At 45.7% G+C, this 143,365-nt stretch overlaps 2 protein-coding genes across 11 annotated transcripts; both read left to right on the top strand.

Moving 5' to 3' along the window:
* NOD2 (nucleotide binding oligomerization domain containing 2) lies at positions 6,858–42,177 on the top strand (the record flags this gene model as incomplete). Its single annotated transcript, NM_001105295.1, is given in 12 exon segments — positions 6,858–8,033; positions 10,566–10,671; positions 15,432–17,247; positions 23,304–23,387; positions 23,612–23,695; positions 26,826–26,909; positions 29,171–29,254; positions 29,746–29,829; positions 32,568–32,651; positions 38,914–38,997; positions 41,396–41,719; positions 41,757–42,177. Coding segments are annotated over 11 exon segments (3,042 nt in total). The 3' UTR covers positions 41,469–41,719; positions 41,757–42,177.
* On the top strand, positions 52,365–116,213 carry CYLD (CYLD lysine 63 deubiquitinase). Of its 10 annotated transcripts, none has more exons than XM_021094189.1 (19): positions 52,365–53,175; positions 53,723–53,803; positions 56,017–56,097; positions 61,518–62,169; positions 64,253–64,555; positions 66,933–67,038; positions 87,834–87,932; positions 89,630–89,746; positions 94,114–94,493; positions 95,750–95,915; positions 97,257–97,398; positions 98,680–98,802; positions 101,752–101,843; positions 102,960–103,026; positions 105,708–105,840; positions 106,760–106,868; positions 107,965–108,083; positions 108,355–108,571; positions 111,029–116,213. In XM_021094189.1, exons 4-19 carry the CDS (start codon positions 61,666–61,668, stop codon positions 111,211–111,213), a joined length of 2,862 nt encoding a protein of 953 aa, XP_020949848.1. In that variant the 5' UTR covers positions 52,365–53,175; positions 53,723–53,803; positions 56,017–56,097; positions 61,518–61,665; the 3' UTR covers positions 111,214–116,213. The 10 variants fall into 10 exon arrangements, with proteins under 10 accessions (XP_020949848.1, XP_020949850.1, XP_020949843.1 ...); XM_021094190.1 differs by having other exon boundaries at positions 53,010–53,083; XM_021094191.1 differs by lacking the exon at positions 56,017–56,097 and having other exon boundaries at positions 53,723–53,783.

Genomic DNA, 143,365 nt, shown 5'->3' with positions numbered 1-143,365 from the left:
CAGGTAGGAATGGTGGAGTCAATAAGAAATGGTCATGTTATGGATATATTTTGAAGGTCAAGTTGATGAATTTGCTCCCAGCTTGGGTGTGGGGTATGAGAGGAGGTAAGTTGGTTAAGTTTTTCCTGGTTCAGTTGCTCTGTCACTTTTCTTAAGTAATCTGCTATGACTGGGGATTTAAGAGGCTTCTAGCTTTTTGCTGTTAAGATGGGGGTGAACATCCTTGTAGACAGATCTATGCGCCATCTGGAATGATTTTCCTGGGGTAGGTTCAGTTCTTCTAGTGTGGCATTTCCCAGCCTCAGCCGACTGTGCACTACCTGTGCGGGTATTTACCTGGAGGCAGTGTGGGGTAGTGGTTTGAGCATGAACTTTGGTGTCAGACATGTGGAGGCAAATACATCTCAGCTCGGCTGTCACTACGTGGATAGATTAGGAAACTTTTCTTTGCCCCAGTTTCTTCCTCAGTGAATTAGGGTATTGATAATCAATACCCCGTGGGTAGGATTAACAGAGTTAAGGTCTGTAAACCCTGGCACATAGTAAGCACTATGCCAATGTCAGTTCTTTTCCTTGAAAATGACTTCACATCTAAAAATTTCCAAGTACAAATGTTTTAAAAGGAACATTTACGTTAATACCGTCCATGAACAACCAGCGATCACTTGCTGGGAAGAATAAGAAATCGTAAAAGAAAGCAAATTTAATGTAATCAAAACGATGCTAGTAAATTCTAGTTAGATATCGTGGCAGACCCAAGTCGACTGGGTCGTGTTAAAGAGACCTTCAAGCCCTATTAGCACTAAACTAGGATGGCTTGTCTCAACTTAGAAGAACAGAAAGGAAAATAAGGAACTTTAAATGCCCTGTCCACTGTTACCTAACATGAAAACATCACACTGAGCAAAACTGTCCTGGGACTTCACAATATTAAGGCTTTAGGTCATTATGGACTTACCCTTAAAGGGTGCGGCGCATGGGTTCATACTGACCTCAACAGCTTTCCTAGATTTTCAATTCAGAGGATATGTGTGTGTGTGTGTGTGTGTCAGCACAGGCTGGCAGCGCCCAGGCGGCGAGCCATCTGCCCCCTGGGAAGCGCGGGGGAGGGGGGGCCGCGGGGCAGGGGAAGGGGCGGGGCACGGAGGGGGCGGGGCCGAGCGCCGCGCGTTCCTGGCAAGAGCTGAGCCCCGGGAGTCGCGGCTCCCACTGCGCGGAGGATTCCGGATGCCCCGGGTGAGTGCTCTTGAGCCCAGCGCGAGGGCCGCGGGTAGACGGGGGCGCCGCCGCGAACCCCTCCTCCTGGACTGGGACAGCTGGTTTCCGAGCCGTCCGGGCCCCCGGGCTCAGAGAGGGGTTGCCTCGGTTTCCCCTTCAGGAGTCCGGGGTCCAGGTAGAAGGCGGAAGGAATGGGGCGTCTCGAGGTTGGGAAGCCTCCTGACGGGCTGTGATTGTAAAAGATGAGGGGCTTGGGGACTTGCAGGAGCCTCTGAGTTCCCGGAGAGAGGCTGTGATTTGGGATGGAGCTGGGTGGGGGAGGGGCGCGGAGAAGGTGCAGGATGAAGTTGGGAGGCTCCTGGGTAGCTGGGAAATGAGGAGGCCAAGCTTCAGGTCTGAGCAGGGCTGCTCTGTCCAGGCCCCTCCTCTCTCCCTCAGTTTCCCCATTTTTATCTTGCTTGTGAATGGGCCGGTGTGAATGGATGCTCTCTAACCCTGCCTCTGGCCTCGCCACTCTCCTGGGAGTCTCCTGCCTCCTCCTCCCCGCTGATGGTTGTGGAGACCCCTGCTTATCTGCATCTCATCCCTGCCCAGACAGGACCCCACCAGGGGCCGCCAGTCACACCCTCTGTGCTCTTGGTTCAGGCTGGTCCTACTTGCTTCGCAACAAACTACACAGCCTCCCCCTTCCCCTCAAGAGGGCGTCCCAGGGCTGGACCCTTGGCTCTGAGTCTGCTCTTACTTCTCTGCCTCTTTCTGGGCTCTTAGGCTTCTCCCTGTGATGGCCTCTATCTCCCTGTGGGCTGCTCCCTGGCCAGGGGACCCTCATTTGGTAGAAGGGAGAAGCCTGCCGTGTCCCCCATCCCCTGACTCCTTCTTGGTGACACTCCCCTTGCTTCTGCTCTCCCGTTCCTATCACTCTGCCCCTAAGTTTTTTGGTGACACTCATCTCCTTAGCTAATCTGCATGCTAGGATCTGAGGCAGGAAGCAACCCATTTAGCCCATTGACCTCCCACCCAGTGCAAGATCCCTCTCTGCTGCATACACTCCGAGACGAGGAGCTCATTACTTAGAAAGCACTGTTCAGTGTCCTGCAGCTCTCCCTTCCTTTAGTCCAAATCTGTGGCTTGCACATTCCACCCTTCGGGTCCACTTCTGCCTCCCAGAACCATGCAGAGTAAATTCAGTCTTTTATTCATTCACACATCTTTATCAGTGCCCTGGAGGAGACGCTAGGGCTATAGCAATGAAAAAATCAAACAAAATTCCCTGCCCTCGTGGGGTTCGTGTTCTAGAAAGGAGTCAGACACCAGTCTAATAAGTAAATACGTGAAACATCAGGGAGCGAGACGTGCTGGGGAAAAAATAAAGCAGGCAAGGGGAATGAAGTGTTGGGCTGGTATTGCAATTTTGTGTAACTTAGGGAGAACCTCTCTGAGATGGTGACAAAGGAGCAAAACCTTGAAAGAGGTGAGGGGGAGCTATGTGAATATCTGGGGGGGGGAGACAATGCACCCACAGAGGGAAGAGTATGTGCAGAGGCCCTCAGGCAGAAGCATGACAGGTGGGAGCAGGTCTGGCTTGTTCTAGGAGCAAGGCCAGTGTGGCTGGAGCAGGGTGGCTGAGGAGCCAGTGGGGGATTAGTAGGAAATGAGTGCAGAGGGGTGAGAGGTGGGAAGTTGGGGGTCCATTGCCTGCGGCTTTGAAAGCCACTGCCAGGGCTTCGGTTTTCACTCTAAGCGCAGTGGGAGTCCCTTTGAGTGGAGGTGCCACCTGCCCTGACCTAAGGGTTAGCAGGTTCATCTGACTTGTGGGCAGGAGAGACTGTAGGAAGGTATAGGTAGGAGGGTGGGGCTGGGGGGTGGGACCACTGAGGGGACCACTATTGTCATTCTGGGAGATGCCTGGGGGCTCGTACCCATGATGTAGAGGTGATGAAAAAATAATCGATTTTCAGATTTGGCTTATATTTTGAAGGTAGGGGGCAGTAGGATTTGGGATGGAAGAGAAAGGTGGTGTCTAAAAGGACTTGGAGGTTTGGGGCCTGAGCATCTGGACACTTAGAGCTGCCATTGGCTGAGAGGGGAGCTGTTTGGGGGAAGCTCTAGAGTTTGGTTTTGTGCTTGTGACGTTTGAGATGCCCGTTGGGCCTCCAAGTAATAATGTCCATTAGGCAGTTGGAAAAGTTTAGTAGGGAGGTTGGAGCTGGAAAGAAAATCGGGGCGGAGGCTGGGGCGTCCTCACGGTGGAACCGATGTCTGAAGCCATGAGAGCAGGGAAGTGCACTTAGGGAGAGAGAGATACAGAGAGAAGAGGTCCCACCGGGGAGTTTAGGGACTCCTAGTATTAGGAACCAGCCAAGGAGACAGCTAGTGAGATGGGGGGCGTGGGGGGAAGGGGGGAAAACAGTGCTGGAATGTTCTGGAGGGCAGTGAGGAAGGTGCTTCAGGGAGGAGAAGAGAAGTGATTACAACAGATGCCTTTGGCACAGCCAGCAGGGTTGTCCAGCAACCTGGGGGGCACGGATGACCAGGACAAAAGCAGTTGGGGGTAAAGGGGGACATAGCTGGAGGGGCTGGGAGGGGAGAACTTGAGGATAGCCCTGCAGACAACCGCTGAGGGGTCCTGCTGCGAAGGGGGCGGAGAGATGGGGTTGGATGGTGAAATTACGGTAAGTCGGTAAATTGGTAAGTCGGTGTGCTGGTGAGAACTGCCCTCCCAGAAGGAAGCTGGCTGAAGGCCGCGAGAATGGAGAATGGACTCAGGAAGTGAGTCTGGTGGCCCCCGGGAGGCCTGGCCCCAGCTGAGAGCCGGGACCGTTCAGAAGCTCAGCTTCCCAGCAGGCTGAGATTTCAGAACTTAAGCAAATCATCTGGCTCAGGATTCTGGAGAAACCAGACTGACTGTGTCTCGGGAGGGAGGGAGGTGTCAGGACCTGACCTGGCTTAGGGATGGGGATGCAGGGGGCGGTGGGAGGGCGTGTGAGTTGCTCCTTCCACCTGACCCTCTGTTTCTGCCAGGAAGGGCCCCTTTCTTGACACAGACCTAACCTTCCTTGAGGAAAGACTAATGACTCCAAAGTGGCAGTAACTGAGAAGAGGTGACGGAGAGAGGCTGATTTACTTAGTCTGAAGGGGGCAGTGTGAGCAGGGAATAAAGGGGCAAGAGGCAGGATTTTAGGAACTGTTTTTAGGAATAGGTGATGAATGGGCACCTGTTTTCTCTCCTTCCCAATGTAAACGGCAGCAGGAAAAACTTCAGTGAGCCATAAGGAGGAACTTCCGGAGCTGATTAGTGAGGACAGCAACAAGGCCAGGTTCTTCCCCCTGGATATTTTATTTTATTTTATTTTTTGTCTTTTTGCCATTTCTTGGGTTGCTGCCACAGCATATGGAGGTTCCCAGGCTAGGAGTCGAATCGGAGCTGTAGCCACTGGCCTATGCCAGAGCTACAGCAACGCGGGATCCAAGCCACGTCTGCAACCTACACCACAGCTCATGGCAATGCCGGATCCTTAACTCACTGAGTGAGGCCAGGGATTGAACCTGCAAGCTCATGGTTCCTAGTTGGATTCACTAACCACTGAGCCACGACGGGAACTCCATCCCCCTGGATATTTTAGATGAGAAAGGACAATGCCTTGTTAGAGACAGAAAGCTGGCCACATTGGTTCTTGGGGACTCTCTTGGCACCAAGATTTCTGGAAGAAGACCGGGACAGAGATGGGACTTTACAGCTGTTGGTGGGAGGACAGAGGGCCAAGCTTTCTGGCTGGAGCCTGCCTCTTTCTCCCGGTACCTGAGCATCACTGCTTGGATATGTGTGGCTCCTGCAGCCATTGGCTGACCCAGATTCCGTGTGTTTAGGAAGGGCCCCTGCTTACTCGTAGCTTGTCCCCCTGTGGGCCAGCCTCTCTATGGGTGAGTCCAAGACCTTCAGGCTCAGTGGCTTCTCTCGGTATAGATAATGGAGGCAGAAGGCTTGGTGCCCGAACTACTGAGAATTACGTAGTTCTGCACAGCTGGTTGGCCAACTCTGACTTCTGCCCATCTCTTTGGGGTTTCCCCAGGAGAGAGGTGGAGTCTGTGGACAAATCTAGACCTGCCAGTCCCATGCCACTCAGCCTTGCCTTCCTGCTCAAGGTCTGCCTGCCGATGACTTGACCGTGCCTGCTCCACCAGGCCTAATGACTTTGATGGGGAAGAGGGTGGTCCAGGCTCTCCGGATGCAGCGGAGAGAACACCTGTCTGTCCTCGGACATCCTCTGGGCGAGAGGGGCAGGCCACACCCTACCTCATCTTAACTCTCCAAATTCTTTAATTCCTGGCCACACACCTGCACCCCAGGCATTGGGTCAGGGGGAGAGCGTTGACCCCGTTTCTGGACTGTTTCTCAAGGAGCGTGGGTCGTTCTTTTCCCCCAGGACCTGGGCAGGGCTGGTGATGGGGCTGGTGTTTCCAACAGCTGAGACCCACTCCAGGGTCAAGCCCAGAGCTCCTCCTACTCCTTCCTTCGCTCCTCTCCCCTCCCCCCACCTCTACCGTCTCGAGTCCTCAGCTTGACATCGGGCGCAGGGCAGAGGTCTGCGTGGCCAGAGAGCTCACGTACTTTTTGGTTTATGGTGGTCTCTGCACTGGGGATGCCCTCCCTCCCAAGCTACCAGACATGCGGATAACCTCGCTGCCTCAGTTTCCCCATCTGGCCAGCAGCAGGCTTCCAGCCTCAGTGCTGGCAGCATGCTGAGCCCAAGATTTCTCCTTTCCCTTCCTCTGGCTGGCAGAGGACGACAGGTGCAGAATGTTCCAGCCCCACCCCTCCCACGGTGGATTCTTGATTCATGAACCTTCCCACCATTGCCAAGCTTCGGGATGCCAGGCTGAGTAAAACCTGGGCTTCCACTGGGGCCGAGAAGGGAGGTAGACACATAACCAACCAATAGGAAAGTCGCAGATGCTCCAAGCCTCTTGGCGCCTGCTCCCTTGAGTATCTTCTAAGCCCTGTTTTCTGGAAAGGAGCTGGTGTTCCTCCTCTTCTCCCATGCCTGTGCCCTTTCACTTTCACTCTCTGTGGGCACCGCACCAGCCCACATCCCTGGACTCCGTGACGGTTGCTGAAGGGACCCTGCTGAGAGATTTTCTCTGCTGCACGGGGACCCTCCCAGGGCTTGAAGCCCCATGAGGTCGCTTCCCCACAGACTCCCAGAATCCGGAGTCTGAAGGCTGAGTCCAGAGCAAGCCATCGCCAGAGGTGACCACGCATTGTGGGTGAAGGGAGCGAGTGGGGGTAGAGGGAGCCGAGGGCCTGGGTGTTTAGGAGGCGGGCAGCGAACTGGGGTCAGTGCACCCATAACCTCTGAAACTTAGTTTGTACCGTGAGTTCCTTTCTTTCTTTCTTTTTCTTTCTTTCTTTCTTTGGGCTGTACCCGTGGCCTAGGGAGGTTCCCAGGCTAGGGGTCTAAGTGGAGCTGTAGCCGTCGGCCAACACCACAGCCACAGCAATGCCAGATCCAAGCCATGCCTGCAACCTGCACCCCAGCTCATGGCAATGCCAGATCCTTAACCCACTGAGCAAGGCCAGGGATTGAACCCACAATCTCATAGTTCCTAGCTGGATTCGTTTCCGCTGCGCCACCGTGGGAACTCCTGGGTGGGGATTTTTATAGCTATGTTCTGGGTCTGCCCCTCAGGGTAGCAGTGGGTTACCTACACAGGCATGGGCTGGGGCTCCCATGGGCAAGCCCAGTAGAAGAGAATTAAAGACATGCCTTCTGGAGTTGCCCTGCTTGGTTGCTAGCTCTGCCTCACCTCGTTTTGAACCCTGGTACAAGTCACAGAGCCTCTCTGTGCCTCTATACAATGGTGCTGATCCCAGTGCCAACTTCAGAGTGGTTGGGAGGGTTAACGAAAGCATTGAGAAGGGTGCCTGGCACATAGTATGTGGTTAATAACCTCAGTATTGAAGAGAGAGCCGCAGGAACCTGAATCTGTATGAGCGGCTTCAAAGAGGATTCATTCATTCCCTACACCCTTGGGAGACACTGCTCCTGATATTAGCTCAAGCCCTTTTGAACGTCTTAATCCAGGGGTGAAGCATGGATGTGGGAGCCAGGGGCTTTGATTTACCTCCTGGCTGCTTCAAACCCTCTGTGGGACCTCGAGCCAGTTTCTTGCCTTCTCGGGGCCTCAGTTTGTGCCCATCTATGCAAAGGGGGAGCTTGGGTTGGTAACGTCTAAGGGCAGAACAAAGGTGGCTTGGACTCAGGGTGGGGCTGATTTCCTCTCTGTTGTCTCTCGCCTTCCGCCCCCATCTCCTGAGAAGCCCTGCACTGACCTCATTCTCCTTCCCAGATTGTGAAATGTGTGCCCAGGAGGCTTTCCAGGCACAGAGAAGCCAGCTGGTGGAGCTCCTGGTCTCGGGGTCCCTCGAGGGCTTCGAGAGCATTCTGGACTGGCTGCTGTCCTGGGACGTCCTCTCCTGGGAAGACTATGAGGGCCTCAGCCTCCTGGGCCAGCCCCTCTCCCACTTGGCCAGGCGCCTTCTGGACACTGTCTGGAGTAAGGGTACGTGGGGCTGTGAGCAGCTCGTGGCGGCTGTGCGGGAGGCCCAGGCCGACAGCCAGCCCCCCGAACTTCCTGGCTGCTGGAACCCCCATTCACCCCACCCAGCCCGTGACCTGCAGAGTCACCGGCCAGCCGTTGTCAGAAGACTCTACAGTCACGTGGACGGCGTGTTGGAGCGGACGCAGGAGCAGGGTTTCATCAGCCGGTACGAATGTGATGAAATCAGGCGACCCATCTTCACGTCATGCCAGCGGGTAAGACACTTCCTCTGGGCGCATCAGAATTCACAGGAAAAGCTGTGAAATCAAGTTTCAGTTGAAACTCTCCATCCTTAAGCAGTCCCGTCTCAGATGCCTCATCAGTGAGATCCTTGAGAATTCAGCGAGGGGAACTGTGTACCTCTTAGTACCAGGTCTAGCTTAGAGTAAGCTTTCATTAATGCTACTGTGGGCTACTGGCAGTTCGCAGTGTTATTCCGTGCTTGTACACTTTCACTGCCGTCTGCTTTAAATTAACAACTCAACAGATCATAAACAGTCATTAAATTAAATCTGTGTTTAATAACGAATATAGCACACTATGGACTAATAGAATTTAAATGCCCACATAGGGTTTCTTTTTTATCTTTTTTTTTCTTTTTAGGTCCACACCCATGGTATATGGAGGTTCCCAGGCTAGGGGTTGAATGGGAGCTCCAGCTGCCGGCCTATACCAGAGCCACAGCAATGCAGGATCCTAGCTGTGTCTGCGACCTACACCCCAGCTCACAGCAACGCCAAATCCTTAACCCACTGAGCAAAGCCAGGGATCAAACCTGCAACCTTAGGGTTCCTAGTCGGATTTATTTCCGCTGCACTACGATGGGAACTCCCAAGGATTTCTTACATTAAATTGCATTAGCTCGTAGACATTCAGAGTTGGCATATGACTACCTCGAAAGACGCTATTCCGAGAGTTCCCACCATGGCGCAATGGAATCGGCTGTGTCTTTGGAGCCCTGGGATGCAGGTTCAATCCCCAGACTAGCACAGTGGGTTAGGATCCAGTGTTGCCACAGTGCAGCAGAGGTCACAACTGCAGCTTGGATCCATATACCTTGGGGTGGCCCAAAAAAATAAAGATGCCTTTCTATGAGTTCTCTAGTGGCTCGGTGGTTAAGGATTCAGCATTGTCACTGCAGTGGCTCGGGTTTGATCCTTGGCCCAGGAACTTCTGTATGGCTGCCGTGGTTGTGATCTAAATAAATAAATAAACATGCCATTCCACAAGAACAGAAAGTTATCTTTTCAGTATTTTTGAAACCCTTTGTTTTATTTTCCCCCAAAGGTGAACATCAGGCAGGCCTCCTGTGTTGCAGAACCGTCACTAACATCCCACTTTATGGATTGGCAAACTGAGTCCCAGAAAAGTGGTTTGAAAAAACTCACAGTAGTTGGAGTTCCCATCATGGTGCATTGGAAATGAATCCAACTAGGAACCATGAGGTTGTGGGTTTGATCCCTGGCCCCGCTCAGCAAGTTAAAGATCTGGCATTACCGTGAGCTGTGGTGTAGGTTGCAGACAGGACTCAGATATGGAATTGCCGTGGCTGTGGTGTAGGCCGGCAGCTGTAGCTCCTATTTGACCCCTAGCCTGGAAACCTCCATATGCCTCGGGTGCAGCCCTAAGAACAAAAAGTTAAAAAAAAAAAAAAAAAAAAAAAGCTCACAGTGCTTAATAAGAGAACCAGTGCTGGATGTAGTGCTTTGACTAATTCATTCATCATCCATTCATTCATTTATTCAACCAGAATCTATTTTGATGCCCACTACATGCCAGGTTCTGACTTCAAGCTTATTGTGCTGAGAGCCTTGTACATAGGAGGCACCTCAAGAAATACTTATTGATGAAATACATGAATCATTGAATAAATGAATGAATTTGAATTACATTGTTGGGGGACTTTCTGGTTTTTATTTTTGTCTGTATGGAAGGCCGTTTTAAAAGTGATTCAAAGTGGCCAGTACCACAGAGCAGACAGGGTGTGGTCCCTTCTCACGAGTGCCCCTGAAACCTGCAGCTGTGCCTGAGTGCCAGCTCCCTGAACCTGGCCCCGTGGGGATTACAGAAGACATGTCAGTTATTCTACCTGTTTTGATGTCTTTTGTGATCTGCTGGGGAGGCTCAAATTACCCCACATGGAAAATTACAGGATTGTGCTTATCATCTTTCTTCTTAAAAAAATTAAGGTATAGGAGTTCCCATTGTGGCTCAGCAGAAATGAATCCACCTGGTATCCATGAGGACTCAGGTTTGAACCCTGGCCCTATGCCATGGGTGTGGACCTAAAAAGAAAAAAAAATTAAGGTACAGTTCATGTACAATATTATGTGCTTGTCACTTTTTTTTTTTTTTTTTTCAGGGCTGCACCGGGGCATATGGAAGTTCCCAGGCTTGGGGTCAAGTTGGAGCTGCAGCTGCTGGCCTAGCCACAGCCACAGCAATACCAGATCTGAGCCTCGTCTGTGACCTACACCACAGCTCATGGAAATGCCGGATCCCCAACCCCCTGAGCGAGGCCAGGGATCGAACCTGCATCCTCATGAATACTAGTTGGAGTCATTTCCGCTGTACACAACGGGAACTTCCTGTATCGACTTCTTTAAACACATCTTGTTGATTGGATGCTCTCCTGACCTTTTACTGTGATGGCAGAGAGTGATCCATGGCACTGTGACCAGTAGAAGCCTTCCCACACTTCTCCATCCGCCTTTCTGGAAAAATAATGATTTTTGCTTTCCCTGCAGGCAAGAAGGCTCCTCGATCTTGCTGCTGTGAAGGCGAATGGGTTGGCTGCCTTCCTTCTACAGTGTGTTCAGGAATTACCCATCCCAGTGGCCCTGCCTTTTGAAGGTATATACATGTTCTTCTAAGCTCATCAGAAAGGAAAAGAGGAATTCCCGTCCTGGCTCAGTGGTTAACGCATCCCACTGGGAACCATGAGGTTGGGGGTTTGATCCCTGGCCTCGCTCAGTGAGTTAAGGATCCAGTGTTGCCGTGAGCTGTGGTGTAGGTCGCAGACTCAGCTCGGATCCCGCATTGCTGTGGCTGTAACATAGGCCAGTGGCTACAGCTCTGCTTAGACTTCTAGCATGGGAACCTCTGTATGTCTCGGGTGTGGCCCTAGAAAAAGACAAAAAAAAAAAAAAGAAAGGAAAAGAAAGGCTGTTTCAAATTCATTCAGTTCGTGGTGAAGACCACCAAGAACTCCTGTCAGTTAGAATCCCCCTAAGACTCACTGTCCTGATTTTGAGGATAATGCCACCACCGTCTCATTGGGCTTTGGGGAGGATTAGCAGGATTCATGCGTGTAGTGTTGAGGTTTGCTTGTACTTCTTTCTACACTGCGGAGTGATCACCAGAGCTACTGAGGACTGAGGGCTAAAGCAGGTGTTCCTTACTAGCCACACTCATGGTCTGTTCTGGAAAACTGCAGATACACTTCTTTGTGTGGCCACTCCCATGGCATATGGAAGTTCCCAGGCCAGGGATCTAAGCCGAGCCACAGCAGTGACAAGAGCCCCTACAGTGACATCCCTGGATCCTTAACCTGCTGTGCCACAAGGGAACTCCTGGAAACACTTTTTGATGGCTGGTATCTTTTTTTTTTTTTCTTACTCAATGGCTTGTATTACATTTACAGTTTACAATGATCATCACAACCCAATTTTATACCAATGGCTGGGATCTCTTGATCTCTGCAGTTTAGCTACTCACCATCAGAATCGCTGGAGCCAGTGGATTTAGATAATGCCGTGTCTCTCATTTCACCTGGTCACCAACCCAACTCAGGAATGGGAGAGGCTTAGAGATCCCAGGCAGCCTGCCAAGTGCTTTGTTTATCATACCTGCCCTTTTAAGAACCCTGAGAAGGAGGTATTCTTGTCTCTGGTTTACAGATGTGGCAACTGGGGCAGGGGGGTTAAGTGATGAGGTAGGGGAGGATGGGTTTGGTTTTATACCATCTGCACCTATTGTTTCTCTCTCTTTTTTAAAAAAATATTAGTCTTTTTATTTTATTTTATTATTTTTGGCTGCACCCATGACATATGGAAGTTCCCAGGCCAGGGATCAAATTCAAGCCACAACTCAACCTATGCCACAGATGCGTGAATGCCAGATTTTTTTTTTTTTTTTTTTTTTGTCTTTTTGCTATTTCTTGGGCCGCTCCAGTGGCATATGGAGGTTCCCCGGCTAGGGGTCGAATTGGAGCTGTAGCCACCGGCCTACGCCAGAGCCACAGCAACTCGGGATCCGAGCTGCGTCTGCAACCTACACCACAGCTCACGGCAACGCCGGATCGTTAACCCACTGAGCAAGGGCAGGGACCGAACCCGCAACCTCATGGTTCCTAGTCGGATCCGTTCACCACTGCGCCACGACGGGAACTCCGTATTGTTTCTCTTTTTTTGCAGGAGAGGAAAGAGATGATCCATTGTAAAGAGAGGATGCAAACCCTCAGTGTCTTGTTCTTACTGAAGGCAAAGCTCATTGGCACCAAAGGCCCCTGAACTGTACATGGTGCTGGCAGATGTCTTTATCACCCTGGACCTAGGCGCATGGGCAGGGAGCAAGCCTGTGGGAAGGGCACCTGGGAGCCCGTGCTTGGCCCCCTGGGCGTGCATGCCCTTCACCTGAGAACGGAACACAGACGCTGGTGTGTGATGGGCATGCACCGCCCAGAGCATGGTGCTCAGCTTGGCCCTTGGTTAATGTTTGGTGTTGATATCACCAAGCACGGCTGGCTGTCCGTGCCTGGTAATGTTATACCATGGTGCAAGGTTCCCGAAGACGATGCTTCCAAAAGTGATGATTGACATGTATTTGGTTTTTTTGGTTTGTTTTTGTTTTTTAGGGCCACACCTGCAGAATATGGAGATTTCCAGGCTAGGGGTCGAATCGGAGCTACAGCTGCCGGCCTACACCACAGCCACAGCAACTCGGGGTCTGAGCTACATCTGCGACCTACACCACAGCTCACGACAACGCCAGATCCTTAACCCACTGAGCAAGGCTAGGGATCAAACCTGCAATCTCATGGTTCCTAGTTGGATTTGTTTCTGTTGCGCCACGATGGGGACTCTGACATGTGTTTGTTTTTGAAATTAGAGATTTTTTTTTTCCTGGAGAATTTTGATATGTCAGTGGCAGCGTGAACAACTGCATGGGTATGAGGATAATGGATATTTTATGATCTCTATTCAGTGCACCTTGTTTATCCAGGTGCCATTAAGAGCAATGATAATCATCAGCTTTGGGAAGAGAAGAAGAAACGCAATCACAGGGCATGTCCTTCGGACGACCATAAATACAGCTCCAATGTGCTAGGAGTGCCCTGTGAGTGTTATGTTTTAGGGAGTTCCTGTTGTGACTCAGCGGGATAACAACCCAACATAGTCTCCATGAGGATGCAGGTTCGATCCCTGGCCTTGCTCAGTGGGTTAAGGATCTGGCGTTGCCACAAGTGGCGGCAACGCTCGCAGATTCAGCTCAGATCTGGTGTTGCTGTGGCTGTGGCTGTGGCGTGGCTGGCAGCTGCAGCTCCCATATGACCCCAAGCTTGGGAAATTCCGTAAGCTGCAGCCCTCAAAAAAAAAAAAAAAAAGTTACCCGTTAGTCTTTGAGCTGAGAGCAAAAGGGTGGTTACCTGGCTGGAGGCAATGAGGCTGTGATGCTCTGAGGTCCTGCTGCCCCGCGACTCTGGACCATCCCTTCTCCATTTCCTCTAAAGAGAATACGCCTGGACACAGGGAGTGGTTTGCTCCTGTTGGTTTTCAGGTGACAAAGGAAAAACAGCAGCCTTGCGGACACATCCTATACAAGAGAACTTCTATTGTCGAGGATTGTGGAAGTGGATCTTGAGCAGGGCGTCTAATCCAAGTGCTTGATCCAGGCGCCCCAGTGACCCTGAGACCACCCGCTGCTGGATCCGCCCGCAGGATCTGGGATAATCTTCCCATCTCATAGTCTTTAGTTTAATCATATCTGTCCAGTCCCCTTTGCAAGTAAGTTAAGCTATTCCCAGATCCTGAAAATCAGGCTATAGACATCTTGGAGGGGGTGCTGTTATGCCTCCCACAGCCAATAATAAAATGAGATAAACACCATTTTGTGAGGGTTACCCAGATGTCATCATTCTCCTAAACTCTATTTTATCTAATTTCTTCCTAAAACAATCCTTCAAGGTATGAATTGTCTCCAATTTTTTTTTTTCTATTTTTGGGCCACTCCCATGGCATATGGAAGTTCCTAGGCTAAGGGTTGAATCAGAGCTGCAGCTGCTGGCCTGTGCCACAGCCATAGCAATGTGGGATCCAAGCTGCATCTGTAACCTATACCGCAGCTCACAGCAACACCGGATTCTTAACCCACTGATGGAGGCCAGGGATTGAACCCTCATCCTCATGGATACTAGTTGGGTTCCTTTTTTTTTGTGTGTGTGCTTTTTAGGGCCACACTTGCGGCATGTTGAGGTTCCCAGGTTAGGGACTCAATCAGAGCCATAGCTGCTGGCCTACGCCACAGCCACAGCAGCATAGGATCCGAGCCATGTCTGCGACCTACACCACAGCTCACAGCGACACGGGATCCTCAACCCACTGAGCAAGGCCAGGGATCGGACCTGCATCCTCATGGATGCTAGTCAGATTTGTTAGCCACTGAGCTGCAGCGGGAACTCCCCTAGTTGGGTTCTTAACCCTCTGAGCCACAATGGGAATTCCGATTGTCTCCAGTTTTAGAGATAAGAATACTGTGGTCAGAAAGGCTGAGTGACTTGCCCAAGTTGATGGTGGACCCAGATTTCAAACTCAGGTGTATCTGGATTCAGAAACTGGACTCTTAAGCCCTTCAACTTCCTATTTCCCTCTAGAAAGAACAACCAAGGCTGAGGAGTCAAGGGATTTGTCTAAGGCTACCAAACCAATATGGCGGGTCAGGCATCAGAATGTGGGGCTCCGGACCCCAGCCCGTGGCTCCTTCCCATTTTCCTTAGCTCTTTCCAGTATCAGTAAATAATAAATGTGCTAGGTAATACTTTTTGAGCACTTTGTGTTAGACACCCAACAAAGCACTAGACAGGCATTATCTTCATTGATTCATGTTTTTGTTTTTGTTTTCCCTTTTCTAGGGCCACTCCCACAACATATGGAGGTTCCCAGGCTAGGGGTCGAATCGGAGCTGTAGCCGCCAGCCTACACCACAGCCACAGCAACTTGGGATCTGAGCCTCGCCTGCGACCTAAACCACAGCTCACGGCAAGGCTGGATCCTTAACCCACTAAGCAAGGCCAGGGATCGTACCTGCCACCTCATGGTTCCCAGTCGGATTCATTAGCCACTGAGCCAGGCTAACGAATTTATTTTTTTTACATGGGTCCCTACCTGTGTAAGGTAGGGACCACTGCTTCTCCCATTTCACAGGGGAGAAAACTGAGTCCTAGAAAGGTTTTCCTGACCAATCTCAAAGTCCAGAGCTTGTGAGTGGAGAGCCAGGACGGGAGCCACTGGCCATTCTCGCCCGGTGCAACATCCCATACCACTGGGCAACCCACCCTCTGGTTGGGTCCCATCTTCCTTGTTCCAACCTTATTTGTTTCTTCTTCTGTCTTCCAGATGCTGCCTGTAAGAAGTACATGTCCAAGCTGAGGACCACAGTTTCAGCTCAGTCTCGTTTCCTGAGCACCTACGATGGGGCAGAGAATCTTTGCCTAGAAGAAATATATACAGAGAATGTTCTGGAGGTCCGGACAGAGGGGGGCATGGCTGGACCTCCGCAGCAGAGCCCCGCCACCCTGAGCCTAGGGGAGCTCTTCAGCCCTCAAGGCCACCTCAACAAGGATGCGGACACCGTGCTGGTGGTGGGTGAGGCAGGCAGTGGCAAGAGCACCCTCCTGCAGCAGGTGCATCTGCTGTGGGCTTCAGGGCAGGCCTTCCAGGAATTTCTCTTCGTCTTCCCATTCAGCTGCCGGCAGCTGCAGTGCCTGGCAAAATCTCTGTCCCTGCAGACGCTGCTCTTTGAACACTGTTGTTGGCCTGACCGTGGCCAGCAGGACGTCTTTCAGGTCCTCCTTGACCACCCCGAGCGCATCCTCTTAACTTTCGATGGTTTTGACGAGTTCAGGTTCAGGTTCACGGATCACGAGCGTCACTGCTGTCCGACGGCCCCCACATCTGTCCAGAGTCTCCTCTTCAACCTCCTGCAGGGCAACCTGCTCAAGAATGCCCGCAAGGTGCTGACCAGCCGACCGGACGCGGTGTCCGCGAGCCTCCGGAAGCACGTGCGCTCAGAACTCAGCCTCAAGGGTTTCTCAGAAGAGGGCATTGAACTGTACCTGCGGAAGTGCCATCGCGAGCCTGGCGTGGCCGACCGCCTCATCTGCCTGCTCAGAGCCACCTCAGCCCTGCACGGTCTGTGCCACCTGCCTGTCTTCTCATGGATGGTGTCCAAATGCCACCAGGAACTGTTGCTGCAGGGCAGGGGGTCCCCGAAGACCACCACGGACATGTACCTGCTGATCCTGCAGCATTTTCTGCTGCGTGCCTCCCCTCTAGACTCAGCCGCCCAGCATCTGGGACCTGGCCTGCTTCGGGGGAGCCTCCCCACCCTGCTGCATCTCGGTCGCCTGGCTCTCTGGGGCCTGGGCACGTGCTGCTACGTGTTCTCAGCCGAGCAGCTGCAGGCAGCACACGTCGACAGTGAGGCTGTTTCTCTTGGCTTCCTGGTTCGTGCCAAGAGCGTCGTGCCCGGAGGTACCCCCCCACTGGAATTCCTGCACGTCACATTCCAGTGCTTTTTTGCCGCATTCTACCTCGCCCTCAGTGCTGACGTGCCACCGTCATCCCTCAGACACCTCTTCCATGGTCACCGACCCGGCAGCTCGCCACTGGCCAAGGTGCTGCCCAAACTGTGTGTGCGGGGCTCAGGCTGCAAGAAAGGCAGCGTGGCCCATTTGCTACAGGAGGCCGAGCCGCACAACCTCCAGATCACGGCGGCCTTCCTGGCAGGGCTGTTGTCCCAGGAGCACCGGGGTCTGCTAGCCGAGTGCCAGGTGTCTGAGAAGGCTCTGCTCCAGCGCCAGGCCTGTGCCCGGTGGTGTCTGGCCCGCAGCCTCCATAAGCACTTCCGCTCCATCCCACCAGCTGTCCCAGGTGAGGTCAAGAGCATGCATGCCATGCCTGGCTTCATCTGGCTAATCCGCAGCCTGTACGAGATGCAGGAGGAGCGACTGGCCCGGGACGCCGTGCGTAGGCTGAACGTCGGGCACCTCAAGCTGACTTTCTGCAGCGTGGGCCCTGCTGAGTGCGCTGCCCTGGCCTTCGTGCTGCGGCACCTCCAGTGGCCCGTGGCCCTGCAGCTGGACCACAACTCTGTGGGCGACATTGGCGTGGAGCAGCTGCTGCCTTGTCTCAACGTCTGCAAGGCTCTTTAGTGAGTGTTGCTGGGCGAGGCTGGTTGGGCATGGTGGGAATGGCACCAGCGGGGTACAGGTGCAGGAGCCCCCTGCTAGCCAGGGTCCAGGCCCAGCCCCAGCCCTGTTGCCCTTTCTGTGCAACCCCAGCCAGGTCCCTTCCCCAGGCTGGGCCTCAACACACGCTCACGATAGCTGTAATTCATTGACTGGCCCGTGTGCCAGGCACTGTGTTACCCACTTCCTAGAATTACCTCCTTTCATTCCCATGACCACCCCGGGTTGTAGGCAAGGATGTTATTATCCCCATTGTCTCCAATGTGAGGCTCAGAGAAGCGAGGTAACGTCTCCAGGGTCACACAGGACATGGCAGAGCTGGGATTCACAAATCCCATCTTTCTGGCGTCAAGTCTCAGAAAGACGAGAACAGTCTGCTCTTGGTGCTCAGACCCCAACAAGCAACCTGTGTCTGGATGGGCACCGTGGCTACCTGGAAGTCACAGGCAACGTTTTGTGTAATATGTGTTTGTATTAGGAACTACCCCCAAGTCAGAGGTGACTTGTGCCCCATGAGAGACTTTGTTTATGTATTTATTTTTGGCTGCACCTGTTGCATGGTGGACGTTCCCAGGCCAGGGATCCAACCTGTGCCACAGCAGTGACCCAACCTGCTGCAGTGACAAGCTGGAGTCTTAACCCGCTGTGCCACAAGAGAACTCCTACTTTATGTCTTTAAATTAATTCATTGATTTTAAATTAAAGTACAGTTTATTTACAATATCGTATTAGTTTCAGGTGTACAGCAATGTGATTGGGTTATACATATAGGATACATATATATGTATGTGTATATCTGTATTTTTTTATTCCTTTCCATTATAGTTTGTTACAAGATACTGAATGTAGTTCCTTGCGGTATACAGTAAACCCTTGTTGTTTGTTTATTTTATATATGGCAGCGAATACCTGTTCATCCCATACTCCCATGAGAGACTTTAAAATCCCAATGAGGGAGTTCCTATTGTGGCTCTGGGGTAACGAATCCGACTAGTATCCACAAGGACGTGGGTTCGATCCCTGGCCCTGCCTAGTGGGTTAAGGATCTGTCGTTGTTGTGAGGTGTGGTGTAGGTCGCAGACGTGGCTTGGATCTGGTGTTTCTGTGGCTGTGGCATAGGCTGGCGGCTGCAGCTCCAATTTGATTTGACCCCTAGCCTGGGAACTTCCATATGCCATGGGTATGGCCCTAAAAAGACCGAAAAAAGAAAAAAGAAAATCCCAATGAGATGGAAATTTTGAGCCCCAAGAGATAGAAAGTGGCTGCTGAGATTCGCCTGCATTTTTTATTCCTTATGTAGGGCAGAGATTTTGCCCCAGCCCTCACTGCTTTCAGGCCCTGTCTGAAGGTATAAGCTTTCTGGCTTAGGAACGTCTGTGCCCTGGCACTCGTGGGCCTCTCCACTTCTTGGGCCACAGGAAGGCAGAGGACGTGCCCAAGTCTGGAGGCTGGGATGCTGCAGGCTCCCCATCTTCCCATTTGGCCTTGAAAGGGGATGTCCTGCTCCCTGTTTTAAACTTCTGAGAAAGCAGAAGTCAAAGCTTAAAGTTGAGGTCTATTTATTGCCTCCCCAGGGCTTTTGATCTACCCCAGGTGACCTTATTTGACCCTGAGCAAGGGACACATCTCTCCTTGACTGTATTAGGGTGACATACCTGCTCTGGGCCACAGCAGCCTTTGTTATCCCTTACATAGGAACCGTGGTCATCAGTTTATAAATACAACGATGTAAAATACAACATACCAGAGAGGGTTACATCTCTGTATATGATGTATAGTTAACATAGGTGATAAACATGAATATATAGGAAGGAAGCTGATGAAGCACTTAAATTGGGTGATTTGAGGAAAGTTTAATAAAGAGACTGTTTAGGGAGTTCCCATTGTGGCTCAGTGGTAACTAAGCTGACTAGTATTCATGATGACTCAGGTTCGATCCCTGGCCTTGCTCTGTGGGTTAAGAATCTAGCATTGCCATGAGCTGTGGTGTATGTCGAGATGCGGATCTGGTGTTCCTCTGGCTGTGGTGTAGGCTGGCAACTGCAGCTTCGATTCGACCCCTAGCCTGGGAACTTCCTTATGCTAGAGGTGCGGCCCTAAATAGCAAAATAAATAAATAAATAAATAAATAAAATAAAATAAAAACAAAGAAACTTTTTTAAAAAGCTTGGGCAGGTAGTTGCCATTGTGGCTCAGCAATAATGAATTGGACTAGTATCCATGACAACGCAGGTTTGATCCCTGGCCTTGCTCAGCAGGTTAAGGATCTGGCTTTGCCATGAGCTGCAGTGTAGGTCACAGAGGTGGCTCGGATCCCTCATTGCTGTGGCTGTGGTGTAGGCCGGCTGCTGTGTCTCCGACGTGCCCCCTAGTCTGCGAACTTCCATGTGCTGCAGGTGCTGCCCTAAAAAAAGAAAAAGAGAAAAAAAAAAAAAAAGAAAAGCTTAGGCGGGAGTTAGGAAGAGCAGAAAGGGGTGGTGCAGGCTTCTTGGCTAGTGACCATGGGGATGGGGAAGGGACACGGCTGTCGGCCCCTTAGGTCTGACGGGGCGGGGATAGGCAAGTGGCTACTGGCTGAGAGGAGGGTGTGGAGCGGGCTGCGGGAAAGGACTGAGGCCACAGCAGCCGAGAAGGGCGAGGTCTGGGGGGTAAGCCTGGCCCTTCCTCTCCTCCCCGCTCTGGCCTTAACCCACAGGGAGCCAGAGCAGGGTGTTTCTGCAGGTGCCTTCCCGGGAATCCGCCCCCAGGACTGAAAGCCAGATGGAGAGGTGGGAGGGTGAGTCTGACCTGGTGGAGGAAGATGGCAGCACAGAACTCCAGTTCCCTAGGAAGGAGGATTCAGGATCTTTTCTTTCTTTTGTTAAATCAAATTTATTTTTTATTAGGGTATAGTTGATTTACAGGGTTGGGTCAATTTCTGCTGTACAGCATAGTGACCCAGTCACACACACACACATTCTCTTTGTCATATTATCTTCCATCATGGTCTGTCTCAAGCAACTGGATGTAGTTCCCTGGGCTGTGCAGTAGGACCTCATTGCTTCTCCATACTAAATGTAAGTTTGTGAGAATCATGATATTTTCAGGCGGGAATTCCAAGACCTGTCTGTAGGAGCTCTTTTCCTGACAGATATATGCATGTGCATTTTTCTGGACAATGGACCTGTAGTTCTCAAAGGGTCCTTGAACCCCAAGAGGTCAGGATCCACTGGCCTGGGTGATCCTCATAGGTAGATCCCTGGACTGGATGGATCCCTTCTTCCAGGCTGGGAAGGCCCATGTGACCCCCTCAGTCTGTGGAAGGAGGCTGTGTTTTCTGTTTTATGGGGTTTTTTGGGCCACATCCTAGGTGTGCAGAAATCCCTGGGTCAGGGATTGAACCTGTACCAGGGCAGTGACCCGAGCCACAGCAGTGACAATGCCAGATCTTTGATCACTAGCTACCGAGACACTCCCAGGAATCTGTGATTTTAACCTAGCGATTCTGATAACAAGCGGTTAGAGGCCACACCATGAAGACTGCTGTTCTGTGGGAACCAGCTTGATTTTCCATCAGCAGTGAAAGTCCCTATGTTGCTCTGCATGGTTCTCTGCACACACTTAGTGCTGAAACCACCATCGCCACGGGGGAGGGGCACATACCGTGAGGTTGCTGCGTGGGCATTTCCTGTGTGAGAGAGACAGAGACAGACCGAGAGAAAGAGACAGAGACAGGGAGGGGGCGAAGAGAGAGAAAGAACTAGGAAGAGAAAGAGAGCGGGGTTTCTCTCCCACGGCGCCAGGCTGCATTTCTCCCACTTGAAATGTTTCCATGCCAACAGAAACCCTTGGGCTTCAAGAAGCCCCATACACAGAGCGCCCGGATGCATGTCAGTTTCTTCAGACCCTGGTTCTGGCTCTAGGGCGATGGCTTTCAAAGTCTTTGGACTGTTACCCACCAGGAGAGAGGGTGCAAACAGACACGCAGGCGTGTCAACCTGAAATTTCACGAAATGACTTTCTCTCCTTAACTCCGATACACGCTGTTCTCTTTTTCCTTCCTGTTCTTTTTGCCAATTTAAAAATACTGCTCCAGGAGTTCCCATCATGGCTCAGTGGTTAACGAATCCGACTAGGAACCATGAGGTTGCGGGTTCGATCCCTGGCCTCGATCAGCGGGTCAAGGATATGGCGCTGTGGTGTAGGTTGTAGATACGGCTCAGATCCCGCGTTGCTGTGGCTCTGGTGTAGGCCAGTGGCTACAGCTCCGATTGGACCCCTAGCCTGGGAATCTCCATGTGCCATGGGAGGGGCCCTGGATATAGCAAAAAGACAAAATAAATAAATAAATAAATAAATAATAAGAAAAATGAAAATACTGCTCCAAACCTTCAAAAGTGACATCACGACTCACCAGTGCATGAAATCTGACCTTGAACCCAGAGCAGGACAGAAGGGAGAGGCCCTACGATATTGTGGTTAAGAGTGGGCACTGGAGCCAGAACACCAGACCCTGATCCTTGAGGTGCTGTGCAACCTTGGTGAAGTCGCCTCCTTGCTGGGTCTCTCTGATGGACCTCATCGTAGTACCTACTGCATGAGCTGTGAAGATTAAATGTCCTTATTCCTGCGAAGTGCTTAGGATAGCACTGGTATGCCAGATGCTCCTTACGAGCAGCGAGCAATCAGATTACAGGTAGCTTTTCCTATGTGCCAGATGCTCACAGGCCTTTTTGTGCCCTGTCTCTTTAAATCCTCACTACAGCCCAATGAGGTCAGTCGTACTAGAGGGACCAGCAAATGGTGATGGCTGACCCGGATCAGGACTTCCTTTGAGGGCCTCCAGAGAGCCTCAAGTATTAACCTTTAAGTCAGGGCTTTCCAAGTTTGCCTGGAGATGCAGAATCATGGGCACAGTTATTAAAATACCCAGATACCTGACCACTGCCCCACACATGGGGATGCACCAGCTCCAGGGGAGGGGCCTGAGAGTCTTTCAGGGACACTTTCAGATGATCCTGTGATCGGATGAATTTGGGGAATGCTGCCCCCAGAGGAGTGTCAAAAGGGACCTGTCAGAGGCTGGCCTGCAGGAGTATTGACACTGGGCACATGCTGGTTTTCCAACGTTTTGTCTGTTCTTGTCTTTTTTTTTTTTTTTTTTTTAAGGGCTGCACCTGCGGCATATGGAGGTTCCCAGGCTAAGGGTCAAATCAGAGCTGTCGCTCAGCAATGCTAGATCAAAGCTGCCTCTGCGACCTACACTGCAGCTCATGGCAATGCCAGATCCTTAACCCATTGATCGAGGCCAGGGATCGAACCCACATCCTCACGGATGCTAGCTGGGTTGGTTACTGCTGAGCCATGATGGGAACACTTGGCCGCTCTTGTCTACCTCATTTTCCATCTGCTCACCCAGCCAGTGGTAACTACCCTGCCCCTTGGGGGTGGCCTGTCTAGCTCTCGCTGCTCCCTTGCCATGCAGCTACTCCTTCTCGAGGCTCATTCCCTTTGACAGAGCTGAAAAGAGTGCCTTGGATTAGGTAGTGCCTGGAGTTCCCATCCTGGCACGGTGGAAATGAATCTGACTAATATCCATGAGGATGCAGGTTTGATCCCTGGCTTTGCTCAGTGGGTTAAGGATTCGGCGTTACCATGAGCTGTAGTGTAGGTCACAGGTGCTTCTTGGATCCAGTGTTTCTGTGGCTATGGTGTAGGAACTTCTGTACGCCACAGGTACAGCCCTAAAAAGCAAAAAACAAAAAAGGATTAGGTAGTACCTTCCTGAAGATTCCTGTGTTCTTTAGTGGGGGCTCTGGTCCCCAGTTCCGGAATCCCCCGCAAAGCACATGATGTCAGCATCCTGGCCAGGCATGGGGGAGTCTCCACTTTTCTGAGGTGCTCTGTCCTTGCTGCATTTCCAGAAGCACAGAGGCTGGCACTTCTTGAGGTGGAGCAAAGTCTCTTTGGGGGGTTTGTTGATTCTTTTCCCCTCTCTCATTGGCTCTGTCTTCAAATCTATTTGTTTTTTCTTTTATAGCTTGAGAGATAACAATATCTCAGACCGAGGCTTCTGCAAGCTTGTGGAACATGCTCTTTGCTGTGAGCAGCTGCAGAAGTTAGCGTAAGTCCGGCTGGGCCGCAGAGGCGGGCCCCATGTCCCCAGCTCACTCCAGGCCATGCCTTCTGGGCAGCTGCTGTGAGCAGGTGACAGGCTGGGGCAGGGGTGTTTGCACAGCTGGAGGGTGCAGGGGACTCCTGTCCTGAGGGGATGGGCCCCTCGGGTTTGGGGGGTTCACTGGCCACTGTGCCTCGTCTCCATGTCTCCTCTCTCTTGGAACTTTCCAGTCTTTTCAACAACAAATTGACCGACGGCTGTGCTCACTCCATGGCCAGGCTCCTTGCATGCAAGAGGAACTTCTTGGCATTGAGGTGAGCCTGGGGCTTCCCTAGAGCTGAGTCAGTTTGGGCTGGTCTTGGCCCCACATGGACGCGTGATCTTCTGGCTGAACCCATGGGCAGCATCTCATTTTGAGCAGGGTGTCAGTAAAGTGACCCCCTCCCCCAGCCAAATCTGGACTCCACGCTGCTGAGGCTTCTTGCCTTTTGACCTTTAGCCTCCAGGGTTGCAAAGGGTTTGCAGGACCTTTTCCCTCCCTGCGTCTAAGAATGTCACCAGCTCTCTGGGGAAACTGAGTCCCTTGATGTGCATTGGGCACATGCTGGGAGGCGGGGAGGAATGCAGGGGTCACTTGCCACTGCAGTGTGACAGCCAGTTGCCCAAAAGCTCCCAGAAGGTCCTCTAACTGGTCGGCAGGTCCAGTCTGGGAAGTCTGCGCTTTTGCCGTTCCTCGCCCTCTCAGTCCCAACTGGAGTCTTTCTCCCATCTGACACCATCACGTCGCCCCTCCACCGGGTCCCTGGGTTGGCCTGGCTTCTCTTTCTCTCTAGGGTATTCTTGCCTTCTGGATTTATGAGGCAGTAAAAGAAGACTAAGTGAGGCATTGACTCTGTCTGTTCTTTCTACTGGCTGGGTTTGGGCAGAGGAGCTGCTATTTTTATTTATTTTTGTATAGTTATTATTATTATTATTATTATTATTATTATTAATTATTTTCTCTTTTTTAAGGCCGCCCCTGCTGCATATGGAAGTTCCCGGGGTAGGGGTCGAACTGGAGCTGCATCTGCCGGCCTATACCACAGCCACAGCAGCGCCAGATCCCAGCAACATTTGTGACCTATGCCATAGCTTGTGGCAATGCTGGATCCTTAACTCACTGAGCAAGGCCAGGGATCTAACCCACATCCTCAGGGACACGATATCAGGTTCTTAACCCACTGAGCCACAGTGGGAACTCCATATTATTATTATTTTTTTTAATGGCTGCCTTGCAGCATATGGAAGTTCCCAGGCCAGCGATTGTATCAGACCCATAGTTGCGACCTACAGCACAGGATCCTTTAGCCCACAGTGCGGGGCTGGGGATTAAAGCCACACCTCCACAGCGACAAGAGCCACTGCACATTCTTAACCCACTGCGCCCCAGTGAGAACTCCGGCTGCCATTCCCTTTATTTATGTATTTTCTTATTTATCTATTTATTTTGGCCGCCCTGCAGCATATGCAGTTCCCAGGCCAGGGATCCGATCCAAGCCACAGTTGCGACTTAAGTCACAAGCTTTGGTAACACTGGATCCTTAACCCCATGTGCTGGGGATCGAACCTGCGTCCCAGTGTTCCAGAGACAGGATCAATCCCATTGTGCTATAGCAGAAACTCCCCTGCTGCCCTTTTTAGATTGTTGAGCATGTAGTTCAGTCTCAGGGCTGCTGAGGCCAACACCAGAGGTGTCGCTCTGTACCAAGGACTTTCTGCTGCCATCACCGCCTCCTCCCACAGACTCAGAAACCTGAGAGCATCAGCGGCCAGAACTGGGCTAGCCCAACCTCCAGGGAGGGCTGGAGGGCAGCAGAAAGGTGTTAATAGAGCATCATAGCGGCGAGCACAGGCCTCTGGAGCCAGACCCACCAAGCTTTGGATCCAGCGTCCCTGAGACTTGAACCCTCATTAGCTGTGTGACCTTGGGTCAGCCCGATAGCTCTGTGCCTCTGTTTTCCCTTCTATAAAATGGGGATAATAATTACAGGTATCTGCTAGGTTGTGGTGATGATTAAGCGCGTTAATATACATAAAAAGCTGGCACCCTATAGGGAGTGCGTTATACAGTAAGCCCAGTGCCTGAAAGATGGTGGGTAAGTTACCTAATTCTCAGCGTGTTTATCCTGTTGGTCCAGGCCTCCACACAAGGATTAGACGTGCAGCATCCTTGCTGGGAAAATGCCTGGGACTGGAAACTGGGGCAGGGAGCTGGGGAAGGCTAGAGAGCTGGCCGACAGCAATGCAGGTCTGACCCCGGGGAGCAAGAGAGGGAGGGAAGGAGGGCTGGGAAGAAGATCCTAGACCCCAGTCCAGTTCGGAGAGAGGACAGAAGGCTGTTGGCGAGCCCTCCAGCCAGCGAGCCCAGCCGAGGAGTCTCCTGTCCCCAGCCCGTGGGAAGTGGGGCCCTGGCACAGAGGGGACCTTGACCTTCCAGGCACAGCAGCTGGACCCTTAGTTACACAGGAAGGTGAGAGGCCTGGGAGGCCGCCCCACCCCTTCTGGAAGGGAACACGAATCCTTGCCCTATGGGATCGTTGTCAGCCAGAGGGGCTTAAAGTGTATGAAAATTCTTTAAAAGATCAAACCGGGAGTTCCCATCATGGCTCAGGGGAAATGAACCTGACTGGCATCCATGAGGATGCAGGTTCTATCCCTGGCCTTGCTCAGTAGGTTAAGGATCGGGCATTGCCGTGAGCTGTGGTGTGGGTCGCAGATAAGGCTCGGATCTGGCGTTGCTGTGGTTGTGGCGCGGGCCAGCGGCTACAGTTCCAATTTGACCCCTAGGCTGGGAACCTCCATATGCTGCAGGTGCGGCCCTAAAAAGATAGGGGAAAAAAAAAAAAGATAAAACTGTATTATTATGCCAGGAGGCCTGGGGCTGGGGGTGAGAATTATGCGGACCTCCCTGAAACCCTCTGGAGTGAGTATCTGGGTTTTGCTGAAATCCCCTCCTTGACCCGTGCCCAAAGGCTTAGCAGGAGCCCTTCCTGTCTCCCAGCCCCCAGGCCCTTTGGGAACAGGTAAATAGGTAAACGCAACCTGCAGGGGGCTGAGAAGGGAGCAGAAGGTGTATCAGGGACACACTCGCTCCCCTGGGGAATCCCACTTCTCTGGACGGGTTGCCTGTCGTGGCTCCTGCCACACTGCTTTGCAAAACAGGCCCTTCCGCTCTCCTCTCTCTTTGCTGGTGGAAAATAAAGGAGCATCGAGTGAGCTCCCTAAGCACAAACAGCACACACTGCATCTGCGAGTGGGAGCTGGAGGGCAGGTTCCTGTGTCCTGCAGAGAGGTCCTCAGAGCTTTCTGTCTAGGTCCTTCTTCCCCCACCGGCCCCAGGGCCTCGGAGCACTCGCAGTCCCCTGTCCTGCTCTCTTTCTAAGCCTCCTCTGTCTTCCCTTCCAGGCTGGGAAACAACCACTTCACTGCCGTGGGAGCCCAGGTGCTGGCCCAGGGACTCAGAGCCAACGCCTCCCTGCAGTTCCTGGGGTAGGTAGGATTCTGGGGGTGCAGGGGTCGTGTGGGGGTGGGTGTGTGTGGCTGGTGAGGATTTAAGGGCAGGGGAAGCAAACTCTCCAGCCAGAAGGCCTCCAGAGGCTGTGGTGGGGAGAGCAAGGCAGGGAGAGAGTGGGCGGCCCTTGGCTGCCTCTGCCTTGCTTTTCACTTGATAAACAGGAAGCTCGGGATGTCAGCGCTGGGGGAGGGCCATGCCCATGAGCAGTGGCAGGAAGCCCTCTAGTCCTTGAGGGTGTTGGGGCTTTGCTTCTCGTCTCTGTCTAGGCGGCGGCACCACCGTTGAATGCCATTGCCTGCCCCAGCCCAGACTGATTAAAGGAAATATCTAGATGTAGGATCCAGGATTCAGTCCTTTAAAAATTCCCCCTGATGTGCAGCCTGGGGTGAGAGCCAAGGAAAGAGAAGGAAGTGGGGAAGTTTGGACACTGGATCCGGGAGGGGAGGGGACTGCGCTATGCCAGGTCCTTCAGAGCCCTTGCTGCATGTAGGGCCATGCCAGCCTGCCTGGGGGGGGGGGTCCCAGGGGCAGGGCCCTCCAGGGGGGCTTCCTCTACTGCAGGGCAGAGCAATCCCCCCCCACCTGCCCCCCAGGGTTGTACCTGGCAGTCCCCTGCAGCCCTGTCCTGTCCTGTCTTGCTCTGGTGTAAACTAGGATCACTGAGGGTCTTAGAACCTAGGACTGTAGGAAGAGAGAATGACCTCAGGGCCCCGCTGTTCCAAGTCACGGAGCCTGCAAGCTGCTCGTGGGCTTCCTTTGAGCCCAGAGTGGGACTGTGCTGCTGGAGAAGTCAGTACCTTTTCCAAGATGCATTAGTAGCAGTGCAGTCTCTAGACAGGGATGGTCTCAGCCCCTCGAGCCTCTCCTGGCTCGAAGTCTCATCTGGAATGTTTATCTTTCAACACGCAGCATTTATTAAGGTACCTGTCTGGGCCAGCCCTGTGCCCAAACCCCTGAACCCCATCATACGATACAAACGAGTCTCGCACTTTTTTTCTTAACAATACATTACGGTGTTTTTCCATATCATGTGACCTCGTTGTTAAAGAATAGTTGCTTAGTGTTCCAGTGGTTGGATGTTGTGATCCGTTGAACTGGTTTCCCATCGGTGCATACTTTAGCTTGTTTCCACGGTGTTTTGGCTATTATAGTGTCGCATCTCTGAAGCACAGAGCAGGGCTCAGTAAATAGTTACCTAATGAGTGACAGTGCCACCGTCTCTGCTCACCTGTGCACCTACAAGCCAGCCTAACTTCCCACATAGAACACAATCGGGTCCCAAGATATGAGCTGGGCGCCACCTTTGAAAAGGGGTGTTTCCAGAATTCTCCTGTGGTGCAGCAGGTCAAGGATCCGACATGGTCCCTGCAGTGGCTCAGGTGACTGTTGTGGTTGCGGGCTGGATTCCTGGCCCGGGGAACTTCCATATGCCATGGGTGCAGCCAAAAAAAAAAAAGAAAAGAAAGAAAGAAAACATGTTTCCAAATTAAGGTGGGTCTAAGGAGGATGACCCAGGTGAAGGAGGTAGATGCCATGAAGGAACTGGGGGTGTGAAGGAGCCAGAGATGAAGAGCTGGCTGGGAAAGAAGAGTCAGCCTTGATTTGAGTGGACCCAGAGGCAATTAGGGACTTGTAGGTGGGAGTTAGCAGAAGCAGGTCTGACGCAATGTCAGGGAAAATGTCACAGCCATGAATTGCCATGGAGATCAAGTTCCCCATCCCTGGGGGTATGCACTGGGTATCCTCTTCTGTGAGTCTGATGTGAAGAAGCTAAAAAACCCAGGTGAGGAGTTCCTATTGTGGTGCGGCAGAAACTAATCAGAGTAGTATCCCTGAAGATGCAGGTTCAATCCCTGGCCTTGCTCACTGGGTCAGGAATCTGACATTGCCATGAGCTGTGGTGTAGATCACAGACATGGCTTGGATCCCACGTTGCTGTGGCTGTGGTGTAGGCTGGCAGCTGTAGCTCTGATTTGACCCCCTAGCCTGGGAACTTCCATATGCCATGGGCGTGGCCCCCCAAAAGCAAAACAAACAAACAAACAAAAACAAGTGAAGTTTGATCATCCCTCCAAAAAGTGGTGGTAGATCCACTTTGCCAGGACCTAGGTGTCCTCCTGAGACCTTCCTAGGCTTGGATGGTCCTGCCCCTTTGGCTGGGGCCACGGAGAGGATGGACCCATATCCAGAATACTAGCTGGTTCTCACTGACACTATCTCTTGACCTCGTTTTCAGGTTCTGGGGCAACCAGGTGGGTGACAAGGGGGCCCAGGCTTTGGCTGAAGCCTTGAGGGACAATCAGAGCTTGAAGTGGCTCAGGTAAGCCTCTGTGTTTGTCCTGGAATTGTCATAGGGAGTCTGCATCAGGAGGGAGGGGCTTGGGCCAGTTTTGAAGCTCTTTGAACTTTATTTTCATTCCCCCATGTCAGACGATGAGATGAGAAGGAAAAATAGTGGATTTGGAGTCAGCACACTTGGGTCTTTCTGGGTGACTTTGGGTCCCTTCTCCTCTCAGGGGTCTTGACTTCCTCTCTGTACACTGAAGACCTTGGGTTCAAGCAGATACACTTTATCTCAAAGACCAACTCCAATCTGTTAGTAGGGGCTGCCCTAGTACACCATGTTGGGAAGGATTCTCAGGCTACTTCTGGGCTTAATGGAAAAGAGCTCGGTCATCAATTAGTGATGTCTGAAATGGAGCTGCCTGGGACATGGGAGTATGTGTGCCATGCATTTTGCCCTTCGTGGGTTATCTTATCTCTGGGGTCCCTCCTTGCTCTGACACAGTTTTGTTCCTTGATTCCATCCAGCCTAGTGGGGAACAACATTGGCAGTGTGGGTGCTCAAGCCTTAGCATTGATGTTGGAAAAGAACATGGCCCTGGAAGAACTCTGGTAAGTTTAAGGGTTTCGTGGCTCTAGGGAGGTAGACACCAGCCTCAATCCCTGGCCTCATCTGGGGAAGCCATTGTGTATATAAGACAAAGAGGAATGACTGAGTGATTGGGTGATTATGTTTGTCCTTCTTTGTCCTGGGCGGCATGAAGCTTCTAGAGCCTGGCATATCAATGCTAATTCTTTTCATTTAATTATGTAGGTTGATTTGTTGGTTTGTTTATTGCCTCCACATAGCATAATGGTTAAGAACACAGACTCTGGAATCCAGTGTTTACGGCCTGCTATGATCTTAGTGAACAATTTCTGGACGTTTCTGTTGTGGCTCAGCAGGTTAAGAACCTGACATAGTTTTCACGAGGATGCAGGTCTGATCCCTGGCCTCGCTCTGTGGGTTAAGGATCCAGTGTTGCTGCAAGCTGCAGTGTAGTTCACAGATGTGGCTCGGATCTGGCCTTGCTGTGGCTGTGGTGTAAACTGACAGCTTGCAGCTCTGATTAGACCCCTAGAGAAAAAAAATTTCCCTCTGAATCTCAGGTGTCTTACCTGTAAAATGAGAGTATGGGTGCTCCCAACTACAAAACACTTTTGTAAGAATTAAGTGAAGTAATGCCTATAAGGAACTGAATACCGTGTCTAGTCTATGTGTAAGCTCCCCATAAATGTGACCTTGTAATTGAGAAAGTATATCTGCCACTATTGTTGCACCTGCTCCCATAACTGCAGCTGCTACATCTACTGTTTTCTCATTTCAAGGTGAATGTCAGCGTCTAAGAACACTGGATATTAGAGTCAGAGTCGCTTGCAAGGCAGAGTGGAGTTTGGGGGGAAGTTAAAAGATGAACTATGAGTCATACTTATCCTATTGACCCCATTTGAAGATTTTGTTTCTTTAGCTGCCACGAGTCTCGTCTTCCTATGACATATTCTGGGCAGTTTCAAGTTATATGAGTGAGATAAAATGCTGAACATTTGATTTTTCCAGGAAATGTAAAGGCACTGAAACCTATGAGCGTGGCCGCAAAATGGATATATTGCCAATAGCTATCAGCAGGCTCACCAGCTCTGCCAATGTACCATTGAGTATATCTAGTTTTTTTTTTTTTTTTTTTCTTTTTTGGTAATGTTATAAGGTTATTCACTGTGACATAATTTTCAAAAAGAAGGTACTGGGGGCAATATATTTTTCAAATTTTCATAGCCTCTAGCCAGCTGAGGATTTTTAAGTAATTAATTCATATTCATTCACTCATTAATTGTTTTAGCTCCCTTTTTTTATTCCTTAAAATTTTTTATTGATGCATAGTGGACTTACCATGTTGTGTTAATTTCTGCTGTATGGTAGAGTGACTCAGTTATACATATATATTCTTTTTCATATTATTTTCCATTATGTTTATGACAGAATATTGAATATAGTTCCCTATGTATTAGCCTCCTTTTAAAATGAGGAAACTTAAGAAACTTGGCTGAAGTCACACAGCTAGTAAGAGTTATTTTGCTTCTTATGTTCATCACTCATTAATTTAATGACCAAAAATTCGTGAGGATAGAATTTTATTGATTAAATAAAACTTACATTCAAGGATGGTTACACCATTGAGTTTATCCTGATTTAGTTCCACTGCTTGGAATTTCTTGTTAGAGGATTGCCTCACTGTGAGTGTATTGGTTATAACTACATTAGGCTAGGAATGATGGAAAACCTCCATCTACAGCAGCTTAAACCAGTAAGGGATTAAATTTTTCATGTACATGCAGTTTGGAGGTAGGCAGCAGGAGGTTGGTATGGTGGCTACACAAGCCTAGCAGGGGTATGGACTCTGTCTCTCTGTTCCTTCACATTCTCAGTGTGCAGTTTCATCCTTGTGGTTGATTGCCTCAAGGTCACAAGGTGGCTGCTGCTGCACCTGTAACACCCTATCAATATTCCAGGTTCAGTCTGTATATTGGGGAAGGGCAAAAGGCATAGGCCAGCTTCCTTTTAAAGTTGGGTCTGGAATTCCCGTTGTGGCTCAGTGGTTAACGAATCCAACTAGGAACCATGAGGTTGCGGGTTCGATCCCTGCTCTTGCTCAGTGGGTTAAGGATCCGGCATTGCCTTGAGCTGTGGTGTAGGTTGCAGACGCGACTCAGATCCCACGTTGCTGAGGCTCTGGTGTAGGCTGGCAGCTACAGCTCCAATTCAACTCCTAGCCTGGGAACCTACATATGTTTCAGGAGCAGCCCCAGAAAAGGCAAAAAGACAAAAAAATAAAAATAAAAATAAAAATAATAAAAAGCTGGGTCTCTTCCCTTGAAAGAGCATTCCTAGATGGAGGCCCCATCTTGTTAACTTCTCCTTTTGTACTGATGGCCATGTGGATGTCACTTGGCCAACCCTGGCTGCAGTGCAGATTGGGAAATATTGTTTTTTCCACCAAGCACATGACTGCTCCAAATGAAATTAGGCTGCCATTAATAAGAAAGAAAGGGAAAAATGGATACTGAGTCACTAGGACATTGAGAGAACTTGCTACGTAAAGGAGCCCTGGGGCGAATTCTCTCCCAGAGATGTCCCAGGAATCGAGAACCCTCACACCTTGCTTTATGTGTTCTTTCTTCATTGGTAAATGCGGGTTTTCAGATGTTGGATTTTCTTAATGGGGGTGGGTGGCACGTGAATTCATCTTTATTGGCATCATCTTCCATCATAAACGTCATCATATCCACTGGGTTTTCTCTCTTGTTCTCGCCAGCCTGGAGGAGAACCATGTCCAAGATGAAGGTGTGTGCTCTCTCGCCAGAGGACTTGAGAGAAATTCAAGCTTGAAAGTCCTGAAGTAAGGAACCCATAAACAGGAGCGGGGACAGTAATGTCCAGCCTTGAAAGGGGGTGTTTCTTCCTTCCTTCCTTCCTGGGGCTGCACCTGCAGCATATGGAAGTTGTCAGGTTAGGTGTCGAATTGGAGCTGCCCCTGTGGGCCTACGCCGCAGCCACACCAGATCTGAGCCATGTCTGCCACCTATACCACAGCTCAGGGCAATGTGGGATCCTTAATCCACCGAGCAAGGCTAGGGATTCAACCACTGTCCTCATGGATACTAGTTGGGTTTCTTACCGCTGAGCCACGACAGGAACTCCTCTTTCTTTCTTTCCTTCTTTCCTTCTTTCCTTCTTTCCTTCTTTCTTTCCTTCCTTCCTTCCTTCCTTCCCTCCCTCCCTCCCTCCCTCCCTCCCTCCCTCCCTCCCTCCCTTCCCTCCCTCCCTCCCTCCCTCCCTCCCTCCCTCCCTTTCTTTCTTTCTTTCTTTCTTTCTTTCTTTCTTTCTTTCTTTCTTTCCTTCTTTCCTTCTTTCCTTCTTTCCTTCTCTCTCTCTCTCTCTCTCTCTCTCTCTCTCTCTTTCTTTCTTTCCCTCTTTCTTTCTTTCATGGCTGCACCCTCGGCATATGGAAGTTCCCAGGCTAGGGGTCGAATTGGAGCTGCAGCTGTGGGCCTACACCACAGCAGCATCAGATCTGAGCTATGTCTGCCACCTACACCACAGCTCATGGCAATGCGGGATCCTTAACCCACTGAGCGAGGCCAGGGATTGAATCAGGGTCCTCATGGATGCTCGCTGGGTTTGTTACCACTGAGCCACGACAGGAACTCCTTCCTTTCTTTCTTTCTTCTTTCTTTCTTTCTTTCTTTCTTTCTTTCTTTCTTTCTTTCTTTCTTTCTTTCTTTCTTTCTTTCTTTCTTTCTTTCTTTCTTCCTTCCTTCCTTCCTTCCTTCCTTCCTTCCTTTCTTTCTTTCTTTCTTTCTTCCTTTCTTTCTTTCTTTCTTTCTCTTTCTTTCTTTCTTTCTTTAATGGCTGCACCCAAGGCATACGGAAGTTCCCTAGGCCAGGGATTGTATCTGAGCCACAGCTGCAACCTACACTGCAGCTGCAGCAACACCAGATCCTTTAACCCACTGCACAGGGCTGGGGATCAAACCTGCACCTCCACAGCAGCCCGGGCTGCTGCAGTCAGATTCTTAACCCATTGCACCGTAGCAGGAACTTGGGAGGGGATGTTTCTGAATCAGAGATCTGGTCAGCTTCCCAACCTGGCTAACTCACACCAGGTGACCCCATAGAAAAGAGCTGGTCTTGGGTGGGCTCCTCCAGATGCAGGCAGGGTTCCAGTGCACGTTGTTTCCTTGGGAGGTGGTCCTAGCAAACACTGATGGGAGAGTATGAAAGTGAGGCTGGGAAGGGATGGTAACCAATAAAGGATGTGCCATCAGGCCGGTTCTCACTGGGGACCTCGGGGGCGAAATCCTGTGGGCATAAGGCAGGCACAGATATCTACCCACCAATTGCCTCTTCTTCTTCTTCTTCTTTTTTTTTCTTTTTGGGGTCACACGCACGGCACATGGAAGTTCCCAGGTTAGGGGTCAAATGGGAGCTACAGCTGCCAGCCTACATCACAGCCACAGCCACACTGGATCCGAGCCCTGTCTGCAACCTACACCACAGCTCATGGCAACGCCAGATCCTTAACCCACTGAGCGAGGCCAGGGACTGAACCCACATCCTCATGGATCCTAGTCAGATTTGTTAACCACTGGACCACGAAAGGAACTCCCTGTCCTTCATATGTTGAAGTGTGCTTGTAGAATATTCATTTTCCCGGCACTTCTGGCTTCCACTGGCTAAGTGCGCTCCTGGGGTCAGCAGAAAGGCCTCAGAGAGTGGAGGTCTTCCTGGACCACAATCCTCAGAGATAAAGAGCTGAGGGACTATGGAGGGGGTTCCCCACAACATCTGCTACATGGCTTATAGGATGTGGCCTTCCCTCTCTCCAAGGGTCCTCTCTGACTCGGGCAGGAAATTCTGATGGTCATCTCCTGTGGTGCCTGTGGCTGTGTTGGGCAGGCAGGCAGGCACGCTTGCTTTTACTCGTGCATTGCATGTATTGATACCTGTGTGCACGGGTGCGTGTACATACATGGCCTCATCCGGGTATGCACTGATACAAGAAATGTTTCTGGAGCACCTGCTCTGTGCCAGGCTCTGTCTGAAGCAATGAGGAAAGAGTGGTATGTGAGCCCCTGCCCACACAGCTCTTAAATTTGAATGAGAAACAGATAGTGAACAAGTAAACAAACAAACGAGATCGTATCTGTTAGTAATAAGCGCTTGCAAATGAATTCAAGAGAGACAGGGAGTAGAGTTCCCGTTGTGGCGCAGCGGAAACGAATCTGACAAGGAACCATGAGGTTTCAGGTTCGATCCCTGGCCTTGCTCAGTAGGTTAAGTATCCAGCGTTGCCGTAACCTGTGGTGTTGGTCATAGATGTGGCTTGGATCCCACGTTGCTGTGGCTGTGGTGTAGGCTGGCAGCAACAGCTCCGATTAGATCCCTTGCTTGGGAACCTCCATATGCCTCGGGTGCGCCCTAAAAAGACAAAAAAAAAAAAAAAAAAAAAAAAAGAGCGAGAGAGAGAGAGACAGGGAGTGACTGGAGAGAGCTACTGATGCTGGGCGAGGCCTCTATGAGAAGGTGACATCTGAGTGGAAACCTGAATCACATGATGGTTCCCACATGCTAAGGTCGTAGGGCTGTGCATTCCGGGGGGATGGAACAGCAAGTGCAAAGTCCCTGCGGCAGAAACAAGCTAGGTGGTTTGATGGTTTTGAGAACAGGTGGAGGGCTTGTGAGGTTGGACAGTGGTAGATGGTGGGGTGGGGCAGAGGTGGGAGGAGCAGGCTGCAGAGGCCTCAGAGCCGAGGGAAAGACTGGGGAGTTTATCCTAAAGGCATTGAGAGGACTTTGGAGGGTTTGAATGAGGGCAGTCACATACATGATCGGATTTATATCATCGAAAGTCCTTGCTTGTAGCTTTGTGCAGAGCAGGTGGAAGGGGGCCAGATGGAAGCAGGGAGACCAGCCAGGAAGCTCCTGCCGGTGTCCAGCAGGGAGATAAAGGAGGTTGGATCAGGCCGAGGGCAGCGGAGGAAGTGGGTGGAAGTGGATGGCTGCTCGTGAGGACCTGAGGGCTCAGAGCCAGAGAGCTGGGCAGTGCAGTGTTGCTGGGAGGTGGGGAGGGGGCAAGAAGTGATCAGGGGTCCTCTGGTGGTGGACTCGGTAGGCAGGGACCCGTGTCATAAGGAGAGGGGTGGCGGATGTGAGTAGGAGCCTGGCCAGTGGTCATCACAGGCTTGTGGATCGGTGCTCTCGGAGGCTGGCGCCCCACCAGCCATGGTGCTGAAGGTGTCCCTTCCCAGGGACATCAGGGCACCAACAGATGGCTTCTTCTGCTTGAGGAGAGTGGCATCTGCCCTGGCAAACGTGGCTGGGGGAAATACTCGCCTTCCCAGACAGGCAGACAGCTGCCTCTGGGAGAGCGTCTGCTTTGCTGCCAGCCCGCCATCCACTCTGGCACCGCTTGTTGGTGTTGCTTCACAGGGGCTAGAAAGTTGCCAAATGTTTGGGGAAAACACTTCCACTCGTCACACGGGTGAAGCTTGGGCACCGAGGCCCCGGGTGAAGCCTGGGTTTGTCTGAGCTGGGATGCTTGGCACACCTGGGGGTCCTTGGCAGTACCTGGTTTTTTATCCGCCAGGCGCGGAGGAGACAAAGGGGCACATTTGTCCTCCTTCACTGTCACAGACTTACCCCACTCGACCCCCACGATGCCAGGTGATGGCAGCAGCTGATGTCCCACGCTGCCTCGTCGAGAGTCTTATAATTCAGCATCACTGAACTCTATCCTCCTCCACTGTTTCCCCATAAAAATCAAGCTTCTCACATATCTGAAAAAAGAAAGGCAAAGCCTACATCCTTCTTCTTCTTCTTCGTTCTTGCCAAGCGTTCGTTAAGATTGTAGTCTTGGGAGTCTGGGGGCTGGGGTTTGGACCCCAGCTCCACCGGCACCAGCTGTTCTGCTTGGATTGGTGCCTCTGCCACCTTAAGTGTAAAGGGGGCAATAAGGGAACCCTTCTCATAGGGGTCTGAGCAGGCACAAAAAAATAAATAAATAAATAAAATATGCATTTTTTTAAAGATTTTATTGGAGTGGCGTAGGTAACGAGAGGACACAGAGTCAGAGCTCCCCAAAGACTGGCTGCTGTTACGAACATTGCCTTCGGGTCAGCTTCTCAGAAGTTCCTGAAATTGTGCTGGGGGAAGACAGGTAGTGGAGATTATCTGGAAGGTCACCTGTGAGTAAAAGACCAGCCTGGGGACCGTGTGGCCCTCCCCCTGCTGTCCCTGACTATATGGCCTCTCCCCTTCCCATTCCCAACGTCACATTTTCTTTTTTTAAAAAAAAATATGCATTTTTTCGGAGTTCCCATCATGGCGCAGAGGAAACGAATCCGACTAGGAACCATGAGGTGGCGGGTTCAATCCCTGGCCTCGCTCAGAGGGTTTAAGGATCTGGCGTTGCCGTGAGCTGTGGTGTAGGTTGCAGACGCGGCTCAGATCCTGAGTTGCTGTGGCTGTGGCGTAGGCCGGGGGCTACAGCTCCAATTAGACCCCTAGCCTGGGAACCTGCATATGCCATCGGTGGAGCCCTTAAAAAGACTAAATAAATAAATAAATAAAATATGCATTTTTTAAAGATTTTATTGTAGTGCAGTTGACTTACAAGGTAGTATTAGTGTCAGGTATTCAGCAAAGTGAATCAGTTTTACACATATATTGATGCTTTTTTCCCATATAGATTATTACAGACTAGTGAGTACATTTCCTTGTGCTGTACAGCAGGGCTTTGTTAGTGATCTGTTTTGTGTACAGTAGTATCTCTGTTATTCCCACCCTCCTAATTTATTCCCTCCCCTTCACGGTAACCATAAGTTTGACTTTAAAATCTGTGAGTTTGTTTCTGTTTTATAAATAAAATTTTTTGTATCATTTTATTGGATTCCACGTCTAAGTGATATCATATGATGTTTGTCTTTCTCTGTCTGACTTAATACCACAATCTCTAGGTCCATCTGTGTTGCTGCAGATAGCATTATTTCGTTCTTTTTTATGGCTGAGTAGCATTCCATTGGCTATATGTACTATGATGTTTTTTTTTTTTAGTCTGTGTCCTTGTGCCCCCAAAGCCCTCAAATGACAATTTTACTGTTCATCGATTATTTTCTATCAGTGAAGTCCAGTGCCCAGTGCTTTTGACTGTGCCATTCTTTGTTTAAATCTTATACTCCATGAGGTGGCTGGTTTTTTTAGGCCCATTTTTGCAGATGAGGAAATTGGGACTCATTTGCTTGAGATCAACAAGGAAATACTGGGTTCCCGCTGTGTGCAAAGGGATCAGGGGGCATCACTGGAGTACTGGGACACAGGTTTGATTCCCAAGCCCAGCACAGTGGGTTAAGGATCCGGCATTAGAGTTCCCATCGTGGCTCAGTGGTTAACGAATCCGACTAGGAACCATGAGGATGCAGGTTTGGTCCTTGGCCTCACTCAGTGGGTTAAGGATCTGGCGTTGCCATGAGCTGTGGTGTAGGTTGCAGGCACAGCTCGGATCCTGCGTTGCTGTGGCTCTGGTGTAGGCCAGTGGCTACAGCTCTGATTAGACCCCTATCCTGGGAACCTCCATATGCTGCAGGAGTGGCCTTAGAAAAGGCAAAAAGACAAAAAATAAAATAAAATAAAAGGATCCAGCATTGCTGCAGCTGCCGTGTAGGTTGCCAAGTGTGGCTTGGGTCTGATCCCTGGCCCAGGAACTCCATAAGCCTTCGTATGGCCAAAAAAAAAAAAAAAAAAAAAAAATTTAAATAAAAATCACACTAATGTTTGAAAAAAAAAAGTAAGTACTATAAAAGTGGATTTGAACTTGGGAAGTCCAGCACTAAAATGAACATACTTACCTACCATGTTATATTATAGCTCCTTCCTAAGTGAGGAACTACTTAATACTCCTCCGGTGGATGGAGGAGAGAAGGTGCATTTCACTTTGGGTCTTAGGCCATTTTCAATGAGCTCACTGGGAATCTCAGGCAGGAGAGGGATGTGCTGAGGGGGCAGGTGGGCTTCAGGAGGCCAGCCAACTCCTGAAGTCTTCTTTAACTGGGGTCGAGAGAACAGAGCATCCTCAAAGCTCACCATTCCATCTTCCCCTCCAGGCTGTCCAACAACCACGTCACCTCCCGTGGGGCCGAAGCCCTCCTGCAGGCCCTTGAACAGAATGACACCATCCTGGAAGTCTGGTAAGAAGGCCCCTGGGCTGGTTGCTTTAACCTCTCTGAGCCTCAGTTTTCCAGTCTGTAAATTGGGGTGAAGAGAGAAAGGAACTTGAGAATTTCTAAGATCCCCCGAGACTCTGACATTCGGTGCTGTGCTCTGTGTGCTGCATCTGGTTCCCTGGGAAAGATGCCTTCATGTTTCTAAGCAGGGACCCACTCCTTCATTTTTAAATCGTGTGTCTTCAGAAATGTCTCTGTTCTAGGCAATAGTGTGGGAATTGGGGTGTGGTTGAAGAAGGAAGCAGAGAAAAGAACTCAGCTCCCGTCCCACCCTTGGCATTACATCTGCCTTCACAGGTCCAGGCTGTTAGGTCGGCCCTGCAGAGGCTCTGACCCTGCAGGTCTGGGTGGATGTTACACACGGTAGGAACTGTTACACAGTGTTTCCAAGTCTTTGTACAGAATTAAAAGCCGTGTTCCTCGACTCACAGGCATAGAGAACAGACTTGTGGTTGTCAAGGGGGAGGAGGGAGGGAGTGGGATGGACAAGGAGTTTGGAATTAGTAGATGCAAACTATGCAAACTGTTCCACTTAGAATGGATAAGCAATGAGGTCCTACTGTACAGCACAGGGACCTATATGCAGTCTCTTGGGAGAGACCACGATGGAAGATAGTATAAGAAAGGGAATGTAGGAGTTCCCATTGTGGCACAGTGGTTAACAAATCCGACTAGGAACCATGAGGTTGTGGGTTCGATCCCTGCCCTTGCTCAGTGGGTTAACAACCCAGCATTCCCGTGAGCTGTGGTGTAGGTTGCAGACACAGCTCGGATCCCACGTTGCTGAGGCTCTGGCGTAGGCCAGTGGCTACAGCTCTGATGAGACCCCTAGCCTGGGAACCTCCACATGCCGAGAGAGCGGCCCTAGAAATGGCAAAAAGACAAAAAAAAAAAAAAAAAAAAAAGGGAATGTGTATATATATATATATATGCGTGTGTGTGTGTGTGTGTGTGTGTGTGAGTCTGGGTCACTTTGCTGTACAGCAGAAACTGGCACAACATTGTAGATCAACTCTACTTTAATTTTTTAAAAAGCCATGTTCCTTCATGTATTTGGAAAAAGCATTGGGTCACAACTTCAAAGATTTCTCCTTCTTTCCAGGGCTCTATTTATCACTCAGATAATAAGTAGAAAGATGTCCCCTGGTTTAACATGCTATAAAGGAATGTCACTGTATCTGTTTTAGGCACTGGGCTAGAAATCAATATTTAAGGAGGACATTCCCTGTTTAAAAAAAAAAAAAATTCTATCAGGAGTCTCTCCAAAAAAGCTGGTGACTCCAGCTCCCCCCACCCCTTCTTTTGCTTTTTAGGGCCTCACCTGCAGCATATGGAGGTTCCTAGGCTAGGGGTCGAATCGGAACTGTAGCCACCGGCCTATGCCACAGATCTGAGCTGTGTCTGCGACCTACACCACAGCTCACAGCAATGCTGGTTCCTTAACCCACTGAGCCAGGGATCGAACCCGTGTCCTCATGGATACTAGTTGGGTTCGTTACCACTGAGTCAATGACAGGAACTCCCATACCCCCATTTAGAATGCCGGGACTTAGGTGTACTTAACTACAGTGCTTAAGTAGGGTGGAGGAAAGGCTGGCCTCACTCGGCTGGGCAAACCAGCTCAGGCTGCCCCCAAACCCCGCCAAGCCCATGTCTTAGACCAGGACCCGTTGGCTGCTGTATGTAACGCGCATCGTTCCCGGAGCTCATGAACCCCGCTTTAAATATGCAGATCTGTCCCTGCCTCAAAAAGCATATCAAGGCAGTAGCAACTGTAGCTATCAAATGATGAAGTTAAAAATAAAGACTTCTAAAAATCTGTCCTGCGATGGAGAGATTTTTCCCTCTCTGTGTGATTGTGTAATCCCTGTAGCCTGTGAGGTCTCAGGTCCTGGGTGGAGCGTGGGATTTTTTTTTTTTTTTTTAAACCATCACACAGCTCTGAGAAATGTCACATTCTGTGTCCAGCGGGGAACAAGCCAGCATTAGGGTGATATTTTAAGGGTTCTGATGTTATTTGCTGCCTACTGGTAGGGCCAGGGAGGACCTAGGACTTGCTCATTGCATTCTTGACAGATTCTGCTGTTGCCTTAAAAAGAAAGGCCCTGGCTCGGGCATCAGGGCTGGCCGGGCCCAGGGTGAACTCTGCAGAGTCATGGAGGCCCCTTAAATCGTGCAGAGGGCTTTGTGAGCTATTGCGGCCAACAGAGGGTAAAACCTGCGGAGACTTCCCTCCCAGGAGCGGCAGCTGGGCTGCAGGGCCAGGCCATCCACGCACGGGTGTGGAAAGCAGCAGCTTCCAGATTGAAAGCACCGCCCCAGTCCCGTCCTCATTCAGACCTCTCTGCTTTATGCCCTTCAGGCTCCGAGGAAACAATTTCTCTCCAGAGGAGACTGAGCAGCTCAGCCAGAGGGACACGAGACTCCTGCTTTGATGTTCCTGGGGCCAGCGTTCATCTCAGGCTGAGGAGCAGGCCACGGGTTTGGGCCGCAGAAGCGGATGACATCCGACAACGGCCCACCCAGATGGAGCCCTGTCCTGCCCAAGGCCAACCCCATGGGTCATCTTTGTTTGGGCAGAGATTGGCGCATCAGTGCCCTGCAGAATGGACTTTCTCAGAGCTGACTTTTGCTGTCAGGTTCTTCCCAAGATTCTATCCGGGGCTGTCCAAAGGGGCAGCCCCCCCCCCCCCCCCCCCGCCTCTACGTTATCAGGCTGGACTAACCTGTCATGGGTCAGTGAGGCCCATGGGGTCACTGAGTGCTCCTTGGAGGAGAGCCCTCCACGTGAAAGGCCCTGCCTCCTCCTCTCACCTTAAGGAGGGTTGTTCAGGAAGCAGCCTCCAGCTGTGTCTCAACTCAAGGTCATCGGTCCAAGTTGCTTGCTAACATCTGGTTCCTCCACTCACAGTGCACAGGGCACTTCCTCTGTGGAGGAGGATTCAGAATACTGGTGTTCTCACCTCTGCTATTTCCCTTATACCCTAATCTCCCCTCCCTCCTTCCCTGCTCTCCCCACCCCCATCCAGGGCCCGAAGGGCTACAATTTACTCTACTCTCCTTTCTGGTATTTAAGACATTATTGAAAGGGAACATTTGATGGCCATTTGTTCCCCCCAAGACATTCTGGTTTTTCAAGAAAAATAAGACCACACTACAGCTGCTATCACATCTGGACGTTTATTTCCAATGAAATCAATTACTCTTCAGTTAAGCCTTTGGAAACAACTCCCCATCCAAATGCAGCTTTTTAAATTTCAGCTGGGCCAGAATTTTGAACAGCCCCCCTAGGTCCCTGTGTGATGCCTATGAACTGAATTCTGACAGCAAAAGACTTGCAAAAGACGTTCAAAAGGGACAGTTCAATTTTATTTGTGTCAGAACACTTTAGGAGATAAAGTTATGGATCAAAAGTTTACAGGGGCAAAATCAAAGGCCCTGCCTTAGAAAGCACATGTTTTTCTGGATCTTTCAAAAGGATGCACGTGGAAGCTTTTGTAAAGTGTCAGGTGCTGTGCCAGTGTTTTTACTTTAAACGCTGTTATTTGTGAAAACTGGTTAATATTTATAAACCACTTTGTTTTATTCTCGCAAGTTTATGTTTTTATAAAAAACACGACCATGAATTTCATGCCGTAAATAATCACAGAGGACAAAACTACTGAGTCACCGAAGCTCTCTTCATTGTGACCAAACATTTGAAAACATTCCTGAACATTGTCCAATGTTAAAGCACAATTTTCTCCTTGAAGAAGGGAGACATGATGTTTTCCACCAGATAATTGATTGCTTAAGGCACAGGCAATTTTTAGAAGTCGCCTTGCCATCAAAACACATTTGGCTTCAGTTTGGAAAAGTCTAACCCAGTTTGAAGTTTTGAGCTGTGCAGAAGCCTCACGGTGCCCTGGCTAAAGGGCTGTGGCAGATGTGAGAGACGTGAGAAGCCCCTGGACCTCCCTCTGTTCTGTCCTGAAGGCTCCAGGCATCTTTGATGGAAGGATGGAGAAGGCTGGGAAGAGCTCTCCTCCGCAAGCAGCCTCCTGGGTCGGCCTTGGTGCAACAGTTCTTAGCTGCATTAATTAGCAAGGACTCAGGGTAGCTTACCAAGGTGAGAGCTGCTTTCTTGAAAGGTTTTGTGTGTGTCTGGCTCCTTAAATGCTGTGGCATCTCCCTGGGCCCCTGCGGTGTGAGCATGGGTAGGGCTTCTCTTTGTTTTAATTAATTTATTTTATTGTATTGAGGTAGAGTTGATTTACAACATTATGTTAATTTCTGCTATATAGCAACATGGTTCAGTTTGTGTCTCTCTATAAATACATATATATATTCTTTTTCATATTCTTTTCCATTATGGTTTATTACAGGGTATTGAATATATTTCCCTGTGCTATATGGTAGGACCTTGTTGTTTATTCATCCTACTTATAATAATTTGCATCCACAAATCCCAAACTCCCAACCCATCCCTCCTCCAGCCCCTCTCCCTTAGCAACCACCAGTCTGTTCTCTATGTATGTGGGTCTGCTTCTGTTTCCTAGATATGTTCACTTGTATTTTAGTTTAGTTTAGCTTAGGCCACGCCTATGGCATGTGGAAGTTCCAGAGCCAGGGATCGAACCCACAGTTACAGCAGTGACCCAGGCCATGGGAGTGACAACGCCAGATCCTTAACCACTGCACCACAAGAGAACTCCATTTGTGCTGTATTTTAGATTCCACATATAAATGATATCATATGGTATTTCTCTTTCTTTTTCTAACTTACCTCACTTGATATGATCATCTCTAGATCTATCCACGTTGCTGAGAATGGCATTATTTTGTTCTTTTTTGTGGCTGAGTAGTATTCCATTGTGTATATGTACCACATCTTCTTTATCTCCTCCTCTGCCGATGGACATTTAGGTTGTACCCAAGTCTTGGCTATTGTAAATAGCGGTGCTATGAACATAGGGGTGAGTTCTCTTTGTTGGTGACATCAGCTTCTGCCCAGACTGTTGTTCCTGATAGAGAAGATCAGGAGGGAGAGGAGGTACATTTGCATAGCATCCATTTGCATAGCAGCCCATTTGCATAGCATCCCATTTGCATAGCAGCATCTTATACTGAAAACTTACCTGAACAGCGAGTTCCCTTCGTGGCTCAGCAGTTAACGAACCCAACTAGGATCCATGAGGATGTAGATTCGATCCCTGGCCTTGGTCAGTGGGTTAAGGATCTGGCATTACCGTGAGCTGTGGTGTAGTTTGGAGACGCAGCTTGGATCCTGCGTTGCGTGGCTGTGGTGTAGCCTGGCAGCTGCAGCTCCAATTCAACCCCTAGCCTGGGAACCTCCATATGCCATGAGTGTGGCCCTAAAATAGCAAAAAAAAAAAAAAAAAAAAAAATCATCTGAACAGAACACACACCATCCCTATCTTCAAGGCACTGATGGGGAGGGGAGAGGGAGAGACAGGCAGAAAACAAGTAAATTGGAAAATAGATAAAATAAGGTCCACTGTGGCAAGTGCTGGGAAGGAAAAGGTTCAGGACTGAAAGTTGGTCAGAGACTGGTTCTGGTTCCGTGACAGGTACGGTGACAGCCCTCCCCCAAACGAGAAGGAACTGCCTATGCAAAGAGGGAGGGGGCCAGGGGGAGCGTTCCAGCCACTGGGAAGGAGCTTGGTAGGTGTAGTAGGCTGGGAATGCTTCCCAAATATCCAGAGTCTGATCCCCAGAATCTGTGAATGTTGCTTTATGTGGCAAAAGGGACTTTAAAGCTGTGATTTGAGTGAAGGGTTTTGAGATGGGGGGATTATCCTAGATTATCTGGATGGACCCTAAATGCAACCCCAATTGTCTTTAGGAGAGAGAGACAAGGGGGGACTTGACACAGAAGGCATGGTGACCGCTGACGTCAGATGCTATACTGCTGGCTTTGAAGGTGGAAGAAGGGGCCTCATGGGCCAAGGAACACAGCTCTAGAAGCTGGAAAAGGCAAGGACACTGATTTCCCCCTAGAATCTCCGAAGCAGGAGTACAGTCCTACAGCAACCTTGGTTCCAGACTGTTTTGGAACTTCTGATCTCCAGGGCTGTATGAGAATTAATTTGTGTCTTTTTTTTTTTTTCCTTCCTTTTTTAAGGCCGCACCTGCAGCAGATGGAAGTTCCCAGGCTAGGGGTTGAATTGGAGCTACAGCTGCTGGCCTACACCACAGCCATAGGAACACGGGATCAGAGCCGTGTCTACGACCTACACCACAGCTCATGGCATCGCCGGATCCTTAACCTACTGAGCAGGGCCAGGGATCGAACCCTTGTCCTCATGGATACTAGTCGAGTTTGCTACTGCTGAGCCACAATGGGAACTCCTGATTTGCGTCATTTTAAGCCATGGAGTTTGTGGTAATTCGTTACAGCAGCCACAGGAAACAAAGAGAGTATATTTGAGGCAAGTTAAGGAGAGAGTCCACCACAGGGATCTGCAGAGGTAGGTCGGGCCAGTTTGTGAAAGGCCTGGTAGGTCATGGTCAAGAATCGTGGCAGGCCATCAGGGAGTTCTCAGCAGGGGCAAGGTGACCCAGTTACATTTGAAGAGGGTCTGATTCCTGGGTGAGGAAGCGATGGGCACCCACAGGGGTGAGCAGAAGAGGACGTAGAAAGACCACCTGGGAGCCATTGCAGGGGAGAGTCAGCTGGCCAGCCGAAGGGGGCATCAGTGGAAGTGGAGAGAAAAGGATGGATTTTCCAGGGACATTCTAGAGATCCAGTCCCCAAAGTTTACAAATGGATGAGTGAGGGGCGATACCTAGTTTTTTTTTTTTTTTTTGGTATTTTTAGGGCCACACCTGAAGCATATGGAGGTTCCCAGGCTCGGGGTCGCATTGGAGCTATAGCTGCTAGCCTACGACACAGCCACAGCAATGCCAGATCAGAGCCGTGTCTGCGACCCACACCACAGCTCATGGCAATGCTGGATCCGTAACCCACTGAGCGAGGCCAGGGATGGAACCTGCAACCGCTCGGTTCCTAGTCAGATTTGTTTCCGCTGCAGCACGATGAGAACTCCTCACATTTTAATTATACTCACCATCATCCCAGAAGAAAAAATGTCAGTCGGTGTGTTTTTTCCCCCTGTGGTGCCAAAGCCAGATGCTGAACAGAACACACCCCACGGAAGCCCATTAAGACACAAGTCAGATGAGCTGTGGCTCTGCTCTCACCTCCCCAGAACTGCCCATCTGGTAAAGAGTGAAAGTCAAGGTCTGGGGCTGGCTTGGACTGGCCCCGGGCTTTCTCTGGCTGCAGCTTTGTCATGCAGAACCCCATTCTCTGCGCTCCAGCCTTGACAAGGCCAGACCACTGCTGCTTCCAGACCTTGAGCTTGTCTATTTTCTCCTCCCATGGGAACAAACTTCCCTAGACAGCAGGCATGGCTGGCTTCCTCCTCTCCCTCAGGTCTTTGCTCCCATGCTACCTCCTCAAGGGGGCCGTTCCCTGAACAATCTACCTAAAATAGCAGTCCCCAGCCACCTCTTGTCCCCTGCCCTGCTTACTTCGGTCTCGGCATGTATCAACCGATGTTTGCTTCTTTCTTCCTTCCTCTAGAAAGTTGACTCCATGAGAATATGGGGTGTGCTCACCATAGCATCTTCAGAATCTAGGACAGTGCCTGGCACATAGTAGGTACCCAAATATCTGTTGTATGAATTGAGAATTCACTTACTTACAGGGGGCAGAAACAGAAGTCAGGGCAGATTACATCAATGAGTCCCCCCCGCACCCCTGCCCCAACACTTCTAGTGTCTCCTTCCTAAGGGACCCGGGATCCTTTATTCCTAATGTATCTGCTGCTCAAAATGGAATTCCAGGAGTTCCCGCTGTGGCTCAATGGGATCAGCACATTCGATACAGTGCCCTGACTGGCACTGTGGGTGAAGGATCCGGAGTTGCTGCAGCTCTGGCTTAGGTGGTGACTGTGGCTTGGATCTCCTGGCCTGGGAACACCATATGCCAAGGGGCAGCCAAAGATAAAAGGGGAAGGGTGGGGATTCCGGATGTAGCACAAAGATCCCAACGGAGATCCGGAAACCCTTCTTCTTTTCTGTGTGTTTTCTAAATCACACAGAAATCATTTGTCATTGGTCAGAGCAAACAGCTCTAACAGGAGAGCATGGATTTATAGTTCAGTTGGATTAGTTTAAAGATGATTAAAGTAATCTCTTTTATCTTATCAAAGAGATCTTTTGGGTGACCGGATAAAAGGCCTCAGACAGACTGTTTAGTTGCATCTAGAGCTTTGCTATCCCTAAAAGAGAAGCCTGGAGTTCCTGTTGTGGTGCGTGGCTAAGGAATCCAACTAGGAACCATGAGGTTGTGGGTTCGATTCCCGGCCTTGCTCAGTGGGTTAAGGATCTGGCGTTGCTGTGGCTCTGGTGTAGGCTGGTGGCTACAGCTCTGATTAGACCCCTAGCCTGGGAACCTCCATATGCCATGGGGAGCGGCCCTAGAAAAGACAAAAAAAGACCAAAAAAAAAAAAAAAAAAAAGAGAGAGAGAGAGAGAGAAGCCCATCCCACAGAGAGAGGGCTCTCGACTCATTGCTATTGATGGAAACACGGTATTGGCCTATCACGGGGAAAGCAAGTATGTAAGGTATCCCACAGGTAAGGTATCCTTGCCCATGGGGGCGCCCGGTCCACTTAGCCTCACGGTTTAGAGTTCTGGAAGGAGTGGTGGGGAGAAGGCTGGACCCACGGGAGGCTGGGTGAAAAGCTGGCAGTTGTTACTTACTGAGATGGGAACAGCAGAAGGATCTCCCTGGGAGTGTGGAATATCAGGGGTTCCCCTTTGCCTGTGTGTTAGGTTATGAAATTAGCACTGAATTGGGTGAGGCTGGAAAGAGGGGGTGGCCTCAGGTGGCCACTTGGGAAGCCTAGGGCAGGGTCTCACTCATAACCATGATGTGTGCTGCTGAGGTTTTGCTGAGTCCTGACTGGGTGTTACTCTAAGTCATAGGCCCCTCCCAGGCTACCTGGAGGTCCTAGCTTCTGGGGGCAGGGAGAGAGCTCCATTCAATTCATTGGCTTTTTGTTGGGGGTCCTGCTGTGTGCAGTAAGAGAAGTGTGCAATAGAGTAGAGAGTATAGAATTAGCTCCTACCCTGCTCAATACCCTCTAGAGGGCTCCCGCTGCTTCTTTCTCTCTCTCTCTCTCTCTTTTTTTTTTTTTTTTTTTTTTTTTTTTGGCTTTTTGGCTTTTTAGGGCCTCATCCGTGGTATATGGAAGTTCCCAGGCTAGGGGTCAAATCACAGCTACAGCTGCTGACCTATACCACAGCCACAGCCACATGGGATCCGAGCCGCATCTGCGACCTGCACCATAGCTTACGGCAACACCAGATCCTTAACCCACTGAGTGAGGCCAGGGATCAAACCCGCATCCTCATGGATACTAGTAACATTCATTTCCGCTGAGCCACAGTGGGAACTCCTCCCACTGCTCTTGGGAAAAGACCGCTGCTCGGTCCTGGCTCACCGGGTCACCTGACTCGACCCCTGAGCCCACACTTCCTGTGCTCTGCCTCTCCCAGTTCCTCTACCATGTCACGCAATGTGTTGGGTTCCCTTTCCCTGGAGTGCTCCCCTCACCCCAGCCACTTGCCACCTCTCCTACCCCATCTTAAAGGCGACTTCCTCAAACAGGCCAGACACCTTCCATGCGCGCTGAGAACAGTTCTCCTTCTGAGGCTCCCTCTAACCTCCCTAACCAAGTGAGTCTGTGGATTCGATCGCAGTCTGCCTTCCTTGCCAGGGGCAAGAGCAACATTTCTCATCTGCCTTTGTGTTTCCTGCTGTGGTTGTAAAAAGCCAGGGCCAGGCTGAGTGGAAAAGGATTCGGCTGATGGATAGACAGAGGTGGTCAATGCGGCCTGGAGCCGCCTGCAGAGACCCCAGGAAGTGCGTGGACTCTGGCTGGGCCTTAAATGAAAGGAGGATTGAGAAGGCAAAGAGGATAGACGGGTCTGTCCTTTCTTTCTTCTCCTTCCTTCCTTCCTTCCTTTCTTTCTTTCTCTCTCTCTTTCTTTCTTTCTTTCTTTTTTCTTTTTTTAGGGTTGCACCTGCAGCATATGGAAGTTCCCAGGCTAGGGGTCAAATCACAGCTGCAGCTGCCGGCCTGCGCCACAGCCACAGCAACGCCAGATCCTTAACCCACTGAGCAAGGCCAGGGATCCAACCTGCATCACATTCTCATGGATACTAGTTGGGTTTGTAACTCACTGAGCCACAGTGGGAACTCCGAAGAGGGGCATTTCAGTGCGAGACTTTGTTTAAAGAGAGGTGGAAAGAGCCTTGGTCTGCAATTAGGAGAATCAGGGTCTTAGCTCATCTGCTAGGTGAGTGGGGACACGTCGTTTTCCCTTTCTAGACCTTAATCTCCCATGTGTAAAATGAGAGGCTGGCTTACCAAGGACTGCAAATAATAGCACCATGACACTGCCCCATTTCATCCCCTGGCAGGCCTCTCTCTTCCCTGAGAGCCTGAAAACAGCTTTAGAATTGTTTTCCACACAGTGTCTTGGGCAGTGATTACCAATAGATAGGAAATGGTAACTAGATAAGCCCTGCTTATCCGGCCCGGCTTGGAAGAATAGCTCTTGGATGAAGTCGAGCCCTAACACTATCTGATTCAGGGAACCTGTAACGGGAAGGCTGAGCAAGGGATCGGACCCGAGGCACGCAGAGGTTCCCAGGCCCGGGGTTGATTCAGTGCTGTTGCTACCGGCCTACACCACAGCCATAGCAGCACCGGATCTGAGCCTCATCTGTGACCTACACCATGGCTCACGGCAACGCTGGATCCTTAACACCCTGCGCAAGACCAGGGGTTGAACCTGCCTCCTCATGGATGCTAGACAGATTCGTTTCCACTGAGCCATGACAGAAACTCCAGAAAGCCCTTCTTAAGCACAGGGCTTAGCAGCACCAAAGACCATCAACGCAAGGGACGGGAAGTCCAGGCGTGGCAAACTCAAACGCCTTCAGGGGCCAGCAGATGACATAAATGAAAGAGGTGTGCCAGCAGGATAAAATTGGGATTGAGAGAGTGTGGCACACTGGAGGAGAAGGCGCTCTGTCTAAAAGGACTCCCAGGAGCTCCCATCATGCCTCAGTGGAAACAAACTCCCCTAGGATGAGGTCCCAGGCCTCACTCAGTGGGTTAAGGATCCAGTGTTGCCGTGAGCTGTGGTGTAGGTCGCAGACGAGGCTTGGATCCCGCATGGCTGTGGCTGTGGTGTAGGCCGGCAGCTGCAGCTCCTATGTGACCCCTGGCCTGGGAACCTCCATATGCTGAGGGTGTGGCCCTTAAAAAAAAAAAAGGCAAAAAAAGAAAAATTAAAAAAAAGAAAGGATTCACAATCTCTCCCACTCTCCTTTCTCCTTCTCACTGTGAGTCAGGTAAACAGTCTTCAGGCTGGATGTTTCTTCCAGACAGCTTGATTGTCAATTCTGAGCCCACTGACTTTTTTGGGGGTGTGTAGTGGGGGAGAATCTAGGTCTAGAAGGGAACAGGGTTGCCTAAGGCCACACTTAGCGTAAGGTTGATTCCCAAGTTACTGTTTTCTCCTGCAGTGCGATCACAGACTTGGGGGTGAGGATGGATTAAGGAGGTGTCGACTAAAGAAGTGCTCAACCTGAAAGTTGAGAGTTAAGTTTTATTGGGGGTGAAATTAGGACTTGAGCCCAGGAGACAGCATCTCAGGTAGCCCTGAGAAACCGAAGCGAGGGAGCAAGGGGGGAAGCTAGGATATACGAGTTTTTGCAACAAAGGGAAGGCAGTAGGAACAACAGATTTACAGAGAACCAGATTTACAGAAAATCTGTTTCTATGGGAAGATCTAATAAGGATCTGGGCTTACTGGAATCACTCCTTTGATATGCACCTCGGCTGTGGGCTAGTCTTCTTTGTTTCTTTCCTGAGTTCCCTCAGGGCTCACTGGCCCATCCTTGGGGGTGGCTGTTCTCACAGATGACCTTGACATCTTTTGTCCACTGAACTACAGCCCAGGAGGCAGTATTTCTTTTTTTTTTTTTTTGCTATTTCTTTGGGCCGCTCCCGCGGCATATGGAGGTTCCCAGACTAGGGGTCGAATTGGAGCTGTAGCCACCGGCCTATGCCAGAGCCACAGCAACGCGGGATCCGAGCCGAGTCTGCAACCTACACCACAGCTCACGGCAACGCCGGATCGTTAACCCACTGAGCAAGGGCAGGGACCGAACCCGCAACCTCATGGTTCCTAGTCGGATTCGTTAACCACTGCGCCACGACGGGAACTCCATGGAGGCAGTATTTCGGATAGCTCTGAAATAATGCCTCAAAGAGGAAAGGAGGGGTATCGAGATACGTCGTAAAGGTGAAGGGGGCAGTGCCTGCAGCCATGCACGCATTTTGTGAAAGTTGGCTGCTGGTCTCGTGAAGGTTACAACTAGTCAGAGACATCAGTCATCATTGATGGTTTCAGTGTTTTTCTGGACATGAGGAGATGCAAGTATTGGGCTCAGAAAATCCTCTCCTAAAGATAGCTAAGTATCCGAGGACCCGTTCTTCCAGTTTTCCCAGAGCACAGAGGGCCTCAGTCCCGGTCTCCACCCTGAGCTCTGGGGCTGCTTCGGTTTGGTAGCTTCAGTGGCTCATATTTTACTCCACGTAGAGACAGATGGCAAGGGCCAAACTTCAGTTCACAGAGGAGCAAGAGTGGATTGAGGCTGAGGGTTTCAAAAGATGTCCATTTCATTCTGGGTGTTTATGGTCATGGAGATGGGTGGCTTGTTTACTAGTACTGTTAGGTAATCATTCATGTGACTTCTTTTATGTACTCAATGGTTTAAATTCCCCAGATCTTCAGAAATGTCACTTTCCACTGGGGAAATTTTCCCTCTCATGATTAAACACACACACACACACACACACACACACACCCCTACCTTCCTTCTTCAGTATTAATCACCTTCTCCTATAATTGGTACTTAAAATGTCAAAGGAGAAGGAATTAATTAACAGGAGTATCCAGTGCAGCAAGGCATGCTGCAAGGCTCTGGGACTGCTTATAAAAAGCACTTCCTTAAATATTTTGAGCACTTTTGGGAATCAGAAACCTCCCTTCTAATTGAAAGATCCTTAACTATACCCCAAGTGCTGGCTGAGGGCCAGGGGTGCAGAGCTGAGAGAGGAGGCCTATGGAAATTCCTTCTCCACCATTCTAGGGAAACCTGTCTCCAAACTGGGAAGAGGGGGCAACAGAGGTTCAGAAACACGGGTCCCAGACAGAATCCGAGGGCGAAGAAAAGACTTAATATTGCCGAGCTCCTGCTGTGTGTCAGGACCTTTACATACGATATTTCACAACGCTCCTGTAAGACAGGTGATACGGTTATCTCCATTTTACAGATGGGGAAACTGAGGCTCAGAGTAGTTGTGAGTTCCCCATGTCTTGCAGTTGCTAAATGAAAGTTCAAAGGACTCAAACCTAGGTCTCGTTCTAAAGCTTTGCTTTTTCATGGAATCCTAAAAGCATTCCCACCTGGCTTCTGGGTTGCTCCCCACCCTAGCCCCAAACTCGCAACCAACAGGAGTTTTGACAGCTAAGCCTGAAGCCAAGACCTGGGCCTGGGAGGTGGAACCGGGAGCAGCACAGGGCCCCGCCCTGGCTCCGGTATCAGCCAATGGTGCTACGGCACCGACAATCTTTAGTCCAATCAGCCTGAGCTCCCCGCCCCCATCCCCCATTTTCTCCTCCCCGCCCCTCCGCTTTCCCTTTGGCTCCACCGAGCTTGACCGAGCGGAAAGTCCCTTCAGTCCGCTCCGGGCTGGCAGCCATTGGAGGAAGGTCTGTCACAGGGAGGCCCAATCAGAGCGTGCGCAGGAACATAGTTCCGGCGGCGATTGGTTAGCGCGACGGTTGTCCCTACCGCCCCCGCTCCCTCCCTCCCTCCCTGGGCGGTTCGGAGGCGGGGCAGGTGGGGGCGGGCCCAGGTAGCAGGTTAGGCTGCGCGGGGCTCCGCGCGTCGGAGGTAAATACTAGGGCGGTGGGTGTGGGGCGCCAGGGCTGGTCTGGGACTCGGGCTAGCGAGGCTGGGGAAGGGGCGACGCCCGGCCACCCAAGGTGAGTGAGTGAGCCGGCGGCCGAGCGGGCGAGCGACGGGCGGCCCGGCCCCTTGGGCACCCCTCCCCGGCCTTTGGGCGCCTCGAGCTGTCGCTTCGGTCGTCGGGCCCTCGGCGCCGGCCCGTTACTTGCCCTGGCCCTTAGCAGGGCCAGGCCCGCGGGGTGCTGAGCCCACTGACGTCAGCCCGGGCTTCCCCACCACCAGGGCTTCCCCACCCCCCGGGGCCTTCCTGAGAGGGCTCCCGAATCGTGGGACCATGTCGCCGCCGCCGGGACCTCCGGAGAAGAGAGGACTTTGGGGTGGGAGCAGCGCAGGAAACCGTCTCCCCCTTGGGTCCCCCCCCATTTACAGGTGGCGAAACCGAGGCACCGGCCACTGGCCGGCTCCCGACAGCCAGGGTTGGCATCGAGAGCCTAGGCTGTAATATGTCACATCGGTGCTTTGGGGCGTATCGGTCGATCGGTTTTAGGGTGTTTGTGGCTCCCGTCCAGGAAGAGCAGTCGGGGTTCTGGCCTCCTTAATGGCGTGTTGTGCTTTTTCTTTCAGTTTCCCCCTTTCCAGGGTGAGGATGGTTTTATACAACAACCTGGAGTTCTTTAGTTGAAAGGTGCGCTCTGTTGAAGCAAGGTATTCATTCTTTTCTTTCTTTTTGTTTTTTCTTTATTGTCAAATTAACAGTCTGTAGGGAAAAGCGTGAGGTCTTGAGGGAAGATAGTGTTCCTGAGTTTGGGTCTCAGCCGGGTCAGCTGCCCAGTTATTCGTGTACTTGGCATCTTTTCTGTTCAACCCCATGGCATTTGCATGTTTTAGGATGGTTGTCATCTTCCAGCCACCAAGCCTTTCAGTCTCTCAGCCCCCATCACTCCTGTCCCCTTCTTCTCCCCAGGGTCCCTGGAAAGTTGTGAGCTTAGCTCAGCTAAGGAGCATTCCCTGCCTTGCTTTTGCGTTCAGGTTAATAGGGATCTTGCTAAGATTGTGCCTTTTGCCATCTTTGGCTCCGGAGGAAATATCCAGGCCTTGAAAATGTGTGTTCATTCAAGTGTTGGAGTTCTGCACACCCCCTCACGCCCCAAGTAGATTGAATGGCCTAAGAATTTAGCCTGCCAATTCCCTGCTGGGTGGTGGGTGGATTTGAACTAGCACAGTATTAGGAGAAAATGATTTGCTAGAAATTCTTGTTGAAGTTCCTGTACTGTGAATGTTGATAACACCCAGAACATTCTCCAATGTTCTGCTAGAAAATTTTACAATACTCTTTCGAAGAAGGCTTCTTTTGGAGGCTAAGTTTTGCGAAGAGCTGATAAGACCAGGGCACTTGTTATGCAAAATAAACAACAGTCGGGCAGTGAAAACGATTTCTTGTGATCTGGCCTGCCTAAATTGATTTTGTTTAAGGAAGTCTTTAACAGGAGAGACAAGAGTAATTATCCAGTTCATCACACTATTAGTGTTTTGTTCTTGATTTTCAGTGTGATCTTATAGGCATCAGACATGGTGTGAGACTCTGGGAAACGCAGTTTCAAGTGAACCTCAAAACGAGTTGTTTTCATAAATGTAAAAATTTTCCTCAATAAAGTGGTATAAAGATTGACCATCACTTCAGTGAGCCAGAGAATTAGAATTAGTGTTTATCTAGGGAATTAGGTAAAAATCATTAAATCCTCTCAACTCCTGTAAGTCTTCTCTCCTTTTTTTTTTTTTTTTTTTAACCGAAAAGAAGCTTTTAATCACTTAAACAGTTAGGGCGAGGAAATGGAATTTTGCCTTTCACTGTTGTCACCTGAGTGAAGCAAGTCATTCACTGATTTCGCATGAACTGCAGGTCTGACACTGTCAGGCCCTTGTGTGGGCGGTGGAAATACAAAGATGAAGGACTTTCGAATTTACAGTTGAGAAGTGTTGGTATGAGAAAAATGAAAACTGACGGTGTCTTTTCTGGTTGTGGAATCTCTGCTGTTCAGGAATATAAACACGTGAAAGTGAGAGATGGTCTTTCCTAAAATGGTAATAATTCCAGCAATCTAGAGGCATTTGGAAAAAGCCCTATCTTCTTTAGCATTCACGCTGACCTTCTCACCTCTCTGCCATCTATAATGATGGCAGCTTTTTAGTGTTGTAATTTTTATTCTGATTTACATAGCTTCCTGTGGTTTTTTTTTAGAACAAGTCGGGATATCTCAGGGGATGCAAAGTGTCATTCAACTGCATCTGGTTTTGTTTTCTCCAGTGATGTTCTTTGAACAACAATAACCCGATAACTTGAGCATCAACGTGACATTGTATCTTCCGGATAAGTTAACCTTTGTCAATTTTATGTAGCTAATGGTGTTCATGTGTACCAAATATTATCTTATAGAACTAAGTTGGACCTTTAATTTTTTTTGCACAGAACTTATTTCTTGATCTTTTCTTTGTGCTCATAGGAAGCTGACATTCGTGCCTTCTCACCCTCATCTTGGTTTAGTGACTTTATTTTAATACAATTAAATTTTCCTTTACTCAGAATCCAGATAACAACAAGCTTAGATTCCTAGATCTGTTTTCAAATCTGTGTGACCCTCATCTCAAATATTGTTAAAAAAAAAAAAAAAAAAGACCTGTTTAGTACGGTTTTAGGGTTAAAAATATTATGGTATTTTCTGGTGTGAAATAAGTACTGTGGTATTTAGTGCTTTTAGATAAAAGTACTTTAGTACTTTTAGATAAATCATTTGTGATACATTTGCGCTCAGTGTGAAGTACAGTATATTGTTAGAGGTCATTTTTAAACAGACCTGGAAAGTAGTAACAGAACACAAGTGAGAACAGCCGTCATATCTTAAATCATATGTATTTTTCAGTGTCTCACATTGTGCTGAGTGCCTAAAAATACCAAACTAACAAGCCTTCTTGGTTGTTAAAGAGCTCATTGACAACGTGATGTAAGTCTTTCCTACTTGGTCTTGAGTCAATTTTTGGTGCTTGGGTTTCTTTTTTTTTTTTTTTTTTTTTTGCTTTTTTTAGGGCTATGCTTATGGCATATGGAAGTTCCCAGGCTAGGGGTCGAATCAGAGCTACTGCTGCCAGCCTACACCACAGCTCCTGGCAATGCTGGATCCTTAACCCACTGAGCAAGGCCAGGGAATCCTCCTGAATACTAGTTGGGCTCCTTACCCCTCAGCCACAATGGGAACTTCCTGCTTGGGTTTCTTAAGACTTAAAAAATTTAACTGTTGGGCATATCCCACTGAGAGAAGAATGTTGGCATTATATTCATTCCTATAGTGGGAGGAAAGTTGCTATTAGTGTATTTTGCTGTGGTGTGAGCTGACTGATATATTAATGATCATTAAATTTGTTGTCTTATAAACCTCTGGTAGAGCCGTAAAGTTCCCCATGCAACTTGCTCTATCAGTTGCAATGAGGAGAATCAATTTTTAATATGGTATTCCAAATCTATTCTTTTTTATTTTCATTTTTTCTTTTTTTTTTTTTTTTTTTTCGGTCTTTTTGCCATTTCTTGGGCCGCTCCCTCGGCATATGGAGGTTCCCAGGCTAGGGGTCTAATCGGAGCCATAGCCACCAGTCTACGCCAGGGCCACAGCAACGTGGGATCCGAGCCACGTCTGCAACCTACACCACAGCTCACGGCAAGGCCGGATTGTTAACCCACTGAGCAAGGGCAGGGACCGAACCCGAAACCTCATGGTTCCTAGTCGGATTCGTTAACCACTGCGCCACGACAGAAACTCCCATTTTTTCTTTTTTAATGTATTCTTTCCAAAAGAGGAAAGACCACATCCTTTTTATTTTTGGATAATGCTTTTTAAATATTTTGTAACTTTTGCTTTGGCTGTTTTAGTTGTCTAACATGACCTATCCTGTTAATGAGTTTAATCTCACTCCTACTTGTGCTAAGGCAAGTTAGAAAAAAGTTACTGCTCCTTATGTAGTTCACTTTAAAATACAATTCTTAAATAACTTATTTTTTTAATTTTTATTTTTTTGTCTTTTTGCCATTTCTTGGGCCGCTTCTGCGACATATGGAGGTTCCCAGGCTAGGGGTCGAATCGGAGCTGTGGCCGCCGGCCTTCGCCAGAGCCACAGCAACGCAGGATCCGAGCTGTGTCTGCGATCTACACCAAAGCTCATGGCAACGCCGAATTGTTAACCCGCTGAGCAAGGCCAGGGATCGAACCCGCAACCTCATGGTTCCTAGTCGGATTTGTTAGCCACTGAGCCACGACAGGAACTCCAACTTATTTTATCTATTTATTTATTTTTGTCCTTTTAGGGCCGCACCAGCGGCATGTGGAGGTTCCCAGGCTAGGGGTCTAATTAGAGCTACAGCTGCCAGCCTACACCACAGCCACAGCAATGCCAGATCCGAGCCGTGTCTGGACCTACACCACAGCTCACGGCAATGCCAGATCCTCTCAACACACTGTGTGAGGCCAGGGATCGAACCTGCAACCTCATGGTTCCTAATCGGGTTTGTTTCCACTATGCCAAGACAGGAACTCCTTAAATAACTTATTAAATTGCCCCCAACTTTTATAAACTAAAGTGGTTATATCATATTTTGCTGTGGACCATCTCCTACATGATTTGCAAAAAACCACTTTTGTAATTAAATTCATTTAAAATAGCATGTCCTGGGAGTTCCCGTCGTGGGGCAGTGGTTAACGAATCCGACTAGGAACCATGAGGTTGCGGGTTCGGTCCCTGCCCTTGCTCAGTGGGTTAACGATCCGGCGTTGCCGTGAGCTGTGGTGTAGGTTGCAGACGCGGCTCGGATCCCGTGTTGCTGTGGCTCTGGCGTAGGCCGGTGGCTACAGCTCCGATTCAACCCCTAGCCTGGGAACCTCCATATGCCGCGGGAGCGGCCCAAGAAATAGCAACAACAACAACAACAACAACAACAACAAAAGACAAAAAAAAAAAAAAAAAAAATAGCATGTCCTAATGCCTTACATATTATAATTTAGTTTTGTCTTGGTAATATTCCATTAGCACTGGTTTTTATTTTAATTTGTGATGTGGATGGTCAAGCTAGAGAACCAATAGCACAGGAGTTGCTGGCAGGTAATTATTAAGATTCAGGGAATTTGTTAATATTTGAAGATATAATTTGTGGGAATTAAACATTTTTCTTTTCAAAATAGAATTGCCATACTTAAAAAACAGTTCTTGGCCAAAAGTATTTAAATATGTTTTAAAGAGAACAGGAGTTCCTGTCCTGGCTTAGTGGTAATGAACCCGACTAATATCCATGAGGTCTCAGGTTCGATCCCTGGCCTTGCTCAGTGGGTTAAGGATCTGGCATTGCTGCGGCAGCTACAGCTCTGATTCAGCCCCTAGCCTGGGACCCTCCATATGCGGAGGGTGTGGCCCTAAAAAGACAACCAAAAAATAAATAAAGAGAACAAAACACCTTCACTTGTTTAGGAGTTGCTTTTTTTCTTTTTTTAAGGACCGCACCTGCAGCATGTGGAAGTTCCCAGGCTAGGGGTCGAATTGGAGCTACAACTGCCAGCCTACATCACAGCCATACAGCAACGCCAGATCCGAGCTGTGTCTTTGACCTACACCACAGCTCACGGCAATGCCAGATCCTTAACCCACTGATTGAGGTCAGGGATCAAACTCACGTCCTCATGGATACTACTAGTTGGGTTCGTTACCACTGAGCCACAATGGGAACTCCTCGGAGTTGCTTTTTGGCTATTTCATCCTTCTGGGAGCAACTAAAATAATGTCCGTGCAATAAGGCCTAATGGTACTCCTAAAAGACCCGTTCAGAAGTTATGTACTCCTCTTTTTATTGTTTTTTTTTTTTTTTTTTTTTTTTCCTAACAAACATATTTTATCCCCTGGCTTCTCAGAACTGATTAGAAGTAGTAAGTTGGAAAGCAGAAAGGCCGTAAAAGAAGTCAAATGCCTGTTACAGGAAACCACAGGAAATGGCTGATGGAAAGGGAAAACTATAGTCTATATGTCTATGGAAGGCAGACGCAGGAACTCAGAAAGCACACATGTAAAGCCTCTTACCAAAGTAACAGACATCTTTGCATTCGGAAGGTCATATGTAATCATTTCTATTCGAGTTGATGATTCAATGATCAAGGTAAAAATGAGGCTGTTTCCTTGTTGAGAAATGCTGACATTTAGGAAGTATTTTGGTCAGCCATAACAAATACTTCCTTTGGGGATTTTTCAAGGAATAGAGCCAAATTAAGGTTTGGGTTGCCATTTGGGTAGCCTTCATGAGGGGTTTTGTTTATCTGGTGCCAAGATAGGAGTTCCCACAGGTGTCTTATGTAAGTGGCAAATATAAATTGATCCTGTTGCTGCCCAAGTAGACAGTGCCCTCAAGTGGAAATAAGACAAACGCGTTATTAAAAAAAGAGAAAAAGTATAGAGGGAGAACCACTTCTTGCTGCCCGTGCCCACTAAATACTGTGCATATATTTCAGTGCTATTGGTTTGAGGTGGTGCCAAGCCCCTTACCCTGTCTTGGGTAATCTTCATGTCTCATTCTGGCTTGGAAAGACACAGACTTTAAAAAATGCTATCCTGTCGTGGCACAGCAGAAATGAATCCGACTAGGAACCATGAGGTTGCATGTTGGAACCCTGGCCTCGCTTAGTGGGTTAGGGATCTGGTGTTGCTGTGAGCTATGGTGTAGGTCGCAAACGTGGCTTGGATCCTGTGTTGCTGTGGCCGGCAGCTATGGTTCTGATTAGACCCCTAGCTTGGGAACCTCCATACGCTGCCAGTGTGGCCGTAAAAAGCAAAAAAAAAAAAAAGGCTATCTTTTTAGAGAACCTCATTATCTGCCAGTGTGTTCTAAAATGTTATTCTGTGTATAGATTTGCCACATTACGTATTTAATCATTAAGTTAAGTGATTAAACTTAAAATTTGGCTCTTTAGTTTCAGGAGTATTTATAGGAGTATTTATTTTTTAATAACAAGAATAAAATAGGTAAATATGATAGTGCTATCATCTGCTGCTGTTACCCAGAATAATGGAAATGGATCTCTCTACCTCAAAGAGGGTGGAATAAGTGCCGTATTAAGAAACCAGATAGGCTCTTCATGTGACAGAGCATACGTAAGAGCTGTTGTTTTCAGTAAGATAATTAATTAACTTGATGAATTAAAGTAACTTGAATTGATGGAATTGTATAGTTTTAAACCAGTGATTCAGGTAGGGTTGCAAAAGGGTATTTTAATTGTGAAAGATTAGTATTCTTGTAAACATTCTAAATGAACATTTGTAACTGAAAAAGAAATAATCTTTTGTGTATTCCTTTCTAGTATACATAGTTGAAATTGTGGTATTTGATACTGTATTGCAGTTCCTTTTTTTTTCTTTTCTTTAGGGCTACAGGTGCAGCATATGGAAGTTCCCAGGCTAGGGTTCGAATCGGAGCTGCACCTACTGGCCTGTGCCACCACAGCCACAGCAGCTCCAAATCTGAGCCGTGTCTGTGACCTATACCATGGCTCACAGCAACACCAGATCCTTAACCCACTGAGCAAGGCCAGGGATCGAACTTGCATTCTCGTGGATACTAGTCGGATTTGTTTCCACTGAGCCGCAATAGGAACTCCAGTTCTATTTTTTTGTAGTCCATGTTTTGATGGCTACAAATTGATTTTTAAGATATCTTTAATATAATCAGATTTATAAGATCCGATATTTAGGATTGAGAAAAATTAAATGATAGCTGTGATTAATATGATTAACATTTGCCTGTCTAAGGACAAAATATACAAGATTAAGGACATGAAACTGAGTTAGATGAAATGTTCAGTTATCAAAATATGGCACACAGATAAATGAATTATGGCTGAACTTTCAGAATGTCATTTTATGATATTTTTATTGATAAAAATGTTCAATATAATAATTATGATGGATGATTTTTTGGCTAAACCACGCGTACAGAAATAATACCTTTCTAATTTGTGCATTTTGCCCCAATACAGCAGCTTATTCATTAGACAGGATCTATTAAAGATTCTACTTTTTGAAGTTTAAAAATGTCAATATATATGTGTGTATATGTATCGTTATCTTTTACCAGAATTTGAGTTCATAAATTTCAGTGCCTTGGAAACAAACATACTGTATTATCTTTGGAGGTAATTTACAGTTGAATCTCCTTAACTGAATATGTAAGATTACAGCAGATACAAGTAATATTGTGTGTCTTTTAACCTTTTAAGGTATTTTTGGAAGTATGTCATTAGTGTGTGTGTGTTTTATTAGTAGAAAGAATTTAAAAAGTCTTTAACCTTGATTTTAGCTCCTGTTGAGTGAAGTGTAAAGGTTCTTTTTGCTTGTCCTGCAGGCATTTTGATTTGCTGTTTTTTTACAGCATGGACACCAAATTGCTAAAAACATGCTTTGGGGCCGCCTGTGAATTTACCTTTTGCGGTTTTGCTACACACTTAGTAGTTCCCTTTCTTTTGAGTTAATGTTCTGGAGTTAATATCACAATGAGTTCGGGCTTATGGAGCCAAGAAAAAGTTACTTCACCCTACTGGGAAGAGCGGATTTTTTATTTGCTTCTTCAAGAATGCAGTGTTACAGACAAACAAACGCAAAAGCTCCTTAAAGTACCAAAGGGGAGTATAGGACAGTATATCCAAGACCGTTCTCTGGGGCATTCGAGGATTCCTTCTGCAAAAGGCAAGAAAAGTCAGATTGGATTAAAAATTTTAGAGCCACCACATGCAGTTCTGTTTGTTGATGAAAAGGATATTGTAGAAATAAATGAAAAATTCACAGAGTTACTTTTGGCAATTACCAATTGTGAAGAGAGGTTCAGCCTGTTTAAAAACAGAAACAGACTCAGTAAAGGCCTCCAAATAGATGTGGGCTGCCCTGTGAAAGTCCAGCTGAGATCTGGGGAAGAGAAATTTCCTGGAGTTGTGCGCTTCAGAGGACCCTTATTAGCAGAGAGGACAGTATCGGGAATATTCTTTGGAGTAGAATTACTGGTAAGTTTGATTACACCATTTTAGTGGGCACTGTGTGTGTTTATATGGGTCTGTGTGTGCATACATGTATTTTTTCCCTTTTTACTCGTTTTTTAAATTTAATTTTATTGAAGTAAGTTGATTTACAATGTTGTGATGATTTCTGCTGTACAGCAAAGTGATTCAGCCATACATATACACGTATCCACTCCCACGAGGGTTATCACAGAACAGTGAATAGATTTCCCTGTGCTATACAGCAGGTCCCTGTTGACCATCCACTGCATCTACAAAAAAATGTGCATTTGCCCATCCTCCCATGCATCCCTCCCCCCACCCCACCCTTTCCCTTTGGTAACCATAAATTTGTTTCCAAAGTCATGTGAGTCTGTTTCTGTTCTATAAATAAATTCATTTCTATCATTTTTAAAAACTCCACATGTAAGTGGTTCTGTATGGTATTTGTCTTTCTCTATCAAACTTACTTCACTTAGTATGATAATCTTTAGGTCCACCCATGTTGCCACAAATGACATTATTTCATTCTTTTTTATGGCCGAGTAATATTCCATTGTATATATGTACCACATCTTCATCCATTCCTCTGTCGATGGGCATTTAGGTTGCTCCTATGTCTTGGCTATTGTAAATATGGTTGCAATGAACTATGATGTGCATGCATGTTTTCAAATTATAGTTTGCTCCAAATATATGTCTAGGAGTGGAATTTCTGGATCATATGGTTGTTCTAGTTTTAGTTTTTTGAGGAACCTCCATACTGTTTTCCATAGCAGTTGTACCAATTTACATTCTGAACAGTGTAGGAGGGTTCTTTTCTCTATGCCCTCTCCAGCATTTATTGTTTGATGGCCATTCTGACTTTTTTCCCCCTTTTAAATACAAAATACATTTTCCCAGAAATCTTCTGTAATTTTTAATATTAATAATCCTAAGATTTACTTTCTAATGGTAAAATGAGATGATGCAAAAATTTTGCATTGAAAACTTTTAAAACTACTACAGTAGGAAATAATGCAAAATAGATCATGTACTTACTGAAGATTTTCATGTCTTAGAAATTTTAACATTGAATGTTAAAAATGAACTCTACCAAAGTTCCCTGGTGGTCTAGAGGTAAAGGATCCAGTGTTGTCACTGCTGTAGTGCGGGTTCTATCCCTGGCCTGGGAATTTCCACATGCCTTGGGTATGTGGCCCCCAAAAAGAACTCTACCAATTATAAATGAGTTAATCACTTAACAAAATTATTAATTTTCCAGGGACATTATCATCCTGTACACAGTTTTTCTTAATGTGTACTATTAAGTAATGAAATTTGTTTATGTGTGTATATATATATTTTTAAATAAGTTGCAGCATTTTCAACGTGCTGATAGTTGTCCTTGATAATATACATGAAAATCATCTTGAAATTTGTTTCTACTGAAAAAAGAAGCATGAACTCTGTGATATATTTCCAAAATTAATATCAGTTTTCAGGAACTTAAATGTCACTTACATTTTGGCATTTTTGCAAATAGAATTTCATGCCTTGTTTGCTTTTTGATTTAATTTTTAAAGCAGCAATTATAAAAACAATTGGAGGGTTGAGTCTCAGCTATGCCATTTACTAGCAGGGTTACCAGATTATTTAACCAAGCTCCTTGTCTAAATCTGCTTCTTCATCTGTAAAATAGTATTATTAGTACACAACTTGCAGTGTTTTTATGATACATTGCTTCAGGATATAGTATGGTGGCTGGCATAGTTGGCACTCAATAAATGAAGCTATCATTAGTGTTATGTTAAATAAATCTTTTTTTAATGACACAATTTTTTGTTAAAATAACAATTATAGAATCCAGCCCAGCTCTCTCACAGTAGAGTTATGACTTGAAATTGTCTAGGAATTTTATTTCAGCCTCAGATAGTTTCTTCCTTATTTTTTAAACACCCTAAATTCAACAGCAGCTGCTAATAATTATGTTCCTTATATGTCATTTAGAATTTTTCTCTGAAGTCCCCAGAGTGGATCTCTTTTCTCAAGAGCTCATCTTTCTCTGTCTATCTGTTGGTCATTTTTTTTCCTTTTATTTCAAAACTAGGAAGAAGGTCGTGGCCAAGGTTTCACTGATGGGATATATCAAGGGAAGCAGCTTTTTCAGTGCGATGAAGATTGTGGAGTATTTGTTGCGTTGGACAAGCTAGAAATCATAGACGACGATGACCCTGGACTGGAGAGTGATTTTGCAGGGCCAGTGGACACAATGCAGGTTGAACTTCCCCCTCTGGAAATAAACTCCAGAGTTTCTTTGAAGCTTGGAGAAACTATAGAATCTGGAACGGTTATCTTCTGTGATGTTTTGCCAGGCAAAGAAAGCTTAGGATATTTTGTTGGTGTGGATATGGTAAGAAACTTTTGGATGATAATATCTTTCTGACTGTATCTGTTAGTTTTATGACCAATCTAGGTACAAACTAAACATTTGGGATATTTAAAATGGACTAATTTGTAGTAATTGAAAGAACAGGTTCTAATTTATCTTCAGTATAAAGGAAGAGTGATATGAGACAGGAGTCTAGCTGTAAAATTACACTCCCCGATTTTTCCAGTTGGAATAAATTGGAATAACGTTTTCAATCTTTAAATTTGCTCTGTGATGGCTGACCAATAAACAGAAGAAAACCCCGCCCAAATATATCACGTGATACCTTATTTTTCTTTGTTTTTAAAAGGATTTTTTTTTTTTTTTTTGGAATCTGTTTCTCTTTTTATAATACGTTGTCGGATTTTATTGGCTGATCTGATTTTAATGAGTCGTGTGTAAAAATCATTTACAGAGAGGCACATTCCTTTAGCGGAAAAGACAATTCGAATGTTTTCTTAGGATGTAAGTCACTCAACAAATTTTATATGGTGGTAAAATACATGTGACATAAAACTGACCATTTTACACCTTTCGAAGGGGACAGTTCAGACACTGAGCACATTTGCATTGCGGTGCATCCATCACCCCATTCATCTCCAGAACTTTTACTTCACCCCAAACTAAAGCCCTGTACCCACCAAGCAGTAATGCTCCATCACTCACTCCTCTCAGCCAGTATCCTGCTTCCTGTGTCTGTGCATTTGCTGATTCTAGGTGCCATAGACGTGGAATCGTACAGTCCTTGTCTGTTCATTTGTATCACTCATTTTTAATGTGACCTACAGTCATATTTGTTAATAATGGATACATCCCCATAGGGCAGATTGAGCAGTACCCGTGGGATTAAGATGAGGAGGAGAACAAGGCTTGAGCCCATGGTAATCATTGACTGAAAACTGGACAGGACTCTGTTGGGTGTAATGAAGGAAATTCATAGGGAATTATTAAAGACTCGGATGAGGGAGGATGTGAGTAATAGACTCATGATGTTTTAGTGATCACCCAGGCACACTTTTTGATAGGATATGCTTGTTCTCGCCTAAGTTTCTCTTCCCCTGTGCTTGGAAATTCTAGGAAATTCTATTTGATATCCATTCATTAGACAAACATTACTGGGTCGTTTAGATAGGCATTTATAGCGCATCTACCATGCGAAAGAGTTAGAGCCAGAGTAAAACATGTGAGGCCCCGGGATAGCTAGAAATAGAGAATATTTAAATATTCTTTAGATGTTCAGAATTTGTTCAGAGAAGAGGCTGTGGGCTGGCGGGAGGGAGGGTTGGCAAAAGGGCTCTTGGTTACTGGGGTTAGTTTCCTGTGGCTTTGGGTTATTTGGGCCTCAAACTTGGCAAAAGCCCTTTAGGCCGTCCCCTCCTTAGTTGTGGGAGCATCTTGTTTACTTGGGGTGGGTGGCCTTGAGGTTACACCGCCAGTGTCTCCCCCTGCCTCTGTCTGTCCTCCAGCTGGCCGGTGCGAGCATTCATTCCAAACCCCTCTAGCGCACCCCTTGCAAGGAAAGTTCTGGCAAAGGCGATCGTCTTCATCTCCTCTTTCCAGTGACACTCGAACGTTTTGTGTGTTGGTGCTCAGGGCAGTCGTCTGAGTGGGCCATCTCTTTGTCTCGCTCCATGAATAGCACTGTACAAGTGGGTGCTGCTTTGGAAAATAGAATAATTAATATAAACCTCTCCATTTTGGAGGCAATTCTTAATTCTTCTTCTTTTTTTTTGGCTTTTTAGAGCTGCCCCCGTGGCATATGGAGGTTCCCAGGCTAGGGTTCTACTTGGAGCTGTAGCTGCCAGCCTACACTACAGCCACAGCAACTCGGGATCCAAGCCGCATCTTCGACCTACACCATAGCTCATGGCAACGCTGGATCCTTAACCCACTGAGCAAGACCAGGGATTGAACCCACGTCCTCAGGTTTGTTAACTGCTGAGCCGTGACGGTAATTCCTTGGAGGCAATTCTTGCATACCCATAACATGGCAAAAGACCAATTGAAAAAAAAAAGACTTTCTGTCTACACAAAGGCACAGAGGAGTTTAACTTGAGGGTTTAAGTGCACAGGGAATGGAAAGGAGTGATTAGAACAAACTAGGGTTAATTAGGGGCAGATTTCTGCACAAAACTGTATGGTTAATACATCTTTCTTTGCAAATGGATGCGATTATATAGACTAGTACTTATTGTTCAGTAAAGTATGACAAATACTTTTAATCCCTTGCTCATCTGTGGGTTTACTGTGACTTAACTATTCTTAGATCTCATTTTTTTGAGGATCCCTTTATGGACAAAAAAGACTTTTCATATTTATATTTTATTGAGGGTTTTAAAGTTTATTATTTAATTTCTAGGATAATCCTATTGGCAACTGGGATGGAAGATTTGATGGAGTACAGCTTTGTAGTTTTGCAAGTGTTGAAAGTACAATTCTCTTGCATATCAATGATATCATCCCAGGTATGTTTCCTTTGTGTTTTATATATTATTAAGGCAGAGCTTCTAAGACCTAGTATTTAGTCATGCAAATGTAAGCATAAACTTCAGGATGTGTTTTTGAAACTTGACTTTTAAGTTATGGATTTGTTATTAAATGGAATATCCTTTCTTACCCCCAGATGAAAACCATTCTTAAAGATTTTTATTTCTAAAAGTATGTGGATGTGCGGCAGCATTTATTAGTTATTATCATTCACTTTTTCATTACCTGCCTATTCTAAGAGGGTTCGAAAGAAAAAAGAGCCCTTTCTGATGATTAGAAGGATCAGAAAATGTAAGCTCAGTGGTAATGAGCCTGACTAGCATCCATGAGGATTCGGGTTCAATCCCTGGCCCCACTCAGTGGGTTAAAAGATCCCGAGTTGCTGTGAGCTGTGGTGTAGGTGGAAGATGCAGCTCGGATCTGGCATTGTTGTGGCTGTGGTGTAGGCCAGCAGCTGTAGCTTGGATTTGACCCCTACCCTGGGAACCTCCATATGCAAGTGCAGCCCTAAAAAGCAAAAATAAATAAATAAATAAATAAGATCAAAAAATGTAATAAACTGTTACCTGTTTGAGTGAGAGCCTAGTTTAAACTAGAAGCCTTTAAAGTAGAAGCTGGTCCTCTAATATGATCTCATATACTGAGGAGAGGATTCTTGCTCTACGAGATGCCCTATGAGATCCCTTCCAGGTTTGAGGAGGTGTAACTGAACAGGCTTCATGACTTTGTAGTCCGAAATAGATCACCCGTTTTTACATCTTAAAAGTAATCTTAAGCAACCTTTTATTTTACCTCAAACAAGTAGCACCTACTGGCTGCTGTCAACTGATGGATAAGTTTCTATCGGTAGCAAGGTCAACATCAATGTCCCTTTGTTCTTAGTAGAATTCCAGTTATAAGCTAGTCTGTTGGTAATATGTTAATTGTGAAACAGGGAGCAGAGGCAGTCAGTGGTGGCAATTCTTATTGCGCATTATGCAATTATGAATACATTGTCAGAAAGCCTGCATTCATTAGCCACAAATTATGAATCCCTTAAGCAGATGACTTCTGCATTATTGACAAACTTAGAAGGGAGGGCTTTTTTTTTTTTTTTTTTTTTTTTTTGTCTTTTTAGGGCTGCACCTGTGGCATATGGAGGTTCCCAGGCTAGGGGTCTAATCGGAGCTGTAGTCGCCGGCCTATGCCACAACCACAGCAACTTGGGATCCAGGCTGCGTCTGCGACCTACACCACAGCTCACGGCAACGCCGGATCGTTAACCCACAGAACGAGTCCAGGGATTGAACCCGCAACCTCATGGTTCCTAGACGGATTCGTTAACCATTGAGCCACAACGGGAGCTTCAGAAGGTAGGTCTTAATAATCCCCATTTCGGTGATAAAAACTGGGCTTGTGGGGTAAGATTGACTGGGATCAAGTAGGATCTTCCTTGTTTCAGGTAGAGCCAGAATCGGAATCCAGACTTGTCTAGTTGTCAAACTCTGCCCTTTTCAGTATCTCCTCACCCCCAGTCCTCTGTGAAGACTTAGGGTCTGAAGACTGCGTAGAAAACAGACTTCTCAGCCTCACTTGTGTACTTGGGAATATTGTTTCCATGGAGATGTATTTTGTCTCTAATTCTATAAAAGCTGAATTCTGCTATAGCAAGGATCACAGCTGAACAAAGTTTTTTTTTTTTTTTTTGCTTCCAGTGTTACTTTGTTATTGCTGGTTTTGACACGGAGCACTTTTGAGTTCCCACAAGTCATTACAGGTCCTCAGTTTCTTTTTTTGCAAAAACGAAGGGGCTAATACCAGATGATCCTTGAGATTTCCTCCTGGCCTGCACTCTTTGCCCTTTGGTTTCCCTCTTGGCTTGGCAAGTAGTGAATGCTTGTTTTGCTGAGTTAGGAAATGCTTTCTACTTTAGCTTTTAGCCTGACAGCAAGAGTATGTTAATCTACTTGGCGGTATGGGATTCAAATGATAGCTTAATTTCAGTTTTGCTTTGTAAAAGTCTGACATACTTGGTTTTCCTTGATTGCTTTAAAATCGGTTTTTAATTTCTTACAAATTGGATTCTTAGCTCTTTCTTTGCCTCCCTTTGGAATAAATGGTTTACATTTGGAGGAAGTGCTTGATATTTTATTTGATACAGGTACTTGATATATATTTTGATAATATTTAGTTTGCCTTTTCATGCCTGCTTATGAAAAGACACAATCTATAATCTTATAAATCAAAATACTTTTTTTTTTTTGTCTTTTTAGGGCTCCACCTGCAGCATATGGAGGTTCCCAGGCTAGGGGTAGAATTGGAGCTTCAGCTGCTGGCCTATACCACAGCTACAGCAACTCAGGATCCAAGACGCATCTGTGGCCTACACCACAGCTCATGGCAACGCCAGATCTTTAACCCACTGAGCGAGGCCAGGCATCGAACTCACGTCCTCATGGATAGTGGTTAGATTCGTTACCACTGAGCCATGTCAGGAACTCCCCAAAATATGTATCAGTGTTACAGCAAGTGCTTATTGTTTAAAGAGCAGTTTTGTAAAAAGCGTGTTATCAAATACTATGAAACTCTTACTCAGGTTTCTCTTAGATGCTGAGAGTATAATAGGAAGCGAAACAGGTAAAAATTCTTCCCACATGGAGCTTTTATTCTAGTGAGTGAGGACAGACAATAAGACAGATGGCGATTGCATGGAGAATGATAAGAAGGTAAGGGGAAGGGGAGTTCTGAGAGACGAGGGGTGAGGCTTTCTACTTTCTATGGGGTAGTCCCAGTGAGCCTCTCTAGTGTGGTGACATCTATACTCTTGACATGAAGGAGATTTGAAAGCTTGGCCAACTTAAGGAATAGCAGGGGTTCCTTGTGGCTTGAATGAGGGAGAATAATAGGAGAGTGGTGAGAGCTGTGCCACACAGGGCCCAGTGGGCTGGTTTATGGATTCTTTGCTTTACTCTGAGGGACAAGGGGGGCTAAGGTAGGTTTTGGGTGAAGGACAACCTACCCTAGCTTACATTTGAGAATGATCCCTCTGTCTGGGTGTTAGAAGGAGGAAGCAGGGAGATCAGGAAGAGGACTGTTGGATTTAGCTGTGTGAGAGAGAGAGGGTGGTGGCTTGGATTGGGGTGATATCTTGGGGTGGTGTATGAGATATTGTTTAGTTGAGCCTGTTTTTTTTTTTGTCTTTTCTAGGGCCGCTCCCATGGCATATGGAGGTTCCCAGGCTAGGGGTCTAATTGGAGCTGTAGCCACTGGTCTACACCAGAGCCACAGCAACACGGGATCCGAGCTGCATCTGTGACCTACACCACAGCTCACGGCAACGCCAGATCCTTAATCCACTGAGCAAGGCCAGGGATCAAACCCGTAACTTGATGGTTCCTAGTCGGATTCGTTAACCCCTACGCCACAACGGGAACTCCGAGTTGAGCCTGTTTTTAAACTTATTATAAAGAGAATCATAGGTGGTATTCTTTAATTATCCTGTTGAAGGTGTATTTTGAGCTTCTTTCCTGCGGATGAAGTGCTGCTATTTGCCCTCACTGCTTCATATTATATTTCATTGTATGAATATTTCATGATTTAATAACCTGTTCTGATGTTAATGGGTGTTTGGATTTCGGGTATTTCCATATCCTCTTCAACATTTCATACTGATGAAAATTTTTGCCAATCTGATGCCTGAGAAATGGTATCTCAAGGTGGTTTTGATTGGTAGTTCCCTGGTAATAAGTAGGGTTGAATAACTTTTCATATGTTTATGGATCATTTGTTTCTTCTGTTAAATACCTATTCGTGGTGTCTTTGCTCAGTTTTCTGATAACTTGTTTATTATCTTTTGAGTTCTTTCACATTTTAATAAAATATTCTTTTATCATTTTATTATGAAATTTCAAACATATAGAAAAGTTGAAAGAATTTTATACTGAACATTCCTATTCCTACCACTAGATTCTACAGATAGTGTTTTTGTACTTGCTTTATCGTATAATCATCCATCCTTCTTCCATGTGCTAATCCAGCTTTTTTTTTTTTTTTTAAAAAAAAAAGCCATTTCAACATAGGTTATAAGTATCAGTACACTTCCTCCTAAATATTTCAGCATGCACAGGAGTTCCTGTTGTGGCACAGAGGAAACGAATCCAGCTAGCATCCATGAGGATGCGGTTTCAATCCCTGGCCTCGCTCAGTGGGCTGGGGATCCGGTGTTGCCATGAGCTGTGGTGTAGGTTGCAGATGTGGCTTGGATCCTGCGTTGCCGTGGCTGTGGTGTAAACCTGTGGCTACAGCTCTGATTCGATCCCTAGCCTGAGAACTTCCATATGCCACAGCTACGGCCCTAAAAAAAGCCAAAAAAAAAAAAAAAAGCCAAAAAATTAATCAGCATGCATATAATTAACTAGAGATAAGTATTTAGGTTTTTTTTTTCCTTTTGAGATAAAAGACATGTGTATCATGAAATACATATTACATCATTTGGGTTTTGACCAATGCAAATACCCTTGAGTTTAGTAACTATCAAGTTACCAAATAATTTTTGATAAGAAATGTATTCACAGATCTCAAATCAAAATCACGAAACAGTGTGGTAGAGTATCTTGTTTCCCTGCCTATTTCCCCTCTGCTCCAGTCCCCCCTCCATTCCTTGCTTCCCACTAGTAACTATTTTTGTTAGTTCCTTGTATTACTTTCCAGAGTTTCTTTATATAGCATAAACACATATTCTTTCTATTCTTTTTAAGCAAGAAGCATAGTATTTATACTATTCTGTGTGTGTTTTATTCTCTTCACTTTATATCTTGGAGTTCTTGTATATCTGAATAGAGAGGTTTTTCTCATCATTTACAGTGTGTAATTTTCCATTGTATTGTGGTTCCATAAGTTATTGATTCTTAGTGGTGGATATTTGGGTTGTCTCTAATTTTTTTTTTTTTTACTGTTACAAATAATGCTGCAGTAACTTTGTACATATATATGTCCATATATATTTTCCGCAAGTGCTGGCTTATCTATAGAATAGATTCCCAGAAGTGGGACTGCTTGGTGAAAAGCTGCATGCATTTATATTGTTCTAGATGTTGCAAAATTGCTTTCCATGGTGAATGTAGCAATCGATACTCCTACCAGCAGGGCGTGAGGGTGATGTTTCTTAATAGCTTTGCCATGACAGTGTATTGTTAAATTTTTTTCCAATCTGCTAGGTAAAATATGTATTCAGTGTAGTTTTAATTTGCCTTTCTCTGATGAATGAGGTTGAGCATGATTTTTGTGTGATTAAGAGAAATTTATATTTCTGCGAACTGTTTATTCATATCTATTGTCTATTTTTTACTGGATTATTGTTGTCTTTTCCTACCAATTTTTCTTTATGTGTTTAGGTTGTAAACTCTTATGATATGAGGTGCAAATGTTCCCTCCCATTTGTCCCCAGTCATTTGTCACTGGTCTTTTTTTTTATTGTTTATCTTCTTGCCCTTATTTTTGAAAACTGTGATAAAATATATATAATGAGATTGACCCTTCTAACCATTTTAAAATGTACAGTCAATGGCATTAAGTACATGTACAGTGATGTGCATTCGTCACTGCTGCTTCCAGACCACAGACCCTTTTCATAATCTCAAACAGAAACTCTATACCTATTGAGAAAGAACTCATTTCTCTCTTCCCTCAGCCCCTGGTAACTTCTGTTTTCTACTTTCCATCTGTAAATTTGCCTATTCTAGATGCCTCATAGAAGTGAAATCTGTACAATATTTGTTTTTTGTGTATAGCTTATTTCACTTAGTTTACTATCTTTTGACTTTGCTTTAAGTGATTTTTTTTTGTCAGGCAGGATTTTAAATGATTACATAGCTGAATTTATCACTTTTTTTCTTTCCTTTTTAGAGCCACACCTGCAGCATAAGTTCCTAGGCTATGGGTCAAATCAGAGCTGTAGCTGCAGGCCTTTGCCACAGCCGCAGCAATGCAGGATCTGAGCCGTGTCTGCTCAGCTCGCAGCGATGCTGGATCCTTAATCCCACTGAGCGAGTTCAGGGATCGAACCCACATCCTCCTGGATACTAGTCAGGTTCTTAACCTGCTGAGCCACTGTGGAAACTCCCACATTTGTTAATGGCATCCAGATTTTGAGTCACTCCAAAGTTGTCAAGGAATTTCTCCATGTTTCTTTCTAGCACTCTTGAATTTATTTCTTACGTATGTATCTTTGATCCATTTTTATTTTATATGGTGTATGACATAAAATAATAAATCTAATATAGTTTCCACCTCCCCAGCCCAGATAGTTAATCAGTTGTCTCAACACCATTTTTTAAAAAGCCCATCTTTTTCTTCCTCCTTTGAGAACCACTTTCCTCATTCTAAATTCCCATGTGTACTTTGGTGTATTTCTGGACTTTTTATTCTGTTTTTTCCATGCTTCAGCACCACATTGTTTTTAATGATTCTTTGTAAGATTTTTTATTAAGAACCCTAGTCCTGTCTCATTGCTCTTTTGAGTTTTACCTGTTATTCTGTATTGTCTTCTAAAAGTTTAGTTTCACATTTATGTCTGTAATACACCTAGATTTGATTTTGTGTAGAATATGAGGTACATGTATACCACGCTTGCTGTGTATAAATTAAGTTTCAACACATGTATATGAATTTCTTTTTGCAGTCTATTCTTTGTCTACCTTAAGACCTCTAGGCCTTGGGAGTTCCTGTTGTGGCATAGCAGGTAAAGGATCTGGCATTGTCTCTGCAGCAGCTCAGGTTGCTGCTGAGGTATGGGTTTGATCCCCAGCCTGGTGCAGTGGGTTAAGGATCCAGTGTTGCTGCAGCTGTGACCTACGCCACAGCTGTGCCAGGGATTCAATTCCTGGCCTGGAACTTCTGTTGCTTTGGGCAAGGCCAAACAAAGAAACAAAAACCTCTAAGCCTTTATTATCATAGCTTTTTTTTTTAGGGCTGCACCCATGGTGTATGGAAGTTCCCAGGCTAGAGGTTGAATCAGAGCTGCAGCTGCTGGCCTACACCACGGCCACAGCAACACTGGATCCTCAACTCACTGAGAGAGGCTGGGGATCAAACCCTCATCCTCATGGATACCAGTCGGATTCATTTCTGCTGCACCACAACAGGAACTCCCTCTCATAGCTTTAGAAGTATTCTTGCTATAAGAGTGCATTTTCCTTCCTGTTCTTTTTCTTAATGAGCATCTTGGCTCTTGTTGGCCCTTGACTCTTCATTGTAAGGTTTTAACAGTCTTCTCAAATATTACAAGAGTTTTGTTGGGATTTTGATTGGAATTGCTGTTAAGCTGTAGAACAACTTGAGGAAAATTGGCATTTCTATTATATTGAAACTTCTACTATATGCACATTGTATAGCCTCCATTTATTTAATCTCTTAGTAAAACTTTATAATATTCTCCATTTCTTGCATGTATTCTGATATAAAGGAAAACATTTTCTAATAGCTTTTTGGTGATATGTAGGAATATAGTCTAATTAAAAAGAATAGTCATATCGAGATCTATTTCATATATCATTTAATCCACTAATTTAAACCATACAATTCCATATCTTTACCGATATGTCTAATCATCACTACAGTCAATCGGAGAACATTTTTATCAACTCTCAAAGAAACCTTGTATTTAGCTGTAATACTTTATCCTTTCCTCCTCTTCATTGTAAGCAGTCACTAAGCTATTTCTGTCTCTTTATGTTTGCCCATTGTAGACACTTCATACAGGTAGAATCATGTAATGTGTGCTCTTTCGTGACTGGCTTAACGTAGCATAATGTTTTCCAGGTTCATCCATGTTGTAGTGTATATTAGTACTTCCTTCTTTTTATACTGAATAATATCCCGTTGTGCTAACATGCCGCATTCTGTTTTTCCATTCATCTGTTGATGGACACTTGGGTTTCCTCCATCTTTTGGCTATGAGGTATAATGCTGCTACAGTTGTTCCTGTATGAGTTTTTGTGTGGACGTATGCTTTCATTTCTTCTGGGAGAAAGTCCATCTAGAAGTAGAATTGCTGCGTCAGGTGGTAACTCATGTTTAATCATTTATGGAGCTGCCAGACTGTTTTCCAAAGTGGCTGCACCATTTTACATGCCTACCAGCAATGCATGATGATCCCGTTAATTTGACTTTTCCATACTAGTTGGTGTGAAGTAGTGTCTCAGATGACTGTGCATGCTGAATTTTGTTATCAACAATCTCTATCTTTTATTGGAGTTCCTGTCATGGCTCAGTGGTTAACGAATCTGACTAGAAACCATGAGGTTGCAGGTTCAATCCCTGGCCTTACTCAGTGGGTTAAGGATCCGGTGTTGCTGTGAGCTGTGGTGTAGGTCGCAGATGTGGCTCGGATCTGGCATTTCTGTGACTCTGGCGTAGGCTGGCAGCTACAGCTCCAATTAGACCCCTAGCCTGGGAACCTCCATATGCTGCAGGTGCAGCCCTAGAAAAGACAAAAAGCCAAAACAAGCAAACAAAGAACCAATCTTATTATCTTTTTTCACAGTCTATCTGTAGATTACTTTTTTAGTAGCCAGTTGTTATCTTCTGCAAGTAGTAACTGTTTTTAATCTCTTCCTAATCTTTGTATCTTTTATTATTAAAATATAGTTTGTAGAGGTCCCATTGTGATTCAGTGGGTTAAGAACCTGACATAGTATTCATAAGGATGCAGGTTCGATCCCTGACCTCATCTGGAGTTGCCACAAGCTACAGCATAGGTCAGAGATGTGGCTTGGATCCCATGTTACTAGGCCTCAGCTGCAGCTCCAATAGGACTCTTAGCCTGGGAACTTCCATATGCCACAGGTGTGGCCATTAAAAAAAAAAAAAAATAGGTGATTTGTTACCTAGTGTCCTAGGTAGAACCTGTAGAGATAGTATTGCCTAGAATCGCTAATAGCAGGCATCTTGGTCTTGCTTCCGATCTGAACGTGAATGCTTTCATCATTTCTCTGTGAAGACTGATGTTCATCATAGGATTTTATTGTTGTAGCTGTCATTTATCAGGCTAAACAAGTTACCATCTGTTCCCCATTTTCAAAGAGTTTCATCATGAGTGGACATCGAATTTTGTTTGTTTGTTTGTTTTTTAGAGCCTTACCCAAGGCACATGGAGGACCCCAGGCTAGGGGTGGAATCAAAGTTGTAGCTGCCAACCCATGTCACAGCCATAGCAACTCGGGATCCGAGCCTGTCTGCCACCTACACTGCAGCTTCCGGTAACGCAGGATCCTTAACTGACTGAGCAAGACCAGGGATCAAACCTGCCTCCTCATGGATCCTAGTCGGGTTTGTTAACAGCTGAGCCATGACAGGAACTCCTGGACATTGAATTTTATCAAACTTTTTTTTCTATTGAGATAGTCCTATGTTTCTTTTCTTTTAATATGCTAATTTTCTAATATTAAAATAACCTTACATTCCTGATATAAGCCCAGTTTTATCATGAGTCATACATTGTTTGGTCTAGTTTGCTAATTTTTGAATGTTTAAATTTTTTTTTTAAATGGCCACATTCACGGCATGTGGAAGTTCCCGCCCCAGAGACTGAATCTGAGCCTCAGCTATGCCCTGTGCCTTTCACCCACTGCTCCTGGCCAGGGATCAAACCCACACTTCCTCAGTGACCTGGGCCACTGCAGTTGGATTCTTAACCCACAGTACCACAGCAGGAACTCCTCCTTTTTTAAAAAATTTGTGCTGCATGTTTAAAAATTTTTTTACATGGTGCCTTGGAATGGGTTTGCCTCAGGAGATGGCCTGTGCCTTGGAAAATGTTGGGGTAAAATTAAAAAAAAAAAAATTTAAATAAAAATTTTAAATACATGTGTTTAAATTAAAATTTTTTTGTTGTAGTAAAATATACATAACATAAATTTACCATCTTAACCATTTTTAAGTGAAAGTTCAGTGGTATTAAATGCATTCATAATTTTATATAACAGTCATCACCATCTATCTCTTTAACGCTTTTTATCTTGTTAAAAAATCTATAGCTTCTAAGGCTACAGATTCTTGCTCTGTACCTAACTATGTACATTCTATAAAATTTGATATGTTATCATTAAGTTTGAAATATTTGTAATTTCCTTAATGATTTTTTAATGTAATGGATCTTCTGTTTTAAAATGTACTACAGAATTTTTTCAGGTGTCTCATTTTTTGTTTTTGTCATTATTAATTTTCAATTTGACTGCATATGGTTAGAGAACATGATACCAATTCTTTGATATTTGTTGAGGCTGGTTTTATGGCCTAGTACATGATCAATTTTCAGAAACGTTCTGTGTGTACTTGAAAAGAATGTTTCTTTCAATTGTAGTTGCATGGATTTCATGCATATTTTATATGTCCCTTAGGTCAAGCTAATTTATTATGCTATTCAAATTTTATGTATCATTACTGAGTTTTAAATTGTGACATCTAACAGTTACTGAAGGAGGTATGTTAAAACATCCCAACATGATGGTGGATTTGTTAATTTCTTCTTCATTCTATAAGTGTTTGCTTTAATTTTCAAATTATTTGCTGCAACCAAGTTTAGAATTTTTAGGTGCCTAGAATTTAGAATTGTATCTTCCAGGTGATTTGAGAGCACTTTCTCATTACGTGATGACCGTCTCCATCTCTAGTTACTCTTTTTTTGTCTTAAATCCTGTTTTGTATGATATTGATAGGTTTTCTTTTGGTTAGTACTTTCCATGTGTCTTTTTTCCATCATTTATATTTTAGTTATGTCTCATAACTGCATATGGTTGGCATTCGTTATTTCTCAATCTAGTTGGACAGTTTTTATATTTTAACTGAATTTTTTAGTCTATTATATTTATCATTACTGATAATTTGATTTATTTCTACCGTCTGGTGTGTTTTCGATTTGTCCTACTTTTCCTGCCCTCTCCCCAGTGTGTCTTTTGGACGGAGATGTCCTCCAACTCTCCTTCTTGATTCTGTTTTCCCATTCTATCCCAATTGCTTTTTTTAAAACAACATGCAGTTTTAAAAAATTTGTTTTGATGATCTCTGTCTTTTCAGTGTTGTGTTTAATCTATTAACACTTAAAATAATTATCACTATTATGGGTTTTGAACCCAATAGTATTTTATTATCTCTTTTCCCTTTGTCCCTCTGTTTTTCACTCTTATAGTCATTTTCTACCTTTTTAGTAGATTACTTGAGAAATATAAAGAATTATGTGTTAATTCACCCATTGGATTTTAAGCTGAATTTCATTGTAATACTGCTTTTAGTGATTTCTCCAAGGATTATAATATATATCCTTGTTTAAGTCTAGTTAGGGTTAATACTGTGCCACTTTATGTAAGATGTAGAAATCTTGTAACCATGGAAGTCTAGTTACATCTTCCCCATTCTTTATGCTATTAATTGTCATGTACATTACATCTATATACTTTAAAAACCCCAAAGAAAATGTTATATTCTTTGAGGTAATCATTTATATTTTAAAGCTTTAAAAGATCTTTTTATCCACTACCATTTTCCTTCATCCTGAAGAACTTCTTGTGGTATTTGTTGAATTGAAATCTTCTAGAAATGAATTTCTCTTAGTTTTCTTTTATTCGAAAGTGTCTTTAACTTGCTTTCATATTTGAAAGTATTTTGGGTATGTATAGAATTCTTCTCTAAATTGATTTTCTACTATTTTCAGGCCCCCATAGTTTCTGGTGAAAAGTCAGCAGTTTGAATCATTATGTAATGTAATATGTTGTTTTTCTCTGAGTGCTGTCAAGACTTTATATTTGGTTTACAACAGTTTAACTCTGATATATATGCCTAGCATGATTTTCTGCGTATTTATCCTGGTTAGCATTTGCTAAACTTCTTGGATTTGTGAATTTGTATTTTTTAACAAAGTAGGAAACATCTAGCCATTATTCCTTCAATTTTTTTTTCTATTCCTTTTAATCCTTTGTCTTTCTGTGTTTTCAGTTAGATATATTTCCTAATTTTGATATTATTCCTTATCCTTGAGGTTCTGTTAAATTTTTTCAATTTTTCGTCCTTCTGTTCTTTAGATGATTCTGTTTGACCTTCAGTTTTATTCATTTCCCCTTCTTTTATCCCCATTGTGTTGCTTAGCATATCCAATAAATTATTTTTGTTATTACATTTTTAAGTTTTTAAAAGTATTTTTAAGACTTTCCATCCAGTTCCCTTTATTTTTCTGATGAGATATTTCTCTCTTCTCCTTTACTGTAAGCATTATTTGTCTTTACTTCATTAAGCAAAATTATAATAGCCTCTTTAAAATTCTTTTTTGCCAGCTCCAACATCAGAATCATTTATGGATTGGCATCCATTATGGTTTTCCTTTTGAGACTATCAGTTTCCTCTTTTTTTTCTGGTATGTTAAGCAATTTTGGATTATATTTTTATACTGTTTCCTTCTCCAAATTTTGAGTCTCCTCCATATGTCTATTTTTCTCTTTTTGCATTCTTTTCTTTCCTTCCTTTCTTTTTTGTTTTTCTTTTGTTTTGTCTTTTATCCTCCAGTGCCTTCAAATAGGTTGTTTTTTTTTTGTTTGTTTTTTGTTTTTTTTTGTATTTTGTCAAAGTTTATTATTTAGGAGAAATGGTCTGGTATATGCATACTCCATCATAAAAATTATATTTTTAAGCATATGTCTTATAATGTAGAGCACATTTATTCAAGAAAAAAGAGGGATTTCTCCAGGTAGTTGTGAAGGATTTTATACTTAAAATTTATTTTTTATAGTTTTTGATTGCTTAAAACATGATAGTTTTATGCTGTAACTATTGTGTTTTTGTTTTTAGTTTTAGTTTTAGTTTTCTTTTTGGGTTAAAACAGAACCTTTAAAGAAGGTCATTTTTGGTCTAAGCCAATAATTCTCAACCTGGGGGTGATTTTGCCCTTAGAAGACATTTTGCAGTGTCTGGGGACCTTTTTGATCATCACATCTGGGGTAGGAGTAAGTGCTCCTTGAATTTAGGGGATAGAGACAGAGATGCTTCTAAACAGCCTACAATGTAGAGAGCTGCCCTCCATAAAAAAGATCTGATCCAAAATGTCAGCATTGCTGAGACGAGACTGAGAAAGCCTGTCCTAAGCAAATTCTTGTGAATTATGCTAATTTTATAATGTTAACTTGCCATAGTGAGAGGGAATACCTTGTAAAATCAATTTTCTTTCAGTATTTATTTTTATAGGGATAACCAATTCTGTGCTAATATTGATCCTCCAGAACCACATGGATAAATGTAATTTAACTTTTCTTACCAAATCAAATATCTCTGCGTGTTTTCTTTTTCTTTCTTCTTCCTCCCTCCCTCTCTTTTTTCCTTTTCTCTTTCTTTCTCTCTCTCCTTCCTTCTTTTTTTAATTTCTAACTGGTACTTGTGAAAACTCAAATTAGTATAACCATCCTTTTTACCCTCTTTAATTGAATTTCTCTGATCTTTGCATTTTACAACTAAATGTATTGTATTGAGTGAGCTGGGAGGATGGGGAGATCGTTAGTTTAAGAAAGAAAAAGATACCTGAAGTATGAAGTTGGCTTATTATAATCGATTGTGTTTTTCTCAGTTTGCTGTAGAGTACAGATTTGAAATTCTCTCACCCCCTTTTTTCACACTCCAGAGCTGTATTTCTTTCTGCATACTTTTTCCATATCTCAATTTGGTTTGAAATGTTAATGATCTTGGGTTCTACATTAGCATTTATGAAGAAAAGAAAAGAAAAAGCTACCATTGCTATTTTTCATGTAATGGAATTTTATATAACCTCCCAAGGAATTCATCTTTAGTAGCATTTATCTTCAAAAGCGTTTACAGTTATATTTTATTTAAATAGCGATGTAGGATTAAAGTAATGAAAATTAATTACATGAATCTCTTGAGAATCACTTGTCAGGCAAACTTTGATCTTATAGATCAGTGGCTTTCATTGTCATTGTTACTGACTCTCAGAGTAATGACAAGCAAGGAACATAATGTGGTTTTTTTTTTTTTTCTTTTAAAGCTTGATTTTCATAAATCCTGAATAGACGATAATTAAGAATGATACCAGCTTTTATAACATAATACACCAATTATACTTTTTTGCCAACAAAACGAAGCCTGCAAATAGACTTTAAAAAGCAAAGTTGTGTAAATGAAAATTAATTTCATTTATTTAAATGGGTATTCATCTGTATTTCATGTCATCATTAACACCCATTTCTTGAGAGAGAAAAAAATAGTCATAATGTCTCATTTAGTTCCTTAGTTTCTTTTTCTTGCCCAATTACCTTCCTTTGTAGGACAAAATTATTGCCAGCATTAAAAAAATATTTTGGAAGCTGTTGAACAATTGATGAGATTAGGAAAGAATTTATCCTATTCAATTGCTGGTTACAGTAGGCTTCTGAAGAATACCTTTGACTCAAAATGCAGACATCTTCAACCTGTTATATAGAGTTTTTCCTCTCTTCATTGCTCTTGTAAATGTTAAAAAAACTCTAACATAGCTAATTTGACATCATGTTCAGGTTCTTAAAGCTGTTGTGATCAAGCATATCAATTAGTGCCTCCCGTAAATTACACATTTCTGCTTTTTCTAGTTCAGTCTGTGTCATCTTTTTTAGTTTTGAGGGTTGGGAATGGAATGCTAATTTAATTCTGTAGATTATGTAGTATATTCACAGAATTTTCACAGAAAGTTTGCACAGAATTTTCAAAGGGTATCTGAGACCTTGTCCTCCTAACATTGCCCCCCCCACTACCTAATTTCCTTTTGTATCCTTCTTGATTAATGTGTATCTTTCTTATTCAGTACTTGCATATTTTATACAGTAAGTCACATGAACTTAAAGTATAGAATTCAGTATGTTTTAACATATGTATACACCCATGGAACCTTTACCACAATCAAGATAGTGAACATTCCTTGGAGTTCCTGTCATGGCCCAGGGGTAATGAACCTGACTAGTATTCCTGAGGAAGTGGGTTCGATCCCTGGCCTTGCTCAGTGGGTTGAGGATCCGGTGTTGCTGTGAGCTGTGGTATAGGTTGCAGATGCAGCGTAGATCTGGCACTGCTATGGCTGTGGTGTAAGCTGGCACCTGCAGCTCCAATTCAACCCCTAGCCTGGGAACTTCCATATGCTGCAGGTGCAGCCCTAAAAAGACCAAAAAAAGGGGAGTTCCCATCGTGGCGCAGTGGTTAACGAATCCGACTAGGAACCATGAGGTTGTGGGTTCAGTCCCTGCCCTTGCTCAGTGGGTTAACGATCCGGCATTGCCATGAGAGCTATGGTGTAGGTTGCAGACGCGGCTCGGATCCCGTGTTGCTGTGGCTCTGGCGTAGGCCGGTGGCTACAGCTCCGATTCGACCCCTAGCCTGGGAACCTCCATATGCCGTGGGAGCAGCCCAAGAAATAGCAAAAAGACAAAAAAAAAAAAAAAAAAAAAAAAACCAAAAAAAAAAAAAAAAAAAGGATAGCATTCCATCACCCCAAGATATGCCCTTTGTTTTGGCTTCCTCCTGCTTCTACATACCCCCTCCCCAAATCCCAGCAACCACTGATCTTTTCTGCCAGTATACATTTGTTCACATTTCCTAGAATTTTATGTAAATGGAAGTAACTTAGGATGTACTTTTTTTTTTTTGGTCTGACTTATTTCACTTAACGTAATTATTTGTTAATTCATCCACGTGTCCTTTTTTATTTTATTTTATTTTATTTTATTTATTTATTTTTCTGTCTTTTTGCTATTTCTTGGGCCACTCCCGTGGCATATGGAGTTCCCAGGCTAGGGGTCAAATTGGAGCTGCAGCCACCGGCCTACACCACAGCCGCACAATGTGGGATCCGAGCCGCTTCTGCAACCTACACCACAGCTCACGGCAACGCCGGATCCTTAACCCACTGAGCAAGGGCAGGGAACGAACCCGCAACCTCATGGTTCCTAGTCAGATTCATTAACCACTGCACCACGGCAGGAACTCCTCCTTTTTTATTTTTCTTGTTATGACTGCACCTGTGCCATATGGAAGTTCCCAGGCCAGGGGTTCATTCAGAGCTGCAGCTTAGGCCTATCCCACAGCCACACAACACCAGATCTAAGCTGCATCTGCAGCCTGTGCCACAGCTGTGGCAACACTGGATCCTTAACCCACTGACCGAGGTCAGGGATCCAACTCACATCCTCAAAGAGACAACACCGGGTCCTTAACCTGCTGAGCCACAATGGGAACTCCCATGTGTCTTTTTTATTGCTGAAAAGCATTCCATTCTATGGTGTGAAATAATATATATATATATATATATGAACATATGGAATATAAATATGTGTGTGTGTGTGTGTGTGTGTGTGTGTGTGTCTGTCTGTCCCTGATTCTTGCTAATGTTTGGTCTTTGACCTAAGTTCCTGACCCAGAGTGCCTAAAACCCATGTAATTTCCTAATGGTAAGAAGGTCTCACACATAGCTCCTAAATCCTTTGGAATTTCCTGGATGACAGAAGTGTCTTTTGTTCTTTGTGATTTTTAGTGGGCTCCTGGATGGAGGTGCTGGTCACTCGGAAGACCAAGCCATAATTAGAGGCTTAGAACTGTCAGCCACAGCCCATCCTCTGGAGAGGGGAGAGGAGCTGGAATTGAGTTACTAATCAATCATGCCTGTATAATGAAGTCTCCATAAACAGCCCCAAAGTATGGGATTTGGAGAGCTTCCAGGTTGCTGAGTGGAGGAGCTGAGAGGGTAATATGCCTAGAAAGAGCACGGAAACTGTGTGCCCTATGTATTTCTTTATCTGGCTATCCGTCTGTACCATTTATCATACCCTTTATGATAAACTGGTAAACATGTTTCCCTGAGTTCTATGATCCATTCTAACAAATTGTTGAATTCAAGGAGGGGGTTATGGGAACACTGATTTATAGCTGGTCAATCAGAATGACTGGGGACAACCTGCAATTTGCAATTTGTGTCTGAATTGGGGGCAGTCTTTTGGGACTGAGCCCTTAACTTTTGGGGTTTGCTGCTAGTCCTGTATATAGGGTCCAAAGCAAATTGAATTGTCGTCAGTAGTATTTCTTGACTGAATGATTGCATTTATAAACTAATGAATTAATGATTACTTAGCTTAGGCTTGACTCAGATCCCCAGTTTTGGAGTTCCTGTCGTGGTGCAGCAGAAACAAATCCAACTAGGAACCATGAGGTTGTGGGTTCGGTCCCTGGCCTTGTTCAGTGTGTTAAGGATCCTGTGTTGCCGTGAGCTGTGGTGTAGGTCGCAGACAAGGCTCGAATCTGGCGTTGGTGTGGCTGTGGCATAGACTGGCAGCTACAGCTCTGATTCTACCCCTAGCCTGGGAACCTTCATATGCTGCAGGTGCGGCCCTAAAAAGAAAAGATAAAAAAGAAAAAAAAGAAATCAGATCCCCAGTTTTGTTCACATGTAGTTCTGCTTCTGATTCTATATTTGTGTGGTTGATTTGAGGGACATATGACAGAATGTCACATTTGTCCTTGTTTAACTTCATGTTGTTAGAGCTATCCAGTCTTCCAACATTTTCAGACCGTTTTAGATACTATTTCTGTGCTTTCGTGTTTTATTTCTCTCAATATCATGTCATCTGTAGATTTTTCTCGTAAGCCATCAGTATGCTTATCTGAGCATTTAAGTGGGATATATTATACTCATATTTACATAAAAATACTCATAAGATCTTAAAGATAATTGCCTGGGAATTCCCGCTGTGGCGCAGTGGGATTGCCAACATCTCTGTAGCACCAGGACGCAGGTTCAACTCCTGGCCTGGCCCAGTGGGTTAAAGGATCCTGGTGTTGTTGCAGCCGTGGTGTAGGTCACAGCTGCAGCTCAGATCCTGGCCTGGGAACACCATATGCTGTGGGGCGACCAAACAAAACAAAACAGAACAAAATAGAATGAAAGAAAAGAAAAAAATAGCTTTCTGAAAGTGGACTTTCTGGGTCAGAGGGTATGTGTACTTAATGCTAAGTGGCCTTCCATCAGTCTGAATCACCCCAAATATTGTCTGTATAGGCAGGGCTCCTGTTCATATGAGATCCTTCGAGCCTATACGGTTATTTTGAAGCACTAGATCACACACAGGATGCAACTCTGATGTTATCTGTATGGGGCCTTCCAGGATTTCTTGAACAATTTTTCATATAAAAATGTCTAAAATAGAGGGAAAATATTTTGATTAATTATCTCACCTTAAGGAGGTTTTTGGATAGTTGCTGTGTATAATACGTTTGCTATTGGGCTTTATAATTCTTCATTCTACCCAAGTAAACTTAGGTTTTCTTCAGTAGATTTCACTGTAGATATTACATTACGATCTCATTTGGGTGTGAATGATGCTCTTGTGGCTGATCATGTTAAGTAGTACAGCAGTTAAGCCCTTTTTCTCAATTTAATGGGTCATTCAAATGCAGACATTTCTGGTAGTTTGGTTGTTATTGTTCATTAGCTTATTGTTATGATTTCCAACACGTTTCTCCCAGGGATTTTTCTTTTTCTATTAAATCAATAGGAGTAATGGATAGGCTGCAGATTTTGTCTTTTGAATGCGTTCCTGCTGTGTGTATATAAAATGGGTACTTTGTTTCTTTTTTCAGCACAACCTCCTTGTTGTTGTGTATTTCGGAAGTTTATTTATTTATTTATTTGGCTTTTTTTAGAGCTGTACCTGCGGCATATGGAGGTTCCCAGGCTAGGGGTCCAACTGGACCTGCAGCTGCAGGCCTACATCACAGCCATGGCAACGCAGGATCCTCATCTGCGACCTACACCACAGCTCCTGGCAACGCCGGATTGTTAACCCACTGAGCAAGGGCAGGGATTGAACCCGCAACCTCATGGTTCCTAGTCGGATTCGTTAACCACTGCGCCACAACGGGAACTCCTGAATATCTTTTTAAAATGGAATTCCATGCAATTAATTATAGTTAATAGTGGGAATTAGTTTTCGTTAGTCAATTTATATGCTACAATTTGGAAACTCGCCAGTGGATAAAAAGTTTTACCATTCACAGTTGTTCTCACATGTGGTGGTATTTGGAGATACGTGAATGGTAACATCATAGAAATATTAGTAAATAGCTTTTTTTTAATATCACTTGGTAAAACGCACAGTTATTTAGTATAATTTTTGAGTTAAAATAATATTCTATTTGATCACATTATGAGACAATTAAGATATAGTTTAATAGTTCATTCTCCCTCTCCTCAAACTGTGGAAAAAAGTTTCCAAGCACATTTATATATTAATTCAGTTTTACTTCCTCTTTCTTAAAAGAGCACTTTTTTCCTTGTGCTGAAAATGTACAGCTGGAGTTCCTGCTGTGGCACAACAGGATAGGTGGTGTCTCTGCAGGGCTGGGATGCAGGTTCCATCCTTGGCCATCACAGTAGGTTCGAGCCATTGTTGCTACAGCTGTGGCTTAGGTTGCAACTGCAGCTCGGATCTGAACCCTGGCTCAAGAGCTCCATATGCCTAGGGGCAACCAACCAAACAAACAAAAAACCAATTTCCCCTATTTTTCTCTTTCTCATCTCAGAAATCCACTGAGAGTAATGTGATTTTTGCTGATTTATCAGGTGTGACTCCTAAGTGTCATGTTGGACTCCACAGATGTGTTGAACTTTCCAGGGGAAAACTCTTCAGACACACTTTCTTAAATTTGCTTATCAGTATTTGGGAATATCTTATGGAAATAACTTCCCTTTATGTTTTAAAATGTTTATATTGGAAAACAAGTTTGCCAAAATTATGCATATGTAGATAAAAAAATCTTTGTGTATTTTCTTCAGACATCTTGTTATTTGTTTCTGAATTTTTGCATCATTGATTTGTACATAGTTCTCTGTTTTTTCTATTTACATGTGTTTGTACGTACACATTTGTGTTATTCTTAACGTACATGTTTTTAAAAACTGATAAATATACCTAACCAGACTTTTCCAAACTGTGTTCCATGGAGTATATTTATCTGAGATGCTGTGGTACAAAAAAAGGTTATCAAATAAGTTCCCTATATCCCTTTTGAGAGATTCCCAGTGCTCATTAGCTTATTAAAGGTTCTGGTGTCATGCAATAAAGTCTACTTGTTGGAGTTCCCATTGTGGCTCAGAAGGTTAAGAACCTGACACAGCGTCCATGAGGATGGAGGGTCAATCCCTGACCTCGCTCAGTGGGTTAAGGGTCTGGCATTGCCACGCGCTGCTGCCATAGGTTGCAAATGCAGCTTGGATCCTTAGTTGCCGTGGCTGTGGCATAGGCCGGCAGCTGTGGCATCAGTTCGACTCCTAGCCTGGTAACTTCCATGTGCCGCAGGTTCAAAGAAGAAAAAAAAGTCTGTTTGTTTATCTCCGCATCTTCTAGAGATATTTGAGTGTGGGGCACCTCATAAGCCTCAGGGGTGTTCTGGGAACACTGATTTGGATATTTCTTGGTGGTGTTTGAACACATCAGATAAAATTGATGAAAAGCGGTTATATTTTCAAGAAATTAAAGCGTTTAGCTGAATGGTACTTGGGTAGTGTTATCTTGAAGACATTATGTTTTAAAATATAGCAGTGATTTTTTTTTTTTTGGTATTATTTCTTTTAAAACATTCGATGGCCTTGCTGTAAAATTACTGTGAAAATGCTGCTCTTTTGTTGGAAAAAGATTTTTGTTGTTGTTATTGTCATTATTTGCTCAATTGTTTCTCTTCTCTGAGAATTTGCTTTTATCTTTAAAAAACATGTTTACTGTTTCAGATAGCGTGACACAGGAAAGGAGGCCTCCCAAACTTGCCTTTATGCCAAGAGGTGTTGGGGACAAAGGTTCATCCAGCCATAACAAACCAAAGGCTACAGGTATGGATTAATAAAATACAGCTCGTAAGTTATTTACATTGTATTTGACTTGCCATAGCATTGAACAGAATGTTAAAATGTATTACTCCTTAATGAGTACGTAGACTTTCTTCTTTCACAATTTTTAATAATTCACTAAACAGTGTCTGTAGGTGGTGTTGGTAAAGCCGAGTTCCCAACCTTTTTTAATTGATGAAAAGTGTCCTGGGAGGACCTGTGTCTTTTTCTGGTCCATATATGCTAGTTTTTTGGATTTCTCTATTTGTAACATTTGTATGTAGAGTTCAGAGTTTCACTGTAGAAAATCATCATTTACAGACAGTATTATGTAGGATAAAGTAAACCAGAGATTATGTAGATTTTGCTAGCAGAAGTGGCATAAATTACATTCTGAACTGCTAAGCAAAATTTTTGTCATTCTTCCAGAAACTCCCTCAGAATCCATGTGGAGTTCTTAGTTCTTTTTTGGTTAGCTTCCACATATTTCATAGACTTTTAGCATGGTAGTTATACAAGCTAAAGAGCTCAATTAAAAAGCTGAAAGAACTTTTCTTAACTCAGATGTAGGTTAGGCAAAGTATATTTTTTCCTCAGTTGTCTAGTGAACAAAACTTTCTCAGCTCGTTGAAAAGAAAATTGTACTTTAAGAAATATTTTATGTGACATTGGACCCTGGGAGACAGAATGGGATATAATATATAGGCAATAGTATTTTAAACCTGTGGCTCTAGATAAGGATAGCTTAACCCTGTTCCTCCCACTTCAGTGTAAATAACCTAAACCTTTTCTTAAGACATATTACTTCTGTTGTAGCCGATCTTAGTTATAGGTATGAAGTTTGGAGTTATCTGCTTTCAAATGAAAATGAAATCAGATTTTGCGTGTGTTCTAGAGACCCCACTGCTCTCAACCATAGCGTGTTGTCCAGGTCCTGAGGCAGGGGCATGTCTTGACCTGTCTGTGACATAGCTGCCCTGATATTTTCTTGCGTTTTCTGTCTAATGTGTAAGAAAGAGCCATGGAGAAATTCAGCAAGGAATTTGTTGATTAACAATTCCAAAGCGTTGAAACTTTAAATCTTTTTTTTTTCATTTATTAAAGTTTTATTGAAGTATAGTTGATTTACAGTGTTATGCCATTTCCCGCTGTAGAGCAAATTGACTCAGTCACCCATGTACAGGCATTCCCTTTCTTATGTTACCTTCCATCATGGTCTCTCCCAAGAGGTAGGATAAACTTTCAATCTTTTAAACTTGATTTGTGCATCGATTTATATAGATTTCAAGATTTCCTTCTTTTGGGGGCAACCGTTTTAAAATAATAGGTTACATTTGTGGACTAATAAGTTCATCAAATGAAATTAAGTAACGGTGATTGTGAACATTTGGCAATAAGCCGTCGTTCATGAAATGAATTTTTTAAAGCAGTTTTTTTTTTTTTTTTTTTAAAGAGCAGGCTTTTCTTTTAACTTAACTCCTGTTTTCTTCTTATATTATCTCTTGAAGAATGTTTTTATGTTTTTGACATTGTGTAAATGGTTACTGAATTTTTAACAGTTGAAGACACTAATAATTTTTTGTGTTTGTATCTGTTGGTTATGTAAATAATTCTTAGCACCATATGCATATTCTTTTATCTCACAGAAAAACTTTCACACCGTATTGACTATTTTTAAGCAAACTTTTCTTGTTCCATAGGATCTACCTCAGACCCTGGAAATAGAAACAGATCTGAATTATTTTATACTTTAAATGGGTCTTCTGTTGATTCACAACCACAATCCAAATCAAAAAATTCATGGTACATTGATGAAGGTAATCTATAATTTTAGTGTTCTTTATAATGCTTCCATCCTTTTAACTCACCAGAGGAGAAAAATGGCTTTTTTTAAACCAATATGTGTAGTTTTTGGAAACAGAATGAGTAGCACATCCTTTATTAGTATTGCTGAATTAAAGTATTATACACAGTTTTAACTGCTCTGCTTTTAAGGTTAATGTAACATTTAGAAAATGTATTAGCAGCTTGTTCTCTGCACTTCACTGACACTGTTGAGGGTAGAAGATCTCTAGAATCAATTGAATCATGTAAAGACTTTACTGTCTTGATATCTTTAAACCTTCCTTTTTTGGGGGGCTGCTTTTTAGGGCCGCACCTGCGGCATATGGAAGGGTCAAATTGGAGCTGCAGCTGCCAGCCTACACCACAGCCACAACAACACCAACCACAGCAACACCAGATCCGAGCCACATCTGTGACCTACGCTGCAGCTTACATCAATGCCAGATCCTTAACCCACTCAGCGAGGCTAGGGATGGAACTGCCTCCTGATGGATACTAGCTGGGTTCAATACCTGCTGAGCCACAACGGGAACATCTAAACATTCCTTTTTAAGAACTCTGCCTTCCCTTGGTTCTGGGACATTGTTTTCTTCTGGTTTATTCTTTTTATTGTTGTTCATCCATTTAACAAATATTTATTGAGTATGTACTACGTGCCAGAACCAGGTGAAGAATTGTGGTCTTGATGTGTTTAATGAAGGCACATGGTGCTGTGAGTGTCTATTAAGGGATGCTTTATACCCAAGGGGCTCAGGGATAGTTCTAGAAGGAAGTGACATGAGCTTAGATTTAGGTGAGGAGTGATAGATAACAAATTGAAATGGAACAGAAAAACCTTTTAGGCAGAAAGAATAGCATATGCAAAGGCCTTGTGGTGAAATGGAGCTGGTGTTTAGCCAAGAACTAATAAGAGTCAGAGTACCCAGAACAGAAAGAGAGAACATTTTATGAGATGAGAATGGAATGGCCCACAGGGCCAGGGCACTGAAGCCTGGTGTGCCCTACTAAAAGGAAGTGGTGAAGTTCCTTGGTAGCTCAGTGGGTTAAGGATCTGATGTTGTCACTGCAATACGTTTGGTTACTTCTTTGGCACAGGTTTGATCCCTGGCCTGGGAACTTCTGCATGCTGTGGGTGCAGCCTACCCCCCCCCCCCGCAAAAAAAAAAGGGATGGGAGTTCCCATCGTGGCTCAGTGGTTAACGAATCTGGCTAGGAATCACGAGGTTGTGGGTTCGACCCCTGGTCTTGCTCAGTGGGTCAAGGATCCGGCGTTGCCATGAGCTGTGGTGTAGGTTACAGACGCGGCTCAGATCCTGTGTTGCTGGCGTATACTGGCGGCTACAGCTCCCATTAGACCCCTAGTCTGGGAATCTCCATATGCCGTGGGAGTGACCCTAGAAAAGGCAAAAAGGCAAAAAAAAAAAAAAAAAGGAAACGGCAAGCCATTGAAGGATTTTCAGCGAGAGGTTTGCCAGGTTTGCCTGCTGCAGGTACACAGTGGGTTGACCAGGGGCTGTTGCAGGCTGCGGATGGGCTCAGCCATAGGCTATGGTAGCTGGGGCTGGAGTTGTTGGGGAAGAGGTGGGGAGAAGTGGATGCCTATGAGCTATTTCGTACGTGAATTGACAGCATTCCACGATAGACTGCAAGTGAGACTCGAGGAAGAAAGAGATGTGAGTGATGACGTTAGTTTTCTGGCTTGCCTGTGTGTGATTGTGGAGGAAGCGAATGGATTTGCTTTGAATATACTGAGTTTGAGGTGCCTTTTAAAATTCCTAGAGGTGATTTGTCAAGTGGGCAGTTGTATTTATAGATCTGGAGCTTTGAAGAGATGTTAGGAGCTGGAGAAATAAATGTGTAGGTTGCCCTCACGTATGTGGTGATTAAACTCCTGTGAGTGAATGCTATGACCTGTGGAGAAGGTGGGGGCGCAGGGGTGGGTTAAGGCTGAGCTTTGAACAAGGTGGGGGCGGAGGGGTGGGTTAAGGCTGAGCTTTGAACACCATGGCCGGGAGGAGGAGAAGTCTTCAAGGGAGACAGAGAAAAAATAGCCAGGGGGACAGGGAGAAAACCAGACGATTGTTGGGTCAAGGAACAAATGGACCCTTGACCATTTGGTGTTTGAGTGCTTCTGAGAAGGCAAATAAGGTGAAGACCACACAAATGCTCATTGAATTTAGCCAGTGGAAGCTGTTGATGGTCTCAGTGAGTTATTGTTTTATGGAGCAAGGTAATGGAGACGTGAGTCCAGTTGCCCAAAATGTAAGTTGAGGCTTCATCCTGCACGTCCCCTCTTTCTCTCCTGAGTCACATCCAGATGTCACCAAGTCCTCTGGATTTCCTCCCCTTTCACGTCACTAAAATCCTTCCCCTTTTCTTCATTTCTGAAACATGGCCTGAGTTCAGGTCCTTTCCTTTGTTTGTTTTTGTTTTTAAGGCTGTATCTGTGGCATATGGAAGTTCCCAGGCTAGGGGTCCATTTGGAGCTGTAGCTGCCCGCCTACACCAGAGCCATAGCAACACGGGATCCGAGCCGTGTCTTCGACCTATACCACAGCTCACGGCAACGCCAGATCCTTAACCCGCTGAGCGAGACCAGGGATCGAACCTACAGCCTCATGGTTCCTAGTCAAGGAGACTTGTTTGTGGCTCGTATTTTCACTCTTGTGATGATACCTTTTAATGAGCATGTAGCTCTTAATTTTAATGTGGTCATACTGGCAGTCTTTTTCCTTTATGGTTTGTATACTCATATTTAAGATATTTCTCTTTGCCCTAAAGTCAGAAAGAACATTCTTCAGTATTGTCTTCCAAAACTTATAGTTTTGCCTTTGACATTTGTCCTTAAGCCACCTAGAAATGTTTTTGGTGTATAGTATGACTTAGGAATCCAATTTAATTAATTAAAAAATATAATTGGAGTTCCTGCTGTGGCACAGTGGGTTAAGAATCAGATTGCAGCAGCTCGGGTCACTGTGAAGGTGTGGGTTCTATCCCTGGCCTGGTGCAGTGGGTTAAAGGATCCAGTGTTCCTACAGCTCCAGTGTAGATTGCAGCTGTGGCTTGGATTCATTCGCTGGCCTGGGAACTTCTATATGCTACAGGTGCAGCCATAAAAATATATATATATATATATGTGTGTGTGTGTGTGTGTGCGTGTGTGTGTATGTGTGTGTGTGTGTGTATGGATAATGATCTCAACAATATTTATTTAGAAGTTTGTTCTTTCCCCACAGGTCTGCAATGCATGCCTGGCAGCTAGATTAGTTATTTTAAGGAAATAACATACAGCTATTTTAATGTATGTTTGTTTTTCATTAATTTTTATTTTTGTATTTATTCTTTTGACTACTTTTTGGGAAGCTATTCTGCTGTTTTTCTTTTTCTTCATTTAATATTCACACCTGCAGCATATGCAAGTTCCTGGACTGGGGTCAAATTGGAGCTGCAGCTGAGGCCTACACCACAGCCATGGCCAGACAAGATCCGAGCCGCATCTGCAACCTACTCCAGAGCTTGTAGCAATGCCAGATCCTTAACCCACTGAGTGAGGCCAGGGACTGAACCTGCATCCTCACGGAGACAATATTGGGTTCTTAACCCACTGGCCACAACAGGAATTCCCTCTGTTGTTTTTCCAACTTCCAAGTTGTGTATTTTGTTTTTGTTTAAGATTCTTTTTTTCTATAGTTGATTTACAATGTTCTGTCAATTTCTGCTGTACAGCAAAGTGACCCAGTCATATATATTTACATTCTTTTTCTCCCATTATCCTCCATTGTGTTCCATCACAAGTGACTAGATTTAGTTCCCTGTGCTATACAGCAGGATCCAAGTTGTATGTTGAGTTCATTAATATTACCTTTCTTTCTTTCTAAAATAGCCTATTAAGTCTATACATGTCCTTTATAAGTATTACTTTAGTTATGTTCCACAAATACTCCTTTTTTGCTTTTTCCAAGTTATTGTAAAAATTTATAGTTATCGTTACTTCTTTGATTCCTGAGTTATCTAGAAGCATCTTTCTTACATATTTTGGTGTCTTTGTGTAGTAACTCAGTTGTATTTTGGACAAAGAATATAACCTACACAATTCTACTCAATGACGATATTTTTGGTTTGAACAATTGGGTGCTATTAACTGAGGTAGAAAAAGTTGGAAGTGGGGAGGAGAATCAAGAACACTGGAGATAGTAAGTTTGCGATGTTTACGAAAATCATGCTAGAAGAGGTCAGTCAGGTGGATAGTTGGACTAGATGTTTATTTTAATTTGTAGAGCGGTAGGGCGTATTTAATAGTCTCGAATACATTTCTCTAATTCAGAACACTTTTTTATAGTTGCCGAAGACCCTGCAAAATCACTTACGGAGCTATCTCCGGACTTTGGACATGCTTCACCACCACTGCAGCCTCCTTCCCTGAATGCACTTGCCAACGAGAACAGATTTCACTCTTTACCGTTCAGCCTGACAAAGATGCCCAACTCCAATGGGAGTATTGGCCACAGCCCGCTGTCTCTGTCGGTTCAGTCGGTGGTGGGCGAGCTAAACAATGCGCCTGTGCAGGAGAGCCCGCCCTTGGCCACATCTTCCGGTAACTCGCATGGCCTGGAAGTGGGCTCGCTGGCTGAGGTTAAAGAGAATCCTCCTTTCTATGGGGTGATCCGTTGGATTGGTCAGCCTCCGGGACTCAATGAAGTGCTAGCTGGACTGGAACTGGTAATTCAATTCGACCTAAAAATTGCATTTCTTTTCTAGCTGAAGTTTATATAGATTTTCCCCTATTGCATGCTTTTTGGTGAAATCTTTTGTTTTTCAAAAAGCCATCACTAGAGAATTTTTTTTTCTTTTTTCTTTTTTCTTTTTAGGGTTGCACTTGTGGCATACGGAGGTTCCCAGGCTAGGGGTCACATCAGAGCTACAGATGCCAGCCTATGCCACATCCACAGCAATGCCAGATCTGAGCCGCATCTGCAACCTACACCGGCAAAGCCAGATCCTTAACCCATTGAGTGAGTCCAGGAATTGAACCTGCAACCTCATGGTTCCTAATTGGATTTGTTTCTGCTGCACCACGATGTGAACTTCCAAGAGAAATTTTATTACTATGTCACCTTACTTCCTTTGTCACCCATTAGGCATCTCATCCACTTGTTCCTAACATTAGTTGATCAATGTTTAAGGAATGAAAACAGATGTTTAGGATAATATGTTTAGGTTCATTATATTAAACAGAATACTGTAAGAAAAGCAAACTGTGATCAGTTTGTTTTTGTCCTCAGATTCCCTCCTGCAATCAGTTCAAATATTTATATCATTGGCTTTAAGGAGAATCACCATTTTTAGTGACATTTTGAGATCTTTGAGAGAGGGAAAGATTTTCCCTTTGGAGATTAGAAAATATAGTTTGACGTTATATAGTCAGGAGGGAGAATTTAAGCACATTTATTTAAATATATATAAATAAAAAATATATGAATAAATATATATAAGTAAAAATATATAAATAAATATATATATAAATAAAAATATTTATTGTTGGTTTGCAGGCTAGTGAATATATATATACATAGTTGTTATTGTTGGTTTGCAGGCTAGCGAATGCTGTTTTTCTTTTGGGGTTGTTAAAATAGTCCCTTCTTCCCCTCTCTCCCTGGCTAGTTTTAATGCTTCTGGAAATGATGCAGGCAAGTCAGTTAATCAGAGAAGGTTTAAGCAGATATTATGAGGGGAAATACACTGAGAATTTTATGCTGGAATAAGACATGACGTTATCAAATCATTAGCTGTGGGCTGAAACACTCATTAGTCAACCCCTTTTTCCTCGTGGAGTTCTCAGTTCAGATGTGATGAGGGAATTCCGAGAAAGAGTAAACTTGAAACAAGTCCTAGCTCTTTGTATGCTGTCTTTGCAAGATGCAAAATAGTGCCCGTGTAAGCTTTCTTTTTTTTTTCTTTTTCTTTTGTTTTTTCAGGAAGACGAGTGTGCGGGCTGTACAGATGGGACCTTCAGGGGCACTCGGTATTTCACCTGTGCCCTGAAGAAGGCTCTGTTTGTTAAACTGAAGAGCTGCAGGCCCGACTCTAGGTTTGCGTCCCTGCAGCCAGTTTCCAATCAGATCGAACGCTGTAACTCTTTAGGTACTTGTGTGCCTCTCATTTGTTTACCAGTCTGGCATGACTCTAGTTCTGATCTCATTTTGCAGTAGGTGGCAGTGACAATGTCGATTTCTTCCTTGCCAGTCTTCATCAAGCTTTTACATCAGAAAAAAAATTATTACGTGGTATATAAAAAGTTATATACAGTTATCTTAAGAGGAGATCTTTTTTGAAAAGGTAGTAGCCAGGAAACCGTGTTTGGGGTTTAACCAGTGAAAAATAGTGGGATTTAATTTTTCCACTCCGTTGCTTATAGACATTTTACTTTTCAACAACCCTGGAGGTAGAAATTGAAATGGCCTTCTTTTGGGCCCTGGCTTTCCTCTCACTGTCTTGTCAAGTACATCGATAAGCCTATCTTATTGAGAAGCCTATCTTATTGAGAAGCCAGCATTGTTATAAGAAGCTTGATGAAGGACAGATGTCCCTATCCCTTATTTTTTTTTTTTTTTTTTTTTAGGGCCGCACCCCTGGCATATGGAAGTTCCCAGGTCAAATCAGAGCTGCAGCTCCCGGCCTACACCAGCCACAGCAATGCCAGATCCAAGCCGTGTCTGCGACCTATACCACAGCTCATGGCAACGCTGGATCCTTAACTCACCGAGCAAGGCCAGGGATCGAACCCACGTCCTCATGGATACTAGTCAGGTTCATTTCCACCGTGCCACAACGGGAACTACCCCCACCACTTGTAACAGGTGGCAGTTTCCTGAGGCTTTCCCTTTCCCGGTTGGGTGATCATGGTGTGAAGCACCTTGAGGGTTAATCAAGTATAAGCAGGAAAGACGTCTTTATGAAAAACATTTTTTCTTACAGTTGAATAGTGCTTTGGAATTTGTTGTGTTCTTTTCCAACTTGAAAATGAAACATCTTCAGGCAAATAAAATATTCGGGGAACAAAGTATTTTACTTGGCAGATGCTTTTCTGCATTACTTGATACTCTAAAGTGTTTTTGCAATTGTGGAGGAAGTAAGGTTGAAAATGAACAGTAGCGTTTTTTATAAGCCAAGCTGAATAACAGTTAACCAAAACCTACCTTTAAGTTAGTCTCAAGCTGGGTGATGAATTGTGCATCAAAATACAAGACACAGGGAACTATATCCAGTCTCTTGGGAATGATGGAAGATATTATAAGAAAGGGAATTATATGTATGTCTGGGTCACTTTGTTGTACAGCATAAGTTGGCACAACATTATACATCAACTATACTCTAATAAAAATTTTTAAAAATACCAAAGACATTTTTAAGTAAACAGATATGTAGGGGAATACATACTATAATAACTTAAAACAATTTTCATTTTCATTTTTATCTTTGCAGCATTTGGAGGCTACTTAAGTGAAGTAGTAGAAGAAAATACTCCACCGAAAATGGAAAAGGAAGGTTTAGAGATAATGATTGGAAAGAAGAAAGGTATCCAGGGTCATTACAATTCTTGTTACTTAGACTCAACCTTATTCTGGTAAGTTTAAAATTAATACAGTAGGAATATAGTGTCATGGGGGCAGGGGTGTGTGTCTGTGTGTGTCTTTGTGTCTGTGTGTGTCTGTGTCTGTGTGTATGAGACAGAGAGAAAGAAACTGCTAATTGCAGTTTGTCTGGGATCTGGGGTTCAGGAAAGAAAGGGAGATGGGCATTTCTCTGTACACTCCTTGGAAACTACTAAATGTTGTCTCATGTGCCTGTATCCAAAAAGTTAATATGAAAAGTAATGCAGTGAATGATGAATAAGAGGCAGATGAGTGTTACAGGTGAAACACATATCCTGACAGTATGTGGGGAATCATAGGAGTGAAGAGAGTAAGTATGGGATCTCTGGGCACATGCAAATCACAGGACTTGCCATAAGCCATTGACTGGTTTGTTTTACTAGGAGGAGGCAATCATAAAACTGCCTTAAAGGATTACTAATTAGAAGCACAGTTGCTCTTGTGTATGTGGTTTATTCTGAAGTGGAACAGTTTAACATGGCAAGAATTTTTATACTCTGAAAATTGAACCAAGTCCACTGCCAGTTAAATTGAGTGTAACCAGCTCGCTCTGTACAGCCATGTCCTAAGAATTAGGAAGTTAATGGGATGTTAAAATTTTAAAGGCAGAGAGAAGAATAAAAGTGGCCAAGCCATTTTGGGGGCAGAATATTTTCAGTCTCAGATGTGTTGACAAAGCCAGAATTGATAGAATTGTCTTCAGGTTTTCTGATAACAAGTCTGTATTAGCCAAATTTTCTTTTTCGTTGATAATAGGTTACCTCTCTTAGTCACTTACAAGTGATTTTGACATTTGAAGAAATTTAGATCTCTGCAAAGAGGTGTGGGGAGAGAGAAATAGGATATCTAGAGTGAATTACAGCTTGGCTGTGTGTTTGCCTTGGGAAGTTAGTTTCGAAACTTCCTCCCCTGTTGTCTCTGTGTAGGTTGATTCAGATTTGTGGGCGCTCTTTCAGCTTTCGCAGAGTTTTCCCCAAATACTGCAGGCATGTTTTTATCCTTTACTATTGTCAATCCATAGTTTGCCTTCTTGATATCAGTATTCTCCTTAACTCAGAAGGAACTCTAGGTCATGATGCTTGAACCATGGGAACCTTGACAGGGGTCTTGTTACCTATATTAACGAAAAACACTAAATGTACCTTATTTCTTCTCCAGAGTTTGTGGTTTTTCTCTTCATATTGTTTTTAGGATGTGTTTCTCAGAAACTAGTACATTTCTAGCATAAGAAAAATGTTCCTTTTATTTCGCAGCTTATTTGCTTTTAGTTCCGTTCTGGACACTGTGTTACTTAGACCCAAAGAAAAGAATGATGTAGAATATTATAGTGAAACTCAAGAGCTACTGAGGACAGAAATTGTTAATCCTCTGAGAATGTAAGTAGAAGATAACATAGTTATTTTTGTCTTTAGATGGTGTCCTATTTGCTGTTTTTTGGTAGCGTAATTAATTTATACCCTGATTTCATTTAATAAGAAATGAGAGAGATTTGGTTCTCTTGAACTAATTAATATTAGCATTATTATTATTTTTTTCCTTTGCTTTTGAGGGCCGCCCCCGAGGTACATGGAGGTTCCCAGGCTAGGAGTCCAATCAGAGCTACAGCCGCCGGCCTACACCACAGCCACAGCAATGCCAGATCTGAGCCGCGTCTGCGACCTACACCACAGCTCATGGCAAAGCCAGATCCTTAACCCATTGAGTGAGTCCAGGAATCGAACCTGCAACCTTGTGGCTCCTAATTGGATTCATTTCCGCTGCGCCACAATGGGAACTCCTAGTATTATTATTATTATTTTTTTTTTTTTCTTTTTGTCTTTGTTGTTGTTGTTGTTGTTGTTGCTATTTCTTGGGCCGCTCCCACGGCATATGGAGGTTCCCAGGCTAGGGGTTGAATCGGAGCTGTAGCCACTGGCCTACGCCAGAGCCACAGCAACGCGGGATCCGAGCCGCGTCTGCAACCTACACCACAGCTCACGGCAACGCCGGATCGTTAACCCACTGAGCAAGTGCAGGGATCGAACCCGCAACCTCATGTTTCCTAGTCGGATTCGTTAACCACTGCGCCACAACGGGAACTCCAGTATTATTATTTTTAACCTTTGGTCTCTGTACTGCCTTCACTTCTGTGGGTTTTTTTTTTTTTTTTTTTTTTTTTTGGCTTTTTTAGGGCTGAACCCGCAGCACTTGGAGGTTCCCAGGCTAGGGGTCTAATTGGAGCTGTTGCTGCCGGCCTACACCACAGCCACAGCAGTGCCAGATCTGAGACGTGTCTTCAACCTACACCACAGCTCACGGCAATGCCGGATCCTTAACCCACTGAGCAAGGCAAGGGATCGAACCCACAACCTCATGGTTCCTAGTTGGGTTCATTTCTGCTGCGCCACAACAAGAACTCCCTTTTCTTCTTTAATATCTTAAATCTGGCCAAGATGTAGCACATAATATATGCCGTGAAATGATTAAGCCACATCTGTACATTACACTACAATTTAGCAATTGCAGTAGGTTTAGCAAAGCTGATAGAAGGTACTTGGGATTCTTTTTCAACACTACCCCTAACAGGAATTGTGCTTATTAGTTTAATCAGTATAATCTAGCTTCTTAAACTTAATTTTAGCTGAATGAGTAGGAGCAAGGGAAATTTTTTTTTTTTTTGTGGAATAGCTAGTATATAATAGTTTTGTATTAGAAACAGATGAGATGTATTTTATTAACACATTTCTTGATTAAAGGAGTGTATTTCTCGGCCTCCCTCCAGCTCCCTTAAAAAGGTGATGTTTCTGGTCATTTCCTACTTTAAGAATTATAAAAATGTCTTTGTTTGGCCACAGGAAGCAATTTGTCTTGGTACAAGCACAAAACATCTAGTAAGGGCTTCTGATAAGTGGTAGGAGGAATGTGTGATAATGTCACATTGTTAAAATTTAAACTGTGAAGAGTCAGCTCTCAGAACTAATCCGTTCTTTCAGGGATACAGAGAGAAAACTATGTATTTTAAAGTTCATCTAAAGATAACTCTTCATTTTGTGTCATACTTTTCTTATTCAACAATTAAAATTAAAAATTGCTTGATATAAGATTTTGAGCCCCGAATGCAGAATACTGAAACATATGATGAGCATTCAGAATGACCTGCCATACAACACGAAAGTACATTATAGGTGAATGAATTTCCCACTTGTATCTTTTGTTTTCATTAAGTTTGTAATGATGAAAATAACTGTAGTTTTCTTCCCCAAAGATAATTATGAGTATTGATTTTTACATCAATTATTTTGTGTTGTATTTGTATAAATGCAAATTTTTTAAACATATTCTCTATTATTACCCCCAAGTGATTGCTATCAGAATAAGACAGATCAAATCTAAAAGGCTAAGGCATGTTAACAGTTCCTTCTTTCTTTCCAAAACATGATTAAGCCCATTAATAAACATCCTTTGAATACTATTGTCTAACCGGCTAAGAATCAGGGTTAATCATACTTTGTCACCCTGTCCATAGCAAGGAGCTTGTCAGATGGCCCTGTTGCGATCAGGGTGTCCTGTGTCTGCAGCAGTCGAGTCTAGATGAGAGCTGCCTGGTCTTACTTGATACTGAAACCTCTGCTTTTCCCATGTCAAGCATCTCACAGGCAGAGACCCTGTTTTTTCGTCTTGTTCATTCTTGTTTTCCAGTGACTGAAAGGTTAGATTACTGTTAATGGTGGATGCTCAACATATGTTGGCTGCAAAGAGCTAATGAATGAATGAAGAGTCAGTATGAAAAATAGGCGTAAGATTAGCTGGTCCTGACATGCCCTTATTAAGCCCGTGGTGGCCTCTAAGGTGTCTTCTGAAGACATTTTTAGAATTAGAATTTTGTCAAGGATTGACACTAAGCATATTGGGTGTATCCTGTGTTCATACAAAGATGATAGAAAATGTCATAACTATAATGATTGGTTTCATTGCAAGTTTTAGAATTTCAGTTTCTTATCACTGCCCTTTTCCTGCCCCTGGGTGGCTGTTTCATCCTTTAGTATTAAGGGTTTCTCTCAATATTGTCTATTGTTTTATAACATAAATATTTTAATTCCTTAAGCAAAGAGTATTAAAAGACCAGTCATCATAAATGTAAAATATTTTTTCTTGTACTAGTGCATGATAGTTATTTTCAGGATGTAATAGCATCTGGAATGATTCTGATTCTGGATTTAAAACTTTTCAAATCTCAAGAAGAAACCTATAATTGTTTTTTTCAAAATAATTGTCAAATATTGATTTAAGACACACTGGATTATATAACATATATGTCAGTATTAATTGTTTTTTTACTGACATAGATACGGATATGTATGTGCAACAAAGATTATGAAACTGAGGAAAATACTTGAAAAAGTTGAGGCTGCATCAGGATTTACCTCTGAAGAAAAAGGTGACTTTTAATTTATTGGATATGCATTAAAATAACTTGAAAGCATAAATGTTAAAATTATTGTCTGAAATCTTATGTCTATGTAGTTTTGGGAATTGTATTTAAAATTTTTTTTTTTGCATGATGTACAATTTTCTTCCCTTTTGGTAAATGCTTTTGCGCCCTTTCCTTTTTTCCTTCCTTCCTTTCTTTCTCTCTCTCTTTTTTTTAAGCTTTTTACGGCTGCACCCAAGACACATGGAAGCTCCTAGGCTAGGGGTTGAATTGGAGCTGCAGCTGCCGGCCTACGCCACAGCCACAGTAATGCGGGATCCGATCCAAGCTGCATCTGCAACCTACATTGCATCTCATGGCAACGCTGGATCCTTTAACCCACTGAGTGAGGCCAGGGATTGAACCTGGATACTAGTTGGGTTCATGACTGCTGAGCCACAACGGGAACTCCAATGCTTTTGCTCTTCTTAAATCGATATGTGGAATGAGAAACTCATTGGAGAAGCTGGTTGGTTCTAGAATTTTATGAATAAATAAGATCTTTCCATCCAGCAGTGATATTCAGAGTTCTTTCGTTTCAGTGGTGAAGAGTTGCATGGAGTCATCCACCTTTCCCACTTAGCCTTCCTTGTTATAAAGGGAGTTACAGATGGCTGATTAGGATTAAGTTTATGGTCCGAGTCAGTGTTTTAATCTATTCATAGCTAATGGATTTACTAGGAGATTCAACTCCCGACTTTAAATGTATTAATAGCATATTGTAACTAGCTATGATATTTACAGAATTGATAATTATTTAAGTATCAGGAGAAAAAAAGGTCATTCTTCAGGGTTTATTCCACTTTTCTTAAACCCCCTCAAAGAAATTAAAATTATTTCCCTATATGTGAATTAGTATATCCTATCCAATGTTGTTATAGCAAAAATGTAACATAATACTTTGTGTTTGCCTTTAAATATCTTTCATATTTTTGTTAGGAAAACTTGAGAACTATGCCTTTAATTGAAGTAATATTAATTATGAAATCGAACCCCACATAGGAATATGACTGCTATAAATACAGAAAGAATGATTTGAAAATTTGGTCTGTGACTTACTCGATTTTTTTTATTTCCTCCTAGATCCTGAAGAATTTTTGAATATCCTGTTTCATCATATTTTAAGGGTAGAACCATTGTTAAAAATAAGGTAACTTTAAATTGTTGCAAGCGCATCGGAAAAATAAACAATCCTCATTTCCACTGCCGTCATTCAGTAGAAATGATTCCCTTAATGATTACTTTATGTCGTATTTGCTTAGGGATCCTAATGTGTTAGGTTCTGCAATGCAAATTAATTTAAATGATTGCCTTCTCCATAATATCATACTTAACTTGAAGAATAAATTCAATATAAATGTGTGCTTTTAATTTTAACTATAGTAATAAATGCTATCACAAAATTTTTCTTATAAAACTGTATATAAATATTTTTGTAATTTAAATTAAGGAACCCTTTTAAGGTTCCCAAACCCCATGGGAGCACTGTTTTTGACTACCCATCACTCAAAGAATTAATTTAGCCTTAAATTAACTCTCTTGTTCCCAGTTTTACAGTTTGGTCTTTTTCTCTCCTATCTCGAATGAAATCCATGAATCTAATGCAGTTAAGTTTTTAGTGAGATGTTCTAATTGAATGAACTTTTCAGATGGAAAGCTAGGTCTTTTTACATTTTAGTCTGGGTTTCTTTGTTGAAAAATCTTGCCAATAGATTTATTTCCCTAAAAACTAATCACAGACAAGTATTCTTACTTATCATAGTGTCTTTTTTTTTTCTTTTAATGATTTTTATTTTTTCCTTTATAGCTGGTTTATAGTCTTGGGTCAATTTTCTACCATACAGTAGTGTCTTAAATGATGTTCTTTGAAGCCAGTGTTGAAGTGATGAGTAAATAGGAAGGAAGGAAGGGTGGAGAATACCACAGTTATAGTCTGATGTTGTTTTGGAAGTTCTAGCTAATGAAATGAGACAGGATATATTTATTATCTATTCAAATATGGTGATATCTATGTATACCAAGCAGAAGGCATAATTCTTCCAGACTTCAGGCAGTATTACAAAGCTGTGGTGATCATACATATATATAATACACGTTTTTACATTTTTTTTAGGGCCACACTCTTGGCATATGGAAGTTCCCAGGCTAGGGGCAGAATTGGAGCTGTAGCTACCAGCCGACACCACAGCCATAGTAATGCAAGATCCAAGAACTGAGCCACGTCTGCGACTTACACCACAGCTCATGGCAATGCGAGATCCTTAACCCACTGAGAGAGGCCAGGGATCGAACCTGCATCCTCATGGTTCCTGGTCGGATTTGTTAACCGTTGAGCCGTGATGGGAACTCCCAATATACATTCTTTTTCTCATATTATCTTCCATCATGTTCTGTCCCAAGAGATTGGATATAGTTCCCTGTACTATACAGTAGGACCTCATTGCTTATCCATCCTAAATGTAATAGTTTGCATCTACCAACCCCAGACTCCCAGTCTGTCTCCCTTCCTTCCGTTCCTTTCCCCCTTGGCAACCACCAGTCTGTTCTTTACATCTGTGAGTCTGTTTTGTTTTGTAAATAAGTTCATTTGTGCCATACATGAGATTCCACATATAAGTGACTTACTTCACGTATTATGAGAATCTCTAGTTCCATCCATGTTGCTGCAGGTGGCATTGTTTTGTTCTTTTTATGGCTGAGTAGTATTCCATTGTATATATGTACCACATCTTCGTAATCCATTCATCTGTTGGTGAGCATTTAGGTTGTTTCCATGTCTTGGCTATTGGAAATAGCGCTGCGGTGAACATAGGCCTGCATGTGTCTTTTTGAATTATAGTTTTGTCTGGATAAATGCCCAGGAGTGGGATTGCTGGATCATATGGTAGTTGTATATTTAGTTTTCTGAGGAGCCTTCATGTTGTTTTCCATAGTGGTCGTACCTATTTACAGTCCCACCAGCAGTGTAGGAGGGTTCCCTTTTCTCCACACCCTTTCTAGCATTTATTTGTAGACCATTCTGACTGGTGTGAGATGGTACCTCATTGTGGTTTTGATTTGCCTTTCTCTAATAATAAGTGACGTTGGGCATTTTTTTCATGTGCCTACTGACTATCCATATGTCTTCCTTTTGAGAAATGTCTATATAGGTCTTCTGCCCATTGTTCAATCGAGTTGTTTGTTTTTTGTTATTGGGGTGCGTGAGTTATTTGCATATTTTGGAGATGAAAGGGCCTTCATTTTAGAAATGAAAAGTTAGGTCTGGGAGATCTCTAAGGGTCTGTCCCATTCAGGCATGTGTGCATTAGCTTTCCTGTTTCAAGCATGAAATGCAGTTGCTGCTTTCTAGCTTTGAACAGTTAAGTTGAACCAGGTGGTTTTTATTTTTACACAGTGCATCTTATTCTTCTTTTATTTTTATCATTAAAGTAGAGTTGATTTACAATGTTGGGCCAATTTCTGCTGGACACCAGAGTGACCCAGTCATATACACACACACACACACACACACACACACACTCCTTTTCTTATCTTCCATGATGCTCCATCTCACACACAGTGCTTCTTGATTGTGGATGTTATTGCATTATGTTTCTCTTAATCAGTAAGGGAACTTTTCAGTATGGGAACTAAAATAGGAAATCATTTGTAACATCTTATGCATAAATACATTTAATTATTTTATCTAAGTGATGGTCTTTGCCCCTGCTCTTCTGACTGTTTCTAGAGTTGCACCATCGGTTTCTGTTCTCAGATACTTCTGGAGCCAGTTCACCTTTTAATTTATGCATTTCATAAGCAAATTACCTATTTTTTTCTGCATATTTCTAGATCAGCAGGTCAAAAAGTACAAGATTGTTACTTCTATCAAATTTTTATGGAAAAAAATGAGAAAGTTGGAGTTCCTACAATTCAGCAGTTGTTAGAATGGTCTTTTATCAACAGTAACCTGAAATTTGCGGAGGTTAGTAATAATTACTATACTTTATATGCAAGTCCTGAGGATTCTTAAGACAACAAGTAGATTCAACAGCTATTGCTTTTAACCCACTGAGAATAGTTAGAAACTCAAATTGTTAAAAAAGAACAAATTAAATGCTTCAACACTGTCCATGTAGAAAATGCCTTAGAACCAAGATTGAACTTTTTGGAGTTTTGGTGACAGAGAAAATAATTCTGCTATGTAATTTGAAAACTTTCAAGTAGCTTAAAGCAAAGAAGATCTTCGTTTTTTTTGTTGTCGTCATTTCACTCAGCTTACCACTTTACCCAATTTAACATTGTGTGCAAGCACATTATCCAAATTATTTATATATATATATATAATAAAGAAACATTTCCTTTTCCTCCTTCAATGAGACAAAGTAAACTCACTTGCTATAAATGAACAAGTGATATAAATTACTTTTCTTTTACTGAGTATCTTCATGAACTTAGTAGTATGCGCTTGTGGTTCCTATTCATTGTATCCATTTCTGAAGGAGTGTTCTGGTTGAAATATAAGGAATAGTGTCCTTCAGTGATGAGTTTTCTTTATTATACTTGCAAATACTGTTTTTCCAAAACCTTTTAAAAATCTAAACCCAAAGTAGAATGTCACTGTGCATGGTCACTAAATTGTTTGAGACTCAAGGGAAGCTCTTGGACCGCCTGGCCTCAGGCTGGCTGTGTGTCTGTGGATCTTGGACTGCTTGAAACCTGTAACTCTTTGGTGCTTCACCTTCCTACCCTGTGCTCACGTGCGGATCCTGTTTTACAAGCGCTACCTTATGGTGGAACCACTGCTTAGGTTAACAGCCCAGGCTATTTCTTGGAAATTTCAGGGGAATTTTTATCAGTGGTTTGAGTCTAAAAATATGTATCTTTTTTTTTTTTTTTTTAAGGCACCATCATGTCTGATTATTCAGATGCCTCGATTTGGAAAAGACTTTAAACTATTTAAAAAAATTTTTCCATCTCTGGAATTAAATATAACAGATTTACTTGAAGACAGTAAGTATAAGGTTTTGGTTTTTTTTTTTAGTCTGTTTTTCAGAAATAATCAAGTCATTCATATTAATTGCGAATAAGTATCTGACAGGGTACAAGTTTTCTAAATGGCAATTTGGTATCTGAAGAGCCCGGAAATATTGAGAGGAATTTATACTGAGAAAATAGACATGTAAATCAGTATTTCATATGCAAATATGTTTATGATTAAGAAATTAGAAGCACTCTGGATGTTAACATGTGGAAAGCAGTTAACCGAATTATGGTGTATCTGTACAACAAAACTGCTGCCATTAAATTTCATGTTTTTGAAGACCAGTGTTACATAAAAGTGGTCATGATGTAATTATCAGTGAAAAGGTAAGTATGCTGATATTTTCTGTAAGAGGGGCTGAACACACACACACACGCACACATGGAATTATGTAAGTTTGCAGATATAAAATTATTGGAGAAAATTCACAGTATTGACAGTACTTACTTCTTTCTTTCTGTGTGTGTGTGTGTGTGTGTGTCTTTTTGTCTTTTTAGGGCTGCATCCACGGCAGATGGAGGTTCCCAGGCTGGGGTCTAATCAGAGCTATCCCACCGGCCTACACCAGAGCCACAGCCACGCCAGATCTGAGCCACGTCTGCGACCTACACCACAGCTCACGGCAATGCTGGATCCTTAACCCACTGAGCAAGGCCAGGGATCGAACCCGCAACCTCATGGTTCCTAGTCGAATTCGTTTCAGCTGCGCCACGACAGGAACTCCGACAGTGGTTACTTCTTACTGACTGAAATTGTAGATGCTTTCGGTTTTCTTCTTTATGCTTTCATGGTTTTGAATTTTCACCAATAGACATTTATAATCTAGAGAAACACTTTAGAATATACTATTTTTAAAATGTTGTCATTTGGTTCGAGAGACTGTCTCTAAAGATCTCCTCTGAGTCCAAGGAAATCCAACTGAAAGTTTATGGGGATGGGGAGGGCTAGACGATTGCATCCGCGAACATGATCCTTTTTGAAGCTTCGCTTTCCTTTTTACTCTCTTTAATGAAAGACTGCATTTGTAAAGGCCCTTAAACTCCCCTCCCTCGCCCCCCACTTTAGCCCCGCGGCAGTGCCGGATATGTGGCGGGCTCGCCATGTACGAGTGCAGAGAGTGCTACGAGGACCCCGACATCTCAGCTGGGAAAATCAAGCAGTTCTGTAAAACCTGCAACACTCAAGTAAGTTTGACCTGACTTACTGGATAGTCTCTTAATAAACAGTCCTTCATTCCTAGTTGGAACAGATTTCAGGTTTCAAAACGTTTTCAAAATGAGAATTAGCATCTAAAAATGTGTCATCCAGTGATGTTGTTTATGCCTCTTCTGTTGATTCCCTGGGCTTCTGGGAAGTCCTGTTTATGGGGCTGGACTCAGAGTACGTGGAGTCCATTCTCTGCAAACCCCGAGGTTGGCTCCTTAATGGCATTCTTCTCTTCACGTTCCCTTGTAGGTCCACCTTCACCCCAAGAGGTTGAATCATAAATATAACCCCGTCTCACTTCCCAAAGATTTACCTGACTGGGACTGGAGACACGGCTGCATCCCCTGCCAGAAGATGGAGTTATTCGCTGTTCTCTGCATAGAAACGAGCCACTATGTCGCCTTCGTGAAGTACGGGAAGGACGACTCCGCCTGGCTCTTCTTTGACAGCATGGCTGATCGGGATGGTACTTCACAGACTTTTCTTCCACCTGGGGGGACATTAGAGTTTGCAGTGGGATAGTTCATAGAGGAATAGTCTGTTCTGAGTCATCAAATAGTGCTGGGAAAAGCCTTTCAGGAATAGCTTGGTAACATAGTCTGAAATCTTGAAATGCATGAAGAACCCTACTACAGGGAGCTCCCGTTGTGGCACAGTGGGTTGAGGATGCGGGTTTGATCCCTGGCTTCGCTCAGTGGGTTAACGATCTGGCTTTGCCATGAGCTGTGGTGTAGGCGGCAGACGTGGCTCAGATCCCACGTGGCTGTGGCTCTGGCGTAGACCGGCAGCTGCAGCTCTACTTCAGCCGCTAACCTGGGAACCTCTATATGCCAAGAGTGTGTCCCTAAAAGAAAAAAATAAATAAAAAGCCTTATTACAGGCTCTTAGGAATACTATTACTGTGATATTTTGATATGCATATAGTCTTTGTTTTGTTATGGTCATGCCCACAGCACATCGAAGTTCAGGGTTGAACTGAGCTGCAGCTGCAACCTATGTTGTAGCTGCAGTACCACCAGATCCTTTAGCCACTGTGCTGGACTGGGGATTGAAATCCGTGCTGCCGCAGCTGGATTTTTAACCTACCATGCATGCCACAGCAGGAGCCCCCACATAGTCTTTTTGGAACAAAGAATCTGAAAATCCTTTCTTTAGGACTGAGAGGCTTCATTTTCAGCTTCGTTGTCTTTGGCTTTCAGGCTCCTCTCATTTTCCGTACAAGCCACAGTCACCGTTTCTTACGTGCTTGTGTGCCAGTCTCTCTGGGAGGTGCTTGAGGTCGTTATACCTGATTCCTTTGCAAGATGGAAATGATTCCTATTTTTCTCTTATTAAAGCTGAGGTTTGGCAGTTCCCATCATGGCGCAGCGGAAACGAATCCGACTGGGAACCATGAGGTTGTGGGTTCAATCCCTGGCCTTGCTCAGTGGGTTAAGGATCCGGCGTTGCTGTGGCTGTGGTGTAGGCTGGCGCCTACAGCTCCGATTCGACCCCTAGCCTGGGAACCTCCACATGCTGCTGGTGTGGCCTTAAAGGAACGAAGTACAAATAACAAACAAAAAGCTGAGGTTTAAGGCACCTCAGGTCTCAGAGATTGTACTTAACTCAGTCTTTCTGACCTCAGTGCTTATGTTTTTTATACTAAACCAGGTTGTCTTCTAAATGACAAAGCTAAGAATAGAAGTAAGTAGCTTCTTGGGGAAAATAGGCTTATTCTGTGTGTAGCGTGTTTCTCCTGAAGCAGGGAACACGCTGCACTTTCTCGGCCACCTTCGAGGATGTCTCATTACTTAACAGATAGCTCATGAGTGCATGGGAAGTGCCTGGGACTCTAGTAGGTTTAGAGAGAAAACAGTCTTCAAGACAGCTGTCCGCCCGCCTGTATAGAGTTTGCAGGCAGGACCCGCCCTGGGCAAGGTTGTGAAGTGTGCCTTCCATCTTCCTCTAGTCTCCTGACACCCCGTTTTTCCTTTAGCCACTCTCTCAGGCTCGAGGCCCCAAGTCTTCCGGTGTGGCCCTCTTGTGACCTAGGACACCCCCTTGGGGCAGGGCCCAAGCTCGACACCAGATGTTCTCAACCCTTTTTCCTTCAGCTCTCAGACACTTGAAGGCTATAGCCCCATCCCACCTGTAAATGTGTCCCTACCCCAGTTCAAATTTGGATTTAACAGTAGAACTCAAAAATCACAGAGGTTCCCTAGAAGATAATAGGAGAAAAAGAATATATGTGTACATATGACTGGGTCACTGCTGTACAGAAGAAATTGGCAGAGCACTCCACATTAACTATAGTAAAACATTTAAAAAATAAATTTAAAAATATTTTAAGAATCATAGGGGGTCCAGGTGTTTTTGAGCGAGCCTTTGGGAGGCTAAAGCAGAAGAGCCTTTCCTGGAATCCTTACGACCACGCCCCACAGGGTCTTTATTCAGTCCAATGAAAAGCCAAGCAAACCTTGCAAGAGTCACACAAATACATTTTTTTTTTTTAATTTAGGAGAATAAGATGGTGTTCATTTTTACTAGATCTGCTCTAAACCAGACCGCATACAGGACGCTCGTGTCTGGGAAGGGGTTCGGGGATGCGAGGCGCTGAATGCATGTGCCGAAGTAGCGGTATTCCCTGATGGACCACACAGAGAAGCCTGGAAGTAGGGTTTTGGACTTTGCTCAGGATGTGTGTCCTTTTGTCAGTTAGATTCACTATTGGTCCCGGAATCCTTTCAGAAACCAAGAGATGAGACTGTCAAGAGTTAAAAAGGAGCATTTAACTTCTAGAAACCAGGAGTAAGATAAGGCCATTCAGATCCTGAAAATTAGCCTTAACTCAGCTATGGAATTGTAAAGTTGCTTTGGCAGGACAGGGCAGCCACAGGGTTTAAAACTTGTCTGCCCTAAATACAGCTCCTCCTCTTTTCCGTAGGTGGTCAGAATGGCTTCAACATTCCTCAGGTGACCCCATGCCCAGAAGTAGGAGAGTACTTGAAAATGTCTCTAGAAGATCTGCATTCCTTGGACTCGAGAAGAATCCAGGGCTGTGCACGAAGACTTCTCTGTGATGCGTACATGTGCATGTACCAGAGTCCAACAATGAGTCTGTACAAATAAACGGGGTCATCTGGACAGGTGCAGACACTGAATGCCAAGTTTTAATGTTGCGTTTCACTCGAGCTGGCAGTTCTGGGCAGCATCCATTGCCGGCAATGGATGTCTCTGCGGTGATGATCCTTCAGAAAAGGATTCCTGCGTTTAAAAACAAATTGCTTTTGTGTTACTGAAGTATTTAATAAGAAGCATTTTGCACTCTAGAGAGTATGTTTGTGTTGGTTTTTTAAGAAGTTTAAATGAAGTTATTAATACCTGAAGCTTTAAGTTAAGTGCATTGATCATCATAAGATATTTTTGGAAGCATAAAATTTTAATTGTGACAGTTTAAAAACCTCTTTTAGTCCATTGAGAATGTAAATAAATGTGTCTTCTTTATGGACCAAGGATATGAAATCATTTTTCCTTTGTAGCTAAGCGGTTGCCTTGAGGAGGAAATATTTTGGTTTTATTAAGAGTCTACTTTTAATCCAGTTACTAAAATTGTACCGAGTTTGATTTGTTAGTTCTTCCCTGTATAGTGCTGATTCCTGCATGTCTGCAATCCGCTGAGTTTCTGTGTTTCTGCAGTAGTGGTCAGAAAAGTATTTAAATTCCTTTAATGGTGTTTTTTACTTGTTCTGGTTTTGAGATAAATGAGTGATTTTTGTCATAAAACGTCCATTTTTGATGTAATTTTCCTGGGGGACTAGCATATACAGCGATTGAAGCTCTTCGCTCAGAGTAGTAACTGTCAGCTAACATTTTTTTTTTTTTTTAAGGCTCCCGAACTATTTCATGCAATGGGACACAGTAAATTTTATTGAAGAATTGGCGTGATGAATATAATATATTCCTCTACAAATATATGGTTCATCAGAAAATGAATTTGCATAGAGAATCACTCATAAAAATTACCCTGAAGAGATGTGCTGAGTGTCTAAACCTTTCCTATTTTAAATAAGACTGTCAGTCAGTCAATCCCCACACCCTAAATTCAGTCTGATTTCCCTTGAGATAATGACAGTTACGAATCAGGTATTTTATTGAAATGCCTGCAGCGGCTTCGCCCTCCTCCCAATTAAATAAGTAGAAAATGGATGTTTTTGTAGCTAATATCTGTAGTGTGTGGCAGTTTAGATAGAAGCGTAGGTTATGCGTGTCAGTGCTGTGGGACGTGTCCTTGTGTGGTGTCCTTGTCTCGCTGGAAAACTTCCTCACCGTGCAGAAGGACAGACGTTGTCATGTGTGTCCAGCATATGACTTCATGAGACATTTGATGTCCCCCCAAAAGGGAGAGAATCTTTACAAACCCTGCCATGATTTTCTTAAAGTCATGTTTACCCTTTGGTTCTATCACCCCATTTTGCTGATTTAGTAGCTTTATACATCATAATGTACACAAATTCTTTCATCTTTGCATTTTGAAATGAAAAAGGACCTAACTTACGCATGAGGTTGCGCTCAGTGCCTGGGGGAGTGGTTAGATGGGTAATAGATCCCGGGGGTGGGGGTGGGGGTGGCCCCACCCCATCATCCTGGGGTAGATGAGGGCCCGGGGTACCAGAGGCCCAAGATGGTCTAGCCCTGACCTCCCACAGGTCCAGTCGTGCTGTAATAAATGTGCTGAATGAATACAGGGAGGAAGGAGCCTGTCAATGGGATTATAAGGGACTCTCTGGAGGGATGGTGAGGGCTGTATATCTAGATAAGACTGAATTTAACAGGTAAAAAGCAAAAAGAGAAGACAGTTCCTTTTCTGTAGAAATGGAAACAAAATACAGGTTGAGGAAGGTCCTTGCTGCCCAGCCCCTTGAGGCAGAAGACGTGATGGAGGCTTCTGGGGCACATGTCCCACGGGGCAGAGGCGCTTTCCCGTGGAGGGGCCTCCGCTTTATTGGTTTCTAAGCGCAGAGCTTCCAGTCCATTTAGTGTTACCTGGGGAGGGAGCACCCAGTAAAGGGATGCAGGTCCTTCTGTGGTGGTTCTTGGGGAGGCAGGCGGGGGGGGGGTGCCTTCCTGACCCTGGGTCCTGCCTCCCCACTCCCCACCCCCCTGACCGTCCCTTCTTGTTGCTGCTCCAACAGAGCCCCGTGTGTCAGGTGGGCACAGGCAGGGCTGGGCTGGGCTGTGCAGTCCAGGGGCCCATGTGCCTACTGATTGATTTCATTTTTAGCCTTAAGTAGTCTTGGATATTTTCCTGTTGGCTCTTTAAATGTTTTGGTTTTCCTTTCTTCCATATCATATCTACAGTCAACTGGCAATAAATAGAATTGTCTTATTTATAAAACAACTCATGTTCCCCGACCTCCATTAAATACACACGTCTAAGTGTATGTGTTTGTGTGTGAGAATTTATCTATACGGTGGCCGTGGGGGGAGAACAGGAACCGTGTCAGAATGTGTTCAGTCCCTCCCATCAGCTTTATAAAGAAAGGAGTTTGACTCCATGCATGTTGCAAACCGAGAGAAACAGTAAGAAATCTCAGTAAGATGTAATTGTTACACCTGCTAAGGATTATGTCCTTAGACTGCTTTCGGATTTTTATAAGGCATGCTTGCCAAGTGTTCTAGGTCAGTAGCTTCTTTCAATCCCATGGCTTCATTTATTTTCTCACGTCATTCACATAATTCAGGAACAAGGGGAAGACATGGTAATTATCTTAAGGGACTTGCATTGTCATTCAGACCCCTGTTGTGTGAACATGGCCCCTTCATGAATTCAGAGTTCTTACTGCCCCCCTCAAGTGGATCCCGATATCCAGCGAGATGATTTTGCATCTACCTGGATGGTTGTAGGTGAGATAGGAGCTTAGAACACAGAGTCGGGCCCCAGCGGAGTGACCGTCTCCCAACAAGTATTTCTTGGACGCTTAGTACCTAGGACTGCGTCAGAGACACGAGAGACATAGGAGACCCGGCCCCCAGAAACCTCCCAACCCCCTGCTTCTCACCACAGACTGTCTAGGTTGCTTAGCCTGAGTGTCAGGGCGCCAGGTGCGGGGAGAGCCCTGGGAGGCGGTGGGGTATGATGGTAAAAGGAGACCTGGTTCTGGCCCTCTCTCTGTCACTGGCTCTGTCTTGGACACCATGTTGGCTTCTTGGGTCTTAGTGTCTTCCTCTGTGTAGCAAGGGGATGGGAATATTAAATTTTTATAGGAAAAAAAAAAAAAATAGAAAGTTCTGGGTCCCCAGCCATGCCTGCTGGATCTGACTTAATGAATGGGGTTTATGATAATGTCAAAATTCCCACCGGGTGAAGCTGATGATCAGCCAGATTTGAAAAGCACTGAATCTCAAAAATACCTTCTCTTTGTGTGAGTGTTATTGTGTTAATTATATACACAGGAGTCATTGTATGTTTGTCTTCTTGTTTCTCTGTGTTTACAAGTGAATTTATATAGGGAATGCATTGTGGTAACTATGCCTCAACCTACTGTTTCCTGGAGGTTTCGACCTTCTTGGGAACCTGCTTAAGAGGACATTGGGTGTGATTTACCTGGACATCTGCTTTTCAGTTAATTTCTTTAGGGGACATTGAGTTGCTGAGAACCAAAGAAATGGAAAAACAAAATTGCTGTGTGGCGTTAAAGAAAAAAGTGTAAACTAGCTGCTGCTTTATGATGAAAATTTGAACCTTGTGTGAGAGGATTCTTCTCCGGGCTAGTAGGTCCTCTTATCCTAAAGCAAAATGCCCTTGTTAAAGCAGGGGAACTGTAAGGTGTGCGATGAAAAATAAGACCACCCTCTCTAGGGGTCCGTGATGTCGCACCCACAGTGCCCCTTCAGTGGAAGTAGCCCTTGAATTCCCCAAGGCAACTGGGGGTGGAGGCGGAGGAGAGCCTATTAAAATGGAAACATGGAGTTCGCTTAGGGGCTCAGCGGTTAACGAATCCAACTAGGAACCACGAGGATGTGGGTTCGATCCTTGGCCTTGCTCGGATTCCCTGTTGCTGTGGTTGTGGCGTAGGCTGGCAGCTGCAGCTCCAATTCGACCCATAGCCTGGGAACCTCCATATGCCGCAGGTGCAGCCCTAAAAAGAAAAGAAAAAAAAAAAAAATGGAAACGAGTGCAAGAGAGAGGGCGGAGGAGGGAAGGGCAGCCTGAGAGCAGGGTGGTTCTCTGTGCCTCCTGGGGTGTGTCTCTGGGACTTCAGAGCGAGGCTTCCTGCAGGGGGTCAGCATTGCCTGGTCCGGTTGCCTTTCAGAAGCTTTCCTGGGGAGAACAGAGAGATAGAGGGAAAAAAAGGCTTTCATCTTACTCTCAATTCTGGACTAGCCGAAGGGTCTTTCTTGAGTCTGAAAGTGGTGGTAAAAAGCTAACCAGCAGAGCCGGCCAAGGCTAACGACAAAGTGAGAAAGGAAGACACCCCTCCTTCCCGATCCCAGTGAATGTCAGGATTTGAGCAGTTTGCTTTCTTGACCCCCTGTCTTGTCAGTGATGCCGTTTTCGTTTCACCGAATTTTAAAGTCTTTTTGTAACACAGGTTGGGGGAAAGGCCAGGTACGCGGGATGGGCCTTTGGAGGATCACAGCCTCGGATGAGATTCTCTTGCACTTTGAAGCCCTGTCCACTTTCACTTTTTATTTTTTTCAAGAGAGATTGTGTTGGAGACTCAGTTGTCCTTGGTTTTATTTTATAAAATGGCCTATAGTCCTCCGGAAGGTCTTAGCACCCCGTTAGAAACGTTCATTTAAAAAAAAGAAAAAAAATCCCATGTGGAACTTCGCAGGGAAGTCGTGGGACTTTATTAGGACATTGGCAGAAAGGAGCACGTTTTTATATTGCATTTCCCTTACTTGGTATCTCGCTCAACATTTTTTTCTTTTTTGGGCTGACGAACATTCTATATTTATGAAGACATTCTTTAAAAATAAAACCACATAAACGATCCCTTTACTATCAGATTGCTCTGATTTAGCCTTAATTTTGTTAAATTTTTTAGAGATGATTGAAGTGCTGCTGTGGAAAGAAATGTACTATATACTATTTCTGTATCATTAAAATTAAATTTTTATGGTTCCTTTTCCTTGATTTCTTTGGGGAAGGGCTTTGGTTGTGGGAAACCTGGAATTGGGTGTGTCAAAACTCTGGGGTATGCAAAATGAGGGCTGTGGCCCCAGAGGCAGCATTGCAGGTGGCTCTGAAATTCTGCTCCAAAGAGGCAGGGAGAACACCTGTCTCTGTGTGATTTTCATGAAGGAGGAGCTCCACGCAACTAGCACGCATTTTACAGAAGGTCGCTGCTAGTCACGAGGAGCAGACATGCAGGATTTTAGTGCTTTTCTAAATACGAGGCGATGCAAGAATTGGGCTCATAAAATCTTCTCCTGTTGTGTCAGTTCTCCCAGAGCACAGAGTGCTTCCCTCCCGATCGCCACCGGGGGCTCCTCTCACAGGGTGTTGAGGGTTGGCAGGTACAGTGGGTCATGATTCGGTCCTTATAGAGGCGAGCGGCAAGCGCCAACCTCCAACTCACATGTACAACTTCCTAAGGTCTTGCAGGAGCACCACGAAAGAAGATCGCTTTGCGAAGATGCCACACCAGGCCCTCCTGTGTCAAGTCTCTGTCCTCATCACTGTCGCTTCGGAAAACCTCACAGACTTTTCCTGTGCTGGGAGATGTGCCAGTGGCTTCTGGCTCGCCTCCTGGCATCCTGAGTCCGTGTAGTTTCTTGAAGTAACTTGGCATCTCCACGCTCCTAATTAAAGCTTGGTTCCACCCATCTCTTAATCCACTCCAACCAGAAATTGTTCATCACGAAACATGGGCACAAAGCTGTTCACTTAAGAGAACAGTGTATCCTGGGAGTTCCCTTTGTGGCTCAGTGGTTAACGAATCCAACTAGAAACCATGAGGTTGAGGGTTCGATCCCTGGCCTTGCTCAGTGGGTTAAGGATCCAGCATTGCTGTGAGCTGTGGTGTAGGTTGCAGATGTGGCTCGGATCCCGCGTTGCTGTGGCTCTGGCATAGGCCGGTGGCTACAGCTCCGATTAGACCCCTAGCCTGGGAATCTCCATATGCCGCGGGAGCGGCCCAAGCAATGGCAAAAAGACAAAAAAAAAAAAAAAAAAAAAAAAAAAAGTGAATACTGTATCCTGGTCCCTCACAGCTGCCAAAGAGGCAAGGAAACACTTTTCTGTGTAATCCAGAGGAAGGAGCACATGATGCTATACGGGTGGAAACTTTGTACCTTCTTTTAGGTAAATGATATAACAAGCCTTCCTCTAAGCAGGATTTACTGCTTAGAGTTTGTCACACCTTCTGTCAAGCTAGGAAAGGCAGAAGAGTCAGAGTTGGCAGCAGTCATATTAATATAGTACATTCAAAAACTTGGCTGTTTCAAAAACCCAGAGCCCGACAGACTTGTGGTTGCCAAAGGCGAGAGAAGAGGATGGGGAGTTTGGGATTAGTGGATGCAAACTACTGCATTAAAAATGATGAAGGTGGAAGTTCCCGTCCTGGCTCAGCAGAAACAAATCTGACTCGCATCCGTGAGGACCCAGTTTTGATCCCAGGCCTTGCTCAGTGGGTTAAGGATCTGGTGTTGCCATGAGCTGTGGTCTGGGTTGCAGATGTGGCTTGGATCCTGTGTTGCTGTAGCTGTAGTGTAGGCCGGCAGCTACAGCTCTGAGTCGACCCCTAGCCTGGAAACCTCTATGTGCCACGGCTGCAGACCTAGAAAGAAAGAAAAAAAAAAAGATAAGCAATCAGATCCTGCTGTTTAGCACAGGGAACTGTATCTGGTCTCTTGGGGTAGCCGTAATGGAAGATAGTATGAGAAAAAGAATGTATACGTATGTATGACTGGGTCATCTGCTGTGCAGCAGAAATTGACCCAACACTGTAAATCAACTATACTCTTAAAAAAAAAAAAAAAAACAACCCACGTAGCCCAATGACACATTGTTGATAATGAAACTTTGCCATTTTAACGTCCTTCTGAGTTGCCTTTGTGCAGACTCAAGGGGTTGCGTGCTTTTTTCATCAATCCCCTTCTTTCTCTTTGTGGGTGTGTTCATGAGACAGGGATCGTTGCTATACTTGTGCCCAGCTGGGCATGTGGACAATCAAAACGAGGCCTTGTCAGAGGAGGGTGACTAGCTGGCAGAGGCCCAGGGCGATGCTAGGCCCCTTCTCCTGGGGCCTGGCTCTCGGCTCTGTAACTGACTCCCTGAGGCCTGTTGTTCCGGGATGTGCCGCCTACAGCAGCCATTCTCAGTTCTGGCTGCACACTGAAACCTCGTCTGGAGGCTCTACATACATGCCCGGGGCCACCCAAACCCAATGGACTCTGCAGATGGTGTTGCTGAACCAAGTTCATGTGCCAGACGCACGGTGACACCACACAAAGGGCAACGTTGAAGTTTGGAGCAGAGAGAGGTTTATTGCGGAACTGGGCAAGGACCTGGGCAACTTGCACCCCCAAACCTCTTAACTCCTCGAAAGCATTTTGAAAGGCCAGGTGAGGGAGAGTTCCCCACTGTGGCTCAGCAGGTTAAGAATCCAACAAGTATCCATGGGGATGCAGGTTCGATCCCTGGCCTCCCTCAGTGGGTTAAAGGATCCAGCAGTGCCATGAACTGTGGCATAGGTCACAGACAAGGTTTGGATGTGGCATTGCCATGACTGTAGGCAGTTTTAGTTCTGATTCAACCCACTATCCTGGAAACTTCTATATGCCACAGGTATGGCCCTAAAAAGACAATAATAATAGTAATAATAATAATAATAATAGGCCAAGTGGGGGATGGGGTTCACACCGGCTGTGGGATCAGCTTATGTACAATTTCCCAATGGGTTGACCGTGAGGTCACAGGGTCGGCATTTCACATCAAACCTTAGGTGCCTGAAGGTCTGGGGGCTGCCTGCTCAGGATCACCAAGTGGTGAATTTCTTCCATTTGGCGGTGGTATTTAGCATCTGAAAAAGTCAGGAAATATGCATCAGATAGTATCATCTGGGTATTTCAGCGGGAGGTAGCAGCAGAAGGTGTGGGGGAGGGATCTGCCCAGGGAAGGCTCCAGGCGGGTCCCAACGGCTCAGATGCAGCCAGACACCCGGGACCTTGGCCGGCTCTTTGCATTCGTCCAACACGCAGCCCGGACTGGGGGCGCCTCTCGGGAGGAATGGCGTTTTCCAAGGGAAACCGTATCCATGCGTCGTTTGCTGGTGGACTGTCTGCTCTGATAAAGAGATGATGGACTTGGACAAGCGCCGAAGGCGAAGCCCGACGTGATAAAGCTCCCGGTCCAAACTCTTGAGGACGAGCCTGGGAAATCTACTGGGTCCAGGTTCTGGATGCCGAAGAAAGGGTTTGGAAACCGGCTGGACTTGCCTACTTCTGAAGAGGGCTGGAGCAGAGATAGTCTTCAAGGGGCGTAAGGAAGATGCAGTTCTGTCCAGGAACGAATCCAAGGTGTGTATACACGTAGGTGTCACGAACAAAAGCAAAACCCCACTGATGAGGCAGAAGAGGTCTCGGGAAGGGACCAGTTTTTTTTGGAGGAGGGAGCAGCCTCCACACGGACCTGCAAATGGTCGGGTCTGTGTGCGTGGCCCACGTGGTGGGCTCTGGGTCCGGGCTGACTTTTGTGGAAAGGGGGAGTAGGTGGAGGTCTCAGGTAATAGTTGAGTGAAGACTGAACCGGATGTCATGATAGCAGTAGAGTAATCCACCCAGCAGTGACCTCCATCTCAAAAGCGCCACTGGAATTTGGAAGCTGTGTCCTTCCCTCTGACCTTACCACTTTTCTAGGCGTTTATGGAAACCCTTCAATTTTAGGCATCAAACCGTCCCCTTAGAAATAACACCCAAGTCTGATTGATGGGTTGATTGATTGATTTAAATTTTTTGCTTTTTAGGGCCACACCCGCAGCATATGGAAATTCCTAGGCTAGGGGTCCAACTGGAGCTATAGCTGCTGGTCTACACCACAGCCACATTGCTATACAGCAGAAATTGGCACAATGTTTTAGACAACTTTAATTTTAAAAATCATGTAACCTTACCATTAAATAAGTTGTATTTAAATGTTATTAAATTAATCATATTTAAAAGCTCATCACTCCCTAATTATTTTACTTTTTTTTGCCTTTTTTTTAGGGCCATGTCCATGGCATATGGAGGTTTCCAGGCTAGGGGTCAAATCGGAGCTGTAGCCACCAGCCTACACCACAGCCACAACAATGTCAGATCTGAGACACGTCTGTGACCTACACTGCAGCTCATGGCAATGCCCGATCCTTAACCCATTAAGTGAGGCCAGGAATCCAACCTGTGTCCTCACGGATACTAGTCGGGTTTGTAACCCGCTGAGCCACAATGGAAACTCCAAGTCTGTTTTAAAGCCTGTTGTTTCCAAAACATTTTGAGGCTGAATTCAGGTCTGAAGAGCTGGATCGAAACTGACTTCCCCAGGAGTTCCCACTGGGGTTCAGTGGATTAAGAACCTGACATAGTGTTTGTGAGGACAGGGGTTCAATCCCTGGCCTTGCTCAGTGGGTTCTGGTGTACAGGATCTGGCTTTGCTTGGCTGTGGCGTAGGGTGCAGATGTGGCTCTGATTCGACCCCCTAGCTTGGAACCTCCCTTGTACCACAGGTACAGCCATTAAAAAAAGAAAGAAAAAAAGAAAGTGACTTTCCCTGAGAGGCCTCCTGAGTCCCCCTCTGCCATCCCACCCCACTTTGTGAGAAGCTTGAATGTGACCTCCAAGGTCAAATCTTGCACGTTCCATTTGATGGCAAGCAGGGTCTCACCAGGTTGCAGGATTCATGAGATCAGGTCTTGGGCCACGACGTGTAGCTTCTTACCTGTGCATCCTAAACGGCTGAGGACAGGCAAGCCTGCTCTGTGAGGTGTGCCCTGGTGGGGTTATGGTTTTGGAATCTACGTATTTGAAACAAGTGTGTGTTTTACCCTTTCTGGCCATCTTTGAACTTCAGACTCTGTTGTGCAGTCTATTTCCATGCTGTCGCCTGTGCGTTACCCCTGATGGCTGGCACGGGCTAGGCGGCAGCAGGATAGAAGGACTAAATGCATTTCAGATTCCCGGGCAGAGGTCACCTCCCCTGAGAGGCCCTCTCAGACCACATTAGCCAGTGGCGTGCTGGTCAATGTTAAATAGCAAACTCTCTGGGCAGGGGGATGCGGGGTGGGGGGAAGCCCTGATCTGTCTGTAGCATTTGCCAGTTTTGAGAGGTAAATACGCTCTCCATGGCCGATGGCAAGCTGCCAGTGTGACACCCCTGAAGGTGGCACCAGGAAGAGAGGCAGGTAGGATTGGCACAAGGGTATATCGCATTTCCCGGGAGTTCCCGCGGTGGCTCAGCGGAAACGAATCTGACCAGCGGGAATTTATATACATTCCCTTTCTTATATGATCTTTCATCATGGTCTCTCCCAAGAGACTGGCTAGAGTTTCCTGTGCTGTACAGTGGGGTCTCATTGCTTATCCATAAGCTTATATGATTAAACTTCCATAATGACTCATAACATTCCTGAAAATGGAACGGTTGCTGCTGGGAGCTGGCGGCATTTGCTTCAGCTCACCACGGCGTTAAATGCGCCCCCGGGCACTTTTTGGCCCTTTACCTTCTCCAGGGCATCTCCCAGGGCCCTAGTGGTTTATTGCCGACGCTACGAGAAGCAGGGACTCTTCACTAGTTCTTCAGGGCTCTTTCCTTAGCCCCTTGAATAAAGCCTGGCCCAAGTAGGTGCTCAACTCTTTGCGCAAAGAAGGAACCCCAGCCTTTTGCGCATAAGAATCCTCCCCATTCACTATTGTGGATGTGGCCAGAATTGGATCTCTGTCCCCACGTCTTCTGAGAAAAGACACGAGGTCCCAGCCTCTGCTTCCCCACATAATGCTTCCTCTCAGAAGTGGAGACATCGCGGAACGTCCCTCCGAAGGCTTTATGACAGGGAAGTGAAACCACGCATGCGTGTCAAGTGCTTCTCACAGCCTGGTACCCAGTAACCCCGCCGTAAAGGGCAGCCACTAGGAGCAGCAGCTGTAGTGGTAGCAGCAGAATCGTGCACTTAAGAGACAAAGTACAAATCTAACCCACACGTCTCTTTCCCCCTCTCTTCTCCCACCAGGATCGTATTTTCAGGACACATTCTCAAGTCTTTAGATGGCTTTTTAAGATTTGAATGTTCCTGTGCCTTGTCCTCCTGGCGCGGCACTGCCATCTTGTGGCCATAATAGGTTATGACCGTGTCCTAGATCTGAGCACCCAGATAGCTCTGCAGCCAGAGCCCAGGTTTGGAAAGCAGCAGGTGATTTCTGAATAGAACGGTGGCGATTGGTCAAAGCCGCACACCAGATTACCAATTCCATCCAGGAGGGTTTTAAGCTTCCTCTGTGTCACTTCAGGACAGCTGATTGTTGTTGGACGTTTCTGCTGGTGACTGTCCTCTCTCTGTTTCTGTCTTGCCCCCTCTCTGTCTCTCCATCTATCTTGAGCTTTCGGCCTCTTTTTTATAAATGGCATTTAAAAATGAGTGAGTGCCATCTGCTGGGCGAAGGCTGTAAGATCCGGTATGAGGGCTTTTCTCGGGACTCTGCAGAGAAATGAAGTACATACAAATCCTTAGCTTTATGGGAAGAAAGTAGGTAAATAATGGGATCCTGATGTCAAGCCCCTCAATCGGTGCACATTTCTCCCTTCATTAGAAACATCCTCCTCTGGGGAAATGGGGTGTGGGAAAAGACTGCCAGTGTGCGCCTAGTATCTACTGGACTAACTTTAGCGAATGTTGTTGGGGTCTCACTGCAAAAATCGACCACATTCTCATCAGAGTTTCCTAAAGCGTGATCTGCAGACAAGCTGCATTTGAGTCATCGAGGTCCTTAAGAATTAAGGCTCAGCGGCCCCACACAAAACCACAGCATCACGCTCTGAGCTCGGGGCCCTGGATTCTGCACTTTGAACACCTCCCCCCCCCACCCAGTGACTCCTGTACACACTCGTATGTGTTTAAGAACCATGACCCTAGACCCTGCCACTGCGGAAAAGACTTTGTCAGCAAAAGGCAGAAAGCATTTGCATGTGGGTTAAGGCTTGCAAAAACTCCGTTTTGTGCAAGTGGGAAAAGGAATCATTTACCAAGCCATAGCTGCCCCCTTCACTCCCTTTAGTGGTGTGGGGTAAGTGACCACGGACCCTAAGCCCAGGAGCAGCGCCTGGCACAGGTGCCCATGCTGATCACTGCTGCTGGATGTTACACTTCCCTGTCTCTCCACTCCACTTGGCAGGTGGGAAATGGCTGGTCCACACCCAGGCTGCCCTCTCAGCCGGTTCTGCCCCCACCCCCCTCCACCTCCCAGGGCTCGTTTTGCAGAAAGCACGGGGCTCGTTTTGCAGAACTGGAGGTCGCCACCTTCCTGGTGGCCCCTCTCTGCACCTGTATCTCCATCCCTTAATGTAGGGGGGACTGGGCTGTAGTCTCTGCTGTGCTTTGACACCCAGAAGCCCCCCCTGCTTTCTAAGTCCCGTCCCCATGTTCACTTCTTCTTTTTTTTTTTTTTTTTGTCTTTTTTTTGGTCTTTTTGCCTTTTCTTGAGCCGCTCCTGCGGCATATGGACGTTCCCAGGCTAGGGGTCGAATCAGACCTGTAGCCACCAGCCTACGCCAGAGCCACAGCAACGCAGGATCCGAGCCCCATCTGCAACCTACACCACAGCTCACAGCAACGCCGGATCCTTAACCCACTGAGCAAGGCCAGGGATCGAACCCTCAACCTCATGGTTCCTAGTCAGATTTGTTAACCACTGAGCCATGACGGGAACTCCCCCATGTTCACTTCTGAGGGTGTCTGGGTCTGGTACATGACCCCTCCTCCCACCCCAGATTTTTCGTGTTTTGTTCTTCCTCTGCCCCCTGACCCGCCGCAACAGTTACACACAGGTTGTGAGTCACGGGAGTCAATTCCTGTGTGCTTATTTTTCAAAACCCTTAATGTTTTTCTTCTACCTGGAGATTCTACTGCCAGGACATTTTTCCAAGGACATTTTTCCAAGGATCATGCCCGAGATCAGTGATAAGACCACAGGCAGCGTTGTTCACAATGTGACCAAACTTGAGAAACTTACACAGGCAGGTCTTGGATCACTTTCTGGTGGAGCCAGACTCTGGCTAGCTTGGCAGGCAGCTGTCAGAGATGCTTTGACAACATCGTTTCTCTCCTTCTTTCCTTTTGCTTTTTAGCACCACACCTGCAGCATAGGGAGGTTCCCAGGTTAGGGGTCGAATGGGAGCAGCAGCTGCCAACCTACACCACAGCCCCCGCAACGTGGGATACGAGCCATGTCTCTGACCTACACCACAGCTCACGGCAACGCCAGATCCCTGACCCACTGAGCGAGGCCAGGGATCGAACCCGCATCCTCATGGATGCTAGTCAGATCCATTGACGTTGCGGCACAGTGGGAACTCTGAGAACATCCTATCTTAAATGTCAGGAGCCAAGGTCCGCAATGTATTAGGTGACAAAAGTGGATTATAAGAACACGTCTCATAGTAGGTCTGAATTTGTTTGTACAGAGGTTGGTCTGAGGGCACTGAAGTTCGTTGGCAGTGAGTACACTGACTGCATAGATCAACGCGACTGCAATTTGATGTTTTTGTTTTCTTTTTTTGTCCCCTTTGTTGGCATTATCCAAACTGCAACCCTTGTGACGGGTGATGGGATGTGTAGGGAGGGTGGCTGGGCAGGGGCCATTTGACAGAAGGCGATCATGGGGGGGAAAGTCTGTGAGCTGTGAGTCCAGTGCTGGGCCGGGGTGTTTGGGAGCCTGGGCAGTAGTTGTGGAGGTCACTGAGCACGACCAAGACAGGTGCATTGCCGCTGGTGTGGAAGGTCTCTCCTGGCAGTTGTGGGGGGCAGAGACTGCTTCTGTGAGAGGGAAGGGAGGCTGGAGGGGCTGCAGACATCGGAGGGTGTTTTATGACACCCCCCCCCCGCCCCCGATGCTACCGCCGCCCCAGGAGGGAGAGGATTGCAGCTGGAAAGATGGGAAGAGCAGCCGAGATCTCACCCCCTCCAAGGTGTGGGCAGGCTGGTGAGAGGATCCAGGGCTGCAGCCAATGGCTGGATCAAAGTAGAAGCTATTTGCACCCCAGGAGGACCATTCTGGGTGAGGTGCAGGGGGTCTTAAAGGGATGGCACGACCTGCCAGGATCACACTGGGGAGACTGAAGCAGCCAAGCCGTCATCCGTTGTTAGGTGGCCAAGGTGAACGGTGTTTCTAGTGGTTTTGGTACTCAATCCTTGTGCCCAACGCCCAGTGAGACAAAAACAAATGGAAACGTTGGAGTTTGGAGCAGAGAAAGGTTTATTACAGGGCCAGGCAAGGAGCTAGGAGGGCTCATGACCCCCCAAACCCTGAACTCCTTGAAGAGTTTCAGCAAAGCATTTTGAAAGAGCAGGCGAGGGGAGGGCGGTAGCTTGGTGTCAGGATCCTTTGTTCTTGAGGTGGGGTCACGAAATTCCTGCCAACCTCCAACAAGACAAACGTTAGGCTCTGTTCTGCAACTTTTTATCTCTATATGAATGGAAAACTGTGATCCCCTTTAAAGGTGGACGCCTTGAAAATGAACCATCGGTGTGTATTTCGGGCCAAAGGCAACATTCTTAACTCAGAGCAACAGAATACAAAGTTAAAAGTAAAAGAAACAGATCTAATATGGAGTCAGATTGGTTCTTGGCTGTTAACAGTCTGGTGTAAATGGACCCGACTGGGTCTGCGCCCAGCCCTTGCCATTCCATTCTCTGCTCCGTGTTCCATCCTTGGTGTAGCTGCCAGAACACTCAGAGCCTTCATCTTGACCTTCCAAATGCACAAAACAGAGAGCTTCCCTTTGGAGAACCGGAGGCTGGTGGAGCTGGGGATGTGGCAGGAGTTACAGGTTGAGCAGACTTTTACTGTGGTGCTTCCCCAAAGATGAACCGGCCTCCGCCTCCTCCCATCCTGCAGGACCAGGATGGAGGAGGCTGGTTTGGGTCAACACACAGAGCAGTCGTGGGTGGGACTGTGCCCCAACACGCAGAGGTGACGGGGACCAGGAGGGAACTGAGTGTTTCTGCTGGTGGTAGAATGGGCTGGGGGCAGGGGGTGGGCGCTGGTGGAGGAACCAGCACGGATCGGCAGCCACAGGCTCCTGACACCTCGAGCGAGGCGGGCCTGTCTGTTCCTCGCCTGGGTCAGGTGCATCTGAGCTGTAGTCTCCCAGTCTTATAAGAACCTCACCCGGATTCCCAGATGACGCTGTCCCTGAACCTTAGCCTGTATCCCAGGGGGCCTCACCAGGAAGCTTGCCATGACCCCCGGAGCATTGAATGAGTCACACGAAGGTCATTTTCAAGGGCATTTCCAAACTGAATTTTTTTTTTTTTTAATTTTATGGCCACACCTGCGGCATCTAGAAGTTCCTGGGCCAGGGACTGAATCTGAGCCATAGCTGTGACCTATGTGGCAGCTACAGCAACACTGGATCCTTTTTTTTGGGGGGGAGGGGCCACCCCTGTAACGTATGGAGGTTCCCAGGCCAGGGGTCCAATCAGAGCTGTAGCTGCTGTTCTACACCACAGCCACAGCAATGCCAGATGCAAGCCGTGTCTACAACCTATACCACAGCTCATGGCAATGCCAGATCCTTAAGGCACTGAGCGAGGCCGGGGATTGAACGCGTGTCCTCATGGATCCCAGTCAAGTTCGTTATTGGCTGAATCATGATGGGAACTCCAACACCAGATCCTTTTAACCCTGGGGATCAAACCCGCACCTCCGCAGTGACCCGAGCCATGGCAGTCTGATTCTTAACCCACTGTGCCACAGAGGGAACTCCCCAAGCTGGATCTTCTTTTGTGCTCATGTCGTTTTAGTTGTCAGGACTTCTCTCTTCCGCTGCCCCACCCGCTTCCACCACGTGTCTCAGAGAGCCCATGTGGGGTGGGCATGGGGAAGAATTTCCCCCACCCGTCACCAGCCCAATCCAAACAATCTGGGATTCGCCAGACTCAGTCTGTGTTTTCTAACTGCAAACATCCAATCTCCCCAACCTCCCCTTGGGCCCCCAATTCTGCATAGAGTCTCATGAAATCAGCCACACCGGACAGCTGGGAGCCTGGTCACCCTGTGCTTTTTTTTTTTTTTTTTTTGGCTTTTTAGAGCTGCACCCGCAGCATATGGAAGTTCCCAGGCTAGGGGTTGAATTGGAGCTGTAGCCACCGGCCCACGCCGCAGCCACAGCCACACCAGATCCGAGCCGCTTTTGCGACCTACACCACAGCTCACGGCAACGCTGGATCCTTAACACACTGAGCGAGGCCAGGGCCCGAACCTGCATCCTCGTGGATGCTAGTCAGATGGCGTTTCCCCTGAGCCGTGATGGGAACTCCCCACTCCGTTCTCTGGATGAGACTGTCCCGCTGGGCTTCGGTTTCCTCACCTGTGAAATGGGGAGGTGACAGAGACCTCGGCTCTCAAGCTCACTGCCTACAGGGACCAGGCGGGTAACAGAAGGAAAGGGGGGGTCCTGGTGCGATCAAGGGAGTGAGAGAAGCAGGCCCAGAGGGTTCTGATGATTTTTCCAAGTCAGGCATTTCCAAGAGCCGTGAGATGTCTCAAATGGGTAAAATTCTGGCAAAAGTCGAGGTTTTTGTTTGTTTGTTTTCAAACACCAGATGGGCCACCAACCTGTGAGCTCTGGCCTAGGCATTCCCTTCCAGCCCCTCTTCTCCTCCGCCACCCCGAGTCTCCGATCCCTCTGCGCAGGGCGACCGCTGGCAGTGGCCGGGTGGGAGGCTCAGAAGCTCCGGGGACTGGGATTCTGCCTGTGTCTCACCCCCTCCCCAGCACGCCAGCTGTCACATCCCAGGCACCCTTTTGTAGTAAGATCGTCTTCCTTTTGGGGCGCCCGAGCTGGCATATGAATTTTTGATCAGATTGCCTTTTGAATGAGTTGACTGTCATGAATAATGGGGCAAAGGGCGCCAGCATTGTGTCTTAACTATAACTGTTCCAATTAATTATGGGTTTAATTAGCATACATCGAGAGCAGCCCCGGAAAATAATACTTCATGGGTTACAGATGCCCTGGCAGCTGTTACATGAAGTGTGACACCGGGCTGGGGTAGAGATAGTTATTAATAAATTACTCCCATTGTCAGAGACCCTTATTTATACAAATTAGCAGGGGATACATAATCAACTTTAACTGTATAATTTATAATAATTGATTTCATTTTGACTGACCACTAGTCGCTTCCCAAATACCCTCGGAAGAAAAATTGCCCTATTAGGGTAAGTTTAATCCTAAACATAGCTAATGAATCCTATTACTTTAAGGTCAGATTTGAAGCTTTTGCTAATTGTCAGAACCATTTTAAATTGATTAGAGTTAAATTAAATCAATGTAATGTTTAGAAAAACAATATTTCTAATGGATGAGGCCAGGCTGACCTCGAATAAACATATTTATCAACCGATTCCTGGTGACGAGTAGGGAAACAGCTGGGCCCATAATTCACATTTGTCTATAATATGGGAAATGTCACCAGGCAATTAGTTATGTCAGGTAATGAAGAGGGAGCCTGGGCACTCCCCTCTGGCAGTCGAGGTGGACAGGGGTAGAATGTTCTGGATGCAAGCAGCTGCTCACCTCCTAAAGGCTCCCCTTTGCCCACCCTGAGCACAGGGCTTCCCAGCTCCCTCAGAGGGCACCTGGCCCCACCAGCCACTCCAGCCTCTCCACCCCTCCTCCTCCCGCTCCTAGACTGACCTTCCCCAGGAGCCTGGGGGCTGGCGTTTGGCCTGGTTCTCACCTCCTCACCCCTCATCACCCCTCCGGGTTCCCTTAAGCATCACCAGCTCAGGAGAAACCCCACTTGCCTCCCCCAAGCTCCACTAAGTCCCCCCAGCATGGGCTCTCAGGGCCACAAGGTGCCCGTCCCAGCTGTCATGTTATATCCAGGTGACACCCTGAGGGCCATGCCTGCAAGCTCTGTGGGCGCTGCCATGTCGCTTTTGGCATAGGGCTCCCAGGTTCTGACCCGTAGCAGGAGCTCCACCAGGACTTGAGGGATGAAAGGAAGGGCGAACGATGCTGGAGGAGGTCGGGCTGTTCTGCAAGCTCTGCTGGAAGGAGAAGCGAGTGTTTTTGACCATTTTCTGAACATTTACTGAAGCCAAGGATCTGACTTACATTCGGCCGGTTTTTGTGACATTCTCACGAGGTGGGCACTGGTACCCGCATTTCACAACGTAGGTAGCTGGCCCAGATGTCTCAGCTCAGCACTAGGAAGCCAGAATTCAAACTCCGGTGCAAGACACCCCAGAACCCTTTGTGGCGTTTTCATCTGGTCAGTTGGGCTTCCTGCAGGCGGTCGTGGCAGGGTTGGCATTTCCGCAGGGGTTGGGTGGATGCCCTAGGCCGACTCCTGAGAGAACAAGATCAGGGCAGGAAGAGCAGATGTGGAGGAGAGGGAAGAGATGGTTCGTGCCAGCGGCCTCCTGCTACTGCTCCAGGCCGGAGGGATGATGACCCGGCCGGATGCCGGGCAGGGCAGAAGTCCTAGTCTAGGTCTAGACCTGGGGCCCGCCCTTGGCTGGAAACTTATTCACCATGTTGACGTGGGTGTTCACTCTGGCCTCAGTTTTCAAGGCTGTGAAATGGGCTCCCAGCCATTCAGTGCTCTGGGGAAGGGCATGGAAGGCGGCCCTGCTTCTGTCACCCTGGCCAGGCACGTCAAGTGTCTCAGGTGTGGGCATGAGGATCATGCACTTTTATTTACTGTCTGCTTGGGATTCTGGGCACAGAGCAGAAGAGGCAGGCAGGCTGGGGTCTTTAAGCCCGCTGAAGCCTGAAAGAGGATGCCTCGAACAGACCAGGGTGCCCGGGGTAGGAAAAGCATCCAGACCCCTACCCGGGGAGACAGCTTTGGGAATAGATTGCAGGCAACTTTGTCAGGTCCTCTGAACTTGGCACTTGCCAAGGCTCTTAGGGGAGTTCCATGGTGGTCTAGCTGTTAAGGATCTGGTGTTGTCACTGCTGTGGCAACGGATTGATCCCTGGCCTGGGAACTTCTGCATGCTGCGGGAGTGGCCAAAAAAAAAAAAAAAAAAAAAAAAAAAAAAAGGCAAAGCTGTAACATATCCATCACCAAGAAAGGCAGCACATCTTCATGAGCCCCTCCCACCAAATGAGAGACTCCAGCCTAGAGGGTGACACAGCTTGTCACCCCCACTCCATCTCCGAGGCAGAGCCGAGGGTGGGCTGCACCCGCTTCGGAACTCTCTGTCTCTGCCAGCCTTGCCCTTTCTCCTGCATGGTCAGCCCTCTTCCCGCTGTGCTGATGGCCGGGACTGATGAAGGGACATGAGTGTAGAGGGACCCCAGCCCCGCCCAGCCCTCAGCACCCCACACTGTGCCCACTGTGACAACCATGGCTGACAGTTACCAGGTTGCTGTCCTGGAGCCAAGCAGTGTTCTGAATGCTTCTCAGATACTGTGGAAAGTATTCTTATTTATCATAAACATCCATTTTGGGGATGTTTCAGATGTGGCATAGAGGTGGGTTCCTTGCCCGAGGCTGCACAGCTCTTAAGTGGCAGAGCTGGGATTTGATCCCTGGTCTCACTCTGGGGCCTGTGCTTGGCATCCTTTCCCAGTACTTTTCCCTCTGGTATGGAAGATCGACGAATGATTTTTTTTTTTTTTTTTTTTTTTTTTTGCTTTTTAAGGCCACACCCACGGCATATGGAGGTTCCCAGGCTAGGGGTCTAATCCTAATGGAGTTCCCTGGTGGTGCAGTGGATTAAGGATCAGGCATTGTCACTGCTGTGGCTCTTGGTTGCTGCTGTGACATGGGTTCAATCCCTGGCCTGGAAACCTTTGCATGCCACTGGGACAGCCAAAAAGAAAGCAAGAGAGAAAGCAAGCAAGGAAGCCAGAAAGAAAGAGAGAAAGAAGGAAGAGGGAAAAAAGAAAATAAGGCAAGTCTGAGAGGCAGTTAAACTAAGGAGGCATGATGCTTCAGAGTGACAGGGGGCCCTGGGTGGAAGCCTGGACATTTGGGGAGTCCCCGTTGTGGCACAGGAAACAAATCCAACTAGTATCCATGAGGACACAGGTTCGACCCTGGACTTGCTCAGTGGGTTGAGGATCTGGCGTTGCCGTGAGCTGTGGTGTAGGTTGCAGACGTGGCTCGGATCCTGTGTGGCTGTGGCTGTGGCATAGGCTGGTGGCTGCAGCTCTGATTCGACCCCCAGCCTGGGAACCTCCATAAGCTGCAGGTTCAGCCCTAAAAACAAAAAGTTAAAAAATTCAAAAAAAGAAAGAAAGAAGACATTTGCATAAAATCCAGGGGGAGCTGGATAATGTCCATCAGATGGTCCCAGTGTCACCTTTCTAGCTTTGACGAATGTACCATAGCTACACCAACATTCACGGGAACTGGATGGAGGACACTATGTTTATCTTCCCAAATCTTCTGTGAATCTGAAAATTATTCCCAAACAAAAATAGTTTACTAAAAAAAAAATCACTCATATAATGGTAAGGTTAAAAAGATATAAAACAGGAGTTCCCGTCGTGGCGCAGTGGTTAACGAATCCGACTAGGAACCATGAGGTTGCGGGTTCGGTCCCTGCCCTTGCTCAGTGGGTTAATGATCCGGCGTTGCCGTGATCTGTGGTGTAGGTTGCAGACTCGGCTCGGATCCTGCATTGCTGTGTCTCTGGCATAGGCCGGTGGCTACAGCTCCGATTCCACCCCTAGCCTGGGAACCTCCATATGCCGTGGGAGCGGCCCAAGAAATAGCAAAAAAAAAAAAAAAAAAAAAAAAGATATCAAACAGTATAAAAGTGAAAGGCAAACCTTCCTTCCACCGGTACCTCCTTGTTCCCATTTCCCTTCCCTAGGACTAAACATTTTTACAAAATATTCTGGAGATATTCTTTTCAAGAATAGATAGAGTCAGGCAAACACACACCACCATTTGGAGAACAGAAATGGGACACTCTCTGTACTTGGTTCTGTGCTTTGCGTGCTCTCTATTTTTTAAAATTTATTTTATTTTATGGTTGCACCTGCAGCATATGCAGGTTCCCAGGCTAGGGGTCAAACCGGAGCTGCAGCTGCTGGCCTACACCACAGCTTGTAGCAACGCCCGATCCTTAACCCACTGAGCAAGGTCAGAGATCAAACCCACATCCTCAGGGATACTAGCTGGGTTCGTAACCTGCTGAGCCACAACGGGAACTCCCAGAGCACCTTGGTTTTCACACCCAGCTGCATGGAGCTCCGTTGTCTTGTAGTGCCACCATTCATTAGCCATTTAGATTGTTTCCAGGTTGTAGCTTTTTTCTTCTTCTTTTTTTTTTTTTTTTTTTTTTGTCTTTTGTCTTTTTTGTTGTTGTTGTTGTTGTTGCTATTTCTTGGGCCGCTCCCGCGGCATATGGAGGTTCCCAGGCTAGGGGTCGAATCGGAGCTGTAGCCACCGGCCTACGCCAGAGCCACAGCAACGCAGGATCCGAGCCGCGTTTGCAACCTACACCACAGCTCACGGCAACGCCGGATCGTTAACCCACTGAGCAAGGGCAGGGACCGAACCCGCAACCTCATGGTTCCTAGTCGGATTCGTTAACCACTGCGCCACGACGGGAACTCCTTCTTTTTTTTTTTTTTTTTTTTTTTTTTTTTCCTTTTCTTTTTAAGGATTGGAGTATGGCGAGAGAGTGACCGGTTTTCTTGATATTTTATAATATAATAAGCTCTCTGCAGGCTGTCTGGAAAGCCAGCCCTGATGCCAAGTGGTCATTGAGGGGAAGAGTTTTTCCTTATCCACCCTGAGTCCTTTCTTCCAAACCTCACACTTCAGTCCCTGGAGGGGCACCTGTGTTGCTTTGTGCAGAGGTGGCCGGGGTGGGCATGGCTGGGAGAGGGGTGGGTGACCAGCTGGGCAGTGGGGCCCTGGGGAGGGGCCCGGTGGACAGAGACCCTCTGGGCTGTGGCTGAGTTGCTCGGTTCTGCAATGCAGAGGGAGCGCTTCCTTTAATCAGACGGAGTGGCTTAGGTGAGGTGGATGGGGGGCCAGCTGCACTGAGCTGGTTTCTGAGTGCCTATCCCTCTTGCCTTCACCAAAGACGGCCCTGGTCTCGGGCCCTTGCAGAAGACATCACTAAATGACTGCAGGTTTCGTGAGAACAAGCTGCTTGCTTGGCAGGCAGCTGGAGCACCCTAAACAGTTTAGTTTTGTTGGGGTTATTGAGGCATAATTTATATATATATATATATATATTTTTTTTTTCCTGTGGTTTCGTCTTCTTTTCTTTTTTTTATTTATTTTTTTCCCACTCTACAGCAAGGGGATCAAGTTATCCTTACATGTATACATTTCCCCCCCGACACCCTTTGTTCTGTTGCAACATGAGTATCTAGACATAGTTCTCAATGCTACTCAGCAGGATCTCCTTGTAAATCTATTCCAAGTTGTGTCCGATAAGCCCAAGCTCCGGATCCCTCCCACTCCCTCCCCCTCCCATCAGGCAGCCACGAGTCTATTTTCCAAGTCCGTGATTTTCTTTCTGTGAAGATGTTCATTTGTGCTGGAGGTATAATCTATGAAGAGTGAAGGTCACTTTAAAAAGTGCACAGCTGGATGCGTTTTGACACTGTCTACAGTCATGGAAACAATCAAGACGCAGCACACGTCCTGCACCCGGAAATTTCCCCCGATGTCCCCTTCAGTCCATTCCTTTCTGACCCCTAGTCGGAGGCAACCATGGATTGGTTTCTGCTCTTAGAGATGTGCCTTTTCTGGAATAGCCCGTAAATGAAATAATTGCACAAGTTGGATCTAGCTTCTTTCACTTACCACGAGATGCGCTGGTTTTGTTGCCCTCATCGGTGGTTCATTCTTTTTGTGGCTAAGCAGTATCCCCATCACACCTCGTCACTGGCTAGTAGATATTTGTGTTGTTTCCAGTTTAATCTAACATAACTAATGCAGCTACGAGCGCCGGCGTATAAGACCTTGTGCGGGAGTTCCCATCATGGCTCAGTGGTTAACGAATCCGACTAGGAACCATGAGGTCGCGGGTTCGGTCCCTGCCCTTGCTCAGTGGGTTAACGATCCGGCGTTGCCGTGAGCTGTGGTGTAGGTTGCAGATGCGGCTTGGATCCCGCGTTGCTGTGGCTCTGGCGTAGGCCGGTGGCTACAGCTCCGATTCAACCCCTAGCCTGGGAACCTCCATATGCCACTGGAGCGGCCCAAGAGATAGCAACAACAACAACAACAACAAAAGACAAAAAAAAAAAAAAAAAAAAAAGACAAAAAAAAAACACCGTGAGCGGACATACATTTTCATTTCCACCTAGGGGTGGAGTTGCTGGATCACAGGGTGTGTATTGCATATGTGTTGTGACTTTATCAAAGGTTGGCACAGTGATTTCCAAGAGAGTTCCAGTTGTCTTTCATTTTCGCCATCACTTGAATTGTCAGTCTTTTAAAAATTTATTCTTGCCGGGGTGTAGAAGTGTCTTGTTGTGGTTTTAAGTTGCATTTCTTTAAGGACGGATAATGTCGAGCATCTTTTCATGTGTTTATTGGCCATCCATGTATCTTTCTTGATGTGGTATCCGTTCTGCTTTGCGCCCATTTTAAACATTTGATTCTTTGTCTTCTTATTAATGTGTAAGGAAGAGAGTTTTTAATGTACTCCAGGTATAAATTTTTATCCAGTGTATCTCAATATATATATTTAAATAGTACCCATCCCCTAATTCCAGGGCCTTTTTGGACGTTTTCCCCTAAGGCCTGCAACCCGCCCCCCCATGAAATGTAACACCACAGACAGCCTGAAAATCTGTTTACACACTCTCGCTCTTTGGAGAGACACCCACCATCATGATATTTAAAAGTTTTTTAGGAGTTCCCGTCGTGGCGCAGTGGTTAACGAATCCGACTAGGAACCATGAGGTTGCGGGTTCGGTCCCTGCCCTTGCTCAGTGGGTTAACGATCCGGCGTTGCCGTGAGCTGTGGTGTAGGTCGCAGACGCGGCTCGGATCCCGCGTTGCTGTGGCTCTGGTGTAGGCCGGTGGCTACAGCTCCGATTGGACCCCTAGCCTGGGAACCTCCATATGCCGCAGGAGCGGCCCAAGAAATAGCAACAATAACAACAACAACAACAACAAAAAAGAGAGACAAAAGACAAAAAAAAAAAAAAAAAAAAAAAAAAAAAAAAAAAAAAAAAAAATAAAAGTTTTTTAGGAGTTCCCGTCATGGCTGTGTAGAAACGAGTCTGACTAGTATCCATGAGGATGCAGGTTCGACCCCTGGCCTCCCTCAGTGGGTTAAGGATCTGGCATTGCTGTGGCTGTGGTGTAGACCAGCAGCTGTAGCTCTGATTCGACCCCTAGCCCGGGAACCTCCATATGCTGTGAGTGTGGCCCTAAAAAGACAAACAAAAAGTTTTTTAACCCCCTGGAAACCACTTTTTACCCTCTTGAAGGTGGTAGTACCTTCACTGAGAATGTATACCTTAATCAGATAAGCGTTTTGCAAATATTTGCTCTTAGTTTTTGGCATATCTTTTCTTTTCCTTAGCAGTATCCTTTCTAGAGAAGACTTTTTAATTTTGATGAAAACTACTTCTTTTACAGTTTGAGCTTTCTTCTTTCTATCTAAAATGTATCTGTCTACACCTAGGTCACAAACATTTCTCCGATGTTTTCTTCTAGAAGGTTTACACATTTAGTTTTTTTGCATCTAGGTTTATGATCCATTTCACGTTACTTGTGGTATATGGTACAATATAATGGTCAAGCTTCTCTTGCTTTTTGAAAGGAATGCCCAATTTTCCAGCACCATTGGTTGAAAATACTATTATTTCCCTGTTCCATTACCTTTGGCATCTTGTCAAAAATAAATTGATTGTTATGTGTGGGTCTGTTTCTGGAGTCTTAGTTCCATTGCATTGATTCATCTGTTGTTATGCAGATGCTGCGCCACCTTGGTTATAGTAGACAACTAGGTATATAGCCAGTCTGAAATGAATATGGTTCCTTCAGCTTTGCTCTTCCTTTTCAAGGTTGTTTTAGTTATTCTAGGTCCTTCATTTCCCATTGAAATATAGAATCAGCTTGACAGCTTCCACAAAAACCTCCTGGAATTTTGACTGGGACTGAACTGTATCTGTAGAAACACTGGGGGAGATTGCACATGGTGACAACATGGAGTCTTCTGATCCATGAGCATGGTTTAGCTCTGCATTGATTTTGGTTAAATTTTTCTTTTCTTTCAGCAGAGTTTTATAGTTTTTAGCATACAAACCCTGCACATAATATTGTTAGATTTATCCATAACTATTTCATGTTTTTGTTTGTTTATTTATTTATTTATTTGGCCATGACATGTAGAAGTTCCCGGGTCAGGGATGGAACCCACATCATAGCAGTGACCCAAGCTGCTGCAGTGACAACGCTGGATCCTTATCCTGTTGCAACACAGAAGAACTCTTATGTCATGTTTTCTGAAGCTATTGTATATGGTATTTTCAATTTTCAATTTCCAATTGTCCATTGCCAGCACATAGAAATAGCACCTTTGGTCATTTATGTCTTTTAAGGCATTTGTCCATTTCATCTAAGTTATCAACTTTACTGGCATAAATTCATTCCTTTTTTTTTTTTGGTCTTTTTGTCTTTTTAGGGCCACACCCACGGCATATGGAGGTTCCCAGGCTAGGGGTCAAATCAGAGCTGTAGCCACCGGCTGTACCCACAGGCCTACTCTAGAGCCACAGCAATGCGGGATCCGAGCCGCATCTGCAACCTACACCACAGCTCACAGCAATGCTGGATCCTTAACCCACTGAGCAAGGCCAGGGATCGAACCTGCATCCTTATGGATACTAGTCAGGTTGATTACCACTGAGACCACAATGGAATGCCCTGCTATTGTTTTAAGCCACCAAGTTTGTGGCAGTTTGTGAGGGCAGCCCGGGAAACTAAGGTTGTGTAGAAAAGGGCCTGTTTGCTAGATCAGAGACGGCAGACCCCATACCCGAGGTTGTTAAGCTGCCCTAGTAAATATACCCCATTTGGCGCAGCAGCTGCAACAAGGCTACTTAGTGCTTGGTTGAGTCTTTACCTCACCTTTAGCAAGGATAGTTCCAGCATCTCTACTTCATTAAATGTGAGCCATCACGTTTTCAAAAAAAAAGCTTTTAAGAGCCATCTCAGCTAGGTAGTAGACCCATTTCCTGGGGTTAAATCCTTTGTTAGGAATTCTGTTGTGGCTCAGTGGGTAAAGAACCAAACTAGGATCCACAAGGAGGCAGATTCGATCCCTGGCCTCGCTCAGTGGGTCAGGGATCTGGCATTGCCATGAGCTGCAGTGTCAGTCACAGATACTGCCAGGATCCAGCAGGGCTGTGGCTGTGGCAGAGGCCGGCAGCTGCTGCTCCAATTCAACCCGTAGTCCAGGAACTTCCATATACTGCAGGTGTGGCCCTTAAAAAAAAAAAAAAATCCTGTGTTATAGGATCCTGCTCCCTCATTAGCAGACGCTTATCCTGCATTCTCTTCTGTATGTTCCATCCAGCGCTGTAACCAGCATCCTCGGGATCCACTGCTGGACACACTCTGCCTGTCCCGCTGGGACACGTTCACGGGGTCCTGCAGCTCCTTTGGTTTTGCAATCCCTGGGTCCCTTCACAGGCCCGGCCTCGTTTGCCCCTCCCTGAGATTCGCCCCTACACATTTTCTGGTGGCCAGGAGGGGAGGTGGCAGCCGAAGGTCAGGAGGACCAGGGCTGTCTTGTAAGCCCCATCTGAGGCTTTTTGGGGAGTGGGTCACTTCCGCAGCCCCAGCGCCTTCCATGTTCTGCAGCGCGTGTATTCAGATGACCCTCCCCCCCAAGTTTCAGAGCCCTGCACCTTCCATATCAGGGTCCTGACTTTGGGGCAGGAAAAACTTGCTAGGTTGAGAATTGAGATTTCTCCGCAGTTCTGCTCCAGGTGGTGGGCTCTGACTCCCTCCAGCCGCAGGAGACGAGGGGCTCTAGAACGCTGCCATGGGGCTCCAGCCCTCCCATGGTTGCCTCTACTTTGTGATAATCACACTGAGCCTGGTTTTCTTTTAAGGCATCAGTGTTGTTCACCCACGGGCTCCCAGTTCGAAGTCTAAGTCCTTTTCTTCCCACACTGCTCCAACACCAAGGAGCTCTCTCTCTTTCTCTCTTTTTCTTTTTGTCCATGCCTGTGACCTACAGAAAGTTCCTGGGCTGGGGATCGAACCCACACTATAGCAGTGACCAGAGCCACTGTGGTGACAACACTGGATCCTTAACCCACAGAGCCACCAGGGAACTCCCAAACACCAGAGCGCTTTCATGAGGCAGAATACCCTGTCCCCAGGTGTCCCCTGCCCCAAGGGTCCCCCAGGTGGGGACTTAGCAACTGTTCTGCTAGGGCATGCCCCAGACGAATCTCCACTCCGCCAGTGATGGAGTCATTGCTCCCACCAGTTAGTGACTGCAGAATTCCATTCCCTGAGTCTGCTTCCGAGAAGTGCCCCTGGGACCAACGCTATTAGCTCAGGTTCCCTAGCAGATCCTGAGATGAGGATTCAGGAACACAGGATTAACGAAGAGGGTTCTCTTCTGGAAAAACCTGTAAGGGGAGGAAGTGAAGCAGGTTACAAGGAGAGAAAGAGCAGAATAAGGAGGTAAACTCGGTAAAGCCCCGTCTTGTCTGATCCACCATCACGGGAGGGAGTTCTAGGGCATGAACCACTCTGCAGCTGCCTGCCTTCAAGGCCAGACTCTTTTTTCTTTTTTTCTTTTTTTTTTTTTTTGTCTTTTTGTCTTTTGTAGGGCTGCTTCCCGTGGCATGTGGAGGTTCCCAGGCCAGGGGTCTCATCGGAGCTGTAGCCGCTGGTCTACGCCAGAGCCACAGCAACATGGGATCTGAGACGCGTCTGCGACCTACACCACAGCTCACAACAACACCGGATCCTTAACCCACTGAGCGAGGCCAGGGATGGAACCCGCAACCTCATGGTTCCTAGTCGGATTCGTTAACCGCTGAGCCACGACGGGAACTCCAAGGCCAGACTCTTTTGCATCCCAGGATCAGCCAGTCATTGGCTATGGGCTGCCCTTGCTACATGCTGGGGTTTCAAATTCCAGGGCAAAGGACCTCCTATCAGCTGAGGGCGCTTCTCCAGCTGGGGCCCAGAAAGGGGCTCTGGGAGACCACAGCATCCCAGAGATCTCAGCCAATTCAGCGCCAGCATCATTCAAGGCTAATTGTTCCATGAGATGGTGTGCATTGTAGTCTTGAAACGCACACCTCTATAATGACAGTGAGTTTTTTTCCCAGCGATGTTTCTGATAGGTTACGGAGGACACGCTCCTAAATTAACCGCACCTCATGATGGTTGTTTGGTCTTCAACATAATTTTATCCCCTCCGTTCTCTAGCCTAGAATTACGGATGTTTAGTTGTGTGTGTGTGTTGGCGTTTTAGCACAAACTTAGCACTACCACTTGAATAAATGCTAAGAGGATATTGTGAAAGGACGAAACGATATTTTGAATCACAAGATCAGTTAATGTTAATACACAGTTGTCCTCAGACTTACCGCTGGAAGTTGTGATGGGAGAATAGCTGTTCAGGTGACACAGTAATGACAAAGGACAGCAGGTCCCTCTTTCCACCTGCTAAAGACGCATCGCCATGTTGCATTAATGTAAAGGGCGTTTCAGCTCCCTTTGCCCTGATTTTGAAATTCCACCTTTCTGGATTAGTTGCTGCTGTGGGGCTGCACCCCACAGGCCTGCAAGCCTTGGAATCGTCTAGCCTGGGGACTGAAGAAAGGGCCCAGAAATGGGGACAGAGCCCTCAATGGCTTATTGGGTATGGGGTCTGAAGCAAAGTCCTGGAGTGGCAACGTACAGGGTGCAAGCAGGACACTGCAGCAAGTGTCAATATTCCAGGGAGAAGGAGGCTACCATTCGTAGGGGGGATGACATCAGGTTGGCTCATTGGTTACCATGGAAACCAGAGGCTGGGGTGGGGGGCAGGCATGCAGGCATTTGCTGATTAAGAGGAGTGGATCGTCCTGGGCGTGCAGCTGGGCCCGGTGGAGCAGGGGATGTAGAGAAAGCAACAGAAGAACCACCTTGAGGGGCCTCATCACACCGTTGTTTCACTTGAGGGGCTTTTCAAATTTTGTATGTCACATGGAAACCTTATTATTGTTATATTACATGATTGCAAAATCACATCCTTCTAATTCACACCAAATACAGCACGTGGGAGTTCCCATTGTGGCTCAGCAGGTTAAGAACCTGACCTAGTGTCCACAGGGATGTGGATTCCATCCCTGGCTTCGCTCAGTGGGTTTAAGATCCAGCGTTGCTGTGAGCTGTGGTGTAGGTGGCAGAAGCAGCTTGGATCTGGTGGTGCTGTGGCTGTGGCGTAGGCTGGCAGCTACAGCTCCAATTTGACCTCTAGCTTGGAAACTTCCATATGCTGCAGGTGCAGCCATAAAAAGAAGAAAAAAAAATTACAGCATGTGGTATTATCAAATGCTTTTCTAGATTTGTCTTTCATCTTTAGCTTCTTAGTCTGGTAGGAGGTTATGTTTATATCTGATTGAGGTAGGGAATCTGACTTTTTTTTTCTCTCCAAATGATGAACAGGATGTCACAATGTCATATATTGAAGACTCCATTATTTTCTTGATTTTTCTCTGTATCCATGTGTCTATCTCTGGACTTTCTATTCTGCTGCTTTGATTTCTTGGCCTAGTTCTATCTGCTTCACTTGCTTTAAAACACTTTATGATCTGTAATCATATTTGGTAGAACAAATGCCCAAACAATTTTCTTTTTCAAATTTTTCTTGCATTTTTCTCTTTCAAATGAAATTTAGCGTGGGCTTGTCCTGTTCCATAAAAACTCCTGTAGGGATAGTTCTTGGGTTGGGAGTGAATTTTACAGTTTAATGGGAGGAGATTTGACTTCTTTACCGTATTGAGTGTTTTCATCCAGCCCTCTGGTTGTGCTGTTCCATTTATGTGGGTCTTCTTTCATATTTCACAGTAAACGTTTCTAGTTTTCTTCTCATAGGTCCTGAGTGTTTCTTGGTAGGATGAGTCCCAGGTATTGTATACTTTTTGGTTTCATTGTCAATGAACTTGGAGGGTTTCTGGGATTGTTCAGGTTTGGTGAAAAGTTTCTAGCGCCTGAGTAATGGAGGCTGTACCTCCGCTTGGCAAATCAGAGGGCAAAGTTGCCCATGGAAGTGGGTTCGCGTCCCTTTGACCTGAAATGCCACCGTGGCCCCCTGCCCCATGCCACCGTGGGGCAGACCGACTCCATAGGCTGCAGTGAAGCCTTCTTCTCAACACAGTTATTTTCCTGATGCCTCTGCTCATTTTTCCACCTCTTGCTCTCTGTATTTTTACTCCATGAACACAAGGTTTCTTTGGGTCTTTTTTTCCTTTCTCAGTGGCTCTGGCTCTGGGGGTTTGCACTGTGGTTTCCTCTGCTCCTGTCAACACCGTTCCATCTGCTTCCCATCTTCCAGGAATTGTGGACAAGTTCTTGTTTCTCTAGCCTAGTGATGGATTGGCTCTTTCTTTTTAACTTTTTTTTGTCTTTTTTAAGGCATATGGTTGTTCCCAGGCTAGGGGTTGAATCCAAGCTGTCCCTGAGGCCTATGCCACAGGCACAGCAACTTGAGATCTGAGCCACCTCTTGCAGCAACGCTGGATCCTTAACCCAGTGAGCGAGGCCAGGGATCGAACCAAATCTTTTTGGAAAGTTTTTTAAATTAAAAAAAAAATTTTTTTTTTTTGGCCATACCTGTGGCGTGTGGAAATTCTACGGGCCAGGGATTGAACCTGAGCCACAGCTGAACTTGTGCCACAGCTGCAGCAATGTTGGATCCTTCACCGGCTGAGCCACAAGGGAACGTCCCACTCTTTTTTTTTTCTTTTTTTGGTCTTTTTTTGCTATTTCTTAGGCTGCTCCCTCGGCATATGGAGGTTCCCAGGCTAGGGGTCCAATCGGAGCTGTAGCCACCGGCCTACGCCAGAGCCACAGCAACGTGGGATCCGAGCCACATCTGCAACCTACACCACAGCTCACAGCAACGCCGGATCGTTAACCCACTGAGCAAGGGCAGGGACCGAACCCGAAACCTCAGGTTCCTAGTCGGATTCGTTAACCACTGCGCCACTACGGGAACTCCCCACTCTTTTTTAAATATGGATTTTCCTTTCAGGGATTTGGGGCAGGAAGCCAGGGATATGGGAATGCCTAACTTGTCTTCTGGGCCCTATTGTTCTGTGTGTTAGCCTGTCCTTTCTTTCTGTCTGTCTGTCTGTCTGTCTTTTTAGGGCCACACCCATAGCATATGGGAGTTCTCAGGCTAGGGGTCGAATCAGAGCTACAGCTGCTGGCCTGCACCATAGCCACAGCAATGCCAGATCCAAGCTGCATCTAAGACCTACACCAGAGCTCATGGCAACCCCAGATCCTTAACCCACTTTGCGAAGCCAGGGATCGAACCCATGTTCTCATGGATACAAGTCGGGTTCATTGCCATGGAGCCACCACGGGAACTCCCGTTTTTCTTAGGTCAGGGAAATCTTAGACATGCTTTCATGGTGGTGCAGAGGCCAACAGAGCCAGGAGAGTTGAAGTGCAGGGAAGAGGCGATGCCTAAGGCAGTGTGGGCCCCTGGGGAGCTTGAGGGGCTGAGCTCAGAGGTGAGTGGTGGGGCTGGATTCAGACAGGCAGCCGGGGTCAAGGGCAGGCACAGCTGGAGGCTGCCCATGTCTGGTGATAGAACGTGACCTGTATTCTTAGTGGTTCCTCTCGTGTCCCCTGAGAGCTAGGACGTGAGGTCATTGTGGGGAGAGGGAGAGAGTTGAAGAGAGGTGCCAAGGGCTTCTGGAGAGAAGCGAATATTCGAAGTTATCAGCGAGGAGCGTGTGAAAGGGAGCTGATCAGGAAAACAGGCTTCTTGGGTCGAGCTGGGGGCCAGCTCTCCATCAAGTGTCCAGCCCACAGGGGCTGCCCCCTGGCCGGGCCTCAGCCACATGGAGCCGTGCTGGTTTGGAAGCTGGAGGACACGGTCAGGCTCTGGT

This window comes from Sus scrofa, chromosome 6, assembly GCF_000003025.6.
Source record: "Sus scrofa isolate TJ Tabasco breed Duroc chromosome 6, Sscrofa11.1, whole genome shotgun sequence".
Classification (NCBI taxonomy): Eukaryota; Metazoa; Chordata; class Mammalia; order Artiodactyla; family Suidae; genus Sus; species Sus scrofa.
Note: the sequence above shows the minus strand (reverse complement) of the source record. Positions and strands in the feature narration are given on the sequence as shown.

Bases quoted from the DNA above. Each gene is read 5' to 3' on its own strand.
- CYLD (XM_021094185.1), top strand. From the start codon at position 61,666: ATGAGTTCGGGCTTATGGAGCCAAGAAAAAGTTACTTCACCCTACTGG. The intron at 94,494-95,749 runs GTAATTCAATTC...TTGTTTTTTCAG, and splicing joins TGCTAGCTGGACTGGAACTG to GAAGACGAGTGTGCGGGCTG. The intron at 105,841-106,759 runs GTTAGTAATAAT...TTTTTTTTTAAG, and splicing joins GTAACCTGAAATTTGCGGAG to GCACCATCATGTCTGATTAT.